The 141021-nt window shown below is 39.8% G+C and overlaps 1 protein-coding gene across 4 annotated transcripts; it reads right to left on the reverse strand.

Moving 5' to 3' along the window:
• Nucleotides 1–2333: 2333 nt before the first annotated feature.
• LOC108698560 (rho GTPase-activating protein 7) lies at nt 2334–121549 on the reverse strand. Of its 4 annotated transcripts, none has more exons than XM_041589028.1 (15): nt 43965–44659; nt 28369–28440; nt 20806–20887; nt 18597–18634; nt 16474–16537; nt 13419–14839; nt 12365–12541; nt 8040–8199; nt 7746–7944; nt 6685–6898; nt 5758–5872; nt 5177–5395; nt 4673–4890; nt 4338–4511; nt 2334–2876 (listed from the first exon to the last, which is right to left on the reverse strand). In XM_041589028.1, the coding sequence occupies exons 5-15, from the start codon at nt 16504–16506 to the stop codon at nt 2756–2758; spliced, it is 3051 nt and encodes a 1016-aa protein (XP_041444962.1). In that variant the 5' UTR covers nt 16507–16537; nt 18597–18634; nt 20806–20887; nt 28369–28440; nt 43965–44659; the 3' UTR covers nt 2334–2755. The 4 variants fall into 4 exon arrangements, with proteins under 4 accessions (XP_041444962.1, XP_041444961.1, XP_018085638.1 ...); XM_041589027.1 differs by lacking the exon at nt 18597–18634 and adding an exon at nt 22232–22306; XM_018230149.2 differs by lacking the exons at nt 18597–18634; nt 43965–44659 and adding an exon at nt 121271–121549.
• Nucleotides 121550–141021: the final 19472 nt, after the last annotated feature.

Consider the following 141021-nt stretch of genomic DNA (forward strand, 5'->3'; position numbering starts at 1 on the left):
GAAAGCCCCATACTTGCCCTTTGCTTGAACCAAAAGTACTATGCACTGAAAAGAAGTCACCTGGAAGAAAATGCTTAGACTTCAACCATTTCCGAACTGCAGCTCCCAGAAGGGCCAAAGCTGGAAGCTGTAGATAAGGGTCTGGAATGCTGCAGACGGGGCCTTTGTAATTTAAGTTGTGTGTTGTGGCAGCCTTTGGGCTAGATTACACAGCTATTAAGTACTCACTCCCTCAGCATGGTCTTTGCACCTATAGTGCATTGTAGAAAACAAAATGGACAGGAGGGTAAGACTGGCCTGCCATGGTCCCAGAGCTTCTCCTGGTCAGCCCCAGCCAGGCCCGGACTGGCAATCTGTGGCTTGTGGCAAATGCCAGAGGGGCTGCTATAAGGTGCCAAAGAAAGTCACTATTTAGTGGCCTGGTGGGGCTGTTTGGGCCTCTGTGTACCTGAAAAGGCAGGGCCTATTTTGACTCTCAGTCCAGACCAGGCCCCAGCCAAAATTCGACAAAAGACATTTCTTATTTATATCATAGGGTTTGCATGATATCTACTTTACAACTGCCTACAAGCAATTGTTCAGGTTCTCCAGTGGGGCCTAGGAGGCCATGTCTGAGGCTGAAGGTACATGGGCCTATTCTCCATGTCATAAGCTATAATGGAAACTGCCTCTTATAAAAGGCATCATCTAGATATGATAGGTACTTTCCAATAAAGTCAATTTCAGGTGGCACGGGCAGCTTTGGGTGGATTTTCAGCCTGTGGAGAAGCTCCCAAATTACCCATGAACCCAACGTCATAATCCAAAATGCTCAAAGAAAAGACTACACACACTTTTTATAACATGAAGCCAGTATGGTTATTACCACTGGTTTTTGCCATCAATACATGATTGTCAATAGCTAGGCTTAACTTGACCAAGCTTAAAAAGTAGAAAAAGCTGCATCTTATAACCAGTTGTCAACAACGTAAACACTTACTAACGTTGCCTCGTGAGTTACACAGCCCCTATACTATATTAACACTACAGTAAATATTTAGGCTCTGTTAATGAATAGGTACTGGATTGTCATTAAATAGACACTGTCCACACATAGTGTGCTATTGTTTTTGTTTATTCTATTGTATCTAGCATTTAAGGGTCAGGACACACAGGCAGATTCAGGGAGATTAGTTGCCCGGCGACTAATCTCCTCTTCTTCAGGGCGACTAATCTGCCTTCCCGCCGGGTAAAATGTAAATCGCCGGAGGGATAGCACTCTGAGCGATTCGTTTTCCGAAGTTGCCCGAAGTTTTCTCGCAGAGCGACTAATCTCCCCGAATCTGCCTGTGTGCCCTGACCCTAATAGTTCTGTGTAGCTGCTTTTACAGAGAATATAAACCTAAACTAAACGTATATGATTTCAACATGCTGCAGGTTTGTGGTCTCTGCTTCACTGAGTCCAGCTTGCACACCTATCCATGGAACACTGCAGCCAATAAAAGGTTTCCTTTTGCTGTCAGGCTGAGGATTGTTGAGTTTGCCGTGACTCATTCTGGAATCTCAGTCATAAAACATGACTAGGCTGCTGTGTTTTATGGACAGGAAGGAAGTAGATAAAGCTAAATAACTTCCAAGAAGAGTGGATCTTCTCTGTGTATGTAGTAAAAAGGATTTGGGAAAAAAGATAAACACAAACGAAAAACAAAAGGTAAATATGCTTAACTATGCCCCCTGTATTGGGATATATACGGACATAGAAAAAGATGGCCTCTCCATGTGGCCATGGTATGAACATAAGGAGACGGGTGTGAAGATACAGCAAAGTAATATTTGGGGTTTGGAACTGCTCATTTTGCTGCAGGAATACAAGCTCAGAAAACTATATGATATTATTTAATGGGGGAAAAGGATCAATGTGCTATTTTGCCCCTCCTGGGCAACGGATACCAAGCTCCTGAAAGTGCCGCAAGACAATAACAATCCAAGAACACAAAGTTCTGGTATTGCAGACAACAAGCATTTAGCATTTGGTGACAATTTAGCAGCATTTGGGTGTGACAGTCATCTTTTCTAATGCACTGAAGGCCGCTCCGTTTCTGTAGGACTAATACTTTCCCAATGCCGGCTGATGGCTATTGGGGAGAGCTGAACGTTATACTTCCAACAGAATCTGGAGGACTGCAGCTGCCCATGGCTGTAGCTAATTCAGCCTCCCCCCAAGCAAAGATGGACTCTTTAGCAAAGTCTGACACATAACAACATGAACCTGAGATTAAAACCAGTACAGCTGTCTATCAGTGTACCAGACACTGAGACTGACTTCATTCAATAGGACAACACACATTCACACATTTTCTCTGTGCAAATCTTTCTTTTCTGCTTAAAAAAAACAAAACAAAACAAAACGAGCATCAATAAGTACAAGTACCAATTATTCCAGTGGATACACCAGTCCCACAATATAATGGCATGCAAAAGGGAAATGTGATGTTAATGTACGTTTGCACAACGGAGGTTTCCAACAGTCAGTTTGCTTCTCAGAAGCAGTGGGAATCCGTATGCAGGAAAACATACAGCTTGTTGTGCACGGAGAGGTCCTGGGGAATAGAGCAAGCACAAGAGCCAGGAAGCAGCTTTATATTAAAGATACAGTCAGTGCCCAAACAACTTGCAAAGTCCAACAACTGGGGAACGCTGTGTCTCCCAAGACTCGTGATAAATGGCCATCAGGATCACTTCCACTTTCTCAGACCTTATACTGCAGCCTGGCACATCACCTGGACTTTCCATCTTTGTTTTCTGATTGTTGGTTGACAAAAGAGTCTCTGATTCTTACAACTTCAGCGGCACAAAGGTGTCCAAAAATCTTATTGTACCACTCTGGCATATGGCCCCTAAAACAACACAACAAAAAGACAATATTATAACAGACTTATTTTATGAGAAAAATACAACAGTAAAGCATATAGACTAGGGATACATTAAGCAAAAGACAAAGGTTTTATTTGTTGTGAGATACAGGTCCCCATGACAGATCGTTTAGGCTATCTTATTTGTTATGTTATGAATGAATGAAGCCAAAAAGTGAAAAATACCCGATAAGGGTTTTTTTCCCACTGCTTAAAGGGATACTGACATGGGAAAAAAATATTTTTTCAAAATGAATCATTTAATAGTGCTGCTCCAGCAGAATTCTGCACTGAAATCCATTTCTCAAAAGAGCAAACAGATTTTTTTATATTCAATTTTGAAATCTGACATGGGGCTAGACATATTGTCAATTTCCCAGCTGCTCCAGTCTTGTGACTTGTGCTCTGATAAACTTCAATCACTCTTTACTGCTGTACTGCAAGTTGGAGTGATATCACCCCCCTCCCCTTTTCCCCCCAGCAGCCAAACAAAAGAACAATGGGAAGGTAACCAGATAGAAGCTCCCTAACACAAGATAACAGCTGCCTGGTAGATCTAAGAACAGCACTCAATAGTAAAAACCCATGTCCCACTGAGACACATTCAGTTACATTGAGAAGGAAAAACAGCAGCCTGCCAGAAAGCATTTCTCTCCTAAAGTGCAGGCACAAGTCACATGACCAGGGGCAGCTGGGAAATTGACAAAATGTCTTGCACCATGTCAGATTTCAAAATTGAATATAAAAAAATCTGTTTGCTCTTTTGATAAATGGATTGCAGTGCAGAATTCTGCTGGAGCAGCACTATTAAATGATTCATTTTGAAAAAATATTTTTTTCCCATGACAGTATCCCTTTAAGCAGTGGGAAAAAAACCCTTATCGGGTATTTTTCTCTTTTTGGCTTCATTCATAACATAACAAATAAGATAGCCTAAACTATCTGTCATGGGGACCAGACTATTCTGACAGGCACCCAAATTTTTTTGACGCAGCGTATTTTCACCAGTGAATTCTCTCCGCAGTTTTGCAAATTTATTTGCGGCAGTGGAACACAGAAATTCGCCACAAATTTGCGCCTGGCGAATATATTCGCCCATCACTATTGCCAACTTATGGCCCAGTTTATGAACCCAAAGTGCAACTTTGCCAGACTGATTTTCATCTGCCCATACCCAAGCAAGCAGAAGCACCTTTTGGAGGCTACATCTGGCCTGAAGGCCCTCCTCTGAAAAACCATACTTTATGCAATACAAAGAATTCTGTTTAAAAAAGAAGCAATAAACTTACACCAGGACTAGTAATACAATGTAACCATTACAACAAGTAGGTATTTACTAGCAACTGATTGTAAAGCCAAATATTTTATTGGTTGCTATGGGTTATTTTATCTGGTGCAACTGAACCGAGCGTTCTAGAAGTATTCTGCTTCTTACTTGGTCATTACCTCAAATCAGCTCTGCACAGGTATGTGAGCTTGGACTTTCCAGAGTTGCATGGTTCAATGAGGTATCTGGACATGAGCACGTTGACTCTGACGCCGAGCTGAGGAGCACGATCATGATCTACTGAAGTGCATGAAAGAACACAAGCACCTTTGCCCAAGTTGGTCCTCCATGTTCTGTAGGGAAATACAGAGTTACGGTTGAGGCAATGGAAAGAAACATTGAAGTGATATAAGCCACAGTATCTCATCTGTTTAAACTGTGTTTACATTAGAAAATATCTTATATTTAACATTCATGACACCTCCCAATGCTGGTCAGGTTTATGAACACGCACCTTAATACAACAAAGTCCCTGGCTGGATGGGGCGCCATATAATTTTGCACATATTGATAAATGTCAGTCTGCTCATCCAAACTCTCAATAACTTTGGAATCCAGGAGATCTTCATCCCACAAGTGCTGCTGTTTCAGCAAACGGTGAAGAATATCTTCTGGCTGAGCAGGGATGTCAACAGTGGCTTTCCACAATCGAAGAGGAGGGCCTTCACACACCTGAAAGAAAATATGTGGTTGGCAATGAGAATGAAGAATATTTTTTTCCAGCCCCCTGCAGTTTAGAAACAGCATCCCTGGGTCCTTAAAGACTAAGATCTCTTGGTACCCTATCTAGGGTCAAATCAGTGCTATGGGGACCCGGAAAAGGCTAGGTGATCCAGTCCAAGTAGATTACACCTGCTTTTGCAGTAGTTTAACAACAGTTGGGCTGCAACGTTAATGTTTCTGCATTGCATCCCCAGTCCTGTAACTCCATCCCTGTTATTTTCAAACAATAATTCACCTTTTTGTAAGACAAGTCTGCCTGCTCTGATGTGGAACAGTTGACCCAGCCTTTGAACTTGTCTTTAGCATCCTTAAGTAAGACATCAATGTTCTCTTGAAGGTACGACTGGTAGTCACACAGCCCCTCTCCGTTGCCATTAACAAGCTCCTCTAGACACACAGGCCTCAGCTCATGTTCCATGTATGAATTACGGCACTTGCTCATTTCTTCAGGGATCTATGAGACAAAAAAAAGCAAAATGTGAGTTTTTCAGATGAACAATAAACCAGTTGTTAGCGATTTACTGTATTTAAAGGAAAGAATGAGTATTAACGATTATGTGACATTGTTATTATTAGCAACAAATCCAAATTAATTGACCGTGTCAATGCTGGGGAAATATGCAACATATGCTGGAATGATCCTAATCCTGGAGGTTTAAATTGTTACATAACTGGTGCTGGTACTACCAAAGGACTAAGGACTTCAAGAAGAAAAACAATACGGAATGGTCCGGCGGCCGGGATCTAGGAAATATCTGTAAAGCGCTTACACAGTTGTAGAATAAACCACATTAACACAATCTGACAAAACCTCACCTGGAAAAGTTTCTTGCATTCGGCAATCATGTGAGCCAAACCCTGAGTGGCAGCAAGGTTTTCATTCAGGTCCTTCTGATCAGGCTTTCCTAAACTCTGCTTTCTGTGCATAACCCTGGAATGAAATGAGAACATAGCAAAGGTTTAGTCAAATGCTACTTAAGATATGTTATGTTATTGTATGTGGAAATTAATATTTTAAGTCAATCTGCACATGGCTGTCTTGTTCTTCAAAAGAGAATTAAAATAATATTTCCCTGCCACTCTCAGGCTAAAAAATTGCTATACCAGCAGTGGCAGGCAACTACCATTACACTCATGAGGACTTCGGAAAACGAAGTGCTCTGAAAGCAGTAGATTTAGATCTTAGCCGTCAGGAAGGCATTGCGGGGAGATTAGTTGCCCGAAGAAGAGGCGATTTGTTGCAGGGCAACTAATCTCCCCCAAATAGCACTGTGTGCCTCTACCCTTAGAAGTAGGGTAAGGGTGTAGGGAAGTGTAGGATATGGTTACTTTGTTTGGAATTATTCTGTAAATTATATTGTTTTAATGTATTTTGTCCACACAGCATTATTTACATTTCACCAATCGTTAGATCTGCCTATAGTAAGAGTACTCCTGTGGTCTGAATGTTGAGGGAAAAAACGGTCTATAATAAATGAATGATTGAGGTGTTGGCTGTAACAGTTGTGATGTTGGTCCTGGATAACAGACTATTTTACATTATACCCCATATGATATGATATTCATATACTCCTAATAAGGGAGTATTTTTATGGCCTATGGGCTCCATAGACATTTTTTAGACTACGAATGCTGAAATAGTCTGGCTCCTGGACACATGGTACTTGGAGAAATCAGACGAGAGCTTTTTTTAATGTACGTTTCTGTAGTGCAAACTTCACATTCTATGCCATGTCTAAGTACCTGGGAGAAGAGTTTTCTCTTTTCAAGGTGTTCAGGTGGAACAAGGAAGGAGCCAAACACACAGCGAGGTTGGTGGGGGTCATCTGGTTTTCATCTACAGCTGCTGCAACATCACTCAGGAAGTATAAAAGAGTTTGCAGGACTTCCCTGTTTTCATCGGGCAACAGCATAATGGCCGCCTTGATTGCCTGCAGGCGTTGCTCCTTGGGTACATCTGCAAAGAACAAAGGATACCAGTCACCTATAGCACACCATTTAACATATATAAATATTGGAAGGGGGGGTTAAGCAGAAGCGAGAAAAGTAAAACAGAGAGAAAAGATCATTGGAGAAAAGGCTATCAGTCATAGGAGCTAAAGGGATTAACTGGAGAGCAAAGGAGAAATTTCCCATGCTGCATGTCTGTAAAGTAACTAATAGGGTTACTAATGCAAATACGTTCTTCTCTGAAGCATGAATAAGAATAAAATCATGAAAAAATGCAGGCCCCTGACAAATACATGTGAAAACCTGAATCAACAGCTCTATGGTTACGGAGCACAACAGACACCTCTGTTTTCCATGAGCCTCAGTGTGGACATTGACCAGAACACTTCTGTTTTTAATAAGCGCTTTCAAGCCAATACTTTCAGGCCAACCAGCTTCAACAATAAACACTCTGTATCAATCGATAGCCAAAAAACGTTTCAAGCACAAATTACATGATCCGATGAAGCGCAATGACAAAAATAAACACAGAGGTAAAAAAATAAAATGGAGTATCAGGAGACTTGAGAAGTTTACTGTCAAACCAGTAATCCTAGACTTGAATAGGCCCAAGTAATGGCAGGCCGTGAATGCTATGGCTCACCAGTTGTCTCAGCAGCCTCCACTGTCAGGGGTCTGGTGATACCTCTGATCAGGAACATTTACTCTTTGCATGTGGTAAATTATTTCCAGGCTAAGCAAAAAGCTTAAGGTCTCTGATAATACATGGGGTGACAGAACAGCAAGTCTGCATCCCTCTTACAAATCCCAGCACTCTGAGCACTTAGAAGACATAAAGAAGAACAGAAACTTACACTGGTAGATTTGCAGGAAAGTTTCGGAAAGCTTGCTGGTTAAAAGTGGCTCGGGCAGGTCCCTGAAGTACTGCTTGAACATGTCCGCAACATCATACGCAGACTGTCCCTCGTAGGTCAAGCTGTCCGAGTTGTTTTCACTTATCTCCCGCAAAGCCAGGATCCTGGACTTAACACCTGATTTTCTGAAAAGCCCCACCTGTGTAATCCAAGGGGAGGGTAAAAAAAAGATTAAGTATGGAGTGCAACACCACAACGAAATAACTGTGCAGCAGAAAGGGTGCGAATACCAACCTGATCCAAGCACTGGCCACGTAAGTAACGCATGGCCAGCTGGATGCTTTGTGGCAATGGCTGACCAGTGCGCTGCACATTTATTGCAAGAGGAATGCCAAACACATTTCGGTCCTTGTAGTCTGGCACTTTCACGCGCTTCATAAATTTTGGCACGGCCCTATTCAAATACATGAAAAACAATCAATAATGAATGTTATATACAATATACATACTTTTACTACCATAGTAACAAATGATACAGAAGGTTTCCACCCAGGGGCGCTCCGCCAATGAGGCGAGTTGAGACACTCGCCTCAGGCGGCAGCGCCCCTCTGGTTGCCAGGGGCGGCAAAAATGGTGCTCCTGGTAACTAAGAGCCGAATTTCCGGTTTTAAACCCGGAAATGCGGCTCTTCTAATGCAGAGAGCTCAATTGCTAGCGACGTGCACCCCCCGCCGACCCCAATATGGCGTTGAAGGTGAGTGCCGTGGGGAGGCGGCAAAAACGAAGGCCACCTCGGGCGGCAAATTGGGTAGGATCGGCCCTGGTTCCACCACTAACAAAGCCCCCCTTGAGCGAGAGAGGCTACTGTTCAACATTTACTTTACTGGGTCATTAATCCGCTACACTGCATGTTCTGGTGGCCAGATTATGATACAATAACGAAGGGCCACAACCGGGCACAAGAATTGCATGATTTTTCCATGGGTGAATACTGAATCCCAATACTGATGAAACGCTGGGATTTTGCTATTAAGGCATCTAGCCAGGTGTCCTACCAGAAAATGAAATTCACAAGATCATCAACCAAAATTTTCAGTTTTCACCTGAACCCCATCTAATCACTTGTTTTCATGTGATTTTCGCAGACATTTGTGGATGACAACTGTTTAAAAAAACATCATGTAATGGCCACACTGGCTTATCTTGGGGTGTACTTGGTCTTTGTAGACAGTCTATGAAGTTTATCTAATGAAGATAAATGTAAAGCAACTGGACTTGTACTGTTGAAATTCTTGAAATGAAGACTATCTAATACCTCCACTAAATATTTTGTGTTTGGGTAAACCATTATGGTTTTTGTTCCTTATATTATTCATATACCACTAACATACATACGTGCAAATGCTGCCAAATAAGTGATTGAAAAATAGGGCACCTCCAACAAAATGAATAAGCTATGGTGGTAAATAAATCCTATTTAGAAGTATTGAATCAATAGAACAGCAACCCTAGTAGGAACCAATAGAACAGCAACACTTGTAAGCAGAAAGGTTGAATCAATTCTAATTTTTTGAGAAGGAACGTGATGCCCCATATTTTATAAAAGACACTAAACTAAGTTGGCTGAACCCTTCAGACCAAGGTGGCAGCTTATCAGACCATATATGAGCCCCTACCCCTAAAAAAAATGTATCTGGCCAAAAATTGGGCAGATACAGATAGGGCAGGTATAAAAATTCCACTGGGGCAAGGTCTGTATTAGTTTGTTGGTGCAGTCCTCTCCCAATTGCCTGATATGGCCCAGCACATAGGTGACCGTATCAGGCAAAGATCAGCAACTACAGGCGTATGCCCATCTTTTGCCCAGGTTCAGCACCCAATAAGTTGGTTTCATTTAAACAGGCCGAATGTAAATGTTACCTGCTCATTGGTTGATATGGATTACAGAACCCGAGTAAACGAAAGACTTTACCCCTATGTGTACAATTGGCTTTGTCCTGGTACATCACAGTATACAGTATTTCCCATTAACTTGATAGAAAGTATTCTCTCCATGTTATATTTACTGCACAGAGACTTGTGGCAACAAAATAAACTGAACCCCAAAAGATACGGGCCCATTAACAAATTTACTGAGCGGAATAATTAAGCCTTTGCCAGAACAGAAAAGAAAGTCAATAAATCGGGTAGGTTGTGACCCCCTAATAGTGTGACTTTTTTTTACTCTGTGCTCTTTATCTAGAAGAAAGTGGCCGGGATTACAAAGGAGGTTTTGTGCAGCGAGATGTGTTGCTAACAAAGGGCCGAATGAAGATCTGCCAGCCAGCAGTATGCGCAACAGCAGGGATCTGATGTTAAGCACCGAATGCCGCCAGCCAGAAACATCCCATCTACAAATGACTGATTTGAAAGTGAAAGGCGGATGGAAGCGAGTGAGGAAACGAGATCCACAAAGGAACAATTCTGTAGAACAGACTTCTCAACAATGAGTAACTCACATATTCAACTAAAGTATCCAGAATGGGGAAAATACAAAAAAGGATATTTGTTTCTGCACGGGGTTATTTGCCACACTTTACACATCCATATCGACCACTGCTTATGCATTGAACTAAACCCAGGTATTCCACTGGCTTGCAAGAAACCTTTACAGAAAGAATACAGTGCATCAAACCCCAAATCTATAAACAACACAGGAGCTACTGGTATAGTGAGGCACATACTTTATCCATCAACAGTAGATGCACAGCAACACTTAGAAAGCCAGTTCTGTTGCTATACAGGTGTGGGATCCATTATCCAGAAACCAGTTATCCAGAAAGCTCAGAATAACAGAAGGCTGACTCCACTTTATCTAAATAATATCCAAAGCAAAACCAGCCTGTTGGGTTTATTTAATGTTGAAATGATTTTCTAGTAGACTTAAGGTATGAAGATCCAAATTACGGAAAGATCTGTTATCTGGAAAACCCCAGGTCCCAAGCATTCTGAATAGCAGGCCCCATACCCGTACTACCAATTCCAGAACACACTGAAATGTGAATGCAGCATCTGGAGGGATTGGGCTGCAGACCCCCGATTTATGATTGTGTATTACTATAATGTACCCCCTACTTTAAAACATGGATATCAGAAGTCATGTGGAGTTCCATGTCCTTTATAAAAGCACTCAGTCTGCAGATCTTTGCCCTTTATAGAACTCTTGGTAACTTTTAATATCTTTACATTACAAAGATGGGTGTTGTTATAGCTGTTTATATCACTGGTCCTCAACCAGTAGCTCACGAGTAACATGTTGCTCACCAACTACTTGGATGTTTCTCCCAGTGGCCTCAAAGAGGGTGCTTATTTTTGAATTCTTGGCTTAGAGACAAGTTTTGGTTGCATAAAACCAAATGTACTGCCAAACAGAGCCTCCCGTAGACTGCAAATCAACAAAGTGGCTACCAAATACGCAATCACAGCCTTTATTTGGCATCCCCTAGGTCTAGGACTTTCTTCATGCTTGTGCTGATCCCCAACTTTTCTTCATTTGAAAAAGACTCACGAGTAAAAGAGGTTGGGGACCCCTGGTATATATATTATATGGGTGTTGTGACTTACTGCATTTTGAGTCATTAGCTAAAGGATGCCGGGAGTTGTAGTGCACCAAAGGTAAAAGGGCAAATCTTTTACACTATTATAATATATGAAACATGGGCTATTAACAGAAGCAAGTCCAGCTGAATAATGTTTAGGCGGATAAACAAAGGGAATCCGTTCATTAACAGAGAGAAGCTAGAGCAGAAAAAAAAGGGGTGACGAAATCCATGGAGAATGTGAAGCATTCAGGCGTGATCAGTCAGCACCCGTTCCAGTGTTTACAACAAACAACATACACATTTACCAGAATAGAGATAATAGCTGCTTTGAATGGGGAAGGCTTTGATGCTGTGTGTTCAGAGATTCTTGTGGTGAGGATGAAGCTAAAGATGATATATATATATATATATATATATATATATATATATATATATATATATATATATATATATATATATAGAGAGAGATATAGAGATATATATATATATAGAGAGAGATATATACATATATATATATGCAATGTGTAGTGTTTATGTGCATCTCTGCAAATCCCATAGCAGCTGTCTACAAAACAAATCTGCAATTATGTGCATGAACGACGATGGAAGTCCCGGCCGTTAGTTGTTTTCACAGATACGCCCAAAGGAAAGCTATGGCTAATATAGCATGTACAAGGTGTATGTGCTATATTAGCCATAATGCTTATGGTCTATGTGTTTATCTATTCAGATATCTGCAGACAGAGACATCTTTTGTCGGTTGCATTAACTGAGCATATATATATAAGATTGATTATTTATAAATAAAGGACAGAAAAGCAGTATAGCCTGGCACTGGCCTACTTTTGGACAGCGGTACTTGCTGCTTATTACCAACTGGCCCTCTCATTGGGGGCATCAAAGAGGGTTAAGATTAACTGGCAAGTATTCGTACCGAAATAACAAATAGCACCAATTACATAGTCTTACAAACTCTTGATCGAAATCTAAAATGATTACTATAATGTTGAAGCAACTATAGATTTTTGCTTGACCTACCAGCTGAAGCCGTGCTTGTTGGAAGGGGTATATTTTTCCAGAAGAGCAGTTAACTTTAAGAGTGAAAACTTCTGCAGCAAGTTGATCTGAGTCACGGACTGGCAGTTAATCTGCAACGAAGCGGAACTTAAACTGGGACGGTGGGAGCTCTGGAAGCTGTGCCATCTGAACCGGTGTCTGTGTTTAGTAAAGAGAAATAAGCTCAACAACTGCATGTGAATAAATCTACCTCCCCTACAATGGAGGTTACTTCTTTATAAGACACAATAATGGTAAATTAAATTCTAAAAATGTATCCATTTACTGCTGCTGTAATTGTATAGAATTTTTCCCACTTCCTTATCCAAGGACCTTTCCAAACGCATAAAGTAATGAGACAATAATTATAAATAAATATGTTTGATTATATTGATCCACAGAGTGATTAGAGAAGCACCAAATACCAAAAACATCATCTATGTTGCTTCTTCAGTTTAAATGGGCATGGCTACAAGACATATATTTAACAGGAAGTGAGCTCTTCTAGGCAAGCAGAAAGAGACATGGGTGTGGCTATAAGACATATTTAGTAGGAAGTGAGCTCTTTCAAGCAAGCAGAAAGAGACTTCAAAACAAACCACATTTTTCTGACACACAAAGTCCATTTTCCATTATGTCTTCACCAATAGTAAAATTGTCACTACCATTTTAATTCTAGATGTTTTTTTTTTTTTTTTTAAAAATTAAGAGTCAGGGCACATGCTCAGATTCGGGGGGGGTTTGGTCGCCCAGCGACAACTCTCCTCTTCTTCGGGGCAACTAATCTCCCTGAACTGCCTCCCGCCGGCTAGAATATAAATCTACAGCAGGATGGCACTCGGACCACTTCGTTTTCCGAAGTTTCCTCTTGAGGCAACTTCGGAAAACGAAACGGAGAACAATTTCCCCGAATCTTGAGCGTGTGCCCTGACCCTAAAGGTGGTATTATATGGCATGTTATTCAACTTTGGCCATAAATGTGGTAAATCCTATTGCACTGACCCAAAGCAAAGGAATGAAAAATAAAAGTACAAACCTGTTAGTTCGCGTCAGAGAAGCCCCAACTCCGGAGTCTCTCCGTGCCTGGATTACTGTTGCTTCTTCACAATCGTTAAATGAATTTCCTGTGCTATCAAGATCACTAAGAGCATTGCAGTCATTGTCAATATCCAAATGTATCTGCTTGGGAGAGGAAGGGCAGGGAGACACAGAATCTAAAGCAGAATCAGAATCTCCTTCATCATAAAATTTCTCTGACCACTGATTCACAATCCTTTGCATCCCCTTGACATGGTATAATATGTCATCAAGTTCTGGAAAGATGTCTTCATTTTCCAGATCAGCCAGGTCGCTGTTACTGGAATACAGTAGAGTGCCTGGTACATTGTCATAAATACTCAAGCGGCTTCCTTCAGAACAACAAGAATTCCGTCTTTGGCTGCTAACTGAACTTTTGCAGCTGCTGATGCTATTTTCCCTTGTAAAGCTGTGGTTGTCATGTCCATGGAAACTCCCAGTTCTCCAGTTGACAGAGGTGCTACTGTCAGAAGGAGACAAATTGCCATTTGAAAGTGCCTTGGGAAAGGTGCCAGGTTTGTGGTCTTCAGGAATAAAAAACACAGCGTCCTCACCAAAAGTCCTCTGGTTTTTATAGTTCTGTTCTAGGACATCACTAAATGTTGACTGATTGAAAGGGTCAAAGCCCTCTAAGTACATACCTACTCTTTTATGGCAGGCACTTAAGCTCCTTGTCCTTGTTACGGGACTGGGAGTGCTCACAGCACTGCTAGTCTCTGATTGGCTACTGCTGCTACTTGTCTGAGTTGAGTTCGATATGCTTCTTTTCCGCACCTTGGGTGCATTGATATGATTGCCATTAAGGGAAGAAATGTCTACACAGTTAAGTTGCTTTAGCTTATCATCATCCACCGCTTCTTGGAGGATAGGTTCACTAATAATCAGACCCAGTTTGGAATGCGACTTCTTTCTACTGTTAGAGCCTTTGATTTTAAGGCTTTCCATCCTCTTAAGGAGGCTCTTTGTTCTGGACTTTGAGTTCTTTTGGTTAGCCTTGGAGGTGAAATTAAAATTGGAAAGCTCTGTTGGTGATGGAAGGCTCCCAAATGAGTCATCGTTGGCAATAAAATTTCCAGACGAACAAATGCTGGTGACAGAATTTGTTCTTGTTGTGCTGGCCTCACTAGGAAGGTGTGCTCTGGGACTTTCACTGCTGGTGCTGGTAATTGATAATACATCTTGGCGCTCACTAATTTCTGTGAGGATACTGTCCTGGCTAGTTGCATTTGCCAGCTGGTGTGCATCAGACAACAGTGCTTTTGGTCCTTGACCAAGAGGAAAGACTTCAAATTCTTCTAGTCGAGACCACCTCTTACTGTGCCTTTGAAATGTCCATTTACCACTGATTGCACATGGTTCATCTTCATCAGACTCTTCACTCTACAGATCACAGAATACATACATTAAAAACAATGTTTGGACACAACTGTTTTAGGTTTTTTTTTAAAAAGAAAATTGTTTGGTAATGTGGTGTACAATCTACTTAATATGTGAAAAACACGGCTTACCAAGGGAAACTTAAGCTTGCTAATAAACACTAAAGGATAGCATAAGCTGCAGAGTGGGGAGACCTTTCAGCTGGATTTATATTAAAAATGTTGCAGTTTTGATACTGTTGTAGAGATTTTCAAGAGTTCAGAATCTCTGTTCCATGCAGCTTACACATAGCAAAGGCTATCTTAAATTCTGAGGGGCCTATTTAATAAAACTCAAGATATCGGTTTTTTTCATAAGAAGAAAAATAGAAAAAAAACCTGGCAAGCTTCAATATAAGTCAATGGTCAGTGTGATTTCAATATTTTATTTTTATATAAAATTGTAAAAAATGAATGGATTTTTGTTGCAATCTTGTTTCGTTCCATAAAAGAACACAGTCAAGTTCTTTTGTAAAGATGCTAGCGTTCGATTATTCAAGAAACAAAATGAATAGTGATTTTTTTTTTTTTGTGATTGAATTTCGGAAAAGCTCAAATAAAAAAAAAATCATAAATGGGCTTTGTTATATGTTTTATCCCAGGTTACATTTTAATTAAAGTACAAAAAAAGCAGAAAAACTAGAATCAAGCATTTTATGTGAACAGTCTCCTCTGTTATAAGTTAATTATAAAGGACTCAAAAAACACACAACAACTTTAAAGAGACACAATGAATAGAGAATTGGATTAATGACCATTCATGGGTGTTTGCAAACTATTTCCCTTAAGGGATGCTGGAGTTGAAAACAATGCTTAACCACAACTTTTACCCCCATCCCCCCCACTTACTAAGTCAAATCATTAACTATAAAAGCACCAGGGGTAGAAGAGAGATTTGCAGTTTGAAGCTATGTACTGCTCTGTAATGTCTAAAAATTTATGAAATATAGACTTTTTAGCCATTTAGTGAATCCAACACAATCTGAAGGTTTCGTTTAACTATGTTCTATAACAAGGTACAGTATAAATGTCTTAATTTAAAGAAATTGTCATTTCTTCCATGTAATTGGACTTTTTGCTAGACTCTGCATTCCTGAATAATAATATACATTACCATATCTGTATAATAGGAGCTCATTAAGATCCTTAACAAAATCATGGAATGCTGTTTAGAACAAGCCGTATCATTTAGGGTGCATTTTATATCAATCTATCATTGTTTCATATTTAAAAAGGAGAAAATCTCATTTTTTAGCTAATAAGGGAAAGTGAGACCCTTATACAATCATCTAGAAATTATATTATAAATCAAAGGAAATGTTATCGCAAAGAGGTAATTGCCATTAAGCAGGAAATAATTAGTAAGGAGTTTAACTCTCAGAAAGAAGTAGGAATGATATTTTTCTCTCTAAGTGATTTATTCCTCTGCAATCTCTTCCATTTCTGGGGTTAATTAGTTAGCCCCCATGCAGCCTTACAGAATCCATTTACAAAAGTCCAGGCCGCTCCAATTCCACATACTATAAATCTATCCTGTTAAGCAAAAGTCATTATTTACTAGGCCACAGTCAAGAAATGTAAGAAGTGAAATACACTTACCCTTTTCCTGTTTGGGCTAATTTCTAATTTCATCACAGCACACTTGTTTAAAGTATTCAATCGCCTACAGAAGGAGAAAAAGAAATGTATGTTAAATCACAAGAATAAGATGGTGCCTAGAGTTTCAGCTACTGTAGTGTTCGTACAAGCGGACTTAGACCTTATCTACATATAAAAAAAGACACAAGCACACGAGTTAGAACTTGGAGGTCAATGAAAGACCTCTATGGACAAGGGCAGTCCACTCATTACGCAAGTCTTTCGTTTCCGCGTCATATCTTATCAAGAAATTAAGCACACTACAGTTCAACACAATATAGTGGAAAAATCCAACAAGGGGATGTTTTTGAAAGGGAGTCTCAATAAACACCACTTTTTTTTAAGATCATATGAAATGTATACAGGTATCCAGAATGGTCGGAACCTGGGCTTTTCCAGATAATGGATCTTTCCGTAATTTAGATCTTAATGCCTTAAGTTTACTAGAAAATCATGTAAACATTAAGGGGCAGATTTATCAATGGTCGAAGTGAATTTGAGGGAATCTTCGAAGTAAAAAAATTCGAAATTCTAAGAAATATTTTGGATACTTCGACCATCGAATAGGATACTACGACTTCGAATTTAAGTAAAAATCGTTCGACCATTCGAACATTTGATAATCAAAGTACTGTCTCTTTATAAAAAACTTAGACTTCAATACTTTGCCAACCTAAACCTGCCGAATTGCTGTTTAGCCTATGGGGACCTGCCAGAGCATATTTGGATATGTTTTTTGGATTCGAAGGAAGATTGTATGATCGTACGATAAAATCGTTCAAATTGTACGATTCGAAGTACGATCGGAGTACGATCTTACGATGTATAAAATAAAGTAGTTCCACTTCGAAATTCGACCCTTGATAAATCTGCCCCTAAGGGTAAGGCCAGACGAGGAGATTCGGGGAGATTTTGTCGCCTGGCGACTTATCGCCGCGTCTTTTGCGCGACTATTTCCCCGAACTGACTCAGCGTCTTTTCCCCATAGGCTACAGCGCAAAATCGCCTGCGCTAATGCACACGCGGCGATGCGTTTTCAATAGTCGCCCAAAGTTGCCTCAGTGAGGCAGGCGACAAAATCTCCCCGAATCTCCTCGTCTGGCCTTACCCTTAATAAACCCAATAGGCTGGTTTTGCTTCCAATAAGGATTAATTATTAATCTTAGTTGGGATCAAGTACAAAAAAACTTTTATTATTAATGAGAAAAAGGAAATCATAACAGGAATTATTCCGATTAAATGGAGTCTTACTGGATAATGGGCTTCCGGATAACGGATCCCATACCTGTACCTATATTGTGGGCTTTGTAAAGAAGTAAAAATCATATCATGGTTAAACGTCCAAATATGAACATGCTTCTAAAACAGAATGACTGAATTCTATTCATTTTGCTTCAAATTCTTTCCTCTGTAGTCAAAGCCTATGCTGGTAAGGTTGTTTGTGTTACATGGCAGTCTGGAAAGTCCCAGTTAAATGAGCCCTGTCTGTATTTAATGGAGGAGCCTCCCTACCCCAAACTCAAATGTGTTACAGTTCAGTGCAGAAATGCTGTGAATTCTCCAAGATGCCAGTTATGCAGATCCCTACTTTAAAAATAAATAATGGCGCAATGTTATTGGCGTATGGACCATATTCATAGTCATGTTATAGATGCTGCTTCCTAATGGAAAAATGGGAAGCTCTGATGTAAGTCTCTCCTGTACTCCAACATTCCTAAGCATGTTTGTACATTTAACGACCAATCTCCAGCATCAAGAAACTGCATGTGCCATAGCCTTAAGATAATGAACAGCTCTAAACTAGGCCAAGACTACTGAACAACATGAAGGCATTTTTTTTTTTTTTTTTTTTTTTTTACAAGCATTGAACAAACAGATGGACCAAACAGTAGTCAAACGTCTGTCCGCCTTGTATACGTAAAACATTACTCCAGGGTAAGGGTGTCACCTTTGGCTTCACAGATGGATTCTGATCAGTACACGCCTTCTGGGTTGGTTATAGATTATAGGGTTTCTACGGACATTGAAGCAAGACGTGACATTCTTAAATCAGGATCAACACCTTTCACAATCATTTTGATTACCTGTGCTAATCAAGATCAAGATGCCGGCCTTTAATGAGCTGTAACAATCAGATGGCGACACCTTTGTATTAGGGACAGAAAGGCAACACAATATTCTGATATACTGTAAACTTTTATGATGATTAGGAAGAGCGGGCTGTACTGATAAACTATTGGGCACCTGTTTTCTGAGAGGAGAGGGCTGCAAGCAATGTTCCCTCTAAGGTCTGCACTTGTGTGGGAGCACACACATTTTGAGGCCAACACACACAAATTTTGGTGCGCACAAAGTTTTTTTTTGTATGAAAACACAACATTTTGTATGAATTCTGGCTTAAGCAAACAATTTTTAAAAACTACACACAAAAGATTTTTTTGTGTGCACATAGCAGAATTATCTGCTCCCCAAAAAAAGAAAGGCTATTAATGTCTCCAAATGACTCAACGGACCTCTGCCATTGATTTGTACATGAACTCGGCAGGTTTTAGGTGCCAAATATCCGAATTAGGACTGTTTCCATGTTTGAGGTGTGATAAATCTCACATTCAAATTTACATTCGATTAGGAGGGATTAAAATTTGAATGTGTTAATTTTGACACTCGGAAATTTTGATTTAATATTCGACCCTTGATAAATCTGCCCCTTATAGTAGGCTGCCTTCCCCACCTTGTCTAATGGCTTTGATCTACAAAAAGGATCTTCAGTAGGGGTGAGAATTGTCTGTTTTTAAATTGGAAAGCCTGGAATTGGCAAGTGCTGTCCAGTTTGTAAACAGCTGTCTGGCAGAAATCCCAGACAGAAAAATAAAATATAGGCACTTATATTCGTTTGCCCTGGAATGAAGACATTTGCACCAGCAGCTGAAAACAGATACAGAAGAGTCTGCTCTCAGACAGATACACTTTCACTGATCATGTAATAATCATGTAAATAATGTTAAAATTTACTCAAAATTTGACACACTTGGTGTCAATGAAAAGCCACACAAGAGTAACCAAGATTGAATTTCCAGTAAACCTTAATTTATGTGCACAACATAATACATAGCGTTTGTGACCTTGCACACGCTTTGCTTAGTCAACTGTAAGGACACAGACACAAATCTAGAATCTCCTACACATACAACGCACAAATGTATTGCATCAACAACTAACTACAAAATGCCCAGAATCAATCGTGCTAAATACGTAGGTTTTGCCTCAGTCGTCAGTATTACTGGGCCAATAAACTCAAATGGAGGAAAGTTATTATGTAAACATGATAGGGCTCATTTACCAAGTATGGAAATTCTTCATGATCATCATCGTCATTCATGTGATTCATTTGGATGACCATTGATCACAATGTGGACCCTAAACAACAGTTTATCTGTAACAGATTCTATCAATTGCAACTGTAAATACAATGTAATGGTATCCATGGTGAAACTTCATAAGGATGAATTATGACATCCATTTGTCTACCACAATTAATCCAGGTGCTTGCCTGATACTTGCTCGGTTCTAACCCAGGCAGCAAAAGAGAGCTGGCACCTCTGGCTGGTGTCAATTCCAGCACCTTGCTACCATTCTACAATCATAAACAACCCCCAAATAAATACAAAATTCAAAATACAGATGTGGACACACCAGAACATCAAGTCAACAATGTTGGTTCACTGATCCCTATGTGAACCTGCTAATCAAAGTCTTTAGTGAAAGTCTTTAGAATGACCAGCGGGGGACTATATCCCTTGTTATCACTTGTGGATGTGCATAAGCCGGTGTGGTGACCCAGGTGCTACCGCTGTCCTTTTGCACTGGCTTCAAAAGAAGAGCTAAAAGTAAATACTAAGGAATTACAGCTAATGATGGCAATTAATTAGGTAAGAACTAAAACCAGACACTTCTGTATGATTTCCAGTGACAAGGGTCAGTGGTTTTCAATATGGGACAACTAAATTCCTATTCAAGCATTCTTGGAAGAGTTTGCACACTGAGTACAACTTAAGACACATGACTGGCTTCATTTTTGTAGTCATTAGGCAATGAAACTGGCCTTTTTTTAACCCCCACTTTTAACATTCAATGTTATCCAAAGAACATGGGATATAAAAACAATTGCGACATTGTATATGCATTAAAGTGCTCCATCTTTCTTTTTATCTAAACGCCTTTCAGCTATGTACAACATTAGCAAGTAATCCCCCTGGCACAAAAACAACGAGCAGATTCAGATTTGGCACTGACCTGCACAATGCCTCGATTGCATCCCTGTCCAAGAAGTCATGGTCCTTCTTTACCGAGGAGATGTCAATAGGAAAAAGCAGATCTGTGTGGTTAAAGAAAAAAATACAGTTAGAGGCATGTGGACAAATTTATGAAATATGCACAGAAAATTTTAGGCCAAAAAAAAATCGGTTGTTTATAATGCATCCTGAGCTTACAAATTGCTAACTGACATACAGGTATGGGATCAGTTATCCGAAAACCATTATCTAGAAAGTTAAGAATTATGGAAAGGCTGTCTCCCATGTTATCCAAATTTTTAACAATGTTTTCCTTTTTCTCTGTAATAAAATAGTACCTTGTGCTTGATCCCAACTAAATTTATACTAGACTGCACATATAAAATTGGCAAAATAATTCATGGCATATGACTCCTCACAGCACTACCACATTTTTCTTACCCAAGTCCTATGATAGCAATTACAAGTTTTTGGTCATCAAGCTGCTGTGAAGAGCAACTGGCTGGGAATGCCTAGAGTTCTAAGGAAAACAGTTGGAGGGCAACAACCTTTACATCCCTGATTAAAGGAAAACTATACCCCCCCAAACAATGTAGGTCTCTATAAAAAGATATTGCATAAACAGCTCATATATAAAATCCTGCTTCATGTAAATAAACCATTTTCATAATAATATACTTTTCTAGTAGTATGTGCCATTGGGTAATCATAAATAGAAAATTGCCATTTTAAAAAATAAGGGCCGCCCCCTGGGATCGTAGGATTCACTGTACTCACAAACATACCAACAAACCATACATGTTAGGTCACATGAGCCAATTAACAGTCAGAGTTCTGTCTTTTGCTTCCTCACTTCTTCCTGTTACAGTTAGAGTTGTAGTATTTCTGGTCAGGTGATCTCTGAGGCAGCACAGAGACCATCACGAAATAGTGGCTCAAGGCAAGAGATGTAAAAGGGCAAGATTTACTTAAATATACAGTATATTCCAGTTTGGTAAGATTCTTTAATATGCCACTTAATATGATATGAACTATCTGTTGCTTAAGTGTTCATTTGGGGGGTATAGTTTTCCTTTAAGGTCTTTGAATTTAGCTGAATGTTGTTTAGTTGACAGCTTGGATTGCTCTGAAGTCGATATTTTCACCACTACGGACACGAAACTGTGATTGAAATGATATCCTACTTACAACTAGTACAGTATTTATAATCCATGAGGCTGAAATTATATCATACTGAGTGCACAGAACTTTCTTTATTTACTGCATGTGTACATATAAGTAGGAAGTACAGGTAAGGGATCTGTTGTACCTTGTACTTGATCTAAACTAAGATATGAACCCTCATTGGACGAAAAATCAGCCTATTGGGTTTATTTAAATGTTTACATGATTTTCTAGTAGAAGTAAGGTATGATGATCCAAATTACCGAAAATCCCTTCTCCAAAAAAACTCCAGGTCCCGAGCATTCTGTTAACAGGTCCCATACCTATATTGTTTGCACCTGCAATGGCATTATTAGTATAATGAATACAGTTAAACTTCCACACACCACATAATCTCCATTTTTCAGTGCTCCTCAACTTCTAACTATCCCAAGCCCGATTTGCTCACAGATGAAGGAAGAAGGCGTATGAAATTCTTGGGAGGTTAGAACCCTACATTTACTTGAAAAACAGAAACGGGAAGCAAAGAGGGCTTTCTTCCTTCATTTGTGATAATTTAAAAGGAACCTAAACAAAACCCCCCAAAAAACAATTCTACTTGATACACTCTCATCAATAAAACAAGGCTTCAACTTGTACTATTTCCAACACATCACAAAAAACTCCTGAAAGACTTTCCCCAACAGGAAGGAAATGGGACGATTTCTGCATTTTTGGAAACCAAAGCTTTGTGAAATTTTCTTCTTCTTCTATCACGGAGGAGGAGGAGGCAGATGCTAAATGTGTTGGGCTTCTAACAGTTACAGGAACCAGATGTTTCCTGGTCTGTCCTTTGGAAACCAAGCAAAAAATCCTCCAAGATAAATTATGCCTGGTGCCATCTCAAATACCACAGTCATGCTTCTTTCACATGTTGGAGCAGCCTTGATAGTATTCACATGGGACACACACACACAAGAGGTCACATTAGATGGGCAATGTGAAGATAAAAGCACAGAGGCAAAGAGCTAGCAAGTTGAATATAAACCATCTGTGGAAGATCAAAGTGCTAAATAATTTGGAGTATCCTATCTGAAGATAAATATTTGGCCTATCTGGTTCTGCAAAGTTATATAAACATATGTATAAAGATTAGCCGAGAGACTGGCTGCTACATTGCCAATGCTGACAACATTTTAGTATTTTTCCAAAAGTAAGTGGATATGAAACGTGAGAACCAAAGAAAAGTTCTTGAACTGCAGCTGAACACCACAATATGAGCCCAATAATGTACTGTGTTTGCATTAAAAATGTGAGGGTAGAATCTGACAGCAATATTAATGAAGGGGGTCCAGGCACACTAGAAAATCCACAGGGCCCACAAAATATGAAGTAAAAGTTATATATTTCAATACAAATTAAAAGTGAACATGTGTTTCGTGCCCATAAGGCACTTTGTTATGCGTTAGAATCTGTCTGGTTCCTGGGGGTTGTAGTTCAGCCACAGGGTCACAGCCATGTGCTGATTAAGATTGAACGTCTACAGGTTATTTTACAGTTCACCACAACCAAATGCTTATAATAGAAATAAAATGCAGTTGGGGCGGTATACTTCCCATTGTTATTTTTCCATCCCATCCTGCCCAAAGCAGTCTTACTAGTACCAAATAACTTATAGTATAGATCCCATTTTAAAAGTAGACATATCCTAAAAAAGCAACAAAATGTATTGGGAAATGGAGCTCTGTATAGAACAAAAGGTACACACTTGGCTTTCTTTAAGTTTAAAACTAAAAGCAAACCCCCTTCAATAGCATTGTGCAAGTGAGAGAGACCAAAGAGTCTCATTGTGAAATGCTCTCCTCCAATAACAATATTATTCAGCAAAATGGCACAGAGTTTTCAATAGCCTTTAATAGAAAGCACTGTATATGACCCAATAAGCTGGTTTTGCTTCCAATAAGAATTAATTATATCTTAGTTGGGATCGAGTACAAGCTATTTAATTATTACTATTTTATCATCTGTAACAATTTTAATTACTGTAATTAAAAATGGGGTCTGTAGGAAATGACCTTCCCATAATTCAGAACCTTCTGGATAACAGGTTTCTGGATAATGGATCCCATACCTGTACGTACACTTGCTGTATACTTTCCCCTTAAATCTATAAGAAGTAAGTAAACTATGAGTACAAGATGAAACTCACATTACAGCAATTCAAATGCTCTTGATGGTTTCCCCTATACAGTATATTCTGGACATTTTTGTGCTGAATCTGCCATTAAAGAATCCGTACATCTGCCATGGGATAATGAGAGGGCCTCATCCCTTTGCAGTGTGTCTTGGCAACAACTAAAGGTTTGAACAGCTGCTTCGGGCTTAGCATGTCAGAAGTAAATTTTAGAGGGGAAAATATGTTAAAAGACCTGTCCATAGCAATTCCAATAAAACGCAACAGAAATTCCACCACTTAAAGCTGATCCATGTTACAAATTATTTCAGCACAATTTTTCCTTCAATAAAATGCTTTTTTACTCAGGAAAATATAGTCTGAGGCCTTGCAGTTGTACAAATGCATTTATGCCCGGTTTTCATAATTTGGAAAACCCAGCAGGCTGTTTTGACCTGGACAGTCCTTCCAAAAATCATGTAGCCTGGGTCAAAACTGGACAGATGGAAACCCTTGCTGGGACTAGTCCCAAACCCATTCCCTTCACACTGGAACAAGGTGATGGATGAATTGGATCCCTCTGTGACAGTTTGGAAATGCCGACTATCATAGTTTCTTCTCCATCTGTGGAATCATGTATGTGTTTGGAATCATGTATGTGTTTGGTAAAAAAAATTATTTTTTGGACATCAATTCAGCTTATTAAAAAAAAACTGGAGGTATATTTTCCTGGGAGAAATGTCTGAATTGCTAACGCCATACTAAAATCCTGAGATCTATTGCAATCACCATGCCAGGACAATTCAAAACTCAACAGGAAACTAAAGAAAGAGGACCAAAAAAATGTCTTTCCTTGGAACAGAGCTTTTCTTTCAGAGATATATATACTGTGTTCTTGGAACGGTACGTAACAGGTTTCAGTTTGTAATTGGTACCTCTCCTGCGCCTGTGGGGCATAAATAACTAGAAGGCAATAGGGGATATAGCTCAAAATGATGATTCTTATGAACAGGGCTAACTGCACAATGGTTGTATTCACAAAACAGATGTAAACTGGACTCTGCGGTAGTAACCCGCAACTAATCAACATTGTGTTTAGACTAGTTTTTCTGCAGAAGACCAACAGAGCCAACTGTGGGTTGGATTCTACATTGGCTCTTTGTCCACCCTCCTCCACTCCAAAAGAGGGACAATAGCTCTGTTTCGTGATCAGTGTATACCCTTTGTAGTTGGAAGAGCAATATAAGGGAATTCTAGAAAAATGGGTGTATGTCCAAACTAACAATTTCTCGGATTTCACAGGATCAAAATCCTTTTTGTAGATATGTCTTGACGCCAGAGAATGGGCCAGGAAGACATTATGCATGACTCTGCCGGTGTATTTTAGTTGGCAAAGAAAGCACTAGCACTGCTACTAGTTGTGACAGGTGGTTTTGGGTCTGAAAAGGCATGACTTATTCCATTCATGGATATCACAGGCGGCACAGAGATGTATCAGGTGTTTCCCTACTAGCTGATATAAGCTCTTGGAGAAAGCTCAATGCAACAGTCAGAGTGCTGTCCAGGCTTCTGGTTCGTGACTCACTTATGATTTATCCATTTCTTTCTAATGTTGTTATCTTTCTCCCTGGTGTTAATGGCCCAGCACATTCTCAGTGTGCTTTGGGGGAGCTATGGGTGCTTATTGGGCATGCTCAAGTGGAGAACACTCTATGCATACTTAGAAACACCAAGATGGGGATGGACAAAGACTCCATAAAACTAGGGCCACACAGGGGCCAAAATTAGATTGCTGAACTACACTGGTTGATTTCAGCTCTACCTCGGGCAGTAGCCCAGGTGCACAAGCCATCTGATTATTATGTCTGCGTATTTTAACCTGGAAGTTCTCAAATCTTACGGAGTCTTTGCCAGTAGCTCTATGCATACGCTACAAACTGTTTCTAGCCCAATAGTTCATAGTGCTTTCCCTGTGAATATCAATATATTTATCCAGGGGCTACATACTCCAACAATTTATCCGGTTGCAATGATCCTCACACCCTTTTATGTAGTCTGAAGGCTGTTGGGAATTTAGTTTGTTGCAAGTCGCCATGATAGATTTCTTCAAGGCTCCAGGTGGAGCCGACACTGTACAATATACTATTATTTAAGTGAAATAGCTTCTGACTAATCAAGCATGACACAGTTTGACTCTATTCAGTGTGAACAAGATGCACTAGGTGCAAGAGGAATGAAATTTACTGAACGGTGTGAAATTTGAGAGGCCACAGCTACCAGCGCAACTAAAGCTTAGGTGACCAATGTACCCCCTTCTCTGCGTGATATCATGAAAGGGAATTGATTTTCTTTTATAACTGCTGAATAGCAAATGAAAATAACTACTGTGGAACCTTTCATAGCAAATGACATTCACTGGCTGAAATCTGGAAGAGGAGCCACTCTGTGTGTTGTTTTTGGCACCCTGTAGCCTGCTAACCTCTTCTCAGCATGGAATGTCTCCTGAACATGATTGGCAAGACCCAGTCTTCCTTCTTTCTCAGAAAAGCGCTCTCATTCTTGGGAATCATTTTATATAACATCACCCACACAATTTTTAGCTAGAAAGCAATAAAGAATGTAGGAGCTACTTATACAATTTAAACATTATTATAAGGCTTTATTGAAATAGTGCTGACAACTTCTGCATTGCTTTATCGAGATTATATAATCGTAATTACATATTCCGTGGACTGTTTTATCAGGAGCCAATAACCTGCATGTGATTGGAAGGAGTACCAAAAAAAAGAACAAAAAAACAAAACAAAACATACTATCCTGGGGGAACATACAAAATCCTTGCAGACAGTGACCTATCTGAAATTGAACCTGGGGACTCCACTACAACACGTAAGCAGTGATAACCACTGCACCACCATGTATCAAAATTGGCAAACCCATAACGGCTAGTTCTCTTTGGGGGTAAAGTTTAATAAAAAAAAAACAACAAAGCATGCACTAGGTCTCTTGCAACCAGTCAACAGAATGATTTTAAACAGAAGCCCACAAAATACTATATGCAGAATCTAAGAAATTCCGACTTCTAGGTTTTGCATGGTTTGGAAGAAAACTAATGGGAAACTTGCGTTCACAATCTAGTGAGAAGGAGACCAGGCCCTTTGATTCTTACTCATCCTATCAAAGTAAGAGGAAAACAGTAGCAATGAGACATGCCTGTCTGAAGACTGAAAATAGATAAGAGTTCTATACGCAACCACGAGCAAGCCATTTCAGCAGCAGAGCTACTTGTTACAAGCAACTGGCACTAGAAACCCAGCGAGCCAATAGAAAAAAAGAATACATACATAACAGGGCCTCTCACCAACCACACTCCCAGTATAGCCCGCTACAACATACCAAGTAATAAAAAACATGACTGCCATGTCCGAGCAAATTACTTCTTCACCAAGTTCTCTGAAGGCGACGGCCAACAAGCATTTTATTTCCAGGTATGGAGGAACTGGAGAATGTTGTGGAGTGCGGGTGGTGAAGTTGGGGAGGGGAGAGGGGGTCACTGCAGGGCCCCTATCTTGTATTTAACAATATTAAGAATTATACCGTCCGGTTCTGCAAACAATACAAGTTACCCATTGAGCTAACAGCATGTGAGCATTACAAAAAGCCATTGTGGTAGAGCAGAACTAAAGGTGGCCACAGACGTCACAATTACTATCTTTCTTGGAAAAGATCTTTCTAGGAAAGACTGTTTGTGTCGATACACACGTGTAGAGCTGAATCGTCAGATATACAGGTAGAAACAATAGAATTCTAACTGTATCTGACGATTCAGCACTAACAATGGCCGATGTTTGGGTGCCTTCAAAGATGCCCGATCAAAATTTTCTGGCCAGCCTGACCAATGAGCCGACCGATATACAAGTCTTCTGCTGATATTGGTCGTCTCGTCTCCCACCAAACACACACCGAATATCGGATGAAAATTTGTTGCGTTCAATATTATGTGTGTGTCCATGGCCACAGAGAGTATACTTTCCACTCTTTCTACGGAAGAAATTACAATTGGGGGGCAGCAATTAAACCCTACTTTTTTTTGAAGTATATTCATTGTTTAAGAAAGATAGCCTTTATACAGTATAACTTCTTGAAATCTCTAACTTCGATTGATAGCATGTTAGCAATAATTTACTCAAAAACACATTTGTACCCTCCAATAATATATGTTTATTAAAAAATAATTTTTTGACATACCTTCATAGAGCTGCGCGTACTGTGGGAATCCCGCTGCCCGTAGCCAGTCACATGCTTCCTTGGCCTCTATTTCTGTAAACAAGAAAAAAGGCAAAGACACCCTGCTGTTAGTGATTTGCAGTGCAAGAAGTTCCCCTCATCTCCATGGAAACAAAATTACCATGTAAATATTCGACATTGGGCTATGCAGCCTCCCCACTTGTCATTCAAAGCGGTTCCCTTTCAAATAAAGGATTACTTTCTTCCATTTCCTCTTGATTGTTATTTAATCACAATTAATACACATGGGGGGACCAATCCTACATGCATGCTTAGTTGTTCCTGAATAAGGTGCCCAACAAGGCACCGATAACTATGAAAGGCTTTCCTGGAAAGCAGTATTCATTAAAACAAACACTCTAATCACTTGGCATAAGTGCCCTCTGCAGAGTAAATGGCTGGGAAGGATCTGATTATCCTGCGGCTGCACTTTGAGCCTACGGTACAGAACCAAACACTGACACAATAAAGTTTACAAAAACGTAAAGGTTTCATTCTGAAACGAGCCCCTTTGATATATGCAAATTCTGCAGGGAAATCCTTATAACACAATAATCTGCTCATTAATTAACTACGGGTATGGGATCCATTATCCAGAAGCCAGTTATCCAGGAAGCTCTGATTATGGAAAGGTCATCTCTCATAGACTCCATTTTATCCAAATAATCTAAATCTAAATGATTTCCTAAATAAAACAGTACATTGTACTTGATCCAAACTAAGATATAATTAATCCTTATTGGAGGCAAAATCAGCCTGCTGTGTTTATTTAGTGTTTACATGATATTCTAGTAGACTTAAGGTATGAAGATCCAAATTACGAAAAGACACCTTTTCCTGAAAACTCTAGGTGCCGAGCATTCTGGATAACAGGTCCCATACATGTACTAGAAGCTTTCAATGTATCACCAACATGGTTCCTTGATTTATTACAGTTTAAAATAGTCCTATCTATTTCCCTTTAAATTGGTGAATAGATATTTGCGTGGCGGGGTGGGTACCTATTTGCTGACCAGTTAGATATGGTATAGAAAAGGGATAAGAGAGTTACTATTTGGAATCGAAGAAAAAGGACTGGCACGCAACAGGACCTCAGCTCAGAAAGGGAGCACTGATCTGCCTGCCTATACATGCATTTATGGAATCCACTCTTATTTCCTCAAATATATTCTTTACAGCCCACAGAAACATTTCCTGCTTGGTAGAAGGAAGGACCAGAGCTGGCGCACGTTTACTAAAGAGAACAATATAGTAAGTTAAATGGCTGAGCTGAAGAATGTACAGGATGCATTCCTATGCCAGGATTTAAACTCAATCGGAAGAGGCCCCCAAGAAGCCGGATTCAGGGGATGGCTGAGCTGGATTCCTGTTTTAGCTACTTCAGATAGGTATTTCCTGTTCATAAAGAACCAAAATTAGATTGCAAGCTCCAGAGCCACACTTAAGACTTGTTCTGCAACTGCAACTCTAACTGTCAAGGCACCCATACACGGGCCGATAAAAGCTGCCGACAGACCGACAGACTGTCCCGTGTGTTGGGCCATCCGACGGCCAGATCTCGATTGGGCAGGTAAAAAAATCCAGTCGGATTGCAGCCACATCTGTGCGTGTATGTGGTCCCGTGATCCAACTGCCCATATCGGATGCATTGTGATCTGATCGTTGGGCCCTAGGGCCCATGATCAGATCAGCCTGATATCGCCCACCTCAATGTGGGCATATCGGGGAGAGATCGCCAAACGAGCGGATGGCTACATATATGGCCACCTTAACTCTGCATAGATGGGAAAAAATAAACAAATATCTGGCATAAGCCTGGAGGCAGTGAGGGTAGCAGGCTAGTGTCCTTGCTAGTGTCTAATTTTCAACATTGGCCAATCTACATCACGTAGTAATACAACTCAATATAGACCTTAATCCAGTCATCAGTGTGAATAGATACTATAATATCTCACTGGACCAGACAATAATACAGAGGCACACAGTTCAAGTCTGGAGCATTGCAACACAGCAACTTGTTTATATGAACTACAATAGTGTTTCTGAAGCAAACAGATCAGATTCAACAGTACATGATATATTCATTACTTCAAAACATTCATTTTTTGGTGTTACTCTTCCTTTAAATATTGGTATGTAGAATTCACATTGGGTACCCTAATAAAAAGGATAAAGTTTGACCAGGTATAGTAACATATAGCAGCCAATGAGATGTCTGCTCTCTAACAGTTGACCGGAAGATAACTGGTTTCCATGATTTACTAGACCAAGGCTACCTATGCAGCTTTTAGCCCAATTAGTCATATTTTAAAGTATCCTTTGCTGAAAAGCAATGGTGCAGATAGAGTAAGAAAAGATGGCACCAGTAACAACTAAACACTGTTGGAGGAAATTGTACTTTAGCAACAGTTGTAGGGCTACTGGCTGCATACTCTTATTTCATGAATAATGGGGACCTGCAAAGTCTGTTTTACCCCAGCCACAACAAAAGATAATCCAATTTCCCAATCAGAGCAAAAAAGAAAATGAAAATGACTTTCAATGCATTTTGCATGTAAGAGGAAGAAAACAAAGGCATGTGTAAGTACTTTAGTATCTCTATAGTAATCATTGTACCACTGAGTGGCCAGATATATACAGGATTAGTGTAAGCAATTGAGAAGGAGCACTCTGATGATAACTAAGGCTTTGCGACTCGGTGAAATGCTCTCTATTAAATGAAATGCTCACTGACTCTTTCAGATTTTGCTTAATCAAGCAAACAGGTGGCGAGCAATCAAATTCTCAATGTTTATCCAGCCCTGACTGCATTCAACCTTCTTGATGGGCCAGAACAAAAAGGCTTCATTAGGCACAATTGACTAGACAATTTTACCACCTACCCAGACTAGATACTATTGCTACCCCACTTTAGTAGGCCCAGTCATGTATTCTTGTAGCTAGCAAGTTAAAGCACACAGGCTCTCTAACATCTGACCCCATGCATTGAACTCTTAGAATATTTCATAATGGCCGGGTCAAGGGCACCCAACTTGCACGTCTATAGAATCTCTATAGAATCGTACAAAAGGTCCTCATCTGGAATGTTGACACTCTTAACCCCACAGGTCTAATTAGTGAAATCTTGCAGAATGGAAAATGTTTCAACTTTTTACAGAGCCTTTCACGAGCCCTCTGCATTAATCTCGTCCCACTGTGGCATCAATAATTTACACACTGATAATGTAATTGGGAGAACAAGGGGGATGCATGTGTGTGAAAGACCCTATTGACTGACAAGTGTTTATAGAATGGGCCTTCTGGTGTTTACTCCTCCTAAAGTCATAGTTCCACATGGAATCCAGCACGTAGGACATGCAAAACACTGCTTGCAAAAGTTTAACGGGCCTATTCTGTATTCTAATGAAACTCAAAAAAAAAATGGCCAGCCTCTGGAAATTAATTTAGGCCATTTCCAGTGCACATGAAAAGACCCATTAAACAAAAAAAAAAATCACAACAAAACAGGAAAGATAAATCTAAAGAATGGTTCTGTGGAGAGCGGCCAAGGCCTGGAGAAAGAAAGCCTCTCCGGTTACATCTGAACAAATAGGAAACGCTGCTCACATTAGCTGCTCATGTAGCGTCTGCTCCAGAAAATGGCATTTTAATAAAATCAGAATTAGGCAGCCGCATGAGATATTTCCCATAAAGTTTAGGAGGTTATAGATTTGATGTAGTTTGGTATTTTCTTTTTATCCGGGTCTGGAAAATCAATTTTAAGAAATCCTTATCATTTTCTAATGTGTTTCCGGCTTAATATTATGCCTTGGGGCAGAAAGTGAGAAGTGCAATACAAAACAGCTTCCTCCAGCTTGCTGATTATATATAGTGAATAAAGTACCCCCTCTTGTAAAATATAAGGATATTATAAGTTACCACGGGGTTTCATGACCATATAAAAACACGAGGCCAAAGGCCGAGTATTTTTATACAGGTCACAGAACTCCGAGGTAACTATATCCTCATATTTTGCAACAGGGGGTACTTTATTTATTATAATACACAAATTTCAGTGAGTCATGCGACAGAAATGACATCAGAACTCAACGTTTATAACTAATGACATCAGAACTCACCGTTTATAAGGATATCATTTACAAGATTCATAGCTTTTGTGCATTATAACCTTATAATACACAAGAGCCACGAATATTCTGTAAATTATATCCTTATAAACGGTGCTTAGTGATGTCATTGGTAATAATCAGAGCTTAGTGATGTAATTTCTGTCACATGACTCACTGAAACTTGTGTATTATAATAAATAAAGTACCCCCTGTTGCAAAATATGAGATATTAGAAGTCACCTCTGAATTCCATGGCCTTCTGCCTCATGTTTTTATATGGTCATGAAACTCCTATATATACACACACTCACTCTCTCACTCTCTCTAACCCAAGTTTCATTTGTCTTTGTATTAAGCCAGAGGAACAAGAGCCATCACACCATCAAGCAGATGGCCTCCCACCTTTCAGATCTCAGACACCCTCATAGTCATCTTGGCTCCTTGGAACAGCAGGGGCAACTCTGCTTATCAGTCTGACTGGCTCAGGCCAGGATACTTGCTTTGCCAGCTGCTTTGAAGATGAACAGAACCACTGCTGTTTAATATCAGCTAAGCTCCCCAGGTGCTTGAACTCTACTGCTAAAATTCTCACCAGTAGAATACACCAGCCTCTCGCATCAACAGAGGAAGAATGAAAGCACCAATTAGTCCACTTTAGGTAGCCCTGCAGTAGGAAAAAATACCATGGTATATATATATATATATCACAATCAGAAGGGGAATTGGCTCAAGATAAAACAGACTATAGTGTGTGAATGTGAAAGGGACAGATCCACTTGTTTGGCGATTTCGCCAAACAAGCGGATCTCTCCCCGATATGCCCCGATATGAGGTGGGCGATATCGGGCCCTAAGGCCCAACAATCGGATCAGAATGGAGGCGATATGGGCGGTGGGATCACGGGATTGCATCTACGAACAGATGCGGCCACGATCCGACAGGATTTCTTACCCTGCCCGATCTGCAGCTGGCTGACTTTCGGCCAAATATCAATGGGGGACGCCCGCTGGACGGCCCCACACTTGGGCCAATAAGTTGCCGACTCAGTCTGTTGGCAGCTTTTATCGGCCCATCTATGGGGGCCTTTAGATCGTAAAGCTGGCCATAGACACAAAGATAAAGTTGTACGAATCTTTAATTTGTGGGATTTTCAGTCCCATAATTTTTCGTGGCTTGGCAATCGGTCGTTTAGTGTTGGACAGGTTAGAAGATTTCTGTCAGCTACGAATAATATCTCTGCCTCCCTGATGATATCAATGGGTGACTGTCACTAATATTTGTCAGTCATAACTTTTGTCTGTGAACTAATGGCCAGAACATAGTCTGATTTCTTCTTTTTACTACACAATTGTTGTTCAGACATAAGGCTCTATCTGCACATCTATAGCCGGCTTTAGGCTAGGGTCAGAAATCAGCCTGCAGAAATCCACAGGCTGATTTCAGCCCCCCGACACAAGGCTTCCGGGCGCGAGCAGACGCAGCTAGGGTAATTAGGACCCTAGCAACCAGATGGCTGAAAATGCAAACTGGAGAGATGCTGAATAAAAAGCTAAATAACTCAAAAACCACAAATAATAAAAATGAAAACCAAATGCAAATTGAATATCACTCACTACATCATACTAAAAGTTATTTATATGTGAACAACCCCTTTAAGTAGACAAAAGACAACTAGAGTTTTAAGATGGCCTAATGCAATAAAAAGAAGTTTGCCCAGGAGCAGTAACCCATAGCAACCAATAAGTAAATGCTACCTGTTGATGGGCTGATATGGGTTACTGCTACTTTTGGGGGGTATTTTAGCAGCTATCTGCTTACTAGGGTCCAATCTACCCCAGGTAGTGTTTATGAATGGGAGAGTGTGCTTCTGAAGGTTATGGAATACCTCCGTGATCGCTACTATATGGCACAATACAGGCATACAGAACATTACACAGATATTGAAAGAGTCCCAGAGGGGTCTGTAGCAATAATAAAGAACAAGAATATAGGCCGAATGCCTCATTGCAGGCAATGAAACTGCTAAGTATCACGAGGAAAGAGTTTGGGTGCGGCTGGCCGGTCCAACAGAAAAGCATGGAAAGTCAAGGAAGTAAAAGGAGCCCTAGAAGGAAAAAGCATTCGGTTTTACACAAGCTCCCCGAAAGCTGGAAAATAACTTCATGTGCATCACTGACTCCGGCTATATACCAAACTGACATTCCCAGATCTACACAGGCATCTCCAGCAAGACCGTACGTGTATAGTGGAAAGGCAGCATCATACTACATATACATACCTACAGACCTCGGGAAATTCACATACCTTAGCACAGCAGCTCTGCTCAATGAACAGTAACAGATACATCTTAAAGCAAGAGTAAGCCTCAATTTTATTGCAGGGATATGTTTAAAGCATAACAAAACTACAGTTGGAAAATGGAGTTGGATGGTTCTGGGAGTAATAAGAGAACACTCAAGTCTGCAAAAGGATATAGGCGGTTTTATTAGCAGTATTCTGATGGAACTGACTGTTATGCATATGAGCATACTGTGTCTGCAACTTTTCCCATGGAATAATCACAGAGGCCCCTGTGGTTTTGGTTCACACAGGTGATTGCTTTCTCACAACAGGTCATTGGTATTTTCAAGGAACCATCAGCTGCATGTGTCAGAGCCCTGGACATTCCCATAGTATAGACAGGGCTGTATAAATAAAGGGACTATAAACAAACATGTCTATTGTGGCAGGGAGACTTACACAAGGCTGCGGTGGTTATACTGTGCTTGAGCCATTACCTTGAAGAAACATACCGTAGATAACAATGTATAATATTTACTATTTAACTTGTTATATAATTTATAATATGTTATAACAGCACCATGCGAGACACCCCTGACTATCCGACCTCTGCCAGATTCCCCCATAGAGCCCAGTCGTCTCTCCATGATCAAAGGTGGGAGATGAGCTGCAACCCTTTTTTTAGAATCTAGGCTAGTGCTATCAATTTATTTACATGTGGGAGTATAAAGAAACCAGTAAGACAGTAAACACCAGGCAGTGCACCTATTATCCGCTGATAAAAGGCCAGTGCATGAGCAGTGTCAATGAGACTGCATCAATGAATACAACTCATTATTGTTGGTGAAAAGCTGGAAGTCATTCATTTGTAACATAGATGTCTGTGCTGGCTATGAATGATACAAGTGTGAGATTCGCTATAATCCGCCCTCCTTTATTTATCAGATGCCTTCAGTCCAGCCCCACAAGGTCTGTCCCTGTTGATGCAAAGTGACTGGCCAGACAGAGAGGAGCCAGGTGTTGGGGCTTCTGTGCTTCCTGATGGGGGACCAGCGCTTCCAGCTAATGACTAAACTTGAATTAATGACAGAGATAAGCAGCACAAGTCATATAGTTAATGAGCTCCTGGATCGTGTGAACTGAAGTCTTTAATAAATCTGTTAAACACAGACATTCCACAAATATTACCAAGCTATCCATTTTAAAAAGTAATATTTACACAAACTCAAAAACATTTACTTGTAATCTCCATTAAAACATTAACATACGCAAGTGCTGACGGATCAACTGCCAGATGTTCGCCTGCAGTGGATTATGGCCTACAGAACTCATAGTTTGTCCTACTTGTATACACAAATATTTATATTATTAAGATAATCGAGAGCTGCCATGTTAATAGGGTAAGGGCACACCTGGTGATTCGGGGAGATTTAGTCACTGGCGACTAATCGCCTCTTCTTTGGGGCGACTAATCTCCGTGAGAGGTTTCCCCGTGTTCCGCCGGCTGGCATGGCACACGCGGCACTTCGTATTCCGAAGTCACCCGAAGTTTCCTCGTGAGGCAACTTCGGAAAACGAAGCACCGCGTGTGCCATGCCACAGGCGGTTTTTCAGTATAGCCAGCGGAGGACGGGGGGAAGCTGTTCGGGGAGATTAGTTGCCCCAAAGAATAGGAGATTAGTCGACAGGCAACTAAATCTCCCCGAATCGCCAGGTGTGTCCTTGCTCTGCAGATAAAATTAGATATCTTCAGCAGCGAACTCCCCCTCCCCCCAAAGGCTACATTATTACAGGTATGGGACCTCTTATACAGAATGATCAGGACCTGGGGCTTTGGATCTTCATACCATAAGTCTATTAAAAAATCATTTACAGATTAAATAAACCCAATAGGCAGGTTTTGCTTCCAATAAGGATTAATTATATCTTAGTTTGGATCAAGTTTAAGGTATTATTTTATGATTACAGCGAAAGTGGATGAAATTTGGGTCCGTTTGGAAACGACTATTGTATGGAAGTTAGTTCTTAAGAGTATCTGTACTGTACTCAGCAAGGGAAGCCATATACAAATATGTGATAGTCATTGGCACTGAAAACAAAAGGTTATATACTGTATAAGGTATATCTGCACTTAAATGTCAGAGAACAAACAGGTTGTGCTAAATAATATATTAAATAGGAACAAGGTATTTTGTTATGGGTGAATCAACACATAAAGAGAGACATGGATTCCTACCAAAGAACATCCGTCAAGTTGCTTACTCTCGTAGAGTCCATTGAAAATCTCTGACTTAACATTCTTCTATATACGTCAAGCCAGTGGTCAAACATAATAAACAGAAAGACAAGACAATCCCAACATCCTGCACCCCACACACCGTTATTTACACTTCAGCCATGCCCCCAGCCTGCTCATGTTTAAGAACAAGTCAGAAATGTTTGGAATGGTTAGCTACCAGCATTATTTAGGTGGAAATCCCAACACCCCCACCATACATACACACGCGCCTAGTTCATGGTGTGGCATTTGGCATTTTATGCTCGTTTCTTTTATGGTGAACGAAGGGCAGAAGGGAAAGGAAATCAAGTAAAGCATTTGGGTGACACAGTGCTAGCACATGAGCCACAGAAAAAGCTGGGTGCCACCTAGCATGCAAGATGGCTAATCCTGCACAGACCATTCTATAAAATACATCTGGAAAAGCTATGCAAATTCTGCAGATCTTGTGCTGGATGCACACTTTTGAGGACTAATGACTGCCCCCAAGGAGCTGCTAATGTAGGCGGTTCTCAACTGGCTTGAAATCTGTCAGGCGAGTGGAGAAAACATTTAATTGACCCAGAATGGTACAGACTTTGATCTCACATTTCACTGGGTACATACGGAATACAAAGATCACTTGTGTAATTCCCGTGTTTTGCATCAAATACAAAAGATGGGAACTGGGCCTATGCTGGGCTAAGTCAAAAAGGCAAATAGCCTACTTATTCAGCTACTGGGTTGAATGGGCAGGTCTTATCATGTTTAAGCAACATAATAAATGGAAATTAAGAAAAGATTGTGTCCAATATATTGAGCAAGAAAGCACTTCATATAAGGAAATGGAAATGAGGAAAAAGGAAATGAGGCAATCAGTTGGGCTCCTGAAGGCTCCAGACAATGCATGGCCCACCCAAACATGCAACGTATATGACAAAAGAAATACTAAACATAATTCAGATGCTTCCTCTTCCTACTGTTGAGCAGCAACATGAAATAAAACGACATTTGGTCTACGCACAGGCCATTGTGGAAAAAATATAGTTTTATCAAGCTGCTTTTTGAAGTATTATTCATCAAATGAAAGTATCCCAATGGAATTAGAATGTCTGCTCTTGGTAAGGGGTCAAGTACTCTACCATCCTTCAGTAAATCAATGTGACCATGTAATAGGCAGGCTGGGGTTTTAATCCTCCTTTGGGGAGTAAGAAAAAAAAAAAAAAGCTCAACTATTGAAATGTATTAAATTTTAAGCAGGGAAAGAATTAGACATCACTTGTAACACTTGGGCAGGCACACAAAGCAATGTCAGCTTGCTACCTGTAAATGCCAACCAAGAAGTGGCACTTGCTGGGAAGTTACAGCTTCCTCTCTCTGCCAATAGTCACACTATACTGATCAGCTGGCTGTCATACCCCATGCCGCAGCCAACTGCTTTCAGCCTAGCCGTAATTCTAGCAGTCACATACTAGGGGAATGGCTGCTATCCACCCTCCTTCAGACTGGAGCAGAAATCTTTACTATTTCAGTTTTGGAATATTGGCAGTTGGTCACTTTGGCTTCATCGGGACCTGGGATTTTCCAGAATATGGATCTTTCTGTAATTTGAATCTTTCTACCTTAAAGGGGAAGTTTACCTTTAAAGTAACTTTTATTATGTTATAGAACGACCAATTCGAAGCAACTTTTAAATTTTTTTTTTTATAGTTTTATAGTTATTTGTCTTTTTCTTCTGATTCTTTGCAGCGTTGCTGTCCCCTTCTAAAAAAACAAATGCTCTGTAAGGCTACAAATGTGTTGTTATTGTTACTTTGTATTACTGATCCTTCTATTCAGGCCTCTCCTATTCATATTCCAGTCTCTTATTCAAATCAATGCATGGTTGCTAGGGTGGGACCCCAGCAACCAGATTGCTTAAGATGCAAATTGAAGAGCTGCTGAATAAAAAGCTAAATAACTCAAATAATAAAAAATGAAAAAAAATTGCAAATTGTCTCAGAATACCACTCTCTAGATCATAGTCTACTAGAAAATCATGTAAACATTAAGTAAACCCAATAGGCTGATTTTGCTTCGAATAAGGATTCATTACATCTTAGTTTGGATCAAGTACAAGCTACTGTTTTATTATTACAGACAAAAGGGAAATAATGTTTAAAAATTTGGACTATTTGATTATAATGGAGTCTATGGGAGATGGCCTTTCCGTAATTTAGAGCTTTCTGGACAACAGGTTTCCAGATAACAGATCCAATACCTGTATTAGTACAGCAACAATGCTTGATGTTTCCTCTACGTATGTCGGCCTCCTTTTTTTTTCGTTCATTGTGCTTGAGGGTATTTAGGACATTTCTTAAGACCCCAAACACCTAACTAGCACTCCATCCTAACTAGCACTCTAAAGGCCTGCATAATTCAGCAATTGATTTTAACCTTCATGTGTCATCAGCCTTACATCAGTAGTTAGTTTAGGATACCTAATGTGGAGAGTCCCTAAGGGGGCACAAATGGGGGAGTTTTATTTAAGGCTTATGTACCATTCAGGTCCGGACTGAGAATTAAAATAGGCCCTGCCATTTCAGGTAAACAGAGGCCAATCAGCCCACATAGAGGTCCACACAGCCCCCACCAGCCCACTAAATACTGACTTTCTATGGGACCTTATAGCAACCCCTCTGGCATTTGCCAGAACCCACAGATTTCCAGTCCGGGCCTGGTACCATTTACAAAGTGGCACGGTCCGACATATCTGGGGAAAAAACTTAGACTTAAGTAAAAGTCAAAACTGTACATCTAGAACTATTTTTAGCTTTCTGTGTGTACAGAGGCATAGTCATTATTGACCCCTATTGTTTTCATGCCTTCCATTTGACAGCAAACAACACACCACTAAATGCTGCATTCAGGAATGCACTTGAATGGCCCCGTGTTCCTTCCACAAAAAGGAAAACGCAGATTTGGAAAATGCTCGGTTGTACTTCAGGTCAACGGCCGCAGAGCCATGGCTTGGATGGACCTCTTTAAAATCATTTACATGAACTGCTAATCAGGGATGCAGCATGTGGAATACATATGGTTTCCAGTTTGAAAGGGGTTGAGGTGTCAACTCTAGCTGAAGCCAATGATTGATAGAGGTAGTTGAAAGAGTTAGCAGAGAGAGGTACACTAGACTGCAGCCAGCTGAGGAGCACATAGCAAAGGAAGATGTTTCCTGGCCTGTCTGCTTCTCATTTTCCACCCATTTCTCATGCGTGAGACCTGCCATTGACTCCTTCACACGAGAAGCCAGGTGACATGAAAGCCACAGCCACCATCTGCTATAGGGAAGCTGACAGCGTAGCGGAACAAAGATGGTAAACTGAAGACATCACCTAACACTAATTAGCTATGCTGTGGGCCTGCAGAAACCTTTGGGCCAGATGGGCGCTAAATTACCTAACCTTCCGTGAGCTGCTGACAGATTTACACTCTGAAGTTGTTCTGCAATCTGCTCCGCTATTATTTTTCCTTTGGTTCAGCTCATTCACTCAGCAAGGATGTGACAAGCTCTACCTCCAACTCTGTTCCCTACTACGTGACTATAGGCTCCTGCACAGATGCATTCCATACCAATACCCTTTTTACTTTAAAGGGTGGCTCATCTTTAAGTGAACTTTTAGTATCTTATAGAAAGTCTAAGCAACTTTTCAATTGATCATTATTTTCTAGAGTTTTTTCAAATTATTTGCCTTCATCCTCTGACTCTTTCCAGTTTTCAAATAGGGACCCCCATCTAAAAAAAAAACAAATGTTCCGTGAGGCTTGTGAGACACGGGCAGATTCTGGGAGATTTAGTCGCGTGGCGACTAATTGCCACTTCTTCTGGGCCACAATCTCCCCAAACTGCCTTTGCGTGTCTTCCCGTCCGCTATAATGAAAAGTCCCCGGCGCTAAAGCACACGAGGTGCTTCCTTTTTCTGAAGTCAGGAGGAAAACTTCAGAAATCGAAGCACAGCATGTGCTTTAGCGCAGGGGACTTTTCATTATAGCGGACGGGAAGACACGCAAAGGCAGTTCAGGGAGATTGTTGCCTAGAAGAAGAGGTGATTAGTCGCCAGGCGACTAAATCTCCCCGAATCTGCCCGTGTGTCACAAGCCTAAGGCTACATATTTATTGTTATTCCTAAATTTGATAATTGACCTTCCTATTCAGGTACTCTCCTATTCATATTGCACGCATATTCAAAATAATTTGGACCCTAGCAACCAGACTGCTGAAACTACAAACTGGAGAGCTTCTGAATAAAAATCTAAATAACACAAAAACCACAAATAATAAAAAATGAAAACCAATTACAAGTTGTCTCAATATCAGTCTCTACATCATACTAAAAGATAGCTCAACCCCTTTAACCGTGCTGCAAAGCTGCCACCTGCCTGCTGCAAGGCATATTCTATTTTTGGGCGCTCAAGGACAATAAATAGATGGTTGAAGATAAGAAAAAGAACAGTCTCTTCTTACAAGGCCAAGGCTCTCCCTTCAAGGGCTTATTCCAAATAAATACAACGGTTTACAGTGTTAAACAGATTCCTAAGCAGCCGCAGGACAGCACTGATATGAAATGACTGGAGAATAAATAAATGTAGGTATGGGATCTGTAATCCAGAATGCTTGGTACCTGGGGGTTTCCGGATAATGGATCTTTTTGTAATTTGGAACTTCATATCTACTAGAAAATCATGTAAACATTAAATAAACTCAATAGGGATTAATTATATCTTAGTTTGGATCAAGTACAAGCTACAATTTTATTATTATTACAGAGAAAGGCAAAATCATTTTTGAAAAATTAGATTATTTGGATAAAATGGAGTCTATGGGAGACGGTCTTTCCGTAATTCGGAGCTTTCTGAATAGCGGGTTTCCAGATAACGGGTCCCATACCTGTACCATTTTTTGGCCCAGAGCAGTGATCCTCAACCACTGGTGAAAATGATGAGTGCAAAAATGCCCAAACGGCCCATAAAATGATTAGTGTCAAAATTGTCATTCTATATATGTGTATAAATATGTGCTCCCCCCCAACCCAGGCTCTTGCTTGACTCAACCAAGTGTTGTATAAAATATAAAACAGAGGGTCACTTGCATTGTACAACTCCTAACACAGGAACTTGAGTCAGAATTTCCCCCTTATTCCATTCCAATGCATTAGCACAAGCAAACAGTGCGCCTGCCTTGAATATTTTAGCACCAGCAGACCCATATGTTTGGCTTGGAGAGGGCAGTAAATAGGCACGGCAGTCGGACAACACAGGGGTGAGTTTGTTTTCTGTTTGTGCAAGATATATATGGGAATTTTACTGCCAGCAGGAGCTGTTGCTTTAAGGGAGGGATCAAAAGCCCCACTTGTGACATCATGGGCACCACAACACAGGAGGGGTCATTTTGCTTTCTTAAAAAGCCAGCAGACTAATTACAGAGAACTTCAAAAGGCAACATTTTCCGTGGCCACTGCCGTCAAATCCACTGCTGCCTTATAAATCACCTCCAACTCCCCATAAAACTGGATTTTATGCATTCTGAAATACTGTATAGAAACATTCCAAGATGCCTTGGAGAAGTCTGTAAAATAAAGAAATACTTTCCACAATTTCAGCCGTGGCAGGCACAAAACCGCTCCTCCTTGCCCCAAATAAACTCTTTGTGCAAATCTGTCACTAACATACCACCTGTAACTGGCACAGGTCCTTAACTCCCAGCAACGCAAAGCAATGTTACCAATTACACATATTTAGTGCTTTGTGCATCTAATATGATTAATCCCCCAAGTACTTTCAGTTAAGTAAGCAGCCTCCACATGGGTATTAGCAATGAATGAGACATCCCGGGCTGCACTGTTATACACAGCATAGGATTGCAATGAGTCAGGCAAAAGATTAGTGAGCAGGTAAGGGAGAGGTACAGTCTGAGAGACTTTGTAAAAGTACAGCCTGAGGGGGGGTAAATTGTACTGTACAAGATGTATGTGATGGGGGGGGGTATGCATGCAGAATAGAAGGCTGGAGAGAAGTAGATAAGAGCAATTCTGTTGTTGTGGGGAGCACAGAGCAAAACAGAAGGGGCATTAAAAACAAATAGGCGGTATACATGAAGCAGCTACAGCATTGGACTGGTTGAATTTTGTACAGTCTAGGATTGAGGGCTAAGTGGTACAAGGGGTATGAGCAGTACTGGCAGAATAGTACAGGCAGAATAGTACAGGCAGAATAGTACAGGCAGAATAGAACAGGCAGAATAGTACAGGCAGAATAGTACAGGCAGAATAGAACAGGCTAACATTGGGGGCTGTGATGTGGAACACTAGAAGAGTAAAGGACAGTAGGTAAGGCGAAGTATGGGCTACTATTGAGGGATAAGCTCTGTGGAACACTGGAAGGGGTGAGAGCATTGATGTTATTGGGGACACAGCAGACAGGGGGCTTCCCAGATCAGAACCCACATCAGGGATTTGCTGGGATCCCGGCGCTCAGAGCCAACAAGCAATTCCAGAGGCAGCGACTCTCCCAATAAAGTTATTGCTGCCGGCGGATATTCCACGTGCCGTATTCCCACGCCAGGGAGCCCAGTGCGAGGGGCAGTGATATGAGCCGAGGCTGATTTGGAGACAGTAGGGTGAGACAGTGGGGTAGCGCAGCAGCAGGGCAAGAAGCGCACGAGTAAAGGGCAAGAATCGCAGGAGTAAAGGGAAGAAGCGCAGCAGCAGGGCATTAAGCGCAGGAGTAAAGGGAAAGAAGCGCACGAGTAAAGGGCATTAAGCGCAGGAGTAAAGGGAAAGAAGCTCAGCAGCAGGGCATTAAGTGCAGGAGTAAAGGGAAGAAGCGCAGGAGTAAAGGGGAAGGAGTAAAGGGAAGAAGCGGTCGGTGCTTACGTGTGAGGATCATTGTGTCCAGCTTGTCGTTACACATATGCGAATCCAGAGCGGAGGCAAAACAAGGGAAATCAGTTCAGATGTCTCTCCCAGGAATGGATGGAGCCAATGATCCGCCTACACAAGGACCGACCATCGCCAGAGATCAGACTGTACAACCCCAGCTGAGTCCCAGGTAAGAATCCAGCGCTTATCACTCAGGTAATATCCAAGGAGTGTCCCCCGGGCAATAAGGTGCCATCATGCCGCGTCCTCCGCTCTCTTCCCTCCGCACTGAGCGCACAAATAACCTGCAGCTCCACATACAGTCCTTAGCCGACTGCAGCTCAGTGAGCGATTCAGTGCGATACAACTCCCAGCCGCCTCTCACTCCCCCAGCCCGAATAATAGATCCTTCCCTCTCCCACCGCCAGGCGTGCCCCCGACTCCCACTCCCTCCAGCTCTTCTCTGCGACCCTGGACGCCTCATAGCTGCTCTACAGCGACTCCTACAGGCTGACACATGAATAGTGGATTATACATTTCAGCGCCTGAGCGGCAGAGCCAGGGAGTAGATGAAGTTCTTCGCCAGTCATTATCTTCTTTTCAAGAGGATCTCCACCAAAAACAGACACCTGAAACATTGTAGCAGAATCCAGCAGCCCTGGAGTCACTGATTTCTGACACATTGTTTCAAGAGCCAGAACCAGAGAACAAAAGAGGGATGGGCAAACACTATCACATCTATGTAGCCGGTGGGGAGGCATTTTGGGGAGATTAGTCGCTCGCCTCTACTTCGGGTGACTAATCTCCTTGAACTGCCTTCTGCTGGCTAGAATGTGAATCGCTGGCGAGATGGCTCTTGGAGGGCTTCATTTATCGAAAGTCGCTCGAAGTTGCCTCACAAGGAAACTTTGGGTGACTTTAGAAAAAGAAGCGCTCCGAGTGCCATCCCGCCGGCAATTTACATTCTAGCCAGTGGGAAGGCAGAGGAGGCAGTTCAGGGAGATTAATCGTTGTAAGGGCTAGTCCACACGCAGAGATTCGGGGAGATTTTGTCGCCTGGCGACTAATCGCCTTGTCTTTTGAGCGAGTATCTCCCCGAACTGCCTCAGCTTTTTTCCCATTAGGCTACAATGAAAAGTCACCTGCGCTAATGCACACGCGGCGATGCGTTTTCAATAGTCGCCCAAAGTTGCCTCAGTGAAATTGAAAATAGCCGAAAGTGAAGTCCTGAAAAGACCCGAAGCCACGAAAATAGCCGAAATTTAAGTCCTGAAGCGACGAAAAGACCCAAAGTCACGAAAACAGCCGTAATTGAAGTCCTAAAGCGGCGAAAAGCCCCAAAGTCACGAAAGGAGGCGAAGTTGAAGTCCTGAGGCCATGAGTTAATTTCTACTGAACACCAATTTGTGGTTTTTTTTAATCCCCTGGCCACCAATGTATTATTTTAATATTCTATAGGCCCCTGCCACCAATGTTTTTATAAAAAATATTTTTTTTAACTTGTAAGGGGGGCCCTCGCTCCAATGTTGTTTTAAAAAATATTTTATTGGGGCCCCAATTTTTTTTTAACTTGTAAGGGGGCCCTGCAGTGGCTGAACTACCTGGGGAGCAGGGGGTGCGAGCGGGCCAGGGCTCGCATCCCCTCAGGGCCCCCCCGGCAGCCCGTGCACCACAGAAAATGTAGCCATACGGAGGGGGGCAGGGCCCGGCTGCGCGTCACGCACCAGGGCCCGCCCCCCCCCCTAAGTACGCTACTGGGGCCCTGGCGCCAATGTTTTTTTTAAAAAATATTCTGTGAGGCTCCATTTTTTTTAACTTGTAAGGGGGGGCTTGGCACCAATGTTTTTTTTAAAAAAAAAAATTTGGTACCCCAATTTTTTTAACTTGTAAGGGGGGCCTTGACACCAATGTTTTTATTTTTTATCTTATAAGGGGACCCTGACCATCAATAGCTTTTTATAACTTGTGTGTGTGGGGGTTACTTTTTTAGCGCTGATGTCTGTGTGGTCTTTTAACTGTGATGTGGAGTGGGCGGTATCCGAAAATATTGGTGTACGGGGCCCCGTGATTTTTAATGGCAGCCCTGTCTGTACTTGCCATGTACAAGTGAAACTTTTATTTGAGCGAGAGTGTTACCTTCATAGGAACATCTCTCATAGAGAGAGAGATTTAGTGATAATGAGAAACAAGGAAGGAGCTGCCATATGAATCAATCCCTGTTTATCTAAGCCCACTGTATCACTCACTGAAGCAGAAACACACAAATGGACAGTCATAAGCAATAAAACCTGGAATCCTTTGCTTTAGTCACTAATGTGCCTGAGGGTGGGAGTCAGGGACCTGATGTGATCAGATTTTCTTAGAGGTGTTTGGCCACGTTAACAAGGAGTCAGCAAGTATTTATCCACTGAGTGCTAATAACCCTGTATGAATGGGTGTTACACAGCCACTGGTCAGAACATGTATTTGCACTGTTGTTGGTTTAAACATGACATTAGTTCCATGAGAAAATAACCCAGCTTGGTCACTATAAATGAACCTTTAATGACGTAGAAAATGAAATTCTGAGACAATTTGCAATTGGTTTTCATTTATTATTATATATAATTTTTGAGTTATTTGGCTTTTTATTCAGCAGCTCTGCTGTTTGCCGTTTCTGGTTGCTAGGGTCCAAATTACCCTAGCAACCATGATCTGATTTGACCAGGATAGGAAATATGAAGTTGAGAGGGACTGAATAAAAAGGCAAATAATAACAATACATTTGTAGCTGGAAAGAATCATAAGAAGAAAGCATATAATTCAAAAACTATAAAAAAGAAAAAATGAAGGCCAATTGAAAAGTTGCACGTTCAATCTAAGCTGCTGGCATTCCCAGCCTTTCACCACTGGTACAACATAAATTCCACAGTGTACTTCTCCTTTAAACAATGCAATGTTATCAAATATCCCACTGAGGGAAAAGATCAAATTTGAATTTCTGCTGTGAAGGCTCCTCCCTCTCCTTGTCGTCCAATCAATTTTCATTCTGTACTTGTGCATCATAAGTGATCTGAAAAGTGAAAAGGGCTGACAAGCCTTTATGATGCAAAGTAGTCTGGCAGTCAGGATACTCTTGCTTTGTTTGGGGGTTTTCAACATTTACAGGAAGGTCTTATTAGAAATTAGCATTTACCACTCCTAAAGGGGAATGTAATTAAAATTCGCAAGCTTTTTTTTAAAATGGCGTTTTTGCTCATGTTTAGCACTGCTCACATTGTAAAATCAGTCGCTGGCGAATATTACATTATCATTAATCAAAGGTGTAGCATTAACACCTGCTCTGGAGTTTCGTTAATAATTTGTCGCAAAAAAAAAATTATTTGCGCTTGCGAAATTTAATTACATACACTGTGAATATTCACAAAAGGAATTTTTTTTATTAAACTTTACGATGACATTGTTGAGGTCTTTAATCAGTCAATATGGACGCAAAAATGGTCGCTGACGTATGCAATTGTCACAGGTTTTTTGCTCTAACGAAACATTTTACATTCCACCCCCAGTGAACAATACACGTTTTCTACCAATGGCCGTGCCTGCATTAGCTATATGTTTTTCGCATGTAGTTCTCAAAGTCGACATTTTAAAATCCTAGTAATTTCAGGTCTGGTTTTAGGGTGGAGCAGAGAGGGCATTTAGCATTGGCCCCAAGAATCAATGGGGCCCCTAGACAAAAACGTACAAAAAAAGTACAAAGGTCATATTATATAATAGCTATTTTCAGTATATGCATCAGGAATCGTTCTTAATAAGATCCAATTACTAGCATCCCACGACAGTCTTCAATTAGTATGACGTAGAGAGTGATATTCTGAGACAATTTGCTATTGGTCTTCATTTATTATTATTTGTGGTTTATTTAGCTTTTTATTCAGCAGCTATCCAGTTTGCATTTTCAGCAATCTGGTTGCTAGGATCCAAATTACCCAAGTAACCATGCATTGATTTGAATAAGAAATTGAAATATGATCAGGAGAAGGTCTGACTGACGCCCATTTGAAAGCTGGAAAGAGTCAGAAGAAGAAGGCAAATAATTAAAAAAATTAAAAAATGAAGGCCAATTGAAAAGTTACTTAGAATTAGCCATTCTATAGCATACTAAAAGTTCCCATAAAGGTGAACCACCCCTTTAAGCCATATTGCCCGGATATGTGACTCATTGTTGGTATGATTGGTTGAATTCTCTGCTATTGAGCCCCTCCGCTTAACATAACCTTCAAATTTCTCCCTAGTAACAACTGCCTGCCCATGGCATTGAGAATAGTAACATAAGAAAGCCGGTGCATTGTGCAGCTTGGGTCTGTTTTCCTTTTAGCACAAGGACAACTGGCTTGAAACATGTATGGAGAAAAATGTGTGAACCATACGTTACACTGGGAATAATGTGAGAAGGAAGGGCCGCACAAAAGGAAGGCAGACGACGTTGCACTTCCTGCTCATCCCTATATACAGTAGAGAAAGAATGCCGGCTATGTGGACATTATCAGTGTGAGGCAAGGCTTTTGTCATGCAAAGGGATCACTTTGCATCAGTGTTGTTATAAAGGCTGAGACTGATTATGAAAGCAACACCTTCATCTCTTCAAGGCAGTTGTTGTTACTCAAGGGTGTCCTTGCGTCTGTGCGTCCTGTACTTTGCACCTTGTTTAAAATTCATCGAGGCTGGCTGAAGCAGCTTAGGCCTCTTACATGCCGGCTTTTTAAATTATGTTTACGCATGGAATACACAAAAGCAGCCATATGGAAATGCAATTAAAAATGCCAGTGTAGAGCCTTAAGGGCAGAGACACACACTGCGATTCGGGAGATTGGTCACCGGCTGGATGACACTCAGAGCACTTCATTTCCCGAAGTCGCCCAAAGTTGCCTCAAGAGGAAACCTCGGGCAACTTCGGAAAATTAAGCGGTCCGAATGCCAACCCACCGGTGATTTGCATTCTAGTCGGCGGGAAAGCAGGGGAGGTTTTGTCGGCGGACGACTAATCTCCACGAATCGCAGCGTGTGTCTTTGCCCTAAGGGTGTTGTTGAATTAACTTTTAGTATGATGGAGACAGTGATTTCTTGAGACACTTTGCAATTGGTTGTCATTTTTTATTATTTAAGGTTTTTTGAGTTTTGAGTTACTTAGCTTTTTATTCAGCAGCTCTTCAATTTGCATTTTAAGCAATCTGGTAGCTAGGGTCCAAATTACCCCAGCAACCATGCATTAATTTGAATAAGAGACTATAATTTGAATGGGAGATTCCTGAATAGAAAGATGAAAAATAGAAATTAGAAATAACAACACATTTGTAACCTGACAGAGCATTTGCTTTTTAGATGAGGTCAGTAATGCCCATTTGAAAGCTGGAAAGAGTCAGAAGAAAAAGGAAAATAATTATAAAACTATAAAAAACCAATTGAAAAGTTGTTTAGAATTGGCCATTCTATAACTTACTAAAAGTTAACTTAAAGGTGAAGCACCCTTTAACTGGCACTAAATGCAAGCTGCACATATAGGCATAAGCACCTTTATAAATATAAACAAGTTTGAGTCCAATTGTTCATTTTGCATTAGCGTTCATAAATGAGCCCTCATATAAATAAGTAGTGTTCTCCTACATTCTTAACATTATAAACATGCCATATAGGATCAATTGTTTCATTGCTCAAATATCTCCGATGGGCCTGTGTGAGATCAGATCTATAAGGCATTTGTATATTTGACTTTGTACATTATGGTAAACCATATCGTTTTCCAAACAAATTGAGCTTAATGATTTACACCCACAAACAAGGGATGACCTTCCCAGTCAGCCCCCGGGCACAGATAAATGGAATTAGAGGGAACGCGGTGATTCAGCTCGGCTGTCATGTGCAGAATTTAGCTGCCCTCTCACCAGAACAAAACAAAATGTGCTGTATTCTCTTGGTGACCTTTAAATTAATTCCAGGGCCTTTAAATTTGGAGGACAAGCTCTCACTTATTTCTTCTACACGACAAGCTCTCACTTATTTCTTCTACAGAGGACAGGGCAAAAAGGGCATTTGCCCAGGGCTATAACCTCAAAAAGGAACATCCAATGGACAGTGTGCCTGGTAAAGGGACAAATAACACATTATTACACTAAATAATAATTTTTGGATATTTATAGTCGGAGACCTTTCTGCCCCATTATCCTCTACACTGTCCTCGGTGATCCCATGCACGGTATTGATATTCTGTACTGACCTCTGTAGTCTGTAGTGTACATATGTTACTTCATAGGATGCTGGGGCACCAGAAGAGTATGGCTGTGCCGTGCTGAGCAAAAAGTACCTTGGGTGGGTCTGCCGTTAGAAAATAGAATTATGAACAACTTGGTACCCTCAGTAATTCTGCCTTCCGATTTCCTTTAAAAGTCAACTTATTCTCAAAATTTAAGGAGGTCCTACAGATATGTCAACTAACAACTCATCAGGAGTCACCCTATTTTGACCCTCACCAGGCATCCGTAGGATTAGCCCAGACTCCTGTCCTTCATAATTTGCACTTCTAACCCCTCAAATTGCAATGAATATGCAGTAGCAAACTACTTGTATTATAAATCTCAATGAAAGAGGTAACAAGGCTGAAATCCTTCGTGTGCCTTCAAAAGTTCTTTTAGCAGCAGTTCTATATTCTCCCCTTCCCATACTACTGAGCCTGACATATTGCCCAAGCTCCATATTCAAGTGGGTAGTATCTTGCTGAGATCTGTCTGAATTAAGTGGGAGAAGGGGAGAGACTGGGGGGCTGAGGCCTGGTAAGAAGCACAATTGAGAAGGACATTTGACTGCAGACAGAGAGGTATGAACAGGCTGGGCCCCTTAAGCTTCCAGACCCTCTCTATGCTTCACCCCTTGCTGTCCTGGTGGATACACTATTGTACTGGATGAAATAACCACAGCACTATGGCATCCCTGGTCTATAGCATAAGCCTATTAGTGTGTTATATTATTAACCACAAGTGTTTCCCCTTTGTAAGACTTTGTTTATAGAGGTCTATTCAAGGAGTATTCTTATTCTTCACGTTTTTATATCACAGATGAATAATGTGATATTTTATTTACAAAGCTCCCACATGTTCCAAGTGTTACTTATAGAGGCTGCCAGGAAGCACTACTTTATATTAGTGGACTGGAAGGCAGAATCTTTAGGGATTTTTCTATTTCTTTCTATTTTGTATTTTCAAGGGAAATCCCTGCCTCCATATAAGATATAACTAAGCAAAATCAAATAAATAAATCAGCTCTGTAGCCTTTCCCCAGTCTTTTTCCAGTTATCCATCATACTGCATTTAGAATTTCCGAGACAGTGGATCCCAAGCCTGTTTTCCTGCAATCTATTTTGGTGCCAGAAGAACAGGGAAATGAAATGACTTAATAGGGAATTTTACCTCCAACTTATTTTTCTTTACTGTACTTTTTTTCTATAATATATGGTATTTTTGATTACATTTCATTTACAGTAGTATGAATAGATTTGAATGGCGGACAGGAGGATGAATTTGTAAAGCCCTATATAGCATAATAACAATACAACTTACAGTAAAAAATACATATATGTACAGGTATGGGACCTGTTATCCAGAATGCTCGGGACCTGGGGTTTTCCGGATAACTGATCTTTCCGTAATTTGGGTCTTCATGCCTTGTCTACTAGAAATTCATTTAAACATTAAATAAACCCAATATGCTGGTTTTGCTTCCAATAAGGATTAATTATATCTTAGTTGTACAAGCTACTGTTTTATTAATACAGAGAAAAAGGAAATCATTTTTAAAAAATTTGGATTATTTGGATAAATTGGAGTCTATGGGAGACAGCCATTCCGTAATTCGGAGCTTTCTGGATATCGGGTTTCCGGATAAGGGATCCTATTCCTGTACAGTAAAAAAAAAAAAAAATATATATATATATGGGGCTACTCAAAAATGCCATGGTCTTTTTTAATCTTGCAGATATGGTAAATGGTTCTTCCCCAGATGAGGATAATTGGGCCACCCACATTTAACAAGATGACATAATATTGCTTGATCTACAGTATGCTCAATCATGATCTCAAAGTCTTAAAATCTCAGTGTCCCACTTGAATACCAAAGCCTCATAACATTTTGAATTTTGATCACATGCAATATCTTTCAGGCAAGAGAAATGAAAATAAATATTTACACCCGACCAACAGTTTCAAATGCCAGCTTGACAAGTAAATGAAAAATGCCATCTATTATAGAAAAAAACCCAGAATGTAATTAAATTGGTCAGACAGATTATGGTCTTCAGTGGATTAGCTGCCCTGTCTCCACTAAATCTTGAATAAACACAATATAGTTAACTGTAAAGGTCATGCAAACCTGAAAGATCAAAAGCTGGTATTGGGAGATAATCTATTAAGCAAATATGGATTGTATTTTCGTAACCCAGGTTTAAGTCTCAGGGGTGCTTTTGAGAATCAGGACATGCTTTCTAGAGGCGACTTTACCTCACATGACTTTCTTTTAATCCATGGTTTATAATGAAAACATCTGATTTAGTGCATATGGAAAATATTAGTATTAATGTTGGGTTCCCTCACTTCATTTTGACTTTTAGTTCATGGATATAGATGGGGCTCAGAAGCCTTAAGATAAAGGTGTTAAAGGTAAGCACAGAACTGTCTCAGTAAGAAGCTTAGTAAGGTCTTAGTGATCACAATCCCTTTAGCAGATTCAGAGTTTACCTTTGTAATCAAAAAAAAAAAAAATAGGGACAATTGAGCCTGAACATGCACAAGATAATGTTGGAAAGCAGGGAGGTGATTTCTTCTTTTGTATTGGTTATTGGTTGTTTTTGTATGTTTCTTGTTTAATGTATATTCCCATGCAGAATATGTTAGCATTTGTTAATAATAATACATTAGTCATCTGCTCTGAACCCAATTGAGCTGCATTTCACTTGTTGAAGACTAAACTTCGGACAGAAAGGCCCACAAACAAACAGCAACTGAAAGCCGCTGCAGTAAAGACCTGGCAGAGCATTAAAAAGGAGGAAACCCAGAATCTGGTGATGTCCATGAGTCCAAGACTTCAGGCTGTCATTGCCAGCAAAGGGTTTTCAACCAAGTATTAGACATGAACATTTTATTTTCAGTTTTTTGAATTGTCCAATTACTTTTGAGCCCCTGAAATGAAGTGATTGTATTAAAAAAAGCTTTAGTTCCTCACATTTTTATGTGCATCTGCATCTGAGTTGTTTCATTTAAAATTCATTGTGGTAATATACAGAACCAAAATTAGAAAGAAAAAGTTGTCTGTCCAAATATTTATGGACCTAACTGTATAAGGTGTAGACACACCAATTTTGTCTTTAGTGTAACAAACTTTAAGACACATCGGGGCAGATTTATTAAGATTCAAGTATTTTTTCCCACAAAAATTTGAGTATTCCAGTTGTAAAACTCACATTTTAACAGCCTGCTTGATGTTCGAGTTTTCTTCTAAGGGTTTTGGGCGAGAACTTGAATCGAGAACACGATTAGATTGATTCGAGTTTTTTTTCGCGGAAAACTCAATCAATTCGAGTTTTCAGGTTGCGGGACTTGAACTCGCAGAATCTGGTTTTTGCCATTCTAATTTTTTTCTTAACTGAAATACCATTCGAGTTTCGAGGTCATTTGAGTTCATTCCAGGTAAAGAAAAACTTTTAACCTTTGATAAATCAGTCCCATAGTTACCTAATTGCTGATCATAATTGTAAGTTTGGGGGTGACAATGATCCCATAGGAAACTTTGCTTTAAACCTCTAGTTAAGTCACTGTAGGGGGCTCACACTGAGCTATCCAGCATCCTCTTATCTTCTCTAGGTCGTGCCCTCAAGGTTTTATAATCCCTTATATTCTTATTAAAAGAGTGAAAAATACAAAACCTGATTTTTTAAAAATGAGTCAATAAATTAACAATTATTTAAAATCTTTCTACAATTTTGGCATTATAAGAGCTTTGCATGAATCTATGATGGTAACTGTTCATTGGTTGAAATGGATTCCAGAGAGACTACTAAAAAAAATATCTCAGAATAAAAATAAAAGCTTTATCTCAATGTCATGCCCCCAGCCAGAGACAGGTAACCCAGGGGCAGATGGGGAGGGCACGAGTACTAAGGACTCAGTTGAGTTCCTTAGAGATGTACAATGTAAGTATATATGAGAGGCTACAAACATGCAGGGAAAAATGCTTGCCTATGTGCTTGAGTGATCTATTGGGTTTATTTATTTATTCATATCCTGCTGATATCAGAGATGAGGCTATAATGATTGCCTCCACCCCTGCTCACCCCCAGTTGAAGAAATCAATGCTTAGCCCCTAACTGGAGCTACCTACATCATATAGGGTGATCTGGCTTTAATTAACTCATGTGTTGAAGGGAAAATATACCCTCCTTTTTGACATGAGCTAATTCAGTTGAGAATATGTAAGAAAATGTGCATAACACTGAACTTCCAGAATGTTTTTTTAATTTTACACAGATCGTCCATAGATTGATAGAAATAATAATAGTCTGTATATGCTTGCTGGGACCACTCCCCTCCTCCCCCCCAGCTTGTTCCATTGTGAAGTGATGGATTCTGGGACTTGAAGTCCCTCTGCTTTACAGAGAATCTGTGCACCAACCACTATATGAAGCAGTAGGACTCTAAGTCCCAGAATCCATCACTTTACAGTGGAATAGGATGAAGGTTGAGTTGCATTACACTGTAAGCCTAAGGGAGGTTGGGACATTATTCTTACACGCAACATGGTCTCCTTTTCTGTAGAAAAATGTATATCTGTTTGAAACAAATATACGGTACATTTTTATTTATTTTTATAAGTTTATATAGTGTTTATCCAACAGCTGAGTGAGCTCTTGTCAAAAAGGGGGATTTAGTCTCCCCTTAGAAATAACTATTGGCTCATATGGACACACCATAAGCCAAATTGACATTTTAAACTTGTCCCATGACTAAATCATTTTATACACACTCTGGAACACTTATTTATCGAATTTTCGGTTTCATCATTGTTTGGCCTAGGTGAAAGTTCACTCAAGGTTTTTTTTTTAAGTTATTGCTTCAGTCAGCATTTCTCAAGGCTAAAACAACTATGGGCCCCGATTAATCATTAATTGCACTTCCACATGTTTCATAGAATTCCTCAGTTCCTCTACTAGCTCTATTCTTTCACCATTTTTAATCATTTTGCTTTGACTGTTCATAAATGTTACATCAATACATTGACTTGATGTGAAAGAATTTAACCAGTATAAATGGAGACATATTTACTAGTAGATGTCCCTAAAGACGTTCTTGGAGAAGAGTGTAAAGAATGTTTAGCTTTTCTAAACACAGTCATAAAAACACCCTGTTCCTGCCAATACTTCCCCTTTAAAACTGGTCTGCAATGCTTGATATCTGCAATGTTGGTGATTGCCTGTGTCGGACTGGGGTCGTTTGGGCCCACCAGGAACTCAACTTCTGGTGGGGATTTGCCAGTGTTGGACTGGGGTAGTTTGAACCCACTGGGAACTCAACTTCTGGTGGGGATTTGCCAGTGTTGGACTGGGGTAGTTTGAACCCACTGGGAACTCAACTTCTGGTGGGGATTGCCAGTGTTGGATGGGGTAGTTTGGGCTCCCAACTGCAGCAGATCCACTGCACAACACATGACCCCCTGCCGGTGACCAGCCCCCATGGGCACTGATCACAGGACTACTGTGGGGGGGGCTGCGTGAAGAGGCCAGGGTCCAGCAGGAACAAGGCCCTCCGGGATTCTTCTTGGGAACCTGGTAAACCTGTCTGATCCTGGGATTGCTTGGGAATGTGAAAGCCAACATTGCCAAGGATTTCCCCTGACAAATACAGGGTCTCTCATAGATAGCATGGTTCCATTCATTTAAATGGGAAACAATGGCAGGCAGGGATCAACCTTAACCGCTCCCATGCACTGTGATGGGCACATAGTAGGGGTTATTTAAGAAGACACTGGATGCAGATTTCCTTTGCCTTTACCCTTATAGATGATCACAAGTCTGCTATTTATTTGCAGCATTTTGCCTACTGACACAGACTTATGCTGTTTGGGGTAACTTCCTCCCCCCAAGAAAAGACAGAGGAATAATGCAGATTCTAACCTGTAGATCACATCAATATGAAAACGCTTTCTCAGCAGATCTCTACCCAGTTTTATTGTCTTGATGCAGGACAAGGGGTTAAATCCCAGCAGCAATCATGTCGCCTTTGCTATAAACATCATGATCACGCATCGGCAGAGTCACCCATGAAACATCATTGTTCAGTTTGCAGATAAACATTTACTTTAGATTTGCTTGCGCTGTTATTTATACAGGAGGCTATTCAATGCAAATGGAACGTTCATTTCCTACAAAGGTTTTACTGTAATTTCAAAAGTTCCCTAGTTAATGGGTAGAGCGTAAACCAAAGTGTGCTTTAAACACTTTATTTCCTTTGCTTAATACTGGGGATGTATAGGTGAAACACCGTTTTATAGTTTGTCTCTTTACATGTTTTGATCAAACGAAGGACTTGTTCTGAGCAGCCCTGTGGTTTTAATTTATTAATTTTAAGAGACTGGAGTATGAATAGGAGAGGACCTGGATAGAACGATGAGTAATAAAAAGTAGCAATAACTGTAGATTTGTTGCTGTACAGAGCATTTTTTGGGGGGGTCAGCGACCGCCATTTGAAAGCTGGAAACAGAAGAAGAAGGCAAATAATTAAAAAAAAACTGTATAAAAAAAGAAGGCTAATTGCAAATTTGCTTACCCTTTAAAAATGTCATAATTTATTAGCAAAAGAGATTTCTGTTGTTTATGTCACTGTGAATTGCATTGGAGGGTAACCCTAGTGATGAAACTGTGGACACAGGTCCTTAAAGGAGAACTAAACCCTAAAAATGAATCAGTGGCGTAACTACTGGGGGAGCAGGAGGTGCGATTGGGCCAGGGCCCGCACCCCCTCAGGGTCCCCCGGCAGCTCGCGCGCCACTTATTCCGGCCAGTTCCCGGGCGTATGGTTGCTGAAATGAATATGACTAAAAATGCCATATTTTACTGAACTTCTTGCACCTGCCTAAAGCTTCAGCTTGTCAATATCAGCAATGATCCAGGACTTCAAACTTGTCACAGGGGGTCACCATCTTGGTGTCTGTGTGTCTGTGACACTCACATGCTCAGTGGGCTCTGAGCAGCTGTTGAGACGCTAAGCTTAGGGCTCGTCACTAATTATCAAGCAGAAAATGAGGTTGACCTGTAATATAAACTGATGCTTCAGGGCTGATGCTAGTTGCACTGTTTTCTGTGCCACCATGTAGTAATATCTGTATTAATTACTAATCAGCCTTATATTGTGACATTTATATTCTATGTGTACTGTATATTTTGAGTCAGTCCCTAAGATCAGTAAGTGACAGCAGCACAGAGCATGTGCAGTGAATCAGCAGAAAAGAAAATGGGGAGCTACTGGGGCATCTTTGGAGACACAGCTCTTTACTGCTAAAGGGCTGTGGTTGGTACAGAAGCACAAAACATAATGTACAAAATTTCTAGGTACTTATTTAGTTAGGCTTTAGTTCTCCTTTAAGCTCCAGAATGGGGACACTACGATGTACGCTGCACAAGGTTATGCTGCAACATAACACCCCACTGCATTGCAATTTCAAATGCCTTTTGTGGTGTTTATACAAATGGCCTGTAGATGTCACTGTGCCCAGACTTATACTGTGCATACTTCATGGTAGCTTAAAAGTGAAAGTTACTGTTGTGTAATGCCTGCATGACTCTGCTAATAAAGCACTGTTATACTCTACTCATCCTCGGCTACCCAAAACATAACAAATGGCGACAAGGATGTCTCTTCTACCTCTGCAGCAGACTGAACCTTTTCTTCCAAACCCTGGTGAGCCTACCATACCTTTTACTGCTTGGATCCGTATGTTTGAAAATTACATTATTGCTGCTGACCAAAGAGAGATTTCTGCTGCTAGAAAGCGTGCTTTACTTATTCACTGCCTGGGAGCAGAGGGACAGTGTATATTCTCTATATAACCATTAGCTGATGATACTTATGAAACTGCTCCTACTGCTATAAAGAACTTTTTTTTACATGTTTATCAAAGGGTGAAAGTTCACCATTTGATAAAAACGCCTTTAAAAATCCTATAGAAATAAATGGAGAGAGGCGGTATTTCACTCTACGGACTGTGGAGATCTCTAACTTCACTCTTTGATAAATCTACCCCTTAGTTATTGTGCGACAAGTTGAAAAAGTTGCAGTTTTCATGACTTTTCTGCAACTTTTCCTGTTCGTGCCTTTGGGCACTTCACCTTTGATAAATCTACCCCTATGACTTATTGTGCGACAAGTCGAAAAAGTTGCAGTTTTCTTGACTTTTCTGCAACTTTTCCTGTTCGTGCCTTTTAAGTTTGGATCTTTTAATAAATTTCATGACATTTGTGGTTTAAGTGAAAGTGAGTTTAGTCATGGTTTCAAAAACCTCTAAAACCACTAAAATGAGACTGTTGATAAATAGGCCTTGCAGTTTGCCCAGGAGTAGTAACCTATAGCAACCAATTGACGGGAAGCATTTGCTCGTCACCTGTTTAAAAGCAAACAACATATTGGTTGCTATTAGTTACTGCCCCAGGCCAAATTTGGTCCATTTTATTATACATGGGGAATAGAAACTGATTTACTAATATAGGGGCTAAATTTCACAAGTGCAGTTTCCATACCAAACAATCGGATCTTTGTTTTTAGTTTTTAATTTGTAGTTAACTGATCAGAACTGTTTGCTGATTGGTTTCTGTGGGTAACAGCACTAGTACAATATAGCAGCCCTGTCAATGTCTCCACCATACTCCAAATTTCTAAATGTCTGATCTGTGCAGAGTGATTCAAGCCTTAAAGCGAAGGTGTACGTTCCACCAATCTGACTTTCTAATGATTTGATTTGTGGCTGCATGAAAAAATATATATAGGTGTGTGTGTGTGTGTATGCATGTCTAAAATACAATTAACTACTTGTCCTTTTTTTTCTTCCAGCAAGTCAGAGCTAGACGTTTACCTTTCCTCCTTCCTGCTTCCTGTCCTACGCAGACTCCAGAGCAATAGAACTTGCAGTGCTATAGGCCACCCACAGATACTAGGATATATATATATATATATATATATATATATATATATATATATATATATATATATATATATATATATATATATATATATATATATATATACCAGGAAAGGCCCATTAGCTAAAATGTATTTTTTTGTTAAGAAACAGCAAAATGACTTGTATTTCCGAATTCGCAGTTTTGCAAATTTTTCGGATCCAGGGCTTTTGTAAATTTCCCTTTGTATGTACACTATACTTTTATGTTTCCACATTCTATGTAATACCCCTTGACAGTTGAGGGCTTTCAGGGTGTTCTGGGAAATGTAGTTAAGCAGAAGCTGCAAAACCACTCATGTTAAAGTAATCCGAGTCTCCACATTTGCGTCACTTTTTGTTGGTGGACAAAACAGGAATTAACATAAGATGAAACTTTCTCTCAAACTGAGGTGGAGTCAAGAAAGTAATAATAAAAGGAATCAAGAAGGGAAGGTATTGTGCTTTGTACTGAGCATTGTATCTTTCCCTTGCCTGGTAGGTCTGTGGGATTGGTATGCTTTAAAGTGATTTCCTCCTGCGGAAATGGACATTTCAAACACCTGGGCCGGCCGACCAATTGCATAAAAGATTTCTTTAGATTAAACCCTAGGGTGTCTACACAAGAGAGGAAATCTTTTTTAAACCAGTTGCCTAATAAACCATGATATGTATTCTGTGAGGAGCACATTGTGTTACCTTTAACTAATCCGTTCAGTCTCAGATCCGCTCCGTAGAACTCAGATTTATCCCACAGCAGACAAAGCACAAGTTCTTCTCTTGCATAGACACTAGTAACAGGCTATGCACAAATGAACTCAATATATTACAGTCTCATTTATTAATTAATTAATAAATGCTAATAAGACCACTGCCTACATCTAAAAAGTCTTTGAGGCGAACAACGGCTTTACCTACAGTGTCACATACACCTTTATAAAAAAAAGTGTCACAGTTAAGGTCCAACACAGTGTAAGAACATTATGGGGCAGATTCACTAACCAGCGAAAATTTGCCAGCATCCGCTTCGCACCCAGTGCAACACTTCACGAGACGCAAATACGCTCAGACAACGCTAATTTTCACGACTTTTCAATATTGTTACTTCGATAATGTGAGTATTTCAAAGCGAAGATGCGCTAGCGTTCATTTCTGCCTAGCGAAACTTCGCTAGGGATCTGGCACTCAGGTCAATTTGCATAGGGCAGGAAATTTAAAGCTGTATGGACGTCTTTATTGTCCATACAATATTGTAAGCAAACACTCTGAAAAAAGGAAAAATCGCTCGTATTTTTGGAACTTTGATGCATTTTTGGCTCACAGAATAAAATGTAAGTGACAGAAGACTGAGGAAGATCTAGCTACGCCATTGCACTTCGCCTGGTCTGAGCTGGCGAAAGCAAGTCTGGCGAAAGAGGTAACGTTCAGTAAAATCTGCATTTTAGTGAATTTGCGCAGTTACGTCCATTCGCCAGAGTGAAAATTCGCCTGGCTATAGAGTGCAAATGACTGCTAGTGCCAGTCTCTTTCACTAGCAAAATGGCGCCTGCGCCCGTTAGTAAATTGGCGATGTCTTTGTAAACCTAGCGAATTGTCGCTAGTATTAACCGATTCATTCTTCAGTAAATCTGCCTCCATGGATCATGAATTTCCACCCAGCAGTCTTTTCTAGATCATTACTTGATACTTAACACACTGGGGCTGAACTTCAGCTGCTGCTAAGCAAGGGTCTGTTACAGAGTAACTGATATATTAGTGGCTGCCTTTTGTTTGAGATCATTTTATTAACGAATGTATCAAATTTGGACGATTTAGAAGGGAGGAAATTAAACTAATTCATCAGGGAGGGGTTTCCGACTAGCCCAAGTTACACCACTGAGTGAGGGGTGGATGGTGATGCAAAGTGGCAGAATAATAATAAAAATGGCTGCATTGGGAGGGGATTCAGTGAGTAGGGCAGAGATGTTTGGGATAGAATGGGAGGTGGAATTGGTTCAGGTCAGAGGTATGCTGTTAAGGACTAATTGAATTTACCAGCAGTTACAGTACGTTACTGGTAAATTTGTAATCCTAGCTAGGGTTGACACCTTTTCTGGAAAAAAAATACCATCCTTCCTATATATTTATCTTTTCTCCCTATTAATAACATTGGAATCAGCCATCATTTTTACCGGCCAGGCCTGTAAAATACCGGCCAGGTGGCAACCCTAATCTTAGCCCCAACATTGGGCTAGAAAACTCATAGACAGGATTCAATTAGAGGAGAAAAAACTTTTCTCCAAATTCACTTCCAGTTTTTTTTCCATTGACTTCAATGGAGTTTTCTCGTGATAATCTGTGAGATAAATTTTATCTAACTTGAATTGCATCTCAAATTGAATCTCTTCCATGACTTTTCAAGTGATAAACCTTTTTCTCACTGAATTGAATCTGACCCATTGGCTGGTATTTTACCGGAAATACTAAGGAAATACCATCATGGTGGCAACCCACTGTCCTCCCTTAGAGGAACAATGGCAGTAAAAATGACTTGCCTAAATGGCAGCTGTAACTAGTGGACCACAGTTATGTAACTACAGGGGAATGAACCCACAAAGTGAAGTGACAAAAATCACCCACAGAGAGACGGGCCACGCGTGACATCTTTAGTGGATTAAGAGTGAGGGCAGATGAACTAGTAGCTGCAGGGAAGGCGGTTAAAGTGAGGGAGACCAGGTTCTGCTCCCCCACGGGGCAATATTGCCCAAGGAGTCCATATGCATGCACATGCCAGATATTAGCATTTATAAAGATAATCTTCCACCAGGAAGTTGAATCAAAGTAAAGCAATTTATTGTATCCACAGCTTACGTGTTACAAACACTTAGTCATAGACTATCTGTACAGGGCTATGCCTCTGATATTTAAACAAGTTTGCACCAATGGAAAAAAACACATCAATTAACCAGTAATCAATAAACCAATCACCAGGCTTTGACCATATTCACCAATCCCTATTCACAGTTTGAACTGTTGCAAGTCAGGGCTACACCCATATCTCTTTCGGTGCCATATTGGTGCACCTTAGCTAAATATGAAGTATACCAGTGCCATATTTATACACCCAAGGTGAATGTGTATTAGATATAACAAGATATCAATTAGTGCCATGTTTAAAATTTATGGCTGGGCATCAAAGGCAGAAAAAACAATGCTCAAACGGGAGCTGAATATAATTGTTCATTGCCGTATTGAGTCTGCAAAATATTTGAATTTATTTCATTCTATTTCAAGCTTGTACCTCTCTAACATTCTCCTGCAGTTGCCATATCTGGCTTTGGTGAAGATGCTTTTGAAAATATTAAAGAGAATAACACGGTACTCTTTAAAATGTAATCCCAGCCATTTAAGCCACCGTGTCAAGTAATAAAGGGATTTCTAATTAGTCTTTGCATTCTTTCATGGATGGCTTTTTCTTCTATTTGTTCCTATATATACGATCTGTGGTTCATCTATGTATCACTTACGCCTAATTCTAGGCAATATGCGAATTACCCTGGAATATGTGCAAAGATATGGAATTACATTAGACAATCAGAAACTGTTTCTGTTCAGGCCCATACAGAAAACAAAAAATGTGTTTATTTTGGTCATCCGCCAGTTCATTGTTTGGCGTCTTTGGAAAGGAAGAGGCTCATTGGTTTATTTTTAATAATTTTTCTGCCCCATCCAACAATGCTATTCTATTTTAATTGTTCCTGTTATGTAAGCAGAAAATCGACACACGCGGAACAATTAATAATTACATGCTATGTGGCTGTGCCGGTGCAAGGGCTGCTGCCAATATAGGAAGGGTGAGGTGAAGTGTATTTGGGGGTGGGGGCACAGAAACACAGACAAAGGTACCTCAAAGGAAGATACGAGACAGTGCGCCTTTTGTTTTTTGTTCCAAGATAGAAATAACTGTCTCCAGTTCTGATAAGCTGTCCTTTTGATCTCCCTTTCTCATAATTAGTGATATACACTAGACCATTGCAGCTGTTTTGACTCAACCAACAAGTCCTACCAAGCCAAGCAGTAAGTTCATTGTTTGAAAGCATTATTGTTCACAGATTACTGACACTGAATTTTGGTTTTAGCTTTCCTTGCATTTTCGATGGTTCAACCTCTGGTCCATGCAGATGCTGTTGAGTTACAATTTATAGATCCCGCTGATGGGGGTAGATGTAGTTAGGGTTGCCACCTGGCCGGTATTTTACCAGCCTGGCCGGTAAAAATGATGGTTGATCCCAATGTTATTAATAGGCAAAAATGATAAATATACAGGAAAGCCGGTAATTTTTTACAGAAAAGATGGCAACCCTAGTTGTAGTTCATCTATTTCTAGAGTTTCACAGGTTGCCCACCTTTGGGCCAGAGTCAATTCAGTGAGAAATGTTATCTCCCCATTTATCATGTGAAAACTCATGGACGAGATTCAATTTGAGGAGAAAAAAAAACTTTGCTCCAAATTCACTTCCAGTTTTTTTCCCATAGACTTCAATAGAATTTTCACTGAATAAACTGTGAGATAAGTTTTTCTGAATTGAATTGCATTTCATATTGGATCCCGTCCATGACTTTTCAAGTGATAAACTTTTTTCTTACTGAATTGAATCTGGCCCTTTTTCTCATTGGCTACAGTTTTGACTTTTTCTCATGCCTTTCCCAGTCTCCTCAGTGCTGTCAGACCAATGCAAAGACATTGTACCCTGATCATCACATGCAAATCATGTCTGGACACCTGACGTTCAGTCCTTCAATATTACCAGTACCTTGTTGCCTCTCTTCACTTCATACTGTTGCTTTGTGTTGGCAACGTATTGCAATGGTCAGCAGCTTTCTGCTGGCAGCATCTGCCCCTCTAGTTAAAAAGGGGTGAGATCAGTGGTGTAACTATAGAGGAAGCAGACGCCATGGTTGTGGGGGAGGGGTGGGCAAATAGGGGGGCTCGGACTGAGGGGTCCACTTTCTCTATAATTCTAAAGATTTCCCCCCTCTCCAGCTGCACTATACCTGTGAGCAGGGAGGAGGACACATGCAGACGGGAGAGTAGTCTGGTGGGGGCAGAAAGTGGGTCAGTGGATGGCAGGTAGAAATTGCTTTGTGCCGGGCCCCTCCAAAGATTTTTTTTCAGGGGGCCCAGCACACACTAGGTACACCACTGGATGAGATACAGGTTAAAGATGCCTGTTGTATCACAAATTTTATGCAAAATGCATTAAAGTGAATGAGTTTTTTTTGCATTGGCTATGTATTTTTTTTAAGTCTATGGACATTCGCGTGGCAAAATATTTTGCTCATCAATAGGCTGGTTCCATACCAGTGGCGCTTCTTATATGACATGCACCAGCAAATTCAAATAATTTCAGATGAATAGTGACAATTCTGGGATCCAAATTTCACCGTGTGTTGCTTGCCTCTAAGAAAAAGCATCTTATTATTTGTTGATGAAGTGTTCATGGCTTTATAGACCCTAAGACACAATTTTAGCTTATTGTTCCAATAAAAAAAACTCAACCAAACTCCCATCCCCAATTTTGCTTCATTTATTAATAAAATAAATTGAATAAATCAGATTGTGTTATTAATTGATGGAAAAAGAAGAACCTCAAATCCAGACTTCCATGTGTTATATTAGGTGGCAGAGAGGGTGATTTTCCAGCTCAGAATGACATTATTCCACCTGTTATGTCATGTGTCACACAACTCACTTCATCTAGAGAAAAAATACCTGGAAAATGCAAGATCTATGTTTGAGGATCACCCATAGACTTAAGGTGGCCATAGACGCACAGATAATATCATACGAAACAAATTTTCGTACAATATTCGGTGCGTGTATGGCGGGAAAATAGCCGACCAATGTCAGCAGAAGACTTGGATGTCAGTCGGCTCGTCGATCGGGCGACTTTGAAGGCACACACGCATTGTCCATTGTTAGTGCTGAATCGTCAGATACAGGTTGAATTCTACTGTTTCTGCATGTATATCTATCTACCTGTATATCTGACGATTTAGCTCTACACGTGTGTATTGAAACGAACGATCTTTCTTGGAAACATCTTTTCCAAGAAAGATCATAATTGTTACGTCTATGGCCACCTTTAGGGTCTTGGCACACACTCAGATTCGGGGAGATTAGTCGCCCAGCGACAAATCTCCTCTTCTTTGGGGCGACTAATCTCGCAGAACTGTCTCCCGCCGGCTAGAATGTAAATCGACGGCAGGATGGCACTTGGAACGATTTGCTTTCCGAAGTCACCCGAAGTGGAAACTTCGGGGACTTCAGAAAATCAAGCGATCCGAGTGCTATCCCGCTGGTGATCCCTTGAAGTGACTAGTGATTAGACAAGGATATTGAGTCTAGGCTCAATTACTATCAGGGAAACTAACGATCCTATTGTATGGTATTTGTCTCATTCTCAGTGGTGTAGGGACTGGTACCTGTAGTCCAGCAACATAGAAACAAAGGGGCTCATCGTTTCGATGCTGAAGAAGCTGCAAAATCCCCAGTGCATGGATCAGAAATGCATATATTTCAAGAAGCCCTAAAGTGTGCATATTTAGCTAATACTGTAGGTATGCTCAGGGAAGTCATATTCCGAGACTCAGATTAACTGAACCTACGTCAGAAATATTTGAAAGGTGATGCAGGGCTCTGAATTGAGAAGCAAATGCTTTCAGTGTGATGATTGGCAGCGGTACAGATGCAGTGTAAGGGAGAAGCTGTTCTCCTCATGAATGGCCTAAAGAAAAGCACATTTAACATTCACCAGAGTTACCAAATATTTTCCACATATAGCTGGAGCCTATGCTTATTTTATTTGACTATCCACCTACTGAAAGCATAATAAAGATTTTTTTCTTGTAATCAGCCTCCACCTCTTTCGGTATTTAAAAAACAAGTAAAATTTATTGCACGTTTATTTAAAATCAGATTTAAACATTTGCATTGAGCTGTGGTTCTGCACTGTGTTTCCCTGGAACCATCAAATGTTTCTTTTTATGTGATCCTAACACTATTTTCATAAAATGTATGAAATTGAAGGAATCTGAGCTGGACTGTAGATTTGCTATGACTGATCCCTCTCTGTTGTATTAGAAGCAGTGGCGTAACTAGATATTACTGGGCCCCACAGCAAATTATTTTTCAGGCCCCCAAAATGTTTAGAGGTTGACTTGTTTCTCCAATATTTATTGAAATTGTATATGAATTAGGGCCTCATGGGGCCCCTATACCTCCTGGGCCCCCCTGCAGCCGCAGGGTCTGCTTCCTCTATAGTTACGCCCCTGATTAGAAGTGATTATTCAGGGTTAAATAACAACTCAATATGTATTTAAAGATTTAAGGGAAATATATGCCCATTTATAATTAAGATTTCTGTCTCCTTTAGGCACCATACCCACTGTAGATTAATGTTTACATTAAACATGCAAAATACTGAAGTTGTGGGGAAAACGCCTATTCGCCCCACTATTTATACATCCTATGCAATGTGTTATGTTTGCTATAGATGATTTCATACAAAATGTAGCAGTCTCGGAAAGACTTGTTCTATGCCAGGAAAAAATATTCATGTCCTTAATAGACCCAAAAGGCCCATCAGTCAAGATATAGTGAGTGTTTGCTGTTTCCCCTTGTTTAAGCATACATTTAGGAAGAGAGTCAGGGCCCCTGGCTAGAGATGGAAGGCCTTTAAAGGAAGCAGTTTTTTTTTTATGTAACCTTGTTCCTGTCAATGATCTGTCCTCCATTGTACTGAGTAGGTGGCATGGGTGATGCTGAAGGTGTTAGAGCACTGGGCTCAACGATGCTGCACTGTCAATCTATGACATCTGCATCTACCACAAGTTTGCCTTAAAGTTTTTACAAAGAGAAGGAATAGTGCCTTATTTATTAAAATTGCATATGAAAATCATTCCTTGGTTTTCATATGTAGTCCATAAACAGGGAGACATTTATACATACAAAATAAAAGGCTGCTTTGTGCACAAATATAATATACAGTCTATTTTAATTGATGCTACATAATTCGTTTGTAGTGGTTTCCCTTTTAAAGGTACATACCTTTTGGCCATGGGAAGGGAACAACAGTTTAAAATGAGTTTGTCTCAATAATTGCATTATATACATTTTGCAGCTTGAGGCAAGATATTAACGTTGTTGCATGTCAGGACCACCCCTGCACTTACTGAAATACACCCACATCTATCAGCCAATTTTCTTTCCCTAAACAATGACATCACAGAGCATGTGAAGGGGTTGGTTATGCAAGGCTGCCCCTGTCTCATCTACGTGGCTCTTGCTATTTCAGCTTCACCTTTTTGTTTTGGGTCCATTTCTCCAGCTCTTTATTTTTTCAGTGTATTTTTTAAATGTATAATTGAATTTGTCCACAAATGAAGGAACTTCACATCCAAATTCACCAAAGTCAGACACAAGCTAGATCCTGAATGCAATTTTACACCCCCACATAGGGTAGTAGAATAACAGAAGCTAGTCTTATTAAGAAAGCAGTTTTGTTTTTCCAACATCCGTCTCTAAAAACCAGCAGATCAGTAAGACAAACTCTGGTTGGCTGGTACTGGCTCTTGAATATGGTCACTGGGTGACCTGCAAGTGGCCCCTGCACAATTCTTCTCCAGCAGGTCTGGGCTGGAATTCAAAATAGGCCCTGGCATTTCATATACACAGAGGCCCAAACAACCCCCACAAGCCTACTAAATAGTGACCATCTAAAGGTGGCCATACACGGGCAGATAAAGCTGCCGATATCGGTCATTTGGACCGATTTGACAGCTTATCTGCCCGTGTATGGGGGCTTCCGACGGGTCTTCCCAATCGATATCTGGCCACGATATCGATCGGGAAGGTTGGATTTTTACCCGACCGACCCGTCGGAGCTGCTTGGCGCATCGTAATTCGTTCGTTCAGCCATACGGCCGAATGTTAGAATTACCCCCAATATAGCCACGCAGTTTAGTGGCATATCGGGGAAAGATCCGCTCGTTTGGCGATGTCGCCAAACGAGCGGATCTTGGAGTCTATGGCCACCTTAAGGCAGTGATCCCCAACCAGTGGCTCATGAGCAACCTTTTGCTCACCAATCCATGGGATGTTGTTCTTAGTGGCCTCAAATATTATTCTTAAATTCCTGCCTTGAAGGCATATTTATTTGCATAAAAACATGTATACTGCCAAACAGTGCCTTCTGTAGGCTGTCAGTCCACATAGAGGCTTCCAATAACCAATCACAACCCATATTTGGCACACCCAGGAACTTTTTGCATTCTTATGTTGCTCTCCAACCCTTTTTATATTTAAATGTGGCTCACTGGAAAAAAAGGTTGGGGACCCCTGCTCTAATGCATTTTACAGCAGCCCCTCTGGCATTTGCCAGAATCCACAGATTGTCAGTCCAGGTCTGCTCCTCAGCACCCTTTGAATATAGTGGTTCAGTCCAGGTAGAATGAATTGATCAATGCAATAGCACTATCCCATCCACATGTTTTATACCTGTTTAAGCTGCCATTGTTTTTCTGGCAGGTAGGAGGCAAGTTAAAAGAACATTTTATATTCCTATTGCTACATCATCTATCTATTATCTATCATCTATCTATCTATCTATCTATCTATCTATCTATCTATCTATCTATCTATCTATCTATCTATCTATCTATCTATCTATCTACAATATCTATCCATCTACAATATCTATCCATCTACAGTATCTATCCATCTACAGTATATATCTATCTATCTATCTATCTATCTATCTATCTATCTATCTATCTATCTATCTATCTATCTATCTATCTATCTATCTATCTATCTTCTATCTATATACAATATCTATCCATCTACAGTATCTATCCATCTACAGTATCTATCCATCTACAGTATCTATCTATCTACAGTATCTATCCATCTACAGTATCTATCTATCTATCTATTTATCTATCTATCTATCTATCTATCTATCTATCTATCTATCTATCTATCTATCTATCATCTATCTATGTACAATATCTATCCATCTACAGTATCTATCCATCTACAGTATCTATCTATCTACAGTATCTATCTATCTATCTATCTATCTATCTATCTATCTATCTATCTATCTATCTATCTATCTATCTATCTATCTATCTATCTATCCATCTAGAGTATCTATCCATCTATCTATCTATCTATCTATCTATCTATCTATCTATCTATCTATCTATCTATCTATCTATCTATCTATCTATCTATCTATCTATCTATCTATCTATCTATCTATCTATCTATCTATCTATCTATCTATCTATCTATCTATCTATCTATCATCTATCTATCTATCATCTGTCATCTATCAATCTATTGTATATAAAAGGGCTGAACCAATTGCAATTATCTCAAATGCAAATTGAAGTCAGTGCAGCCCAGCAACTGGCATTTTTAGTAAGCGTTCCTGACAATTCTAATGATCTGGAAATCTCAGTGTAGTTGCCCTTTTATTTCTTTGCTGTACACCCAGTGTCACTTTGCCCCTAAAAACCCATGTACACTGCATTAAGCTTTGTTGCATGTATAATGGGGGTGGGAGGCCACAAGTGTTTGGCATAAAGTTGGGAGGTTAAAAAAATGCAGAAAGTTCTTTTTTTTATATAAAACCACCAGTTGCCCCCTTGAAGCTTCTGCCCTAAGGATTGGTCCTTCACTTTCCAAAGCAAAATGCACTCTGGTTGCCTCTTTATTTACATCTGGTACCATTCACACAAAGGAGTGCCTTGTTAACAGCAAGCAAGTAAGGGGCATTGGAGGGCATCCCAATGGCTAAAGGCAGGGTTGATCCAGCTGGAGGGCTGCATGCTGGAAGTCATTGAAGGTTATTTTTAAGGGTTTATCTTTAAGTTAACTTTTACTATATTATAGAATGGCCAACTTTTCACTTGGTTGTCTTCATTTATTTTTTTATATTTTTTTAAATTATTTCTATAACTTCTTCTGACCCTTTCCAGCTTTTACATAGGAGTTACTGACCCCATCTAAAAGCAAATGCTCTGTAAGGCTACACATTTATTATTACTGCTACTTTTTATTACTCACCAATGGCTCACACAAGTATGAGGCAGAAACGCACACGACAGATATTATGCAGCGAGAGCCAGGCAAAGTGACAGCTGGACGACAAATGATCTGTTGATTTAAAGTTCTGGTAATGAGTTGTAATCCACAGTAAAATGGCTAAGGTTTAGTCACTGGTAAGTGCATCCATGGTAAGTGCAGGGATAATTTCCAGCATGCAAGTTGTGGATTCCACATATTTTTCTTACTGACACATCGGGAAAGAAGCTGTTTGCAAAATAGTGTAATCTAATATTGTCAGATGCCTTGGTTTTATAGGCCTACAAGTTACCACAGGAGACGCTGAGAACAGTTTTGTTGTGTTTCAGAATCTCTGCCGCCCCGGCTCACATCTGGAGAAGGGCGTTAACCCGGGCTGGCAATGAGGTCACCAGTGTGAGAGTCAAGTTTAGAGAGTAGGACTATTTTTCTTTTTTTTTCTCTTTCGTTTTTTTTTCCTCCAGATTTTCCTCTGCATGTAATTTTTACCCCACCCCCCAACTTTGGTATGACTTTAAATTTCCAGGTGGTAGTGGTTAATGTTTTATAATATGCCCTTTTCAGCGTAAAAATTAAAAACCATTATCACCTCAAATTAACTTTTCTATACATTCTACTGTTTGGTCAGCAGCTCTCCACTGTGGAAATTCAACTGTTATTGGGTGGCTAGGATCCTAATTATGGCAGCAAGAAGGCAGTTGTGTGCAGGTGCAAGAGCAAAGGAGTGCCACAAATCCGGGCCTGCACACTACCAGGATTAGACTGGAGCCTTGTTTGGCCTAGGGGTGCCTGCCCAGCAAATCTGGTGCTGGTTGTGTGAGTGACAGACTGGGAAATTAATCATCATTATTATAATATATATAATAGCTCTGCCAACCAGATGTCAATTTGCATTTCATGTTAGAAGGGGAAGAAATAAAAGACAAAAAGAGAATTCTAACTTAAACCTTCACTTAAACCTTCACTAACATAGGATTTCTTTACTCGAGGGATCCCCAACCTTTTTCACCTGTGAGCAACATTCAGAAGTAAAAGGAGTTGGGGAGCAACACAAGCATGAATATATGTTTGGGGTGCCAAATAAGTGCCAAATAAGTGCTGTGATTGGCCATTTGGTAGCCCCTATGTGGATTGTCAAGCTACATTGAGACTCTGTTTGGCAGTGCACCTGGTTTTTATACAACCAAAACTTGCCTCCAAACATCAAATTCAAAAATAAGCACCTGCTTTGAGGCCACAGGGAGCAACATCCAAGGGGTTGGAGAGCAACATGTTGCTCACGAGCTACTTACTCTATATGCCGGGAGATTAGCAGTGATGTACCAGTAGAATGTCTATAACAATGTGGTGACACTGTGAATATTATTAGTATTTTTCTCTAAAAAAGGTTCCCTTGACTCTAGCACAGTACAGTAATAAAAATGACATAATCATTTTCTGCCTCGTAAAGTGGAATTAAACTGTTATTATATGAGAAACACCAGATTATTACATAGCTTTCAGCACAGCTTGTTCAAACCTGGTTTTAGTCAGGGCACAGGGATACAGGCTGTATATGAACCAGACATATAATGTTAATGTGTTGCAGACACCTGATAATCCAGCAATCGCTGAGTTGGGGATTATAACGATAATGAGCTTTTATGATGTTTTGCTCTCCTGCCAGTGCCTGAACAATGCTACTATCAGTGCGAGTAGCTCAAGAAAGTCAGTATTGTTTATGAATCACTAGGTTTGCATTTGGTTTTGCTATTAATCTCGTCATCTTCAAAGAAAAACTGTTCTTTCCAGGAAGTAATATTTTGATGGGACGAGGTGCTGGTTGTCTGAGCCTCATTTCTCTGTTAATTTGGATTGTAGTGCACACATTTTTTCTTGTGTAGTTTGAAAAATACAGTATGTCAGGACTTTCTGAGGCACAATAGAAATCTATATGGTGGAGTGCTGTAAAATGCATAATCAAATAAAGCAGCAGCACTCCTGTATTGTTGAAAATAGTGAAAAACTTTACTCAAATGCCATAGGCAACGTTTCGGGCTACAAAGGCCCTTTGTCAAGCCATGAGGCCCGCGTAGCCCGAAACGTTGCCTATGGCATTTGAGTAAAGTTTTTCACTATTTTCAACAATGCTGCTGCTTTATTTGATATATGCATATTTTGCCCTGGCAGGGGGTACTGCTTGCACCCGGGGCTGCAAGGAGCCTAATCTGCTTTTGAAGCACACTTCAACTACATTTGCTGTAAAATGCATAATCATTCCTTTTGGATTTGGGATCTCCAGCCTTTAGTAATGTATTGGAAAAAAAATTTAAATTCAAAGGGGAACAAGAAAAGAAAAATTTAATACCAGCTGCAGCATACTAAAATAAGAAGCAATCTAAATTTAAACAATTAAAAATTCTGTACTGTTTCTGAAATAATCAAGTTTATCTTCATAACATTTTTAATTGAATGTATTTAGAAAGTTTCTTATTCCAGTATGATGAAGCTTATATTAAATTTTCATTTTCGCGATAGTTCTCCTTTAAGAACATGTAAGTATCTCCCATCTCTATGCAGTGCATACATGTTAGTCACTTGCTACTGTTGCCAAACTAGAAGAAGGAGGAATAGTTGATCTCCATTTCTTCTATTCTGTTGCTGGTGATATAGGGCCTAATAAATCATTTACTTAGGTCTCTAAAAAAAAAGTTTGTCCAAGCTATGAAAAGGAAGCAAATGTCCTTAGTTAGGAGCACTCATAGATGAGATTCAGTTATAGGAGAAAAAACATTTCTCCAAATTCAGTTCTATTTTTTCCCATAGACTTCAAAGGAGTTTTCACATGATAAACCATTGGATACCTTTCTCTGAATTGAATTGCATCTATTGGATCTATTGATAAACCTTTTTCTCATTGAATTGAATCGGGCTCTTGGTTTGGTTGCATAAAAACCAGGTGTACTGCCAAACAGAGCCTCCTTTAGGCTGCCAGTCCACATAGGGGCTACCAGTATACACAACCCATGACTGGCAACCCCAGGAACTTTTTTCATGCTTATATTGGTCTCCAACATTTTTTACAGTTAAATGTGGCTCACAGGAAAAACGGTTGGGGATCCCTGGTCTAAGTTATGAGAAAAGGAAGCAAATGTTCTTGGATCAATAAGCTCTACACCATGGCCAAAAGCTAGAGATATAATCAATCTCAAGATACCAAACCTGGCCTTTAAATTCTTAGCCTTTCCCATTACCAGAGTTTTGAAAGAACCATTAATTGGGCGAGATTCAATTCAGTGAGAAAAAGTTATCTCATGGTTTATCATGTGAAAACTCATGGGCAAGATTCAATTCAAGGAGAAAAATCTTTTCCCCTAATTCAGTTCCAGTTTTTCTGAATTGAATTCCATCTCATATTGAATCTCATCTATTTCTGATACAAATATTGCCAAACACAAACAATACATGGCCATCTATTACAATATCAAGAAATTGGGATCGGTACTGTGCAAGTAGCTGATTAAGCAAGGAACCAACTTATTAGTATCGATTACTGACGTCATACAGGTTAATTTATGCAGGTCTAGCGCAGGCCGAAGACCATAAACATCTCTTGCAGAACCACATCCGTCCCCTGAGTCTCCAGTTGGACAGCCCCACACTGGATATTATAGAATCATCATTATTCTGTTTCATAACATGTGTGCAAATGACATGTCCATATTTCAGTGAAATTATTCATGAGTTCAGGAAAATGTTTTCTGCCTTTTCCATGACCTATCCTCTGACATGCTCATCCTGTTCCTAAACTTATTAATGCTTTCCATTGGCCTTTATGGGGCCATGGGGGTAGTCATTTTACGACCACAGAAAGCATGAAAACAGTTTTGTTTTGGGATATAGCTCAGGCTGTGGGAAAGAAGATCATTAAACTGGGTAGATATTTCTGTGCTTGACATTCACTATACAATGCTCCTTTTCATAGCCTTAAAGATAAGTACATGCTAACTTTGCGGAGGAAAATGTCCGTCCCAAACAAGCAAAGTACATTTTAATAGCATCAGCTTAGGGACAGTAAAATGACCAATACTCTTTGGAAGAAATCTCTGTTTGTTGTGTTGTCAAAAGAGCCTTGTAATTCCTTCCCAAGGCAGCAGTAGAAACACATTCCAAGCAGCATTTTGAAATTGCAGAAGGGAAAAATATGTGTGTTCGCCGTGGGATTCTTTTAAGGAAACTGTTGTGCTGTAGATTGACTCATGCATGATGTGTAATTGCTTAGTTATGTGTCTGAAACATTCTATAAAATGTTGACGAGTACAGAGCTATTTTATTGCACGTATTACTCCGAAAGAACAACCTATAAAACAAAGATAAAGAAGTCAAAATCTTTTAAGTAACACTTTAGGCATATCTAAAACCACAGACAGAGGGATTCTAAACAGAGGGATTCTCTGGACTTTGTATGTTCTCCATGGTTGAGCCAGATTCAAATCAATGAGAAAAAATGATCTCGTGGTTTATCACGTGAAAACTCTTGGAGATTCAATTCAAGGAGAAAAATTTTTTCTTCTAATTCAGTTCAACTTTTTTCCTATAGACTTCAATAGAGTTTTTATGTGATAAAGAGTGAGATAAAATTGAATTGCATCTCAAATTGAATCCTGTCCATGTCATATCACACGATAAACCTTTTTAGCATTGAATTGAATGTGGCCCATTGTGTTTCTTCTGGAATTCTTAAGTCTTTAAAGCAGAGCCGGGACAAGCCGGGCAGGCGCCCTAGGCAGCCTGCCCGGATGCTTTGCCGGCTGGTTGAGCGCTTCTGCGCATGTGCGAAAAGACGCTTCTGCGCATGCACAAAAAGACGCTTCTGCGCATGCGCGAATTGACGCATGCATACGTGCACAGATGGGAACAAGTGGGCGGTCAGCAGAGAAGGGACCGGACTAGGGGTAGGAGTAAGTACATGCCTGGCGCCCCTCCACCTTTGCGCCCTAGGCACTTGCCTACTCTGCTTACCCCTAGTTCCGGCCCTGCTTTAAAGGCCATATTCGCTGGATGTGGTCCTCACCCAAGATTTTCAAACCTACACAATAGATATCTGGCTAGATATTGGTTGGCCAGGCTGCCACAAGCTGCCACAATAGCGATAAACTTCCAACAATGTGGAAGAACCAAGTCAGCAGCTATTATCAGCTTGTGTAGGGCCAGCTTTGGAACCTGTGTATTCTTTAAAAGTTCACGTATGGACATATACAGTAAATGATGTATCAATTCATTTTTATTTCAGAACATATAGTTCGCCATCAATTCTAGAAACTATCAGGCTGCTAAAAATAATCCATCAATTCCCATTATCATATCCTAAAAATGGATTAGGAGATATTAAAAAATGATGGGCGAATAAATTTGGCTTGCGCTAATTTGCGGTGAATTTCCACATTTCACTGCCGCCCATAATTGCGAAACTCCTGTGAAAATTCGCCAGCATCAAAAAAATTTTGGACCCCAAAAGGCGCTCACGTCAAAACTGCCGCATATCAACACTATTTCAACGCTCGACTTTAACGCAGGCGTCAATTTTCAAGTTAATCGATTTTTCGTGAAGCGAAATTGAATCTCGTCCATGAGTTTTAACGTGATAAGCCATGAGATAACTTTTTTTGGCCCAATGTGTTTCATTTAGTTAAGCAAATATACATTTCCAAACTGAAATCTCAGATGGGGATCTTTGTAAAAGATTAGAAATTATCTTTTTGAAACTGATCTGATTTGAAGCTTTTAGAAAAAAAACAATGTGATAACTCTAAGAATGTGATAACATTTTGTTTTTTAGTACAAGGAGCCTTGACTCTTTGAACCATCAATATAAGCTTTGTTGCCTGAGGCACAAGTAGATTGTGATTTTTGCCAAGGTTATACAAGGTGAAACAGCAATGAAGCAGGTGGCTCCATCAGTACAGTAATAGAGCCCCTGAGCCATATTTATATGCACCAATCACAAAACAAAAGCAGTAGTATGAATTACAAATAAGCTAATTCAATAAAATGCGAAGCTTCGTCTTGGGCGGCAAACGCTGGCAACTTTTTGGTAGCAAGAGAAGAAAAAGAAGAAGTGAAATCAAAACACTGTTAGTCCATAAACACTCACTTAAAATCAAACTAGGGATGCACCGAATCCACTATTTTGGATTCGGCCGAACCCCCGAATCTGATGTGAAAGATTCGGCCGAATACCGAACCGAATCCGAACCCTAATTTGCATATGCAAATTAGGGGTGGGAAGGGGAAAAACATTTTACTTCCTTGTCACGTGATTTACCTCCCTACCCCTAATTTGCATATGCAAATTAGGATTCGGATTCGGTTCGGCTGGGCAGAAGGATTCAGCCGAATCCGAATCCTGCTGAGAAAGGCTGAATCCTGGCCGAATCCCTAACCGAATCCTTGATTCGGTGCATCCCTAAATCAAACTAGTTCAGTGTGGCGCCTATGTAGTATAATTGGCAAAACTGCCTTATATAAAACTTAACTTTTAATAAAATTAGGCTAAAAAGAGGAGCGCCCACAAAAGACAAACCCACTGCTAGTAGCCCATAAGGCCGCAGTGCAGGAACAATGTCCTTAAAAAACATACATTTAAAAACCAGCAAATGGTGGAAACGGTGGTATCTTAATCAGCCAACAAAAATACTTCGCCGGTAGCAGTATAAACCATTGGTTACAGTGCAAACACTACCCGCTCCCACCCTTCCATTTGTGCCCCAAGTTTGTCAGCATAAACCTGCCTGTCTACGTAGGGACAAAGTGGGAGCTAAGCTACCACCGTCCACCTATGCCGCCCAACGCGTTTCGCTGACTACTTCAGCTTCCTCAGGGGCATAAGTGGTGGGCGCTCATCTTTTCAAAGTTTAAATAGGCATTTGCGCCGCGTGTTCGCGCCGCGTATTGGCGCTAGTCGCGCAAGATTACGCTGGGCGTGATTTCCGGGTATTGCGCATGACATCATCAAATAAGGTCGTAGAGACGTTGGTGCGTCTTTTCGCTGGCGTATTTTTGCACAATCATATTGCGCCTGCTGTGCGAGCATTTCATAGCGAAGATTTCATAACGAAACTTCACTAGTGATCTTGCGCTTAGGTCAATTTGCATAGGGCGGGAAATTTAAAGTTGTATGGACATCTTTATTATAAATGTTGCTGCTAATGGTTTAAGTTACCAGTTTATATTACACATGTCCAGGGAACCTTAAAAAAGGCAAGAGAGTTAATATAATGCACTACACATTCGCTAGCGAATTGGCACCTGTGCCTGTTAGAATTGGCGATGTCCCTGCGGGTGGCAACGCTGGCGAAAAGTCACTAGTGTTAGCCACATTGCTCTTTAGTGAATCTGCCTATTAGGCTACGGACACACATGCGCATACCTGGCGCGGTTCACAGCGCTAGCTGACCGCAGCTTATAAACGCTAGAGTAGCATGCCATTGCCAAAAGCCGTGCCGTGTTTCTGCATGTGTGTCCGTAGCCCAATACAAAACAGTCAAGGTCCCATAGAAGGCAATCGGAGCTGCTTTGCACCTATTAGACCTTTTTTTTAAGCCATTCACACTTTGAGATTTTCAGATTTTTTTTGCTTGTAATTGTCTGAGGTTTTATAGATATTCATATTGTTTTTTGATCATTCAACACTTTTTTCTGTTCCTACTTTTTATATTCGTATCATTTAATGGCATTTGTTATTTTAGAGAAACAGAGTTTAACAGTGGTTTCAAAAAGCTCTAATACCACTAAAATAAATGGGTCGGGTACATTATCTTAGGATACCACACGGTCTACATACTTGCTTACCACAAGCAACTAATCACCAAAAAGTACCCAAACTGCTTAAAAACTAGCATGCATTGGGCCAGATTCAATTCGGTTTGAGATGCAATTCAATTCAGAAAAACTTATCTTGCGGGCTAGAAAACTCTATTGAAGACTATGAAAAAAAACTGGATTTGAATTAGGAGAAAAGTTTTTGCTCCTCAAATTGAATCTCGTCCATGAGTTTTCACGTGATAAACTGTAGGATAACTTTTTTTTACTGAATTGAATCTGGCCTGTTGGCTCCTAACAAAGTTGTGCAGCCTACACTTATTAAATCAATGAGAGAGTCAATAGAAGCAGGGCCAGGTACAGGCATGGGAAGGCGTCTCCTATAGATTCCATTTTAATCAATTAATTCAATTTTTTTGAAAATGATTTCCTATTTCTCTGTAATAATAAAACAGTAGCTTGTACTTTATCCCAGCTAAGATATAAGCAATCCTTATTGGAGGCAGAAAAAGCCTATTCGGTTTTATTAGTAGACTTGATATGCAGATCCAAATGACTGAAAGACCCCTTATCCAGAAAGCTTCAGGTCCTGAGCATTCTAGTTAACATTTCCCATACCTGTTCATGGAAAGATTTGCTTGCTTGACGGTCATATTTTGTTGTAGTTCAACACAGCTGAATGACCACTGGTTAGACATCTGTCTGACAACCAAACTCAACAACAAAACCAGTCTGGGTATGGCCAGCTTCAATGTGCTCTCTGACTATAGCAACCAGATACATTTTATGATTCATTTCAAAGGAAGACAATACAGAAAACAAAAAAAAGTCCAAATAAAAACCAAAAAAGTTGCTTAGATGACATTCCTCTGTAATTCGCTGAACGTTAATTGAAACACAACCTTGATTTGAAGCTTTGTATAAATGAAGAAGTCATTCATGTCAGCAGTGGAAATTGCTGAAGTTTTCTGGGTAGAAGGTAACTACATACAACTGGCAGGTTAACTGCAGGGAAATGTTACAGACTGCCTGAAATGAGTACAGCGGAGGAAGCACAGATCCCATTACAGATAGAACAGGCTGCACAACTGGGTCAGGTCTTAATCATGAGAGCTTTAATTACCCACAAATTGGATGTTGCAATGGAACTGCCAGCACATCAAAGGGACATTTCTGCATTTGCCACATGAACATTTCCTGTCTCAATAATAGAAGCTGGAGCCAGAATAAAGTGTAATATCAGAGTTAGTGATCTCAAACAACCTCGTTATTAATGTTTATGGGGGTACCCTGAAAAAAAAATAGCCATAAAATAATCTGATTGAATGTAAATTAAACAAAAACACTGCATTTCTAAAAAAAACAAGTGCATTCGAATACCCAGACTGGACTGTATATATGTGTATTTGCAGCACTTTTAGGATTTAATTAAGTATTAAAAGCAGGATTTACATGTACAGGTACGGGATTTGTTATCCGAAAATCCGTTATCCAGAAAGTACCGTATTACAGAAAGGCCGTATCCTGTAGACTATAAAAATGTGCTCTCTGCACATTTTTATATGCACATGCAGCTCAAGAGGCTTGCAAACTAAATAAGACCAAATTAAGACAGAAATGGATGTTGGATCCAGGTTTTTTCTTTAAAAACGGGTTTGATAACAAAAAATTTTACTTGCGAGGGGGGAAAAAGCTATGAGATGTTGGGGGGGGGGGGGGTTCAGAGTAATCACAGATGCTGTCTCCCTTGTCCAAAAGACAACTGCCAAAATTCAGTTTCCAGGTCAGTCTATATCCTTACATTCACCATCTGCATTATATCTTCTTTTTTGCATTGACTCCATATGGGATTTTCAGTTGTCCTGCCAAGATACTGCAGTCATTGATTTCCTGTCTCATTTCCCTTTGGTGGGTTTTAATGTCTTGTTTTCAGCTGATAATATGTTTTTGCAGTGAGTAGAATAGCTTGGCTTTCTAACTCATGCTCACCTGGCATATTCTTCACAGGTTGGAGGAGGAGTTTAATGGAGAAGAGCCCCAATCTGGCCATACAGCCTGACATTGGTTTTAAAGGCAGATACTATGCTATAAGTTCCATAAGTGTCTTTTTTTTGTGATAAAACTCTACATAGTAAAGGGAAGGCATCAGATGGCTTCCAAACCATCCACTCTTGCAGTCACTTGGTTGTTCCTCACCTAGATGTCTACACTTGGCTCTTGGTCAAGCCCTGTGACAGTTTGGTGTACTAGTGCTGCTCTTTATTCTCAAAATTGCCTTCTCAGTAGCTTATTGGGCAGCCAGTAGAGTTCCCAAATGTTACCTTCTCTCTTCAAGCTATGGCACTTAAGGGGTGAATGTATTGAGAGACACATACCAGACATATTAAAGTATGAGGTTTAGCTCACAGTAGTCAGAAACCAAAAAAAAAAAAGGCACCTTTTATAAAAGATCTGTATCACTATACAGGGGCGTGTGCAGGTTTCAGTTTCTAGGGCTATTCCAAACATGATCAAAAACAGATTACTATAACGTGTGCTTGTAAAAATCTGAAATCCAGTAATAATCCTTTTCTTGTTACTGTTAAACTCCTCTTTACATGTGCAGCCTTTTATGGAAATGGACTGGGCATTTTTCAGAATCTCCTGCTGCAGCTCAGCCGAAATACATTGGGGCAGATTCACTAAAGGACGAAGTGGCTAACAATAGCGTCAATTCTCCAGCGTTGCCACCCACAGGGACATCGGCAACTCACTTACAGGCGCAGGCACCAATTCGCTAGCGAAAGAGACCGTTACTAGCATTCGTTCGCACTCTATCGCCAGGCGACTTTTCGCTGTGGCGAAAGGTCGTTACTCCACAAATTCAGTAAATTTTACTGAACGTTACCTCTTTTGCCAGAGTTGACTTCATCACCTCAGACCAGGCAAAGTGCTAAAAAGAGGCTAGATCTTCCTCAATCTTCTGTCGCTTACATCATATCCTGTGTGCCGAAAATGCATTAAAGTTCCAAAAACGCTGGCGACTTCTCCTTTTTTGAAGCAGGTTTGCCTGCAAAAGTCCTAACAAACTTTTTTGGTGGAACCGGTTTTCTCCAGACATTTCCTAACATATGGAACATTAATTTTACAGTGGGCTCATGTGTAGGGCATCATATAAATTCTCTTGTTTTTAGTAAGGTTCCCTGGACATTTGTTATAAAAAGTGGTATCTTCAAGCATTTGCACCAACATTTATAATAAAGACGTCCATACAACTTTAAACTACCCAGTATGCAAATTGACCTTAGCACAAGATCACTAGCGAATTTTCACTAGGCACAAACGAACGCTAGCACATCTTCACTATGAAATGCTCACACTGCCCAAGTAACACTTTTAAAAAGTTGCCAGCGTTGGTGCCCAGGGCGCAACTAGGGTTGCCACCCGGCCGGTATTTTACCGGCCTAGCCGGTAAAATACCTGCCAAGGCCGGGGCCGGTATTACAAATTTACCGGCAATGTAGCTGCCGGTAAATTTGTAATACGCCCTCAATTCCCCCCAATCCCCTGCAATTTACCTTTTCTTTTGCCTCTTCTAGCGTCCGTGGCGTGGCCCCACCCCTTTTGACATCACGGCCCGCCCCTTTGTGTCCCCGCCCCCCAGCAGCTGGTAAAAAATTTTTTTTTAAAAAAAGGTGGCAACCCTAGGCGCAACTTCGCATATTACTGAATTAGAATAGTGGTAGCGAATTTGCGCCTGGCGAAGTGGTGCGATGTGTGCAAAGCGGTCGCTGGTGACAAATCGCCCTTTAGTGAATCTGCCCCATATTATAGAGAAGAGTAAAAAAAATCTCTCTGGGAGAATATTAGAAAGCCAAACAGTTGTCCCGATTTTGCTCAGACAATTGCCTGGATTGTTTTTCTTTTACATATTGGGGATTAGATTAAAAGGCAATTTAGAGTAAGGCAGATTTCTTCTGTTTCACATGAGCTATGACTAAAATTTGCCATCATTTATATCATGTGTTTGGATGGGTGCAGAAAAAAATGCACCTGGATTTGTTTTATTCATTCTTTCTCAGAACACTTGAAGACTATTGAATGATGTTTCCTGCAGTGGATATGGGACAGACAGAGAGCTTAATTGCCTCTGACAATGGAGACCAGGTGGTCAGAGAAGGGTGTCCAGATGCTGGGGTGTTACAGGTCATTCTACCCTCAGGTTACAGGGTCTGGTGTCTCAATGCTGCCCCAGTGTCTTATGGTTCCATATTTATCCAGACACCCTCTGACATCTCATTCACTTAAAGCAACATCTAGCTATAAGTGTCCAGCTAATTATTTAATCTGTACCTGAGACATATGTGCAGATCTATGAGGTTTCTCATATTTTTAGGAAAAATATATTTTAAATTCAAGCCTTATGCTTATGCATTAAGATATATCGGGCCAAATTTAATTCAATGAGAAATTCAGTGAGTTATCTCAGGGTTTATCACATGAAAACTCATGGACAATATCCAATTCCCCATGGACTTCAATAGAGTTTTCATGTGATAAACCATGAGATGAATATTTCCCCTAATTCAGTTTCGTCTTTTTCCCATTGGCTTCAATGGAGTTTTCATGTGATAAGCCTTAAGATACGTTTTTCTGAATTGAATTGAATCTCGCCCATGAGTTTTCACATGATAAACCTTTTTCTGATTTAATTGAATCTGTCCCATTGTGTATTATGTATCTGGTAAAGATCACGGAAGTTGGTCTCCTTTTCTGGAGCAAGAAATAATAAAAGCAATACACATTTTCTAAATAAAACAATAGGTAAAAAGTATGTTCAGCACAATCACTATTTATTGAAGTCATGAAAAAGGGTGTATACTGGCAGTGTCAGACTGGGGTGCCTGGAGCCCACTAGGAAACCAGATCTCAAGACGCCCCGTTGGTACAAAATAGTACCCACGAATGAATATCAAAATTAATATTTTATTTGGAAAAAAAACTGGAATGGCATAGCAATATTAAATAAGTTAATACATTTCTCTTTAGAAATAAATGAAGTGTGAAAGTGAAAAAGTGTTTGGAATGGAGACTCAGACAGTCCAGGTTCATTCCGTTCTATCTTTTTAAAAAGACAGATTCAGTCAGTTTAAACAGTACCTGATGCTGGATGCTGAGAATGGACTAGTAGTGAGAGGGAATAGTGAGAGGGCCTAGGGCCCACCAGGTTTTTACCCGGTGCCCCGGTAAGACAGTCCGACCCTGTCCGACCCTTTAATCAAGTCCTCATTAAAGTAACAAGAATTCCCAAAGTGCATGCTTACTGGCTACAGTCACTACCTTGATTAGGCTAGGGCCAGGCAGGGCTGAAATTCTCAGGCCGATTTCAGCCCTTACCAAGCAGTATCCTCCTTCTTCATTCAAGTCCAGAACCCTCGTGTCAGCTCCAGTGTGAACACACTTGGCGGATTTCATAGTTACGTAGTTAAATCGGGTTGAAAAAAGACAAAGTCCATCAAGTTCAACCCCTCCAAATGAAAACCCAGCATCCATACACACACCCCTCCCCTCCATCTTCACATAAATTCTATATACCCATACCTATACTAACTACAGAGTTTAGTATCACAAAAGCCTTTGATATTATGTCCAAGAAATCATCCAAGCCACTCTTATAGTCATTAACAGAATCAGCCATCACAACATCACCCGGCAGTGCATTCCACAACCTCACCCCCTACGTTGCTTCAAATGAAAGTTCAGTGAAGAAATGCATTTTGCACCAAAGTCTACTGAATGTGTTTGTACCAGAGCCAACATGAGGGTTCTGGATTTTAGTAGGCTAATTTGCCCTTGCTTTATGATGACATTCAAATAATTCATCTCTCTGGTTTCATTTTTCCTTTCTTTTTTGGAGGCTATTATACTAAGAAGAATGTTAACATTTACCTGTGATGTTACTCATAGCAGCCAATCAGATCTTTCCTTTAATGTGCCAGACTGACCTCACCTAATGCTACCGATAACTGCACTTGTGCAATTTAACACATATGTTAGTAAAAGAACCTTCTTCTTCTTCTCTACCCTGTTATTGTTTCTTCCTACCATGGTTTCTCTGGTTTTTTTTCATTTCTTTATTTTTCCATTCTGTCTTCCTTTCCTCTTTCCCTCTTTCCCTCTTTTTGTCTGTTTTCTCTTTCAGGGGAAAAGGACTAGCCAAGGTACAATCAATGAAATCCATGTTCGGTCAAGTGATTTTCAGACATAATGAACAGAACACACCCATTTTAATTAGTACACACTCAATTCCTACCACACACAGCACAGTTTTATTATGAGACCATATGGTGTTCACAGAGTTTAGTGCATTATGCAATAATCAGTTAGTTTAGTCGTCAATTGTCTCAGGCCTAAACTTTCAAAGCAATCAATTGGCCTTTGGGCCAGTGGGACCAATTGTTTGGTTAATGTGAAAACTGGCCTGCTAAAGTAATTCAGAGAGATGGACATTAACTTTAGTGTCAACTTCCCTGCCATTGATCAGTCACTTCATTTTACGGTTTCTCTGGAATGTGATCACCCGTCCTAAAAGGGTCTCTGTGCAGCATGGTCTATAAAAGTATTATTTTCTTATCCTCTGCAAATGATTAAAGGTATCACGATATGCTGAGTTTATTTTTCTCGGGCACAGCAAATATTAGTACAGCTCTAAAGCTCTTTAGACATTGCTAACACGTTAGCTTCTATGAACAAAGGGTGCAACTAGTGAGGCACTCTCCAACAGGAAGGTGAAAGTGTCTTGATGTGTATCCTCTACCCAAGGCTCTTTAGCAAATTATTTAAACCACAGACCAAAGTGCCATGCCCCAGTTTTGCTTTTACAGAAGCTGCTGGTAAATAGTGCACCATAGACATAACAGAGAGTGGTCAAAGGGAGAGGCAGTGGCATGAGGCTTTGATGGTGTTGGGGAAATAGCATGATGGTTAAAACAAACAGATGTACAGGCACCACAGTCCTTGGGGAAAGGCTTTGATCCCTCCCTTGTTATCAGCTACTTGTTGGCCACTGCTAACATTGTTGCCTTTGCTAATGAAGCTGTTAAAGGCCTTCTGCCCCCTGATTCACATACAGGACTAAATGAGTTAAAATACTGCTTACTTAGGTCTCTCTTTGATCACTAATGCTTATTGATGTATTTTCTGACTCTGGTAAAGCAGACAGCTACACTGCTTCCTATATGCAGTTTTTTTTTCTATGACAGGTAAAGGCTAAAAACCGTTATTGTTCTTATTTGTATCTTTTATTTATCAAGAACCTACCACTTTCATGGCAAATGGCAGAGGGGCTGCTCTAAGATATGAAGAAGAAGTGGGGCCAACTGGCACACAAACAGCTCCACAGGACCAAAGAAAATTTTTTAAAAAATATATATTTTATTTGTGCAAAGTTAAAAAATATATATTTGCATCTACATCCGCACGTAAGCGTTTCGCACTCACTTGGGGCACTTATTCATGAGCTTACTATTGTTGAGTCATTGGTGAGTCATTTACAATAAACAGTCAGCCTTCCTATATATTTATCTTTTTTCCCTATTAATAACATTGCGATCAACCATCATTTTTACCAGCCAGGCCGGTAAAATCCCGGCCAGGTGGTAACCCTTATTGTGCTCCACAAAATTTGAACAGCAGCACATTCTCCAATTAAGATAAATTGATAGTCTTTGGGGTATATTTATCAAAAAGTAAAGTTAGAGATCGCCACAGCCCTCTAGAGTGAAACTCTGCCACTCTCCATTCATTTCTATGGGATTTATCAATGGTTGAAAGTTAAAATTCATCCTTTGATAAATAGGTCTTTCAAAATCCCATAGAAATGAATGGAGAGTGGCGAAATTTCACTCTAGAGGACTTTGGTGATCTCTAACTTCACATTTTGATAAATATACCCCACTATTGGCTATACATAAAAACAGGCAAGAGGATCAAGGCCTCATGCATTTTGGGCTCTTATGCCTTAATCATAGGCACCAATGACAATGCCACATCCACTTGCATAACCCGGGGAGGTCAGGGAGCCACTCAAGCAGCCGTGAAAACACCTGCCAAGGCGGGGCCAGTATTACAAATTTACTGGCAATGTAGCTGCAGGTAAATCTGTAATACCCTTAACAAGACCCCTTGGCCCGACCCCAATCCCCTGGAAACATAACTTTTGTCCTCCTTCTAGCGATCTCCGTGATGCAGCCCCGCCCCCTTTTACATCACAGCTCGTCTCCTTTTGTTCCAGCCCCCCACCAGCAGGTAAAAATTTAAGGAAAAGGAGGCAACCCTAGCCCGGGCCCACCAGGTTTTTCCCAGAGTCCTGCCAGACCATTCCGAACCTGTCTATGGCACTCTAATCATATGTAACTGCTAGAGTTACATAGCGAGTGAACCTTCAAAATAAATAAGATTATTGGGCCATTATCACAATTTTCTTGTAGTTATTTAAACATTTTCATTTGTGTATTTTTAGGGTCCAATGAAGCAGATGAAAAACTCAAAATAAGACAGAAATTGCGAATCAACAATATGTGGGTTAGTGCTTGGGAACAGCAATGTGTAGCTGCTTGGAGAGCATTTGCTGGAACATGTGTTGATGTTATTAGATTATATCACTTAACGGACAAATTATGGTACATACTTTAAACACAGCTTAGAAACAGCTCGCTGGATCTGTTCCATATTCTAAGCGAGGGAGTTAATTTTACTGGCAGGATGAGCAGGTCTTATAATTGATTAGGCGCATTGCCAGCTGTGAAAGTCAATCCAGAAACAACAATTATGTTTCTTAGGAATATTTAGCAATGTTTAAAGATATAGATTCAATTAAAGAAGACAATGTCCTAATTCACAGGCAGAAGGAAAATACCTTTTTTAAGGTTTGGTTTGTGAAGACACAATGGATAGTCAAACTACATAGGTAGATTAGCTGATAAAAGACTCTGGTGCAGTGGTCCCCAACCAGTAGCTTGCGAGCAACATGTTGCTTGCCAACCCCTAAATGTTGCTCGCAGTGGCCTCAAAGCAGGTGATTATTTTTGAATTCACGGCTTGGAGGCAAGTTGTGGTTGCATAAAATCCAGGTGTACTTCCAAGCAGAGCCTCCTGTAGGCTACCAGTACATATAAAGGCTACCATATGAATTATATACATAGAACATTACATATGGAGTTACATACATCACAATCAATACCTGTACAAAAAGGTGAGGAAGGCCCTATGCATAGGCATACACTCTAAGGGGAAGGGAGTAATATAAACTATATATATAGTTATATATAGTTATACAAACAATAGTAATGTTTCTGAAGCAAACACAGCAGTTTTACCAGTGCAGGGCAACACTGCATTATATTTTTATTACTTTACAACACTTTCATTGTAGTAAAGGTATTTGCCTGATGTTTTACATTACCTTTCTTACCCCTATGTTCCGCTATGAGGGGCTGCCATATTTGTACAGCAGGAGTCCGTTAGCATTAGAAACTCTAAGGGGCAGATTTATCAAGGGTCGAATTTCGAAGTAAAAAATACTTCGAATTTCGACCATTGAATTAAAATACTTCGACTTCAAATATCGAAGTCGAAGGTTTTTTCACAGAATTTAGCCATCGAACGATCAAAGTAAGATTAACGATGAACGATTCTAATGATTTTAGCGTACGATCGAACGATTGAAGTATTGAAGTCGAAGTTTTTTAAAGAGACAGTACTTCGATATACTTCGATATTCAAACTATTTTTACTTTGAATTGAATTCGAAGTTGTAGTTTCCTATTCGATGGTCAAAGTATCAAAAAAAATGACTTCGAATTTTTTTACTTAGAAAATTCTCTCGAATTCATTTCGACCCTTGATAAATCTGCCCCTAACTGACAGGTTAAGAAGGGACAGTCAGGTGGGCAAAACAGTCAGGTTTCGGAACTTCAAGTAACAATTACTTACAAAAGGAGAACTATCAGAGACAAACGATCAACATGACCTATAGGTAACTTTTAATGTAGGTTAATATTTTGAAAATAATTTTTTTAGTGTCAGCATCACTTTAAGCAATGCTTAAAATACCATTTTTTCTAATGTTTAGCACTGCTCACAATGTAAAATAATTCATGACGAATATTACATTGCTCATTATCGTTAAGCAAATCATTTATACCTGCTCTGGACTTTCATTAAATATTTGGGTGCAAAAAACACTTTGTGATTGCAAAATGATATTATATATGCTGTGTATGTTCACAAAAACAGTTTTGTCGCAAACTTTGAGAGGGAGTTGTTGGGGTTTAAAATTGGTCAAAAAAGGAAGCAGACAATGAAAACCGTGGTCGTTTGCAATGATCTTTGCAAAGATTTTTAGTACAAAACACATTACAATCCTCCTGTAACGTAAGGTGTCCCAAACCCATGCCTAACTCCAAGGATCCGGTCAGCTGCCTTTGGGGAGCCCTCTGCTACTCAGATGCCACCAGGTCTTCTTGTGGGAGAACCAGGGAGAGAGTTCTGGGAAAGCATGGGAACCAAACGTAAGCAGGGTCACAGGCCAGGGTCAAAACCAAAATGGTGGTGAGGTACACAATCAGAATCCAAGGAATGATCAAAGCCAGACAAGGGTCAGTATCAGGCAGCAGACAGACAGGTCAGGGCCAGGCAAAGATCTAAACCAGAATATACAATCAAGAATAGCACTCAGGAACTGAGAAAAGACCTTTTACGTTGGGCAATGAAAATGGGCTATTTGCTCCTTAAATATTTGAATTTTGTGCCAACCATAATGACATCACACAATGCTTCCAAAAATAGGGGAAACTACAAAAGTGCCACGCAAACTCGGAAGTAATTTCCGATTTGAGCTTCTAGAGCGGCGCAGAGAAGAACAAGGTGGTGGGTGTCCCCGCCGCCCCACTAGAACACGAGGTACTCTTACACCCCCCTTACTGCCTTACCAATCCATATATTTGCCCATTTTAGAGCCTGGGCTTTACTAATGTTCAAATAATTGTGATTACCCAAATACAAATATTTTGTGTAAGGTAATGCGTCTTATTACAGGACCAGTGTTGCTTTAGTGAAGTTCCAATGAGCAGTCATGGTGCAACGGATGCATTGTGCTCAAATCTTGGGCAAAGTTGACCGCGGACATGGAATTCATAGCAAATCAGCAGAGCCGATATTTAAGTTTAAAGTAGTAGTAGCACTTGCGTTTAAAGTATCTATTTATACTTTGTAAGAATTATCATATTCATATTATTAGGCTACAAACTACTGACCTTACCCTAAACCCATTTGATTGCAGACCCATTGTGTCAACTCTTCCTCCCAATTATCCGCACATACATGATAGTCAGATGCTGACACTGAATCCACTATTTTGCATTATTATTTGGACTAATTCCAAGAAAGAGTCCATTTAATCCCGAATCTGAATTTGCAAATTTTGAGAATCCCAAATCCGAATGTAAATTAGTTCCAGGAAGCATTAAAGAGAACTGCGTTTTCACTTTCTTGTTTGTGTGACAAAAGGAAGGATTCGGATTTGGTTCGGCCAGGCACTTGGATTTGACCAAATGTGAATCCTGCTGATAAAGGCATAATTCTGACCCAATTGCTGGATTCGGTGCATCCCTAGTTTAAAGTACAGCCGTACTGATTGGTTGCTGTAAGTTACAGGGCAGCAGCACTAATTGTACCTTATTTTATAACAATGAATGATACTGCAGATCTGAGCAACCATGTGCCGTCTAATAACGCACTATAGCTAGATCGTCCAGCCTGTGACTCTTAGATATGGCAGAACTGCAACTTGCAGAAGTACCAACTCCCTATATCAGCTAATGACACATTTAATTACGTGTTTAATTGGAAGTAAAGAGAAATGTGTGAAGCTCAAGTATTCTGCTCCTTCCCTGTAGGTCTTTGGAATCACATATTTCTATGTTTAAGTGGAAAGCAGGATTAAAGCAGCTAATCCTTAAAAGCTTGCTGTCACCATGATTATTCCATGCCCTTTTGGGTGGGTTTTATTCTAGGAACTTACTGTAATTCAGACAGCATTAGACATTTGTCAGAATGATACAATCACAGGTATGAATCAGCTAAAATCAGAAAGTCAGAAACGTAGCCATATAGCAGCACAGTCATAATACAAGTATGGACCTGTTATTCAGAGTGCCTGGGGTTTTCCGGATAAAAAATCTTTCCAGTACTTTAAGTTTACTAGAAAATCATGTAAACATTAAATAAACTTGATAGGCTGGTTTTGCCTCCAATAAGAATGAATTATATCTTAGTTTGGATCAAGTACAAGCTACTGTTTTATTACTATAGAGAAAAAGGATATTTTTTTAAAATATTGGATTATTTGGATAAAATGGAGTCTATGGGAGATGGCCTCCCCGTAATTCAGAGCTTTCTTGATTGGATTTCCGGATAACGGATCCCATACCTGCTTTCTAATGAGACATTCACAGTAATAGCCATAAGATAACCACTAGAACATTTAGGGGTAGATTTATTAATGTTCCAGTTGTGCTTTCCATTTGAGTTTTTGAGGTTATTTTGGAGCCAAAAATAAATTTTTCGAAAAAAAAACCCAAACAACATTTTTCTAGATTTATTATGCCCTGACCCTGGAAATAGCTAAAATCTGAAAATACGCCATCTAAAACCTGTTGAGGTCATGTAGGAGTCAATGGCAGAAGTCCCTTGAACCATTTGAAGATGTTAATTGCCTTCATGATGTTCAAGTTTTTTCAGAGGGTTTTGCTCAAGTTTTTTGTGTGCCAAAAACACGATTCATTTGAGTTTTCGGGTTGTTAACCCCAAACTTGCTGATTTGAGTTTTTTCCATTCAAGTTTTTTCTTAAATTAGAAGCCATTCGTGACGTGAGTTCATTTGAAGTCTAAAATCTGTAAAATTTTACCTTTGATAAATAACCTTAAAGTGCACAGTCTAACGTTGGGCATGAGAATAGTACAACAAAAATATGTCAAGCAGTTATTAAATCATGCAGAAATGTAGTTGTCCATTTCTCAGTAGTTATGATGTAAGCCATAGGCATGTACAAAATTTCATAGATTAACTTTTTAGCATTAATTTACGATCAGATTTGGCCTCCCAATCACATTTTGTGGCTCATCACAGACTGAGCATTGACCAGGTTGTAAGGACGATGCAAAGACCACAAATGGTGCAGAGCTCTATACTGGACCAGGCAGTAAGGCAGTAAGCCTAGGGCTGTTGCAGTTGAATGATATTTGTAAATGCTTTAATAAATGACTACTCCTTTTTCTGTGATAGAAACATAGCTGCTGATGCTTCTACACATAGTCACACATTTTCTGCCATGCACGGCTGCACAAATATTCATGCTGTGGTTTAGCAGCGTAAGCATTCAGTAACACCCTCAAACATATCAGGTCATTGAAAGGGCCTGGATAGAAAGATGAGTAATAAAAAGTAGCAATACATTTGCAGCCTTAGAGATTATTTGTCTTTATATGGAGCCAGTGGCCCCTTTTTGAAAAGTTGGAAAGAGTCAGAATCAAAAAACAAATATTTAAAAAATGACAAAACAGGGCCAATTGCACCCGGGCTAGTGTCCCCTTAGGACCATCCTGGACGCCGATATGCAAATATGTGCGTCCATAGGGGTTTGCTGCTCTGCCTGCACCCGGTCCTGAACAGTTAACTGCAAAAGTTAACTTAAAGTTTAACCACCCCTTTGACTTAAAGTGGCCATGCAAGGGCAGATTTTTTTACTTCCAAGCGACCGATTTCAGAATGTTCCGATAATATCGGTAAGTTATCAGATAGTTGGTGTACGAACGATCGTCGGATGAACGTTCGTCTCAACATAATTGTTCGCAAAATTGTTTGGATAAGTTTAAAAATTTTAGTCGTTCAGGGATAAAATCCGTCTTTGCGCATGTCAGGATTGTAGCACAAGCCAACGAACATATATGAAACAACGAATATATGTGTAATGTTCTTTGCTGAAAACTTCATTTGTAACCATATGAACTATGTAAAGAAATAAATTGATGCTGACTGCAGGAATATCACCCTATCACCACATATGTGAAAGAAGTTTATTATGCCATAGAATAAATCCATATGTCTGCATGGAGCAGGGAAGGAGAAACTATATACTACAGACAGTGACACAATCTTAGCACCAATCCTCGTTTGTTGAACAACGGCTATATCTGTTCATATGATCGTTCTCCGTGGATGCCATATCGTATGGTAAAATAATCGTCAGACGATCGTTTAATGATACGATCGTTCATCGCAGAACGACAAAAGTATGGCCACCTTTAGGATCAGATCAGATTGACCGCTTACCTCTTCTCTATGTTGTTTCTATATCTGTCTTGCCCTGTGTCCAGACACAGACCGGAAGCTACATGAAACAGAGGTTAGCTGAGATGGTGAATTTGACCTGTTTCGCTTCGCTGAAACTTTGCAGACGCCCATTCATGTCTATGAGCGTCATTTCCACGGCGAAACAAGGCGAAAAAATGTGCCCATCGCTAGATGTTAGCAGTTTCTCCGCCTACATTTACTCACAGGCCTGGTCTTCCTGTAGCCTGATATTCGGAAACAATTTACAATTTGTCTTTATTTTTGTGGTTTTTGAATTCTTTAGCTGTTTGTTCAGCAGCTCTCCAGGTTTGAGTTTTAGCAGCTATCTGGTTGCTAGGATCCAATTTACCCTAGCAACCAGACAGTGGCTTGACTAAGAGATATGATTATAAGTAACAATAACAAAAACATTGTAGCCTACCAGAGCAATAGCGTTGCCCCAGTTTGAAAGCTGGAATGAGGCAGGCGAGGTAGGCCAATAATGCAGAAACTATAAAAAATTTAAAAAAAAGCTGAATAAAAAGCTAAATAACTCAAAAACAACAAATATTAAAAAATAAAAACCAATTGCAAATTGTTTCAGAATATCACTCTCTACATCATACTAAAAGTTCATTTCAAGGCAAACAACCCCTTTAACCTACACATGGTTCTGCCCACAAGAGTTTAGATTTTATTTAAAGTGGCATGGGCTATTTACATGCAGGAACTGTGGTTCTTTAGGAGATTCAAAACATTAATACAGTAATAGCTGTGTAATTCAATACTCACTTCTAACTATATCAAACAGACAAGAGTACTTTTGGGGATATTTGAACTTTTTGATAAGTTTGATCATGTGTGATAAATCATTCAGAAATACAAAATAAAACACAGCCTAAGCACATGGATTATTAGAGCTCAGAAATGAAGGATAATGAAATTTAAGAACAACAGAGCCATGTTTAGGGAAGGCAATTAGCAATTTTAAGCCATCTGCTTTCCAAACTCACATTACAGCATCAATTTTCCTGCCAGCTGGACAAAGTCCATTAGTGGGAAATGAAAAAACAAGATATTTAGAAGCATTTTAGCTGTAACTGTATCTCTGGATGTCTGCATCTCTGTATCCCTCTCACTCTCCCCCACACGCACTTGCACAGATACACTCAGGATTTTCTTATTTCTCCCACCAGACACCAAGTTTCATCATAAACAAATATGTGTTGGGACGGAATTTTGTTCTTTAGGTAAAATCTATACATCAACCAAAAAGGGTATTTTTTCATAAAAGTTCATATTTTAAGTGACTAGTGAATATCAGTTACATTTTTACAGCGATAGACAAAGAAAGAAATATACAGGTACACCGACAGATTCAGTTGGTGATTAAAGGGGAACAAATCCCCCCAAAAAACGAAAAATACTTAAAGTCTTTATCTTAGCACTTTCGCAACACGTATAGATTTTCAGATTTTAGTGGTTTCAGTGATATTAGCCGCTATAGACAGTTTTAGACAGCAAGTATAGTATCTAGCATCTGGAATGCTTTGGACCTGACGTTTTCTGGGTAAGTTTTTTTTTTCCAATAATTTGGACCTTAAGGGTAGATACACACGCTCAGATTCGTCAAGATTAGTCACTCAGCTACAAATCTCCTCTTCTAAGGGGCGACTAATCTCCCCGAACTGCTTTCCCCTGCCTTCCCACCAGCTAGAATGTTAATAGCCAGAAGGATGGCACTGAGAGCGATTCGTTTTCCAAAGTCACTCGAAGTTTCCTCGTAAGGCAACTGCTGGTCGACCGGAAAAAGAAGCAATCCAAGTGTCATCCCGCCGATGATTTAGATCCTAGCCTGTGGGAAGGCTTTTTGGAGAGATTAGTTGCCCGGCTACAAATCTCCTCTTCTTCGGGGGCGACTAATCTCCCTGAACTGCTTTCCCCTGCCTTCCCGTCTGCTAGAGTGTTAATCGCCGGCAGGACGATGAAACTTCGGAAAACGAAGCGCTCCGAGTGCCATCCTGACGGCAATTTACATTTTAGCCGGTGGAAAGGCAGGGGAAGACAGTTTGAGGAGATTAGTCGCCCTGAAGAAGAGGAGATTTGTCACCGGATGACTAAACTCCCCGATTCTGAGCGTGTGTCTCTACTAAAACACATTTAAACATGAAATATACCCAACAGGATTGTTTTGGGACCAATATGGATTCATGCAGCTTAATCACAATCTTTTAGTATTGTAGAGCAATGGGAAAACATTTAAAAAGAGCTATCTGGATATTGTATTTCTGCATAAGGGATCCCATACCTGTACCAGACTTACAGCTCAATAGTTGTCTTTAAAGGTCAGAGTGTCAGAAACCCCAAGGCGCAGATTAATTCATTCATTCATTCTTTAGTTTGCATTTTGCCACAATTGAAGTAAATAGAGTTTTTGTCACAATCAGTTTTTCTGCAATTGTGCTTTTTTTTTCAGCAATTTTTTACATTATTGAGTTAAAAAAATGAAAAAAACATGAAAACCACTGAGATGTAGTAAAAACAAAAGGCAATTGCTGGAAAAAGAATTCAAAAGAAAAATGCAAAACAAGAAATGTCATCACTAAAAAGTTTTGCCATGATTTCAAAATGCCGGTCTAAATAAGTAAGTAACAATAATTGCTAAAACAGAAAAGTAATGTTAATAGCAAAAGTGGTTAGAGGAGGGAATGTTTACATCAATTCACTCTTTGGGTTTAGATCCTCTTTAATAGATGGATAATTATATGGAAAAATTGATAGATAGACCTATCATGTCATGATCCGATTGTTGGACTGATCCACCACTTGGTGTGGGGCTTTCTTTGTATGGCCATCTTAAAGGGGTGGTTCACCTTTAAGGTAACTTTTAGTATGTTATATACTGGCCAATTCTAAGCAACTTTTCAGTTTGTTTCCATTTTTTTTTTTTTGTATAGTTTTATAGTTATTTTTGTTTCTTCTGACTTTTTGCAGCTTTCAAATGGGCATCGCTGACCCCTTCTGAAAAGCAATTGCTCTGTAAGGCTATAAATGATTGTTATTGCTAATGTTTATTTCTTATTACTTATTACTTATTATTATTCATATTCCATTCTCTTTTTCAAATGAATGTATGGATGCTAGGGAACTTTGGACCCTAGCTACCAGATTGCAAATTCAACAGCTGCTGAATAAAAAGCTAAATAACTCAAAGACCTTAAAGGGATCCTGTCATCGGAAAACATGTTTTTTTCAAAACACATCAGTTAATAGTGCTACTCCAACAGAATTATGCACTGAAATCCATTTCTCAAAAGAGCAAACAGATTTTTATATATTCAATTTTGAAATCTGACATGGGGCTAGACATTTTGTCAATTTCCCAGCTGCCCCTGGTCATGTGACTTGTGCCTACACTTTAGGAGAGAACTGCTTTCTGGCAGGCTGCTGTTTTTCCTTCTCAATGTAACTGAATGTGTCTCAGTGAGACATGGGTTTTTACTATTGAGTGTTGTTCTTAGATCTACCAGGCAGCTGTTATCTTGTGTTAGGGAGCTGCTATCTGGCTACCTTCCCATTGTTCTTTTGTTTGGCTGCTGGGGGGGAAAGGGGAGGGGGGTGATATCACTCCAACTTGCAGTACAGCAGTAACGAGTGATTGAAGTTTATCAGAGCACAAGTCACATGACTTGGGGCAGCTGGGAAATTGACAAAATGTCTAGCTCCATGTCAGATTTCAAAACTGAAAATAAAAAAATCTGTTTGCTCTTTTGAGAATTGAATTTCAGTGCAGAACTCTGCTGGAGCAGCTCTATTAACTGATTCATTTTGAAAAAAAATTTTTTTCCCCATGACAGTATCCCTTTAAATTATAAAACATGAAAACCAATTGCAAATTGTCTCTGAATGTCGTTCTCTACATCATAGTAAAAGTTCTCAAAGGTGACACACCCCTTTAAGACACAAGCTAATAAGAGTGAAGCAAAAGATATAAGTGAATAGAGTAGAAAAGCGGATAGAAAAAGGTTTCTAGATTAGATAAGTGAAAAAGACAAAAGGGCATAGGAAATGAAAGAAAAACATAGAGACAGATGGTTAAAAAAGAATGAGGGAAAAGAGATCCCTTTTTTCTTCCTTCTTAGCAGCTGTCTCTTTATGTTTTTCTAGTGCATTAACTGATGATGGGGCAGGATGCAAAGTGCAAAATAAAGTGTAATTCAACATGTTTTTGGCCCTTTGCACGCTGGCCTGGAGTCAATGCCTGTGGATGGAGGTCCTTGTGCTCCAGCAGCATCGGACTGGGGGCCCAGCAGGCCTGCAGGCTCAGGGCCCCCTGGGAAGTGAGGAGAACAAGTCCAGGGAGCGGGTCTGGGCCGACCAGTCCGACCCTGTTGGGGTACAATAAGCTACTCTTCTAAAATAAATACACACAGCAACACTGTATTTATAAGGGGTGACACCTAGGCATCCTCTCTCTTTCATCCCAACTTGCACAAGTTAGGGAAAGCAGACATGCACATGATTAGGATTGCCACCTGTCCAGTTTTGACCTGGTCAGCCTGGTTTCCAAAAACTGGCCAAGATTGTCCTATACTGACGCGGCAATATGGCAATTGCAGATTCATAGTCAAGTCCTGCAACATTATCCCCCCCCCCTCCACAATGTCATTGTCCAGCCTCACCTCCTGCCCCAGTACGGAAAAGGGGGATGGAGAAAGGTGGTAGCCCTAAACTTACTTGCATGCCAGATCTTTAATCTGGGGAAAGCTGCAGAGCACAGGTAGGTGATACCAGACACAAGTGCTCTCTCACTATTTTGCATCCCTTAATGCTCTTGCACTTGAGCCCAGGGCATTAATAAATGAGGCCTTATATGAATGGAAGGGAGAAAATGGAGTGGAGAAAACATGCAAAAGAAAAGTATATGGGGGAATAAGAAGAAGAGTAATGCAAGAAGGCAATGTAATGTTCTGGCACACATATGAAGCCAACAAGAGGACATACGGGAGGGGCTGTAAGGATTCTGCTATGTTTTCAGATCAAAGTCATTTTCGCACGACACTCAGAGCTGTCAGGTTTTATCTACTTCTGAAAGATGAAATATGAAAATGGAGAACAGTTTGATCAGGATTTTTATATTCTTACCTCATTAAACTAAATGCAATGCCTAGAAAACCAAACCGTAAGAACTTGACTGGAAAGCCAATAAAGCATAAAATCCTTTCTTTCATTCTATAAATCTGGATTTAGAGCAGAGCATGGGCCAATTTAACCCGTTTCGCCATAAAATTTCCCGAAATGCATGCCAATGAAGACTATGGGTATCATTTCTGTGGCGAAACACAGTGGAAAAATTCGCTCATACCTAGACACATCTAAATAAATGTATTATGTAACCAAAGCCTATACAGGAGTGTTTTGCTACTGTTTAGAACTTGTCACAAATAAGTAACGGTGAATAATGCATAAAAGTAACATTTACTGAACCCTGGGTTCAGTTCCACTGTAGGCAAGACAGAAGTTTTCATTTTCAAATAGTGTATTGTGTATTCCACAGACTGCTTTACCAGTGGTAGATACTGTGGCCATATTTGTTGTTATTTATCCAGTTTCGGACTGGGCCGGCGGGACACCGGGAAAAAACCCGGTGGGCCCCGGGCTCTTGTGGGCCCCGCCGGCCCAGATCCGCTAATTAGTGGGGCGGCGTGACCCCACTTTGTCCGGGTCGCGGTAGAATAGAATATCTGAGCATGTGCACACATAGTAGCGCCACGCGCATGTGCACTAGCCCGTTGCAGCACTCCGGGGCGGCAGCGGCGCCCGGAGGGGTGCCCTGGGGCAGTAGCCCCGGTGGGCCCCAAGCCTCCCAAGTCGTGTGATTGATGTATAATGTAGCCACCAACCCCACTGCACAACTGCGTCATTTAGGGAAAAGATCCTGGTATAGGACATGTAATGCAGAAAGCTCCAAATTACAGGAAGGCCACCCATCATCCATAGACTCAAATTATTCAAACTTTTACAAATGGTTTCCTTCTTCTCTGTAATAATCAAACAGTACGTTTTGATTCGAGCGTTTATTTGGATCTGTTTCCAATATATTTGGAAAAATATTGTAGATTTAGGATGTTTGGATAAAGGTCACTCAACAGACTTTGTAGATCGCTTTTCAGATACAGGTATGGGACCTGTTATTCAGAATGCTCGGGCCAGGGGTATTTCGGATAACAGATCTTTCCATAATTTGGATCTTCGTACCTTAAGCCTACTAGAAAATCACGTAAACATTAAATAAATATAGTAGGCTGGATTTTCTTTCAGTAAGAATTAATTACATCTTAGTTTGAATCAAGTTCAAGGTACTGTTTTATTATTACAGAGAAAAATGAAATAATTTTTTTAAAAATTGGATTATATGGATAAAATGGAGTCTATGGGACAATAATTCGGAGCTTTCTGGATAACAAATCCCATACCTGTACAAACATAGAATATAGAGATACCACACTATCTTTCTTTAAGATTGGATAACAGTTTCTGCCTTGTGCTAGAACTAAAGCTATAGAGTTCTATTTCTGGTTAGATTTCCTTATGCTTTTGGATTAGTATGCTACTTTGGGTTATTTATTATCCTGGGTAGAATTTACCGGTAGAGTGCACTGGGCCCCCCTGCAAAACATTCTTCAGAGGGGCCCAGCGCATTCTGATCCCTATCCTCCTGCCCACCTCCGCCCACTTCAAGCCCCACCTCTGCCTACTCCCCACCAACCCCACCCACTCCTAACCCCAACTCCACCCACTCCCTCTGCTCTGTGCTGACTTGTGCTCTGATACCCTGACGCAGTTAAGAGAGTGGCTGGTGAAGGGGGGGGGTGTTAGCTATAGAGGAAGCATAGGCCGCAGTCCAGGCCCCCTTTTCCTGGGCCCCCCTGCGACTGTGGGGTCTGCTTCCTCTATTGTTACACCACTGGATTTTACCTCTATTGTTGGAAAATGTTTTGTTCTCTCGGGGCATAACTTTGGTGATGTAACATACCACCCAACATTTTGGAAATAAAAAGAGGGACAGAAAAGTTGGCGCATGCAATGCGGCGAATTTTTGACCACGCCCATTTTGTGGCCACACCCCCTAATTACCATGTTCATTTTACAAAATTTGTCAGGTTATGAAAGTTTGAACATATTTCTGTGTTTTTTTCTGCCAAAAGCCAATTAAGTTAGAAACATTGTTTCTTTTTCTGGCTGTTCAGTGCAGAGAAAATCAGGGCTTTCCAGTACAAACGAGGGACTGCAGGTTGAGCTGTCAAAAGAGGGACTGTCCATCTAAAAACGGGACAGTTGGAAGGTATGCCATGATATTTTCCCCAGCTGAATATCTATGTCTATGTAACTGTGTAATGTTATATTTCACACAGTTACAACATGATCTACTGCAGCGGATGTCTGGACTGAAACATAACTGGTATCACATTTATGAAGGGTAATTATTAGGTGCCTTGGGTATGATGAGGATTTTTCCACTGTTATATGTTACACAATCAGGGTATGAACACCAAAGGCAAAGGCACGAGGTATGAATCTGTAGTTTCCAGCTCAGTGGGTGGGTGTCAAAACACTTGTAATTAGTCCCCCATGTACCACTCATGGGTCACTCAATGGAGAGGCACCAACCCCTCCCCCTAGGTGGAAATAGCACAGGCAGCAATACACTGGGAATCTCTCTATGTGCCACTGCCCTAAATAGACAGTAAACTGGCCAATTCCAGGTACAGGTATTGAATCCGTTATCCGGAAACCTATTATCTAGAAAGATTCAAATTTGTAAAATTGTACTCCATCCCAACTAAGATATAATTAATCCTTATTGGAGGCAAAACAAACCTATTGGTTTTATTTCATGTTTCAATCGGACGAACGATCGCTTGGTGCCATCTCCCGACCTGCCACTAACCATTCAGATCAAATAAAGTAGTAAAAAAACAGATCAGACGATGTTCTTCCACTGACAGCAATCGTACGAAAATTAAAAAAAAAACAAAAAGCTGGTGACAGTCTCCCACTGATATTGTCAAATCGGCAATACATGCAGAGATATTATCGGTAGCTGACAGAAATTTGCTAACCTCTCCGATCAACTGACCGACCAATCACCATCTCACGAAAAATGTCGGGACACTCCACACACGGCCCGAAAATCGTATGAAACCGAGATTCATACGATCAAATCTTTGGTCAGCTCTAAGGTATGGAAATCCAAAGTAGACTTAAGGTATGAAGATCTAAATAACAGAAAGACCCCTTATGTGGACAACCTCAAGTCCCTAGTATTTTGGATAACAGGTCCCATACCTGTAATCTCATACCTACTGGAGGGCTCCTGTCCTGTAAAATACTCCAGATTATTAATTTATTATGTGAGCAGCACCAGTATAACAACTCATTATCAACACTGAAATTCTGGAAAAAAAGACTGTCTTTGTCAAAACATTCCATTGAACCTTTCCATTTCCTGTGCATATCTTTCTGTTTGATATAACCGAGTTGACTTTTCAGTAACCTTTAATTTCACCTATTGTGTATTTACATTTAATAATTTGCCAAGGTTAAAGTGTTTTTGGATAATCAGATGAACCTACTCTAGAGTGAGTGACCTGTGTAACACCGTGATCTTTGGAACCTCAACGTTGTTCTGCAGTTCTTACCTGTCAAACTGTGATGCATGAAATGTCAGCATAGAGCCATTGTTTTAGCTTGAAATTTGCCGGTTGGACTGGATATCCAGTGATGAGCGAATCTGCCCCATTTTGATTCGCTAAAATTTTTGTAAAAGTGCTGAAAAATAAAATAATTCCCGAAACACAGTCTATGAGCAACTTTTTTGTAGCAAAATATATGGGTGACTTTTTTTCCCACTTCAATTGCACTTCAAAAAGTCAATGGGCGTTTTTTGTGTCAAGTTTTTTTCTAACTCCTAAAGCATAGAAGTGAATGGGCATTTTTTTCTTGCATTTTTTTTCTTGCAGTGAATTTTTGTTGCCGTTTTGCAGTTGTTATCAGTTGATCGCGAAATGTGGAATTTCCCAGCAAATCCATGTGTGGCGAAAGAAAATTGTTCATAATTATGTATAACATAAGAGCTACAAATGGATGTGAGACACACAGCCAGCCTAATAGCATTCTTCACGTCATTCGCATTCTATCACCAGGCGACTTTTCGCTCTGGTGAACGGACGTTACTCCGCAAAATCACTAAAATGCGGATTTGACTGAACGCTAGCTCTTTCACCAGAGTTGCCTTCGCCACCTCAGACCAGGTGAAGTGCTATAAAGCAGCTAGATCTTCCTCAATCTTCTGTCACTTACATCATATCCTGTGTCCCGAAAATGCATTAAAGTTCAAAAAGTGCTGGCGACTTTTCCTTCTTTAAGGGGGATTGGCTGCAAAAGTCCTAACTAACTTTTTTGGGTAAGCGGTTCTCTCTGGAACATTCATTTAACAGTGGGCTCATGTGTAGGGCATTATATTATTATTATACCTTTATTAATGTTCCCTGGACATAACCGATAACTTAAAGCATTTGCAGAACATTTATAATAAAGACGTCCATACAACTCAAAATTTCCCAACCCATGCAAATTGACCTAAGCTCAAGATCACTAGCAACGTTTCGCTAGGCAAAAATGAATGCTAGCGCATCTTCGCTATGAAATGCTCGCACAGCTGAAGTAATGATAGCTAAAAAGAGTCGCTCGCATTCAACGCCCGGGACAAAACTGCGCATTTTAGTGGATTAGCATATTTTTAATGTATTTGCGCCGAGTGAAGTTGTGTGATGGGTGTGAAGTGGTCGCTGGCGACAATCTGCCCAATAGTTGGCAGTTAGGCCAAACTACCAGACCTTAGGCTCCAGGTATGATTTTAAGTGATCAGGGCCCGCTAAACACATATTTGTTAATTTATTGCTCGATTTATTGCTTGATATTTAGGCGCAATGAGGATCATGATAGGCACTCGCTCAAGATATGAACTTCTTGGTGAACATTTTTGCTATAGGATGTTGGGCATCCCATTTGCTCTGTAAATCACTTTCCAGAAAAAACTTGGAAGTGTTAGGCTAGAACTCCACGTCACGTCTGGAGCCGACGCATGCGACGTGTCGGATGTTCTAAAGAAACAGGAAGTGAAGGAGAAATCAATGCGCTGCTTTTTTAATTCGACAGTCGGATAAATTTAGTTCTTACCTGCGATTTCTCCTTCACTTCCTGTTTCTTTATAACATCTGACACGTCGCATGCATTTTGTCGCATAGCGACATGTGGGCTCCAGACGCATCGTGGAGTTCTAGCTTTAGTGATACATTCTTGCACAGGTGCTCATCTCCTGTCTCTAGTGTCACTGTCAATGGGTTGTCGCTTCAGTTTAGTGATGTGTTTGACTTGACTTGGTGGTTCAGGCATTGAAGTTACATTACGCCAAACGTTTACTTGTTTAGTTGCAGTCCTTGTGTTTCTAGATGCAAAAGTGCATGTACAGTTTTATCCTTTAGGTCAGGGCATACAGGCAGATTCGGGGACATTAGTCGCCCAGCAACAAATCTCCTCTTCTTCGGGGCGATTAATCTCCCGTAACTGCCTTCCCGCCAGCTAAAATGTTAATCGCCGGCTGGATTGCACTCAGAGTGATTCGGTTTTCTGAAGTCGCCCGTAGTTGCCTTACAAGGACCCTCTCCTCCGGTTGCCAATAGGGAGGAATATGTAAATACAGTATTAATGTATAATATGGCACTACCAAGGCAAACAAACCTTTCATTGTCACACTGTGTGGAACTGCAAAGGTCAATAGCACTCAAACTCAGGAGGTTAAAGGCCAACACTATTTCACTAATTAAAAGCACAGTGATATAGAACATCTGCCTTGTTGGGGAATTTCACTCAAGCTAGCATGAAATGTTAGCCTACAACAGAATCTGTCATATCCTTATGGAACAGACTACAGCAACTAATTGACCTGAAAAATAATATGCCCATATGGTTTTACTATGTGTCAGTAGCCAGATGTATTCTGTAAAAGCAAATTATAACCATGAAGAGAATGCAACAGAATTATAATGAACAGAATAAATCAAATAATCCCAGTGATATGATTCTGTACAAACACCAGTGGCTGGTACTCGGCTCTCAAGGACAGTTCTTCTCTTCATTCCGAGTAAAGGAAGATTACATTGTTCCGTCTGGAGGGAAATGAAATAAGAGCTTATCTTCCTTTCACTGATTTATTTATACTGCAAAAAAAAAAAAAAAAAAACCTCATCTCTAATGTTTATAAATCACAAAAGGAACAGCGTGTTCAAGTTTTTCACGATGGTTAAAATAACCTTCGATCAGAAATGTTAAACGTAGACTTGCAGACTGAGCATAAGCGGAACGTTTGTCAAGCAGATCATGATAAGAGTGTTATGGCCAAAGGCTACACTTGACATGACATCCAGTTACTACAGGGACTGGGTTGTTGTAAGTACAGCTGCCAAATAAAAAGCACTAGATTTAAGTCCTCGGTTCCACCTGCCTGGTTGCACTTTGTTGCTTTCTCTTGTATGTTTTACTAAAATTACATTTTAAAACTAGAACCTTTGGAATACTTATGTGTACTTTTTCTTATTTCTTTTCACATGGATATAGATAAAAGCTGGTACAGGTATGGGATGCATTATCCAGAAACCTGTTATCCATAAATATCTGAATTAGAGGAAGGCCATCACCCATAGACTCCATTTTATCCAAATAATCAATTTTTTAAAAAAAATCTCCTTTTTCTCTATAATAATAAAACAGTACCTTGTACTTGATGCTAATGAAGATATAACTGATCCTTACTGGAAGCAATGCCAGCCCTAATAAAATAAAGTTATTATATTGCCCTACACATATGCCCAGTATATAGTTTATGTGCCATATGTAAGGAAATGTAGGGGGGAAGGAGGGTACCCAAAAAAAACGTACAATCTTTTTTAGCTTATGACCCTATAAAAAGGAAAAGACGCCAAAGTTTTTTGGGACCAAGTCTTATCTACTCTATTGCAATTTACCTGGTCTGAGGTGGTGAAGGCAAGTCTGGCGATATAGGTAACGTTCAGTAAAAACAAAAACGTAGTGAATTTGCGTAGTAACGCTCTTTCACCAGAGCAATTACGTCAGCGCCTGTTAGTAAATTTGCCCCTAAATATTCTACATATGTAATTCCTGTGATTTAGTGGTATAAACACATTTACTTTACAGCACTGCGCAATATGTTGGCTCTCTATAAATACATGTTAATAATAATCAACATCCATATGTATACAAAAGTAAAGGTTCTGTTAAAGATTAAAATTAATTTACAACAATGACTTGATTTCTGAGTTTATTACTGTTAAACAGGTGCAACATGTACAGAATAATTCCCATGGCAAATCATAGGAAACGGAATCACCTTACTTGTTTTAAAACTATACTTGGGTTCTAGCAACAGCCCTATTGATATGCAAAGTATGATTTGGTAATGGTCATGTGCCTCACATCACTGGGATTAATATGTACATCTCCTCCTTAACAGAGAACAGAAGTCAAGTGACTGTGGCATTCACATGACCTTAAGTCGGCCTGTGCCAATAAACATTTTTAGGGGGTAATGCAGACAAAGTTCACTACAGGTCAAATAACCCATAATGGCTAATCAGATGTTTGCTGCAAGCTGCAGACCAGTAAATGATAGATGTTAATGTTCTCGATCGATTGGAACACCTGTCATAATAGTATTTAAATGCTTTTGAGTGCTCAAACATTTCTTCTGAACAACGGCGTAAATGTAATAACAGGTGCAAAGTAAGTTTACTCCAGTGGCCAGAGTACCAGCATCAAGCGGGTAGTTCCTGGGTGCACACCTAACATCAACCAGAAATCTCTAATCTGATGACATTTGAACACATTGCTTTGAGTGGCCGTCATGTTGTCTTTTGAGTAATGGCTTCTTTTATGTCACAAACCTGTGTTAAGGCCCCCATACACGGGCCGATAAAAGTTGCCGATAAACCGAGTCTGCCACCTTTCCAGGGGGCTATTTGTCTGGATCATGGCAGTAGCATCATGATGTTTGGGCCCTTTCATCAGCAAAGAATAAATATTATCTTAAAAGAGAAGAAAGAGTGGTGCCAAATACACATAAATACATCGATCAGCAAAAAGATCCCAAACACAAATTAACACTGGAAAATCTCAAGAACAAAAGGGTGAATGTCCTAAAATGGGCAGCTTAAAGCTCTGATTTTAACCGTATTAATAATCTCTGGCACTATATGAAAACTGAGGCACACAAGGATCTTCTGACAAACCTGAATGATTTGCAGCAAATCTGGAAGAATGGGCCCAAATCACTCCTGAAAAGTGTGCAAAGCTGATACATACTGTACATACCCCAATTTACCACACTTTAAGGTGTTGCTGCAAACGGTGGATCAACAAAAAGAAATTTTCAACTCTTTGGTTTGAACCAACAACATTTTTGTCCACATATTCATATAGGTTATATAAAGGAGCACTGATAATGGGTTTCCTCTGGTTAAGTGGTCACTACACCTGCAAGCCGTATCCTGAGGAAATGTTAATCTGTGTTAGATAATGACTAAAGCACATTGCAGTTCTAGAATACACATCTGCTGGGGGGTGGTGATGTGGTCAAAAGATGTCTTCTCCATATGCAATAGGGAATATAGAATAAATGGCTCAGATACATTATATTTGGTACAAAGCCTTGTCGCGTACACCAAATAACATGCAATTTCTAATTTGCATAAGAATGTAAGGGAAAGAATAATGGTTAATTTACAGGGGGTTACACACAAGTGCTAGAGCCAATTATGGGCTATGATTGGCTATTTGTAGCCCCTATGCGGTCAGGTAGCAGACAGGAGGCTTTATTTGGCAGTACACCTGGATTTTATGCAACAAAAACTTGCTCCTAAGACAGGAATTCAAAAATAAGCATCTGCTTTGGGGCCACCGAGAGCAACATCCAATGTTGGTTGCCAGCCACTGGTTAGGGATCACTGCCTTAGGCTTGGACTCCTTTACCGACGCCTACCTCCACCTCCAAAAGGCATAGGTGAAGAACTGGAACTTCTTGGGCCATAAGGGGAGTATTCTCTCATAGAGTCCTCTCTATAGCCAAAATGTTTCTGAAAATTTGTCCTAAGTAGCAATTGATTAGATGGTGTTAAGTTTTACCTAACAATTGAGTAGCTGTATTACTACTATAAAGAACTGATCATAATATCCCAAAGTGACGCTGAGCTGCAGGCCCTACTACTTCCTGTAAGTTCCACAAACTCTGACCAAGGTCAACAAATGTTGACTGTGCATTCAGTCAGTGACTGACTGAAGACACAGTGGGACTCATTTATAAACACAGGGCAAATTTGCACATGGGCAGTAACCCATAGCAACCAATCAGGGATTATCTTTTCTCAGCCAGCTGCAGGTTAAATGCTGAAAGCTAATCCCTGATTGGTTCCTATGGGTTACTGCCCAGGTGCAAATTTGCCCAGTGTTTATAAATGACCCCCAATATTCTTCCTGTTTCTTTTTAAATTGAAGACCTTGTGTAATTCTTAGGTTTGAAAGATTTTGAGGATATGACAGCATGCAAAGTGTAAAACCAATACAGGTATGGGACCTGTTTTCCAGAATACTCGGGACCTGGGGTTTTCTGGATAACTGATCTTTCCATAATTTGGACCTTCATACCTTAAGTCTACTACAAAATCATGCAAATATTCAATAAATAGGCTGGTTTTGCTTCCAATAAGGATTAATGATAACGTAGTTGGGATCAAGTACAAGGTACTGTTTTATTATTGCAGAGAAAAAAGAAATCATTTTGAAAATTTTGGATTATTTGGATAAAATGGAGTCTATGGGAGATGGCCTTTCTTTAATTCGGAGCTTTCTGGATAATGGGTCCCATACCTGTATTACAGAAATAGGTAGATTCTACAAAAAGGAAAAAAATGCAACATTAATCCTTAATAAGGATCACTATAATAACCAAAAGACTGTGAGATTGTTTTAAATGCTCACAGTTATAGAGACAACTAAAACAATGTGATGTACATAAATGTAATGTGTCACAACACAAATGGCCATTTTGCCACCACAAAAGAAAAAAAACTGCAGGCAATTATATATATATATATATACTTCAGTGGCCAAAACAGTTGGAACATCTGCGGCATCATGTAGTGTGATATACACACACAGAGAACTCATTGCCATATGTTTTCACACAGTTACCAAATACAAAAATGGCACAGTTCCCACAACAACATATGTTCTTAGAAATCTGGCTAGTGAAATCATTTCCAAGTATTCTTGTGTATGTTCGTATTGTCTAAGGACTTAACATTTTCAGGTTTTCGTTGGTTTTACGGGGAAACTTTCTCATGACTTTCAGGGACATGTTTATTATGCCGTGTAAAAAAACAGCAGGATAATATACTACACATCGCCAGACTTTGCCGGGCAAAAAATGGCAAAAAAATGGTCCCCGTTTTTTCTTGGAGTGACTTCCTTTGGAGGCAATGGGAAATAATGGCGGCAAATCTGGCATTCGCATGGCATAAAATTACAAACACTTTTGTTCAGCTTTTTACGCTGTTTTTTTTTAACGAATTTCATTTTACACAGCATAATAAATATACCCCCTAGAAAGACTCAAATGTGCCTTACATAACCCCACTATGGCTGCAGCCAGCTGAGATTTCCCAATGGACAGTCACTTGCTATTTATTACCATTTGCCTCGTATTGTGTTATAAATCATTTACAAAAAGCCAGAAGGAGCCATAGAGTAGGAGTTTGGGTAGTTCTATTACAAGTGGTCATGCCCCGGAGACAGCAGGGTATAACAGCTATAAGTAAATCATCCCTTATAAAAAGCCACTGCCAATAAAGATTGCATCTGTGAAATACATTTTCTGATTACCTACAAATGTACATCCATAGTCAAGTAAAGACACAACGGCAACACAACTTTCAACAGTTAAACAGATGAACGTTTCAAATGCAACAGACACACAAAAAAAAGTCTGAATCTAATGAAAATCTTAATAGGCCCCCACATCTGGAATTCATCATGACGACCCCAATGCAATGAAACCTTCCAGATGTAAGAAGAATTATTAGCATTCTAATCTGAGGCTGAAAAAACGTTCAAAATGATCAGATTCAGAAAGGCAGGAGGAGACTTAACAGGAAACCTCTCCCTTTTATACATATACATCACTAGTGAGATAACCTTCATTTAGGGAAGGGCCAAAAATATTCCGTAGTTGGTCAGACACAGGCAATATTTTCTGCAAGGGGCTGTTTTTACTGACTTGTAGCCAGACCACAAAGCTCGACTGCTGAAGGTTCAGGATGTCTAATCTCCCCCAGCTGTTCTTGGTTACGTGGGTATTTCAGAATAATGACTTCAATACACTGTGTGTGTGTGTACATATATATATATATATATATACATATATATAAAATACACAAGAACCGTGAACTTCCTGTAAAAATGGTGCTTAGTGATGTCATCAGTTATAACTGGCATTTAGTGATGTAACTTGTGTCACATGTCTCACTGAAACTTCTTTTATAAAATATGAGGATATTAGAAGTCACCCCAGAGTTCCATGGCCTGTATAAGATTATTTACTTTTATATGGTCATGAAACTCCCTGGCAATTTATAATATCCTTATATATTACAATATTCTCACTCTGTCTCTCTCTCTCTCCCTCCCTCTATGTATTTATATCTCATGTCTATCTCAGTGAGCCCTCATTCCATTGCATTTTGCAACTTACCTGCCATTCAAAACTGAAATATGAATGCACTGTAAGTTGGGGGGGGGGGGTAATGCATTGCAGACAATTACTAGAGGAAATAAACTTCACATTCAGATAAGCACAAAACATTGTCAGACTAGGGTGTCCAGGGACCTCTGGGGCTGCTGCCCGGAGACCCTATCCACATTTGCAAGATCCAGCTCCTAGAATGACCCTCCACCTCCCCCCATACCATTTAGGGTGGTGGCATACGGGGAGATTAGTCTGCTAATCTCTCTATCTCTATCGCTTTGTTTTCCCAAGTTCTGGTGGGGGGAGCAGGCCTGGGTTGACAAGGGCCCACCGGGTCTTCTCCCAGTGTCCCGCCAGCCGAGTCTGACCCTGATATAAATACAGAAGGGCAGAAGTGCATATGCTAATATATCCATGTTTGGCTACAGATTCATTAAGCAACAGTATTTTTTCTGAAGAACTCGTATTCCAAAAAAATGGCCCAGCCTCCTCAATGCAGTTCTGGAATTCACACAATAAAAAAGCAACTGAAAAATATGTTGCAGGGTTAAGGCCCCCATACACGGCCCGATAAAAGCTGCCGACAGACTGATTCGGCAGTTTATTGGTCCGTGTGTTGGGCCATCCAACGGGCTTCCCCGATTGATGTCTGGCCAAAAGTCAGGCAGATCTCGATTGCGCAGGTTAAAAAATCCCATTGGATCTCGGACGCATCTGTGCGTGTATGCGGTCCCGCGATCCGACCACCCGTTTCGGATGCATTACGATCCAAATCGGATCCATTGTGATCTCTAGGGCCCACAATCAACGTGATATCGCCCACTTCAATGTGGGCATATCAGGGAGAGATCCGATCGTTTGGAGACATCACCTATGGCCACCTTAAGGCCTACAGAAAGGTCTGTTGAGGTCTGAAACACAGAGAGCAAAAAACAATGTGCTCCATTGGGCTATGACCCCATAATGTTGTCTGCCTTTGCTCATTTTATTGCTACACCCTTAATTCTTTGTGATTTTCAAGTTTGCCCCTTAGTAAATAAGCCTCAGAAACCACATTGATCATTCTTTATCTTTTTTTACTGCTACTGTGCTGAAAGCTAAACATTCCACCGAGTAAAGATAAACAGCTAAAGAACAATATGCCAAAGCCAGAAGTCCATCCTTGATCTCCTCCACATTTTTCCGTCCAGGGTGGCAAAAGAAGTTCTAAAACCCAGCAAACATTCCATGAAGATTTAATAGAAGCCAGCTTTAAGCAGAGAGCATTTCAATGGATAGTTTTTCTGAGATATTTTCCAGCACACTTGAGCATCCCTGATAACAATTAATGAAGAAGGAAGATTTATGGAGATTCTGACACAGGTGTTTTCCAGCAAGGTTAAGTAAAACATACTATAATAATATACTTGTCTTGATTCATTATCTCTGCATTAAAAATGCCACGGTTTTAACTTGACAATGAGACATACAAGATATATGATAAAAGAAAATGCCTCTAGATCTACAGTATTTGATTCAAAATAAACTGTAAATGTGTTAATTGCTTGATTACAAAAATTACTCATGTAAAATCACTTAAAATAAAACGGCTATGCCCAACAGTGTTCTGAATCTGTCCAGAGGCCCTCCCCCTCCCCAAGGGAACTGCTCTGTGTGGCTATAGCAGGGATTAGTATGTATATATTTTTCTCCATCACTGGGAAAAGCAAGCATGTGACCTGTAGTGCTCTTGTGGTCTAAAGACTGTCTGTGGTATTTCTGGGATAATGTAATCAATACATTTTCCAGGCCTGGTATAACTTAACAACCAATCAGCTGTGTGCTTTCAAACCAGTGAACTGCTCATTACTAGCTATGGAATACCAGACATCATAGACATTACATTACCCTTCTACAGGTCTTTACAGCTTTAAAATAGTGCCTATTCCACCACTGGGGATACCACCACTCATAAATTACATCACAGGAGGGGGTGGGTATAGTACAAGTATTTAAACAGATCTCCAAAGTCGGGCCATGTTGGGCATGAGCCAGGAGATGAGCCTGCATGCTTCAAACAGTGAAGTCTGTGGAGCCTTGAAGCAGACTGGTGCCAATAAAAATCCTATGGGAGCCCCAATTGGATTGACCTACCCTAGGCCCAACTTCTGTACTGCCCCCCAAGCCCCCAGAAGTACAGATATTTAAATAGATCTTCAACATCAGGCCAGGTTAGCCATGAGACAGGAGAAAATTACCTGCATGTGTCATACAGGGAAGTCTTTGGAGCCTTGGAGCAAACTGAAACCTATGGGGGGCCCAATTGGACTGCCCTGCCCTAGGCCCAACTGCTGTTCTGGCCCACCCCAAATTCCCAGAAGTAAAACCATTTTCATTCAAAATATGTTCAGATATATGATCCCCTGATCGTTCAGTCAATGCATTCTATTTATCTGTCTCCCCTTAACTATTTAGGGGTAATTCATGACCATAGGAGTCGCACATGCAAGAGAACTTATGGGCGCAAGACCCATGATGTGCACTGCATCTCCTGCACTCCGTACATTGCACCTCTGAATGACATATGAGGTACGGGTAGGCAGAAAGGGGGACACCTACTTACCTCCCCATGCCTACCTCTCTTGATTTGAGCACTGCCTTATATAGACAATGCTCAATTCAAGGTGATTTTGCAAGTCTTTGGCTCATTTGCACATTTCTCCACACAGTGGGTAAAGGACAAACCCAATTGTGGCCTTTTCTTGCAGTTTGCACACTGTGTTTGCAATGTAAATGACTCCTCTTGTCTTTTGCATTGACCATTGCCCTGCTCTACAGCCAGCAAATGGGGAAAGCAAATAAAACACCTGCTTTACCACTGTGATTGGCAGCAAACTTGCAGATACAGGACAGCATTCTGCCCTTGTGAATAAATCCTGTTTGTGGAGATCAGGGGTCCCCAAACCCTTTTAACTGTGAGCCCAAAGAGTTGGGGAGTAACACAAGCATGAGAAAAGTTCATTGGGGTGCCAAATAAGGTCTATGATTGGCTATTTGTATCCTATATGGCAGTGATCCCCAACATATTGCTCTCCAACCCCTTGGATGTTGCTCCCAGTGGCCTCAAAGCAGGAGATTATTTTTGAATTTCTGGCTTGGAGGCAAGTTTTGGTTGCATAAAAACCAGGAGTACTGCCAAACAGAGCCTCATTCTAGGTTGACAATCCACATCGGGGCTGCTAAATGTCCAATCACAGCACTTATTTGGCACCACAGGAACATTTTTTTATGCTTGTGTTGCTCCCCAACTCCTTTTACTTCTGAATGTTGCTCACGGGTTCGAAAGGTTGGGGATCCCTGCTATATGGATTGGCAGCCTATAGGAGGCTCTGTGCAACCAAAACTTGCCTCCAAACCAAAAATGCAGTAATAAACACCTGCTTTGAGGCCACTGGGAGCAACATCCATGGGGTTGGGGAGCAGTATATGTTTCTCACGAGCCACTGGTTGGTGACCACTGGAACAGAGTATGAGTTTGGCTTACCACCCAAGGTCTTTTTTAACCTTTACACAAATCCAGACCTATGTAGTATCATATTCTATCCTAGGCATAGTCTAGTCCAGTGATCCCCAACCAGTGGCTTGTGAGCAACATGTTGCTCACCAACCTCTTTGATGTTGCTCCCAGTGGCGTCAAAGTAGGTGCTTATTTTTGAATTCCTGGCTTGTACTGCCAAAAAGAACCTACTGTAGGCTGCCAGTCTGCATAGGGGCTACCAAATGGCCAATCACATCACTTATTTTGCACCACCCAGGAACATCATGCTTGTGTTGCTCCCCAACTCTTTTTACATCTGAATGTACAGTGCTACGCAATATGTTGGCGCTATATAAATACATGTTAATAATAATAATAAAATGTTGCTTATGGGTAAAAAAGTTTGGGGGCCCCCACTCTAGTCTATAGTAAGTTGTGCATTGTGCACTGGTAGTTAAAGATATTTCTAAAGAAAATGGGGGAAGTGGAAAAAAAGTGAAAACCTTACCTGGAGTAGATACTGTGAGGTATAATGCTTAGAGAGAAGAGAGAAACCTAACTACATTCTGAGTAGATAATGCATGAATCATAATACATTGGGCCAAAGTGCAGGTGGGTAGTCAATCAACAACAAATCAGTCAACACCAAACCTAATTCTGGCAAATTCATTTGGGGATTCAAACTGTTTGCTCTTAGATTGCTGCTAGAACAATGTGCCCAGATGGTTACAGTAATGTGTCAGACGGCTCCCCATGTAGGGGAAAAAAATTCCTAAAAAAGTCAGCTCTGAATGAAGTCTTTAGCAAGACAATGAATGTGTGGAAAGGAGGCAGAAGTAAATGGTAACACAGTTGTGAACAACACATGGGAAGGATAGAGCAATTTCAGAAAGATAAATACTACCTAATTAGATTTCCTACTGACCAAACACACACGCAGGACAAGTAGTGAGAAAAACAGAAAACAGAATAGAAATCTGTCAGTTGTGGAAGATTCCAGGCAAAGACAGATACAGGACTTTAACTCGATTACATGCTGCTCTGACTGGAAGCATACATTAATGTTTTTAATTGCTTGAGCAGGAATTGCCTTTATCTATGCATGCAACTACATTAGCTCTCATTTAAATCCATTTGTGTTTAAAATAGTCTTTTAATATAAATCCAGGAAAAGGGGCCCTAGGTGAAGCAATTATTGGGGTTCCCTATCTAAGGAAGGGAACATTATGTAAAATCAAGGATGTCCAACCCATGACTGTACAGCTATTGTTGAAATACAACACAGAGCTTTACTTTTTCAGAGGAACAAACATTAAAGACAGAGCTTTGGATACAACTCCACAACACACTCATAGACATCTTTAATTTATTTTATACATGTCATGTATGTTTATTTTTATTTGTATAGCGCTACTTATCTATGCAGCACTGTACAACAGAGCAATAAACGAACAGAATAAAGGGGGGTCATTAACATAATAAATACAAAGTACAATAATAAATACAAATAAATAGTCTGTTGTTTTCAGTGGACACTTGGGGGCAGATTTATCAAGGGTCGAATGTCTAATCGAACGATTTAATCGTACGATGGTACGATTTTACCAAAAATCCTTCGATTTCTCAAAACTTGCCCAAACACTCAAGATAGGCTATAGGAGGTCCCCCATAAGCTAAACAGCAATTCGTCAGGTTTAAGATGGGGAAGTGTCGAAGTTGAACTTTTTTAAAGAGACAGTACTTCGATTTTCGAAGTCAAAGTTTTTCACTTCGAATCCAAGTCGAAGTCGAATTTGGCCTATTCGATGGTCGAAGTATCCAAAAAATACTTCGAAATTCAACGTATTTCAAATTTGAAAATTCACTTCGACCCTTAGTAAATGTGCCCCTTAGATAACACATATGTCTCACTTTGGCCAAAGTGAATGTAAGTTTTGCAGTAAAAAGATTTATGTTGTGTAACTGAGTCCCAAACTTTATTTCACTTTTAATAGGAAATGTACATATGGAATATTTGCCATATGTATCCTCCAAACAACTCTTAAGATCTGAGATTCATGAAAAATATGAAGGCAATTTTTTTCCATGGACATTTTTCTTATAGTGTTGATTTCAGGAACAGATCAGTCTGACCCAGCCTGGACTTCACATTGCATTTCTTAGTGAGGATAAAGGAGTCTGGATTCATGGTAATATGCCAATTTAAATTAACTCCAATATTAAAAATATAAGGCTTGTTTATTATTATTATTATTAATACTAATACTAATAATAATACTATGTGTTTATAGAGTATTAGCATATGCAATGCACAGTTTATGGGTGCATATATTGAACATACTGTATATATTACATACAAAAATACAACTGATAACCAATTCAAAAGATAAAGAGGGCCCTGCTCAATAGACCTTACAATCTTAAAGAAAAAGCAATAGGAGACACAAGGTGTGGACATAGGTAAACTCAGGAGTCAGCGACTGTGACATTCAGTATTGCATTTAGAAGGTGGTTGTAGCAAATGAAATACACTGAAGGAATGCAAGGTTAGATGAGGGTAAGCTTCTCCAAAGAGTTTGTTGAACGGCAGATAAATTGGGACAAAGTCTGATGGAGCATGGAGGAAATTCAAGAAAAAGGGTGCAGCCCTAGCAAAGTCTTGTATTCAAGTATGTATAGAAGTAATGGGCAAAGAGTTGAAGAACAGATCAGAAGAAGAGCATAACAAATGGTTTGGTGAGTACTGGAATTACTTCAAAGATGTAGGCTGGAGCAAAGGTGTGGGTCATTAGTTTGAATTTTATTCTTAAATGTAAAGAAAGAAAGTGTAAGACCGGGCAGATTGACATGGCAGAGGAGGAGCAGTTACTGTGATATATGAGCCTGGCGGCAGTATTTATTACAGATTGGACAGGTGATAGTCTCTAGAAGGGAAGTTGCACTATTACAAATTATGTGTGACATGATGGGAGAGTGAATCCAAATTTAAGTGACATCTTGGGTGATAAAAGATGCGATTTATTTTTTTGATTTAGTTAATGATCAGATATGAGAAGAGAAGCACAATGCAGAATCAAGGATAACCCAAGCAAGGCCTGGGGAGGTTGAGCTATTGTGGAGTGTAGGTAGGTAGGGACAAGTGCTAGAGGCAATAATGGATACAAAACTGTATCCATTAAAACACTGTACATATAGTAGTGATGCACCGAATCCACTATTTTGGATTCAGCCGAACCCCTGAATCCTTCACGAAAGATTCGGGCCGAATACCGAACCAAATCTGAATCCTAATTTACATATGCAAATTAAGGGTTGGAAGGGGGAAAAAATGTACTTCCTTGTCTTGTGACAAAAAGTCACGCGATTTCCCTCCCCGCCCCTAATTTGCATATGCAAATAAGAATCCGGATTTGCTTCGGCCGGGCAGAAGGATTCGGCCGAATCCTGTCCGCATCCCAAACCGAATCCTGGATTCGGTGCATCCCTAAACATACAGTATATGTCTTGCACCTACCTGCTCTACCCTAAAAGAGTATGATGTACACTTGTACTGGTTTATCTTATCTTAGCACACCAGGAGCAGGGCATATCATGTTTAGGTGCAAGGATGCCCTGTACAATGCTCCTGATTCACATTGCATCTATAAGTACCTGCTCTTGCATCCAGTGAATAGAATGCATGTGAGGGGCATGCAAGTGAACAACAACTCTTACGTAGTGGGTAAAAAAGTGTTATTTTCCCTTATGGCCCATCGAGTGTGCATCATCCCATCTCAAAAATATCTGATGCTCCACCTTATTGTGTGCCCACCTTCTAAAACTAGTCCCTCATATGATGTGATTCAATACATCTGGAGTTAATGTTCATGGCAACGCGTGGGTCACCTGTTGTCACCTGAATCACCTGGGTCACCTCAATGCTCTCCAGAAATCTACAGGACTTGCTATTTAGGTTTGAGAGGAATCACTATTCTGTAACCTAATACAAGAACGAGGAGTAAAAACACACTAATGAGATTCTTTATGGCTGTCTTGGAAAACAGCCAGGGATAATTGGTGTAAATTACAGAAAACCTCACACTGAAAACAGCTGAGCATTGCAAGTATGTATGAATAATGTTTGAAAATATATTTCAGGCTCCATGAATCAAAATGAGTTTGAAAGTCAAGCTGTAACCTTGCTGTAGCAGTCTGGGTCATAAAACCATATGAGGTAATCCAATAAGTAATGCCACAAGCTCACCTGCGTGAGAACTGCCGTATCATATAAAACTGTGCCTGTACTATTTCATTATGCTTAATCTGTACATGAAGAAAACAATGGGCATGAAAAGAGAAATTACATCTTATTTACCTGAAGCATTTAACCAAATATTCCAGCCTTTTGACTATGGAGACAGTACACTGTCATTAAAGAGAATGGCCTTATTTAAAGGCGTAACACCAAACTACTCATCATTAGGGTGAGAGTCACGTTCAATCACTGTGGTTGGATTATGGCTACCTTGGAATTTCCAACCAAACATAAGTAGGCCTAGCAGTAATTATATCCTGACATTGCCAAAAGCAAGAGGGATTTTATAAAATGATTTATGCAGATGCTTAAAACAACAATAACCTTTAAATGAAACTAGCAATAGATGACATCAAACTCATGAATGTAGAAAGTCAAGTTTGCATGTATAGTGATGAGGAAAAAATACATTCATCATCTCTTTCTCAAAAAGCAGAGGAAGAAGCTTACATTTCAATATAGGTAATGTACCAGGGTAAGGAATAGGTGTAGGTGCACTGCCAAAGCAGATGTTGTATAGGAGAACTCAGGGTAGACCCTAGTGATCCTCATAGGATGACCATGTGTGAGTATAAAAGGAACAGTATGGCCCATGTTCAGTAACTTGCATCCTGCTTAAAGTGATACTGACAAAATATTAATTAAAAGTTACCTATAGGGCATGTTGATCGTTTTTCACTGATCGTTCTGCTTTTGTAAGTAATTGTTACTTGAAGTTCCTAAACCTCATTGTTTTGCCAACCTGACTGTCCCTTCTGAGCTTGTCAGTTAGAGTTTCTAATGCTAAACAACTACTGCTGCACAAATATGGCAGCCCCCTCATAAAGGAACATGGGGACAGGGGCGATCCTGGCCCCTCCAGCGCCTGAGGCAGCAGCAGTTGCTGCTGCCCCCCCTCCCCTGGAAATTTGCTCTTAAAGTACCAGGAGCAGCATTTTTGCTGCCCCTGGCACCTAGTGGGGCGCTGCCGCCTGAGGCGACAGCCTCAACTCGCCTCATTGGTGAAGCACCCCTGCATGGGGAATCAGATGGGTAATGTAAAAGTATCAGGCAAATACTTTTATTGCAAAATTATAAATAGCATTCAAAGGAAATATTATTATAGAAAAGATTATTTTCTGGTGTCAGTATCTCTTTAAGGAGCAGGGAGCATGTACTGTAAGTCTGGGGAAGGAGGGAAATGTTTGGGCCAGTGTGGAAAAGCTCTAAGGATCTCCAATAATACTATTTATGCAACAGGGTTTTCCATTGTAAGATGTTACCTACTAGGCCACAATCTCTTTTTCCAATTCCATTGTAATATTGCAAAGATCTCACCCTACATTACAACAGATGTCATCGAGACTCTTGTTCATGCTCTTATCATACTGTGTCTTGACTGTTGCAGTTTCTCTTTTATCTGGACTGCTGCTATTCCAGATAAAGAATGCTCCTGCCACACACATCCACATTTACTCTCTTCTGCCAGTTGAATTGAATTTAAAATACTAATTCATTACCTTCAATGCATTCCCAAACCTAGCTTCTCTATACATATTTGCTATGAGAGTTCTCCTAAGCCTTCCTTTTTTCCCTCCCATTATTTCCTATGTTCATTCTTTTTCTTCCATCCTCCCATGCTCATCGTAAGAACTCCTCTAGAACAATGGTCCTTATTTCTGGAACTCCCTTACTTTCTCTTTGAGACTCTGCTCCTCTTTCCTTGTTTTCAAGTTCCCCTGAAGCCCACCTTTCTAGAGAAGTCTTTCCTGATGCTTCTTAAAAAATGTTATTTCTGCCTTCTTTCTGCAATGTTCAAAAAAAATGCTTCAATGGTCATTGTCACCCTTTTACCTAAACTTAACACAATTGGGATGATTGACTGAGACAGGTTCTAAACTGCATAGGATTATTTTCCAACTTGTAGCTGCGCATACAATTTAGTGAAGTCAGTACCACGTTACGGAAAAAGCACAATATTCATTATTATTTTCCTTTTTCTAGCCAGATAGTTATATACTGGATATAGACAATGAAGAATTACCTTGTTCATTTTTTTTCTCCTAAACAATAGATATGTAGTTGCTATAATTTCAGTAAATAATGCTTCCAGTGAGTTAAAGGAGGACTAAGCCCTAAAAAAGAATATGGCTAGAAATGCCATATTTTATTTACTGAACTTATTGAACCAGCCTAAAGGTTGATCATCTCTATAATAGTAATGATCCAGACCTTCAAAGGTGTCACAGAAGTTTCTCATTCTAAATTTTGTTATGAGTGTCTGACACACTCACATGTAGGTTTTGAGCAGCTGTTAAGAAGCTAAGCTTAGGGTTCTTGGCAAAACATCAAGCAGAAAATGAGGTTTCTCTGTCATATACTGTAAGCTGCTGCTACAGGGCTGGTTATTGTTGATGGTTTCTGTGCTGCCATGTACCAATAATCTGAATTATTTACCTTATTATCAGCCTTATATTGTCACATTTATATTATATATTCAATTAATTGTGAGTCAGTCCCTAAGCTCAGTAAGTGACAGCAGCACAGAGCATGTGCAGTGAATTAGCAGAAAAGAAGACGGGGAGCTACTGCTATCGAGATCCAAATCATAATGTACAACATTTCTGCCCTACTTCTTTTGCTAAGCTTTAGTTCTTCTTTAAGACATACAGGAGCATACCTCCCAACTGTCTGTTTTTAGAGGGACAGTCCCTCATTTGTACTGGAAAGTCCTGTTTTTCTCTGCACTGAACAGGCAGAAAAAGAAACAATGTTTCTAACTTAACTGGCTTTTGGCAGAGAGCCCAGAATATCCACAGCAGAAGATAAGTTACTTTTGTAACAATTTCGAGATAAGCAAATGAGTAATTGTAACAATATACCGGTAAGGTCCCTTGGGAAAAGTTAGACCCACAGCTTAAAGGACAAAACTGTAATAACTGAAAGAAACACAGAAATATGTTCAAACTTTCATAACCTGCCAAATTTTGTAAAATGAACATGGTAATTAGGGAGTGTGGCCATAAAATGGGCATGGTACTTTTTTTGTCCCTCTTTTTATTTCCAAAATGTTGGGAGGTATTCAGGATTCCTATTAACTTGTGTTAATGAAAATATGAAAACCAGGAATATTTAAATAGTTACTGCATCTAATACTGATGCACACACCCTGCCAGTGTTTCCAGACCTCTTGGGTTCACGCTTACCCCTATGTTAGTGTTATGATCACACTGGCCTGGGTTCCCCTATCCTCTGCTTTGGGCCCTCAAAGGCATGCAGCTATGTTCTCAGACTTTCTTGTCAATTTAAGGCAAAGAGATTAAGATATATTTATGGCTAGGGATTTTAAACCTAGGCCACAAGAGACTGACACGGGTGTAAAGGCAGATCCCCGATTAGTATATGTTTGCAGAGATAGACGTCTTCAGCCTAAATACAATCCCTGCTTTAGTCCTTTACAAGAGAAAGAATGAAAATTTTGTATCTTTCATATTCTCATGTGTATATGTGTAGATATATATATATATATATAAATATATCTGTAAATTACTTACAGAGTCTACTAAGGGTATTTTCCAATACGAACAACCGGTCTGAATTCAGCTGAAACAGAAATCTTTTATGCTGCTGATAAACTACATATCCCAGCATCCCCATACTTTCTCTCCCCCCCCCCCCCCCGCAGTCTGGCGATACATGACCTAGAAATTTAAGATGAATGATCAGCGGAAAGAGGAAATACCAGCATTCTCACTCTGCATAGCTTAGAGACACGGTTCTTTCTAATAAAGAGGGTGGGCTGAGGGTTCTTTCAAGTCATTAATCACAGCAGAGTTGTGTCCAGTTTGACAGCCTGCAGGAATACTTGGAATAAGATAGTTTGGCACACACAGTCCCTAATAAAAAAATATGCTGTGTCAGTGGCAAAAAAAAAATGGCACTTAAACCAGGGACAGGTTACCATTGGTGCTGCAGCTGCTGTAGAACTACAAATCCCAGCAATATTCCTACTACAGCCGGCAGGCCATTGGTTACTTTCTACATCCATAATAAGCCCATAAGAAAATGCCAAAAGAGTACTATTTATATTCAGCAATACTGTTGTTTCTATGTATAACTTCTCACCTGCCAGGCGTTTTTCCCTTGCATTTTTCCAGATAACATCCAAAGCTCGGGCAGTGGAATTTCTGATGTGATCACTGAATGATCTCCTTAGTGGGGCTCTTGGTGGCTTTTCCATTTTAGGGGTGCCATCCAGTTCTGCCAAACTACACCACTTCACACCCCTCTGGGCTGGATGCTGTTTCTTTGGGCATATATTAAACCAAATCAAGCCTGTAATTTCTGCAATTCCTGCTGCCTTCATTCAGAGCCATGACTTTACCCTTCAGCAGGCAGGCATTGCAGTCCTCACTGCAGATAGGATAGCTCATACTGCAGGCAAGAAGTTGAACAGCTGCCAGATTCAGTAGTAGAAGTACATCTGGAACACACTAGTCCAGTTATGCTGTGCAATTCTCTATGCTCTCATACTGCAAAGATACCAGCTAGAGCCATAAAATAGCCAAATCCTTTCTTTTCACAGCGCATTCAGCTTGATACAAGCATAGAATGCTCAGCATGTAGACTGTAAAATGTTTATATCTTACATTAGCGCAAATGTATATTTAAGGGAACGGCTTTGCTCCTGCAGAGGACTAATACAGCGCAGCGGTGGATTGCAGAGGTGGATAGGAATGTTTCTTTAAGATGGAATTGTCCAGAAAGACAGATTGCTGGGTTATTTGAAAGGGACATCAAATATATATTGCTTCTACATACGGAGCAGATTGCATCATTCATCCCTACAGAAGTATGTAAAGGCTTCCATATGTAACTACAATGCATAAGAAGGTTTCCATATGTGGGCAGAATTAAAGGTAAACTTTTAACCTGGTATTACAAGGACTGAAAGATTGGTCCTGATAGACTGTTTGTAAGCATCGTGTCCCAGAGAGTTATGGAAGACTGTAGAACCAACGTTGAGTATTAGGTATGATGTATTTCCAAAAGCTTCAGTGACTAATGCCCTACTACTTGGTGTTTGTTCCTACGGGTTATTTACTCTCTCATACAATACAATCACTGAGGGTCAGGGCACATGCTCACAAAGCTCCCTTTTCTTCGGGGCGACTAATCTCCTGGTGAAGCAACTTCAGGCGACTTCGATAAACGAAGAGCTTTGAGTGCCATCCTGCCAACGATTTACATTCTAGCTGGCGGGAGGCAGTTCGGGGAGATTAGTCGCCCTGAAGAAGGGACAGTTTACACTGAAAGCTATGGAAGTTGTTACACTAGTTAATGTTTGACTAATATCAGGCTAAAAGTCTGGTAGTTAGATTATTGTTGTTCAAAATTGACCATCAATCTGTAGCACTTCCATTATATTTAAATATGTTTTTGCTTAGCCTTGAAGTGCTTCCACAACCAGCGGTGTAACTACAGTGTGCCAGGCCCCCTGCAAAAAAAAAATCTTCGGAGAGCCCGGAGCACTGCACTTTCCAACCCACCCCTCTGCACCACTCACTCCCGCCTCATGCTGCCCACTCCCTGCCCCCTCCCACCCTGCGTCGGAGCAGCCTGAATCCCCTTCCCCGGCCAAAGGCAACGGTAGAGGAAGCAGGTCCCCCTGTGACCGCAGGGTCTGCTTCCTCTACAGTTACGCCACTGCCACTACTACGTCCACAACCCCCCTTTTTTTTGCAAAATTGACCCTCAAACTACACTCTTCTTTTATTTTCCACTACAGAGATGTTAGTGTGAACTGTTTAATAGGTCAGTGGCTCATGATGGATTTTATTTACTATTGCTGGGCAAATTTGCAGTAAAGCATAGCACTCAAGGAACAATTACTCTTAATACGAGTAAAATATTAGTGAATATATCCTACAGTTGCTATTTCTGTTGTACCTGTGAAAACCTACTACAGGTATGGGACCTGTTATCCAGAATGCTCTGGACCTGGGGTTTTACGGATTAGGAATCTTTCCGTAATTCATACCTTAAGTCTACTAGAAAGTCATGTAAACATTAAATAAACCCAATAGGCTGGTTTTACTTATATGTATTAATTATCTCCACGTTTGGATCAAGTACAAGCTACTGTTTTATTATTATAGAGAAAAAAGGAAATAGTTTGGATTATTCGGATAATTGGGAGATGACCTTTTTTAATAATTCTGAGCTTTCTGGATAACTGGTTTCCAGAAAATGAATCCCATACCTGTACTTGCAACCATTTCAGCCTTTTCCTGTTCAGTACAATGAGAAAAGAGTGGAATTCTGTTGTCCCAGGAAGGTGAGAATCACAGGATCATGTTTACCCATAAGCTCTATGATATGGCATTTGCAGACTTTCCCCCATTCTACTGAAGGTAAAGCAGAGAAACTTTATTTTTCATATTTTTGTATTTTTGACTCTACGAAAAAACCTGTATTGTTTTCAGCCTATTCCAATATTGAAGTTACAACTCATAATACAGTGACGTGTCCTCCAAAAAATTACATTTTCTGGGCAATAATTTATTTTGGAGCACAACTCAGTGCTCAGTTATTGATTTCTTTTTTTTGTTGTTTTGAAAAGAATTGCGTTCCCTGTCTACTTTCTTTAGTAATCAAAGCACCACAACTATGTTTTCAAGAGTTAATGTGTGCTTTCCTCTCCATCCCAGTAAAACATTTATTATATCAAAGAAAAACTCCTTTACCAGTAGGATAACATTCTTGGTAGTCTTGCCTGTCATTGTTTGCAATGTGTATGTGCTGTTTTGAAGGACTTGCAGAGTAAACAAAATACATCTGTCTTGATAAAGGTTTTGGCAGAAGAACATTAACACGGTGTTAACCTTCACCAAGCTCTACGACGTGTCAGTGCTCACTTGTTTCTGCTTCTATTCCTACCACCTAGTTTGGATTTCAGAGCTAGCGTTAGCTTTGCTTTGTGCTTTTCAACAGCACTATGTATTCCTAAACAATTGATGATTTAAAATGTATCAAATATAGCTAAAAACTGGCCACAGAGTTAGCTGTATAATATAATAAGTTAGTTAATTAAAGTTTTCGATCTTTACCCTGTTGCTACTGATCAGATGAAAAAGGGGCCCATGCAGACCTGTTAGGAAAGTTCCACATTTACCACCTATTGTAGTTTTTGCATGATTTGATTTTCCAGTCAATTAATAATAATAATAATAATAATAAACAGGCAATATCAGCCTATGTTTAGTCATCTTTACTGTACCTTTCTAGGTTTGCTGTCTCTCCTGTTATGTGCCAGTGTGATCAGACCATTATTCTCGTATAAAACACAAGAGCCTGTAAATTATATTCTTATAGTGATGTCATCACTTATCAGTGCTTAATGATGTAATGTGTATCTTACGACTCACTGAATTTTGTGTATTATAATAAATAATGTACCCACTGTTGTGAAGACAACTTGGCATTCCATGACCTTCTCTTTAATGTCTTTATATGGTCATGGAATGCCCCTGTGATTTATAATATACTTATAATATATACTTATATAATATACTTATAATATACTTATATTTTACAATAGGGGCTTCATTATTCACTATATAATACACAAAAGCCATGAATATCTTGTAAGTTATATCCTTATAATGATGTCATCAGTTATAAACGGTGAGTTCTGATGTCATTTCTGTCACATGACTCTCTGAAATTTGTGTATTATAATAAATAAAGTACCCCCAGTTGCAAAATATGAGGATATTAGTTGTTACCTCGGGGTTCCATGACCTGTATAAAAACACTTGGCCTTCGGCCTTGTGTTTTTATATGGTCATGAAACTCCTCGGTAACTTATAATATCCTTATATTTTACAGGGGGTACTTTATTCACTATATAATGTGACTATAAAAAACAAGTTGTAATTGCTCAGATTTGAAGGGGTTGTTCACCTTTTAATTAACTTTTAGTATTATGTGAGTGATATTCTGCGACACTTTGCAATTGGTTTTCATTTTTTATTTGTGTTTTTTTCAGTTACTTAGCTTTTTATTCAGCCTAGCAACCATGTATTGATATGAAGAATAGACTGGAATATGAATAGGAGAGGACCTGAATAGAAAGATGTGTAATAAAGAGTAGCAATAACAATACATGTGTAGCATTGCAGGGTATTTGTTTTTCAGATGGGGTCAGTGACCCCCATTTGAAATCTGGAAAGAGTCAGAGGAAGAAAGCAAATAATTCATGATCTATAAAAAAGAAAAAAATGAAGGTCAATGGAAAAGTTGCTTAGAATTGGTCATTCTACAACATACTAAGGGGCAGATTCATCAAGGGTCGAAGTGAAAATTTGAATTAAAATAATTCGAAATTTCCAGCTATTTTTTGTGTACTTCGACTAGGGAATAGTCCAAATTTGATTCGAATTTGAAAAAAAATCGAAAATTCGAATATCGAAATTTTTCATGTACTGCCTCCTTAAAAATTCAACGTTGACCATTAGCCATTAAAACCTGCAGAATTGCTGTTTTAGCCAATGGGGGACCTCCTAGAACCCTTTTTGGAGTCAGTTGGTGGACTTTGAAAAATCGAAGTTTTTTTTTACAAAATTGATTCGAATTCGAACAAACAAAAACGGCCTATTTCACCCAAAAAAAAACCAACTTATTTTTTTTTATAGATTTTGGTTGGTCTTTTTTTATTCTAATTTCGAAGTTTATTTTATTCAAAATTCAACTCTTGTTAAATCTGCCCCTAAAAAGTTAACTTAAAGGTGAACCACCCATTTAATATGTATTTTTATAAGCTGAGCAGTAAAGATGTTAAAAAATAGCAAATAGATTAGGTTCAAACAATAACCTTGCCATGAGTTAGCATATGATTTCTATAATAAACTTGTGCCATAAACTTGGCTATTACAACAGCATATTAGTTTCAACCACATTGAGACTGTGTTAAAAGCTCTCTCCGATGTATATAATAAATATTCGATTGACTAAACTATAAATGTAGCATTGCTCGATATATATTTTTTTTTTTACTTAATAGCAAACATAGAAAATGTAAACTGGATGAAAACATGTTAAATCTCAGAATCTGCATTTATTATTAAGTAAAGTCCTTGTAGTCTTGCTTTTGCTTTTGGGTTCACACCAGCGAGTTTTAATGCCATGTGGAGTGTTCAAATTAAATTTACCCTTTTAGGTCTTTATCCATAAGAACAGAGACTAGGGGGCAAATTCACTAAGCGCCGAAGCGCCTAACGCTAGCGTCAATTCGCTAGCGTTGGGCATTTTCGTTACTTCGCAAATTCACTAACGAACGCTGGCGTAAATTCGCTAGTGTTACTTTGCACCCTTACGCCTGGCGAATTTTCGATACGGACGTAACTACGCAAATTCACTAACGCGCGCAGTGTACTGAACGCTACCTTTTACGCTAAACTTCCTTCGCCACCACAGACCAGGTAAAGAGCAATAGAGTAGATAGGGATTGCTTCAAAAAAAGTTCACATTTTTTCTAAGTCCCAAAAAACGCTGGCGTTTTTTCTATATTATGGGTGATAGGCTGAAAAAGATGGAAAAAAATTTTGGGGCTCTCCTCCTTCCCCCCTACATTTCCTAACTCATGGCAACTTAACTATACAGTGGGCACATGTGTAGGGCAAAAAAAAAAATTTATTTGATGTTTTGAAGGTTTCCCAGGCATTTGTAGTGATTCTACGTATTCCTCCATTGAAATTTGAATTTGGCGCCGTATGCAAATTAACCATCGCTAGCGTAACTTCGATACGCTTAGCGAATCAACGCTAGTGCAACTTCGCAACCTTACGCTACCCCTGTGCGCAACTTCGGATTTTAGTGAATTTGCGGAGCGCTGGCGAAACTACGCCTGGCGAAGTGTGGCGAAGTGCGGCGAAGTTACGCCTGGCGCAACTACGAATCTTAGTGAATTTGCCCCTAGTATTGCACAAGCAACCATACAGCAAAGCATCTATATACTGCTAGTCTATAAACACATTTACCAAAAAGTGAAATCATAGTTTGTCATAGGTCATCAGAGGCAAATCTTACAGCTATCTATTAACATTTACAGAATTTGTAGGGGTAGATTTAGAGTTTGCGTTAGATAAAAGGTCCCCATATATCTTACAGAAATGTGAAGTTCCCCTATAGTGAACTAGTTTGAACTCAATTTCACTATTTGATGAATATGCCCCCAGACAGCAGCAGCTAGAACTATTTGATTGAATCTTTTTTAATGTAGTCTGGTGTTATTTGAGGCCAAGTATCTTCATCTTGATTAAGAGGGCAGAGTTTGAGATGCAGGAGATTTATTTGTAGAGCACTTATATCAGCATTTACAGAGTTACTTTGCTGAAACAACAACCCTAGACATGGCAACAGCTTAAATAAGTAGCCCCCTTTCCCTTGTTCCTTTTATGATCACTAATTGGGAGGCTTTCTGCTCAACATATTTCTTTTGTGAGGCATGTTTCCTGGGATGAGTGCTTTGTCCCCATTTACAAGAGTTCCTTGAGAGTTAATTTAATCTTCCTGTGAGTTGCATGGAGTGCATTCAGAGAACATCACATGTCTAGAACTGCCTTTCACTTACACCCCCATCCCTTCGAAAATCAATGCCCCCGGAATTAGTTGATTCTTTCAAGAGGGGGGGGGGAACGCTTTATCATTTTGTCAAGTATCAAGTTCTCATTCCTTGGGGTTTTAACTGCATTTGACCATAACCAAATAATTTTAGAAACAATAAATGTCTGTATTTGGACAGCTAAGATGGCATATGTCTGTCTCCTCGTACCTTCGCTGGTCCTCACCTGGTCACTTTGAAACAATCCCCTACACTTACAGATTCAGTGTATGTTAAAATGAATCATTCCATTTAGCCAGCTGCAAGGTTCATTTTCAGTAAGTGGCTATGGCAGGTAAGCACATGCCACTCTAGCTATTCACTTTCACAACATGTATTATCTTGGAATAATCATGGAACTAATCCATAGATGTGTTTAAGAGAACTTCAATATAAGGGCAGAGACTCACGCTTAGATTGGGGAAGATTTAGTCGCCCCGCGATAAATTGCCTCTTCTTTGGGGCGACTAATCTCCCCTAACTGACTCCCGCAATCGAAATTGCCAGTGGGATTGCAATCGGAGCTCTTCGTTTTCCGAAGTCTCCTGAAGTTTCCTCGTGCGGCAACTTTGGGGGACTTCGGAAAACGAAATGCACGGATTGCCATCCCGCTGGGAGGCAGTTCGGGGAGATTAGTCGCCCCAAAGAGGAGGCGATTTATCACCGGGCGACTAATCTCCCCGAATCTGAGTGTGTGTCTCTGCCCTAAAAGGGACATGGCATGCAGATAAAAGCATGGCAAATTAAATAGCTAATATTCTGGCCTTTTAATTCTCATAGACATTCATTAGTCAGTGCATTCTATTAACATATAATATCTTGAAAATCCTGAACATAAAATTATGAAGTTGAGTTTGGAACCCATTGGAATTGTGTTTTCTAGGACAGACGTTGCCCAATCTTCCAATTAGGGCTACGGACTGGGACCTCTCTACAAATGACTGGTCCATATACAGTTTATCGTGAAACTTAAATCAAATGTTTAATAAATAGAAATGTGCTGTTGCACCTCCCAATAGCCTTTACTCTTAGGGTAGGACTCCACGAGCAATTTTGTCGCGATCCGACGCATGCGACAAAAATAAGGTAAGAGATAGAATTGTCACATGGTGTCGCATGGTGTCGCAGCGTTTATCCGACACAAGACTGTTGGTCTGGATGCAGACGCAGCTCGCAGCGTCTGCATTCGACAGTCGTGTCGCGTCGGATCAACGCTGCGTTACCATCCAACAATTCTATCTCTCAACGCTGCGTTTTGTCGCAGCACGTCGGATCGCGACAAAATCACTTGTCGAGTCCTACCCTAACTGAGACTGTCTTGTTGGCACTTACCTGGGAACTGCATGCCCCAGGAACATACTACACATGTATCTGTGTATCAGTGTTATATTGTCCGTTGCTAGTGATGGGCGAATTTGCACAGAAATTCGCGAAACGGGCGAAAAATTTGCGAAATGGTGCCAGCAACTCATTTTTGACGCCAACGTCCGTTTTTGATGCCGGCGTCCGTTTTTTAGAAAAAATTTTTTTTGACGCCAGCGAATTTTTGCCGCGAATTTTTGCAGGCGTTTCGCGAATTTATTCACTGGCGGCGAATCGCGCAAATTCGCTGCAAATTCAAGCCTGGCGAATAAATTCGCCCATCACTATCCGTTGCTATTGATACCAGTGCATAAATGATACACAATGGGGCACATATGGCTATGCCATAAAAAGTGATACAACTGTGGTATTAGGGTCTTGTGGAAGTAAATGATTACTCACCACAAAAGGGATGCACCGCCCTGAGCCCTCAGCACGGGGAGTGGACAAACCGAAAAACCAATTTATTGTGTCCACAGCCTTACGTGTTTCGTGTCATAAACACTTAATCATAGCCTATGATTAAGTGTTTATGACACAAAACGCGTAAGGCTGTGGACACAATACACTTTCTTCACTTTGAACTACTGATCTGGTGGAAATTTGCCTTCTTTGAGTGCCTGCTCTCAATTGGTTTTTCGGTAAGCCATGAATGCAAATAAATACAACTAACAAAAAATTTATGAAAACTATGTATAGATTAAATTGCTTGCTGTAAACCCAGTATGCTGCAGTCTGCTATACATGCATAAAATCATTGTTGAATTAAATTAAATGAAGGCCTCTTATAGTCCTTATAGTGCCATGATATAGTTTGCAGCAGCTTCAGATGATTATAAGGCTGCTGGGGAGCATAGACATTAGATTTTCTGTATTGTGTAATTTTTTTGTATTGTCTCATTTTGGCAACATACATATTTATTCCTGCTCTAGGTAGTACAACATAATGTATTAAAAGTTCAGCTTTAAATAATTCAATTTAATGCAATGGATATTTTAACATTCAAGATGCACACTAATCATATTCCCACCCAAAAATTGCTCAATGCATTCTTTTATTATTACACTTGTTTTATGACCATAAACCCTACTGGGTAAGCACGCTCACTTGGGCTCTATTTCATTCTTAACTGTTTTTTTCATCAACTTGAGCTCATTCTGCTCTACTATTATTTACATAAACGTCTTACCGGCAGTTCAAGCTATAAAGGAGAACTAAAACCTGAAGAATATAAGTAGAATGTGGTATTTGATATACTGTTATGACGGTACCAGCCCAGAGGTTCAGCAACCCTATTACAGTAATTATCCAGGCATTCAAATTTTTCTGCAGCATCCCCATCTTCTGATATTGTTGGACCATCTTTTGAGTGGCAGCGACTCTGCATGTATCCATGGAAATCATACAAATCTTTACCATATTGAAGCTGAGGCTACCTGGCTGATTATTAAAAGGGTTGTCCAATTTTAAATTGGCTTTCAGTATGACACTGATATTCTAAGACAATTTGCAGTTGGTTTTAATTTTTAAATTTTTGTAGTTTTTAGATTTCCCTCCCCGTCCCCAATTTGCATATGCAAAGTGGATTCCGATTCGGTTCGGTCGGGCAGAAGGATTTGGCCGTATCCAAATCCTGCTGAAAAAGACTGAATCCTGAACCAAATCCTGGATGCGGTGCATCCCTAGTTTAAATGAGAGACTGGAATATGAATAGCAGAGGGACAGAAATGAAAGACAAGAGATATAAAATAACAATAAGAATGCAATTTTAATTGAAAACTCAAAAGATGTAGAAGAAGAAAGAAAATAATTCAAAATCTATAATATATATTTAATGAAAACCAGTTGCTAATTTGCTAGGAATAGGGCATTTGATAACATACAAAAAGGTAACTAAAAAGGTGATCCAGCCCTTTATTCAGTTGTGATGTAACAGACTTAGGTTTATGCTGCCATGTAATGAGAATATTAATTAGTTGCTAAGGATCCTTGTATTGAGACATTTATAAAATATAAACATATATATATATATATATATATATATATATATATATATATATATATATATATATATATATATATATATATACTGTATATTTATATATATACTGTATATATATATATATATATATATATATATATATATATATATATATATATATATATATATATATATATATATATATATATATTGTGAGTTGGTCCCCTAAGCTCAGGGAACTGACATGACAGCAGCCCAGAGCATGTGCTGGAAATAAAAGAAGATGGAGAGTTACTAGGAGCATCTTTAGAGACATAGACATTCTCTGTTAAGGTGCTGGAGCCTAAAATAAGTTGTTGCATATCTAGCCTATTTTTTTTGAGCTTTAGCTCTCCTTTAAACAAGTCTTCTAAGATTCATGGTTTCCAGGTTCATATCAAGCAAATGCATTTTATACCCTCCCCGGAGCACCCAGCCATGGCACAAATGCTTTTTGTGCAAAGTTTTTCTACCTATTTCTTCTTACAGGCAGCTTGAGAAATAAGGCCATGTATGTCACACATTTTATATATATTTTTTTACATTTTATACATTAGGGAGTACCCAAGTCACGTGCTTTATGTGAAGTCTATTGTGTTTCTCATAATTATTTTCCTTTAAAGTGGACCTGTCACCCAGCCACAAAAATCTGTATAATAAAAGTCCTTTTCAAATTAAACATGAAATCCAATTTCTATTTTTTATTAAAGCATTCATAGCTGTTGTAAGCTCATTTAAAAATCTCAGCTGTCAATCAAATATTGTCTGCCACTCCTCTATGCCACGGGCATAGAGGCGAGGCAAACAATTACTTTCACTTTCCATTCAGCACTTCCTAAATATCACTGCTCTCCACATATTCCCCCATTCTCTTGACCATTTAAATCTGTATCCAGGGCATGGGGATGGACATAAGGTCCCCCATTCTGGTGCACAAACAAGATTCGGAGATGATACAAGGCTTGTCTTAATAACAGTGTGCACAAAATGGCTGCTGCCTGCTTGCTATAATTTTGAAATCCCAGACTGAAGGAAACAAGATTCAAATAATTTATATAGTGTAATTAAAGTTCATTTTGCTTGACTAATGTGATAAAATAGGATTTTGAATATTTTTTTTTGGTGACAGGTCCCCTTTAAAGGGAACTCAGCAAAGCATGCTCAGTAATGTTTGGAGTCTGATTATTTCTCAACCAAACAGCTGTAAAAGCATTGCAAATAAAAAGTAACTTTCTTGTAAGTGGTTTAGATAAGCAACAAAAGCGGAAGAAGATATCTGTCTACCTTTTATTTACAGCCTACAAGTCAACATTTTGACAGATCCACAGATTCCACATCTGGAACGTCTTTATTACTTGTTTGTTAGAATTTCATGCTGAATCCTTAGAGTTCCCATGACTCTGTTTTACCTTTGTCCTGTTTTCGTTAAAGGGAAAGGCATTTTTTTTCCCTTTCCAAGTGAACTCCAGTTCAGCTAAAAATAGGACTATTGTAATGCAATTTCCATTGCACCAGAAACCTTATCCTTCCTGAATATGTAAAAATATTTAATACTTAGAACAGGACTCCAGACACTTTCATTGAAATGTTTCTGTTATAAGCTCTGTTATAGTTACTAAGGTGGAAAGTTCGAATTTGACTAACATTCATCAATAATTGATAATTTGCCAGTTTTTAGCAGTTTACCAAAATGTGAGTTTTAAGCTGGCAAACAACCATTATAAAATACGGCAGCCACTTTTGCATCTCACTATCTACATCCTATCCTCCATGTTAGACAAGGAAGACAGAACAATGTGAATTTTTGGAATTTGCAATCTGTGCAATTCATTTTATTTACTGTCATTCCTCAGTGCTTATGCATTGGTAGACAGACTGTTGACTTGGTCACCTTTGAAATAACTAGTATCCAATTTCCTCTTAATCAGGGCTTGTTTAGATGTCAGCTGGGAACATTGGCTGGAGTCTCCAAATGGTTCATGTTCTATGGATCTCCATGGGCCCCCTATCTGATCTTATTTTTGGCCAAGTGATAAATATCTGGCTCACCGCTGTAGTGATCAGGCAAAGATATACTCTTTAATATACATGTAGAGAGTAAACTTTATTTTGATCAGGCAATTTCCCCTATAGTTTGAACCTCAGTCCTCAGTAAGCCCTGGGTGATTGTTTCCCTTTCCAGGGTCAAAGTGATATAATTGCAATTCAGTGTTAGCCTTGATAGGTGGCAGTGCTTACGAATATAAAGGGAGAGCACACAAGTGTTAAGGGATCCCACCGAGTGGAAAGTTGGGTACATGATTGGGTCTGTGCAGATGCCGGCCTGGTTAGGTAAAGTTTAATCATAGTTAGAGCTGTTATAGTCGCTCTAGGAGCAAAAGGCAGGTCCAGGATATTTAGCAAGCAGCCATACGCTCCAATGAGGAGGTGAGTGGGGTTTTTACCCTTGTGGTGATAAGCCCATCAGCCTAGGGGCAGGGGTAGGTGAGCTCAGGAGCATGAGATTTTCCAGGGAACAAGACACCACTAGAAAGTGGGTGCTCAGGGGCAGGAGGTCTGCCAAAGGATCAAGATACCACCAGAGAATGAAAATCACTGTGAAGTCACTTGTGCTGGGGACGTGAGAGGATCACCAAGACAGACCGTACTACCTGTTGTGAGGCGCTCTATTAGGAGCATTCCACATTGTGTTGGTTTCAACCTGAGAGTGATGTACATTTGTACTACTGTCTGAGACCTGTCTGCCTCTGCTCAATAAAGAAGTTCATATGTTGGAAAAAACACCTGCCTGGACTACAGTTATTTCCAAGCTAGTTAATTGACCACTCAAGGATTCACGTGAGTGAGAGGTGCTCAAGATAAAATACATATACAGTAGCTGACAGCAAGTCACAATGTTAGGCTCACTCATGGGTGCTCTACATACATAAACTAACAGGTTCTCTGACATTAAACTACATTTTCCATGTTAAAAAACTGCAATAAAAGGTAAAGCTTCAAATTATCGGCTTTTAAAATTGTGGATGGGACATGCGAGCTTGAGGCAGCTTTCCTAGGTACTGTTCGGTGGGGAATAATACTACATGGAGTGTCTTTTGACAACAGGGTAAACCATTGGCCTAAGATGATTTCTCAAACCAGATGTGCCTAACAGTAGTATACACAAGAAAGCACGGCAGTGTTAATAGGCATGCATACTATACACATGTTCAGCATCCCTGCATTCAGATATGGGCTATATCTTACAAACATGTAACATCCAGCCTCGTTCCACAAAGAGAAAATGTGAAACTTGATATAGGTGAGAATTACTTGATTCTCTATAAGAGTAACACAAAAATGCTGCTTACTTCTGTATAAATTGGGAATCTACAAAATGCAATAGTAAGAAAGACTTGTTTAAACTGGTGTTTTGTTAATTCAGAAAATTCCCTGTGTCAGTGTATAAATTCAGAAGAATTTGTTTAGCCATAAGCCCAAAGGATATATTTTCACTCGGCACATTACTCTTTCTTTAATATCAACATCACTGCAATCACATCAGCCCAATGCAGAAAGTAGGAATGAAAAACAAAATTATTTGCAGGGGGCACGGGTTACGCCACTGGTCATATTACTGCAATGGTAAACTATATGTCAGCACTAGATTAAATGAATACGAGCAGATTATACAGGCAATAAATATATCCAGCATTTGTGCAATACATGGTATATTCCCATTCAAAATGCAGGACAACATGTTGCAATCAGTTGAGATAAGATAAACATATAAGAGGCATGCACATGCTCACAGAATCACAAACTATGCAATCCGTGTCAAGACAGAAAACAAGAAAGCTGAAGAGAAAGTGCTTTTCCAGGTATATACATGTTGTAACGAGGAGTTCACTTGATGTCTGTCAATAAGGCCTATGAATGGGCTAGAGGAATGTAAATAGGCATGAAGCTTCAGGCAAACATCAAAGTCAGCTTTTTCCCCTCGTCGAGGAATTCACTGAAAGAGATTTAGAGATTCACAAAAGGAACTTTGAAGGTACAGTCAGATATTAAATCAAGCAGACCTACCGGAATCCGCCACCAAACCAATTTCAGCTTCATTTGAATTTCATTACACAAATGCCCTGGTTTTGTTTAATGAGCACAACACACAAATTGATTTTTTTTAACACAATGGAATCAGGAAATGCACATCTTTTATGGCTCCGCTGGGCCCCTTACACTCCTTCTTGCAGTGTATTAATATCTAGTGCTACCCTAGGCTTGGCTCTGCCAAATGCAAATGACAGGGGTACCACACTCCCTTGCAGCTCTGTCTCCAGATTTAACTGCAAGTTTACAGTGACAGGCTAGAGGGAGTTTTTAGAGGTTTGTCTGTATATGCCCCCCTGAAGCTTCCACCATAAGTCCGTGCCCCTGCCCCCTCAATGGTGGCAGGGTCTACACCACCTATTATTATGGCCCTGAGTTTCCCACTTATATTATTTGTAAATGTAAGCTTATTCAGCATATACCTGTGTACCAGCTTTTAATATTACTGTTTTTATTGTTCAGATCTTTTATATTACTTTACATACAGTATAAATATGAGGAGGGCGGGAGGAGGCATGTAGGTCCCCCCTACCCTTCCATCCCTACGTTCTTCCTGCATCATATGGTTTTTAAATGATCTTAAAAAAATGTTCTAAAAAAAGAACCATAATAAAGATGTCATTATGCCATTTTTGGTACCGCTTCTGACCTGATGTAACCCATTGTTTGGTATGTTAAGGTGGCCATAGACGCACAGATAATATTGTACAAAACTAATTTTCAGAAGATATTCGTTGCGTGTATGGTGGGAAAAGAGCCGACCGATATCGGCAGAAGACTTGGATACTGGTTGGCTCGTCAATTTTGATTGGGTGCCTTTGAAGGAACCCAAACATCGGCCATTGTTGGTGCTGAATCGTTAGATAGAATTCTATTGTTTCTACCTGTATATCTGACGATTCAGCTCTACACGTGTGTATTGAAACGAACGATCTTTCTTGGAAAGATCTTTTTCAAGAAAGATTGTAATTGTTACGTCTATGGCCACCTTTACTCAATCTATATAGACAATTTTACAACAGACGTGCTAATCAACCAATCAAAATATCTGACAGCTTGGCCTACCGGCTGATTGGTCAGACAACCCCGGAATTTTACTCATGTTTGCCTAGATTTTCTGTAGTTTCAGATGGGCCTTATTCCTATCTCACCAAAGTGACATCTATAGCCCTGTTTGAAGTACATTTTTTAGTACCTTTCTCACAGAATAATTCATTGAACAATAAATATGATGGGAAAATATAAATTACTTTTAAAGGTTTATATCTGCACCAAAACGCTCCATTCATCACACAAAGAGTAATACGTGGATGAGTTACTGTATATGTTACTAAGAAACAGGAAATTCCATCAGTTGGGAATCTCAGGTTTGAGCTATGATTTCCTTTGCGCTTTCAAAAAAATGCATTATAGGAGATATTAACCTTAAAGAATGCAGCACATATGTTTCCTCCATCTGCTTTACAGAAATAACTTGTAAATTATAGTCAAAATATTATTTTCAACCTCATACAATATATAAACCATCTAAAGTCTTACATAATAGTGTCAGACCAAATGGCCAGGCTCTGCTCACTCGCTTCATGGCATAGCAAGAGGTTGTTTTTATCTTTAACTTTATTTATTTACAAATAGAAATACCTTCTTTGTGCCTCTTTTAATGGTTAAAGTAGAAAGTAACAAAAATGTACTTTTTATTCAACTAAACAAAGTAACCTTTGTATTATGGTATAAATTTCGGTATTCCCAAAAACTGAAGCTGAAAACTGAAACTGAATAACTTTCTATTCTGCCTCTATCCAGTTTGTCTCTATAACTGCTCATCCTTGCAGCCATGCTCTGGTTTAAATAAACCCTGGAAAATAAAGATGATTTTTAGAAGGCAGCAAAAATAAACAAAGATCATTTGTAAGATACTAAGATACTTGTTGTCTAAAATATGTTGAACATAGTAAACTTAAATATCTTCTAAATGTAGGCTATGTAAGGAGTTAACTAACCCTATTGTAAAATGAGATATGTGTTCCTATAGGCCATGTGGTAGTGACTGTAGTTTCTGTTCCCCAGTATATATAAGGGGAGCACATGATTCTGTCTATTAGGACTCTATAGAGCAGATGCTGCTGGAGAACCTGAATAGGAGGCATCAGTGAAAAGATTAAGGTCTAAGGTAACTAAGGTCTTTGTTAAGTTGGGGATAAAGGAACCCGTGAATGAAGTAAAGCAATGGGCAGGTAGCTCCTGTTATAATTTGATCTAGGAGGGTGGGTTAGTAAGAGCAGCTTTTTGTTTCACTGAGGAGGCGACATTCATCAATGTCTAAGGACTAAAGTAAGTGGGGCGCAGGCAAAGTTTAGTGCAGAGGCCCCCAACTTTTTTGTACCTGTGAGCCTCATTCATATGTAAAAAGACTAAAAAGCATAAAAATGTTGCTAAATGGTGCAAAATAAGTGCTGAAAGTGTTCACCCTACAGGAGGCTCTGTTTGGCAGTACACCTGGGGGCATATTTACTATTGGTCAAATACTGAGGGTTAATTAACCCTCGATATTCGACTATCGAAGTTAAATCCTTCGACTTCGAATATCGAAGTCGATTTACCGCTATTCGTTTGAACGAACGATTTTCCTTCGATGAAAAAAACCTAGGAAAGCCTGTGGGGACCTTCCCCATAGGCTAACATTGCACCTCGGTAGGTTTTAGGTGGCGAAGTAGGGGGTTGAAGTTTTTTTTAAAGAGACAGTACTTCGACTATCGAATGGTCGAATAGTCAAACGATTTTTAGTTCGAATCGTTCGATTCAAAGTCGTAGTCGAAGGTCGAAGTAGCCAATTCAATGGTCGAAGTAGCCAAAAAAAAACCTTAGAAATTCGAAGTTTTTTTTATTCTAATCCTTCACTCGAATTTAGTAAATGTGCCCCCTGGTGTTTATGCAACCAAAAACCTGTCTCCAAACCAGGAATTAAAAAAACACAAGCACCTGCTTTGAGGCCACTGGAGGAAACATCCAAGGGGTTGGTGAGCAACATGTTGCTCATGAGCCACTGGTTGGGGATCACGCTTTGAGCATTCTGGTACACTGGAAGCAGACTCATGTGGTGTGAGCAATACCCACTCTGTGCATTATGAGTTATGGTGCCAAACATATTTGATGTACAAAGGAAGTACATTCCTTTGTGATAGTGAATATTTTGTAAGTTATAGTTCAGCTTGGTTCTCCAAGGTATAGTACGAAACAATAGTGCTGTGTGTCCCTTAAACATTTAGGGTTAATGCAACTGCATTTGCAAAATATATATTAGGTCTAGAATCCTACAGTGACTAATGACTGGTTAATATTTACTAGCCAGGAGCAAACTTTGTACACAAATGGGATCCGTTATCTGGAAAGCCATTATCCAGAAAGCTTTCAATAACGGGAAGACACTCTACCATAGAGTCCATGTTAATCAAATAATTTACATTTTTATAAATAATCTATTATTTATTAAGGTTTGAGTTGTGTTTTCCGTGAAAATTCGAGTATTCAAGTAGATTTTTTTGGTCATATTTTCGGGTTAAAAAAAAAACTTGATTTTTTTGAGATTTATTATACCCTGACCCTGGAAAGCTCGAATCCACAAATCCACCATCTAAAACCTGTTGAGGTCATGTAGGAGTCAATGGCAGAGGTCCTTTGAACCATTTGAAGATGTTAATAGTTTGCATCAAGTACGAGTTTTTTTCCTGCGGAAAACTCAATTAATGAGAGTTTATGGGTTTTGAAACTCGAACTCGCAGAATCAAGTTTTTTTCCATTCCAGTTTTTTCTTAAATAAGAGACCGTTCGAGTTCATTTAAGGTATAAAAAAACTCTGACATTCGACCTTTGATAAATAACCCCCTTAAAGTATGGTGATCCAGACCCCTTATCCAGAAAACCCCAGGTCCAGAGTAATTTAGATATCAGGTCCCATACCAGTATTTGTAATTACATTAGCCTTTTGTGCTTCCTATTTATACAGCCATCAGAATACTCATATACTGTAGCAAAGCAGTGGAAAGCTGAAACTGAAATCACTAATGCTGAGAGGAAATTTTGGGTACAACAGTGAAGAATTATGTTACTTCTGATTTAGTAAATCAAAATCTTTGTAAATCCTTAATTTACAACAGTGCTTTTTCACTCAACATGAAGCTTTTGGAGGTGCTGTCAAGTGACAGGAAGCAGTTCTCACATTGCCCAGGTCTACAAAATGTGAAGGTCGGATTCTGGGTGAATTTTCAACTGCTGTCTCTAAATAAGCATGATGGATTGGGTTCATCATGAAACAATATCCTGTGTTTACCAGAGATCATGTGACCCCCAAGGGATAAAGGAAGTCGGTATCACACTGACATCCCCAGACTTACTTGCACACATAATATAAATGAGTAGGAAATATACAAGATCTATCAAACACCAACAGAAGAGCTTAAGTAGCACAAATAGAAAGCCTTGTATGGGCTTCTGAAAATGTATTCTCTAAACTAGTGAAGCTCTGGTTGTCCACTGGGAAAAAAATAGTAATTCATTCTGCATATATATAAATGAGCATAAAATTCTCTTCTGAGAGGCATACAGCAGGACACGTATTAATTGCTTTCCTATAGATAGCCAGGAGACATGCATGGTTGTCACACTGGCCCACTGTATCACTAACTGTCCATAGTTTATTTAAGTAGCAAGCTACATCTGTGCTCGAAAACCCTGAGGGAGCCCATGTATATACATAGAAAAACAAAACCAAAAGTAACAAAACCGCACCGTGCCCCGGCCAATGTTTCTTTAAAACAAATAAAAGTACATTGATGGAATCTCACAATCTCTTTGGTAGGTGCTGAGATGATGGTAAATGCATCGTTCATTTTATAGATACTTTAAATACATTAAACCCTCAGATGTCATTCTTACTTTCAGCTTTAGTGTTCACAACACCCCAGGGTTAATAGTCGCTGCCTTGGTTAAACAGTGCCCAGCACTAGGTGAAGCTCATAGTTGTCCCAAGCTCCATGAATCTCTTATCCCTGAACTTACACTGACAGCCTTGTCACTGCAGGGTAGTATCACTTATTCCTATAGTATTAAGTCAAATCAACCGGACTTTCTGTATCTTTGTTCAGGTCATTCTTAATTGAGAAAGTCGGTCAGATGACTAGATAAATTTTTCAAGACAAAAAAAATACACCAAGTCCAGTTGATTTGACTAGTTACTATACATAAACAATGACCTGGATGAATGAGAATCTTCACAGACAAAGTACTAACCCTTCCTTGTTGGAGCCTCTGACTGCTCTGCTAATTACTCTGATCCTCCCTCTAACTCCAAGGGTGAACTAATACAGTTTCCTAACACTTACTACTCCTAAAGGGTATGTCCCTTTCTCAGGTAATCACCTGACAAAGGTACAAAGCTGTTTGATATTTCTTGACACATTAAACAAAACGGACTAGTTCCCTATTGAGTGGTTCCAAGATCCAGGAATCTCCTATCCCTGGGCCTGTACTGCACCTGTTGAGTAAGGACTCATGTATCTAATGTAAATCCTAAGAGATGGTTTGAAGAACAATCCTAACCATGGCTTTTCATGCTTAAATCCGCTTGTAAGTGGATTATCTAAAGTACTTTTAAAGACCCCAATGGGTTTGTGGGGTTTAGTGCAGTTGCCAGAAACATATCTGGGAATACTTTCTGAACAAAATAAGCATTTTACCCAAGATTT

Source organism: Xenopus laevis, chromosome 1L, assembly GCF_017654675.1.
Source record: "Xenopus laevis strain J_2021 chromosome 1L, Xenopus_laevis_v10.1, whole genome shotgun sequence".
Lineage (NCBI taxonomy): Eukaryota > Metazoa > Chordata > Amphibia > Anura > Pipidae > Xenopus > Xenopus laevis.

Coding starts and splice junctions, on each gene's coding strand:
- LOC108698560 (XM_018230149.2), bottom strand. CDS start 121,511: ATGAAGGCAGCAGGAATTGCAGAAATTACAGGCTTGATTTGGTTTAAT. Junction 5,873..6,684: donor AGAGAAAACTCTTCTCCCAG/GTACTTAGACAT, acceptor ATTTCATTCCAG/GGTTATGCACAGAAAGCAGA. Junction 4,512..4,672: donor AGGGACTTTGTTGTATTAAG/GTGCGTGTTCAT, acceptor ATTTCCCTACAG/AACATGGAGGACCAACTTGG.